General features: G+C 46.5%; 3 protein-coding genes across 11 annotated transcripts; 1 reads left to right on the top strand and 2 right to left on the bottom strand.

Annotated features, from left to right (window-relative positions):
- Positions 1–760: 760 nt before the first annotated feature.
- Positions 761–33,581, bottom strand: CFAP70 (cilia and flagella associated protein 70). Of its 8 annotated transcripts, none has more exons than XM_083414092.1 (29): positions 33,480–33,581; positions 32,231–32,361; positions 31,236–31,418; positions 29,378–29,476; positions 28,630–28,709; positions 27,480–27,656; positions 25,763–25,945; positions 25,198–25,292; positions 23,852–23,951; positions 22,780–22,926; positions 21,980–22,123; positions 21,222–21,302; positions 18,032–18,123; positions 17,427–17,487; positions 15,932–16,123; positions 15,565–15,696; positions 14,560–14,685; positions 13,068–13,201; positions 11,308–11,423; positions 10,293–10,481; positions 8,912–9,037; positions 8,630–8,737; positions 7,484–7,587; positions 6,734–6,886; positions 6,130–6,291; positions 5,505–5,594; positions 5,286–5,387; positions 4,771–4,818; positions 761–2,677 (listed from the first exon to the last, which is right to left on the bottom strand). In XM_083414092.1, exons 1-29 carry the CDS (start codon positions 33,551–33,553, stop codon positions 2,597–2,599), a joined length of 3,510 nt encoding a protein of 1,169 aa, XP_083270218.1. In that variant the 5' UTR covers positions 33,554–33,581; the 3' UTR covers positions 761–2,596. The 8 variants fall into 8 exon arrangements, with proteins under 8 accessions (XP_083270218.1, XP_083270217.1, XP_083270221.1 ...); XM_083414091.1 differs by having other exon boundaries at positions 4,771–4,888; positions 5,250–5,387; positions 32,231–32,353; positions 33,480–33,573; XM_083414095.1 differs by having other exon boundaries at positions 31,236–31,422; positions 32,231–32,353; positions 33,480–33,565.
- Positions 33,582–36,004: 2,423 nt separating this feature from the next.
- MSS51 (MSS51 mitochondrial translational activator) lies at positions 36,005–63,328 on the top strand. Of its 2 annotated transcripts, none has more exons than XM_083414232.1 (7): positions 36,005–36,270; positions 47,255–47,467; positions 48,201–48,356; positions 48,892–49,016; positions 49,438–50,001; positions 56,655–56,748; positions 58,361–63,328. In XM_083414232.1, the coding sequence occupies exons 2-7, from the start codon at positions 47,283–47,285 to the stop codon at positions 58,587–58,589; spliced, it is 1,353 nt and encodes a 450-aa protein (XP_083270358.1). In that variant the 5' UTR covers positions 36,005–36,270; positions 47,255–47,282; the 3' UTR covers positions 58,590–63,328. The 2 variants fall into 2 exon arrangements, with proteins under 2 accessions (XP_083270358.1, XP_083270357.1); XM_083414231.1 differs by having other exon boundaries at positions 36,014–36,270; positions 47,245–47,467.
- On the bottom strand, positions 60,486–108,766 carry LOC310664747 (cytoplasmic phosphatidylinositol transfer protein 1-like). The gene is made up of 10 exons (XM_083414308.1): positions 108,491–108,766; positions 99,758–99,921; positions 80,436–80,584; positions 75,433–75,521; positions 74,703–74,710; positions 72,958–73,029; positions 71,836–71,931; positions 71,209–71,364; positions 70,451–70,514; positions 60,486–64,290 (listed from the first exon to the last, which is right to left on the bottom strand). Exons 2-10 carry the CDS (start codon positions 99,803–99,805, stop codon positions 64,037–64,039), a joined length of 936 nt encoding a protein of 311 aa, XP_083270434.1. The 5' UTR covers positions 99,806–99,921; positions 108,491–108,766; the 3' UTR covers positions 60,486–64,036.
- Positions 108,767–109,727: the final 961 nt, after the last annotated feature.

The raw sequence follows: 109,727 nt of genomic DNA, 5'->3' as shown, positions 1-109,727 counted from the left end.
TTACAGATTTTATTTATAGTTTTCATTACAATTCACCTCTCACTGAATATCACCTAATATTCAATCATTGACTTCTCTTACCCTTCCTCCCATGGTTCCATTTATTTATCCATTAAAACTGCATATTCTCATTTCCCCTTTTATTCAAACTTCCCCTTCCCCCTATAGTTTTAAAAGTTTAAACTGAATTTAAACTAATCCTAACACTTTGTCCTGGTTTACATAATTCTTCAGATATTCTGCAAAGATTTTCCACTCTTCCTGTTAATTTGCCAGTTCTACATATTCCATTAATTTTTATCTGTTACTTCTCCTTTGTTGAAGTCATTCTCTCTTTCCATTTCTGAGCATATGCCATTCGGGCTACTGTAATTGCGTAAAGAAATAAATTATTTGGTCTGTGGGGACTTCTGTTCCTAATATACCCAACAGGAAGCTTTCTGGTCTTTTTGTGAAAGTCCACTTAAACATTTCCCCCCCGTTTCATTATATATCATCTCCCAGAATTCCTTCGCATTTTTACAAGTCCACCACATATGATAAAAAGTACCATCCATTTCTTGACACTTCCAGCAAGGACCTGACTGATTTATACATTTTTGCTAATTTACTTGGTGTAAGGTACTATCATTGTCATGAAGTTTTCTTTCAGGGTATAACAAGCTGTAAATTTTAAATCCCAACTCCATGTAGGTTTTTAACAGCTGTGTGTTGTTACAGACATTTCTTTTTTTAAAAAATAAGATAAATAGCTCACACATTTTGTAAATTAATAAATATAAATATATATATTTATTTTAAAAACAGAAATGAGCTAGCTTCAGTAGTTATTTTTAAACTGTATGCTCCTCTTGCCTTTCCTTGGGAAATTTCCAAAGTCAGATGAAAAAATATCCAATCCTTTTGGTTGATACATCTGCAACACAATTGCAATCCCATTCCATTTGTAAACTATTTCCTAGGATGGACAAGGACCCAGAAAGAACCCAGCTTAAACTTCAGAACTCACAAAAAAGACTTTGATAGGGCTGATAGTTATAGAGAAAATGAAAAGGGCACAATCTGTTGGGAAGGAGTCCAAAAGCCTCAGAAAAGAAATTACACAAGAGTTCAAAGAACTGATGTAAGAGAGAATTTTTCTGCCAACTGTGCCCTTCCTGAACTAACCATGTCACCTGAAGAGTCTTAATAAACAAAACATCAAAATAAATCATACAGAGAAACTCAGGATTGCTGCATATGACTTTTGGGGATCCAAACCTAACTACTTAGGTCACAAAAAAACCCAACTGCCACACAAGTGTTTTTTCTGATAAAAGCATGCCTAGAAGCAAAGCAGATGTGTGAGTATCAGTGTGACCATTGTTGAATTCTGTTTCACTTGCTTTTCCTGACACAAACATGCAGGTGTGAGAACAAGATATGCATTTTTTTAAAAAAAAAACACACAGAAAAATATTTATATCTAGATAGTGTATACCCTTCTAACTTTGCATTTAAGGCAATTTACAAAACAAAAGTGAAACAATTAGAGCATCATGGGCATTAATCATAAAATGCACGTCACATTAACAGTAGCATGAGCAAGCCAATCCTGCGTGTGCTTTCTTGGAAGTAAGTCCCCTGGGATTCAATGGGGCATACAGGAAAGCATGCAAAGGATTACAGCCTGGGAATGTAATCAAAATGACATTTTTGTTGCCTAAAGCCAAGCGGCTGCTTTTGGTGTCTCTCCCTCTGTGTGTAAAATAATTTCTCTGCAGCTTTTGACCTTCTTAATTAGCACCCAATGCAATTCACAAAACAAACACAATCCATCAACATGTCAACAAAAAGTAAAAATTAAGCATAAAATACAATGACGCTATTGTAAAAGAAAAGGAAAAAAGGGATCATTTGCACCACTTATCCCTAGACAATCTTGTGAACTGCAAGTCTCCAAGGATTTAGCCTCCACTTTAGCCACTCCAATTTGTGTGGCTGAGCCAATCCAGTCCAATCCAAACCTGTATGTGTGCTTGCACCCATGGACATTGTTTCAGAAGCCACGGGTACAAAATACTGCATCACACCCAATCTCCACTGTGTTCTTTTGCTTCAGCTGTGAGATGTAGCAGCTCCTGAACAGAAGGTGCAGTTGTAACAATGTAGGTGACAACGATGGCATGGCTTCTGCACTCTGTGCATTAAAATCCTTGTCATGCGCATGGGGTTGTCCCAAGGAAGAAGATACCTGCATTTCTTAAGACATCCCACTTTGCTCCCAGATGCTTAGAAAGCTGCCACCTGAAAATTCCAGGTTTCTTATACCAAGGGTGAACCTCTAGATTTTGCTGGACTCCAGTTCCCATCAATCCCTAACTGCTGGTTATGATAGATGGGGTTGATGGGAGTTGGAATCCTAGCAACATCAAGGGAGGGGGTCACAGGGTTCTCCGCCTTTTCTTTATACAATAAATGTCAGCAAAAAATGTCAGGGCATTGTGGCTTGGTCTGCCCAGAGGTAGAAATCTGGCATATCTTCCTACTGCATAACACACACCTCTTTGTTCACCCCCTGCTCAAAACAGTCAAAGTGTCCATAAATTGGAAGAGTTCAGAAAGACGGATCGCCAAAGCCAACGTCTAACTGCACCTGATGGATCTCCTGGAGCAGTTCCTCATTGGCCAGCCCCAGCTGCAATGGAAGAAGAAGATATGAGACAAGGCTAAATCAAGTGCCTATTTAAAGATCTGTCATGTATGCTTTGGTTCAAGGAGGAAGGCTGGGCCAGTTAATCCCTACTTCAAGGCCACACAAGACAACCAGAAATACTTTCACTGTCGGCCTGCCAAAAGCTGGCATCCGATGTGATAGATCATGTCAGGATGGTGAGATAGCAGCATGCAACAGCAGCTGATTGAGAAATGCCACATTTAATTCAATGCCATTTTCAGTGTGTGTCTCAATTTCATCATGGGAACATTCGGAACCCGCAATGATGCCTGATATACAATATAAATAGAGCATAATGTCTACACACGGACATTGAACAGCCCTTTTTGCATTGACTTTAAAATACAACCAGTGTACAGAAAAGCACTTTGGTCACAGATAGTACTATGTGAATTAGTGCTCATGCCCAAAAGGTTTTTCCACTTGATTTTACTTGATACTCATGTTTGTGTCGCCTTCATTTATTTGTACTGTAATGGTTTTGTTACTGCTTCATCAGTCTTCTTGTTCTTAGCCTCCTTGTATTTTTCCAAGAAATAGAAAGGAGGGATATGCTTTTAAATATATATATATATTTGTGTGTGTGTGTGTATATATATATATATATATATATATATATATGCAGGTTTTGGTGTCCTCGGGTGTCTTCCCGTGTAAAAGTTGGGGTGTCTAGGCGACGTTTCGACGAGGTCTCACTCGTCATCTTCAGGCTGGTGCTTTCGGCTTCTTGTTACTGGAACAGAGCAGGATCTCAGTGTTTGAGTTCCTATAAATACTGTTGAGGAGGTGTGGTGTATAGCCTCCAATGTTCTGGGCAGAGAGGAGGTTCCCAGGCTGGTGTGCCTTTTCTTCTTTTGTTCCTTAATTACTTGAGGGATATCTTGAGTGATTTCTTGAGTGATTTCCTGAATCCCACTTAGGTGGGTCATTAGGTGTAGATTAGTTGCTAAAGCCTTCGTGTCTTGAACTCTTGAACTTTGTGAAGAGTTTTTCTGAGAAGATGGCTGTACTGCACTTGGTTGTGCTCTGGCTTGGCTTCGTGTATAGGGGCGAGCTGTGGTTTTGTGGCCTGTGCCAGCCAGATCTGTGTAGGGATTGCAGGGGGGTGCAGCATCCGGAGGTGCCACCCTGGTTTGGCTACTGGATGGTGTCTGTAATTTATCTGTGGAGAGGGTCTGGGTTTGGGTCTGGTGTGGTTGATTGGTGATGGCGTTCTGTGTGCCTCTGGATCTGGTGTCAGATTTTTGAATCTGACACCAGATCCAGAGGCACACAGAACGCCATCACCAATCAACCACACCAGACCCAAACCCAGACCCTCTCCACAGATAAATTACAGACACCATCCAGTAGCCAAACCAGGGTGGCACCTCCGGATGCTGCACCCCCCTGCAATCCCTACACAGATCTGGCTGGCACAGGCCACAAAACCACAGCTCGCCCCTATACACGAAGCCAAGCCAGAGCACAACCAAGTGCAGTACAGCCATCTTCTCAGAAAAACTCTTCACAAAGTTCAAGAGTTCAAGACACGAAGGCTTTAGCAACTAATCTACACCTAATGACCCACCTAAGTGGGATTCAGGAAATCACTCAAGAAATCACTCAAGATATCCCTCAAGTAATTAAGGAACAAAAGAAGAAAAGGCACACCAGCCTGGGAACCTCCTCTCTGCCCAGAACATTGGAGGCTATACACCACACCTCCTCAACAGTATTTATAGGAACTCAAACACTGAGATCCTGCTCTGTTCCAGTAACAAGAAGCCGAAAGCACCAGCCTGAAGATGACGAGTGAGACCTCGTCGAAACGTCGCCTAGACACCCCAACTTTTACACGGGAAGACACCCGAGGACACCAAAACCTGCATTCCTGTACCCGTGAAAATCTACGAAAGCATATATATATATATATATATATATATGATGACAAAATTAATCCTGGCTTAAAGAATGTGTGACTTGCTAGTCACACCTGCTGGTTGCTTCTGAACCAAAGTGTAACACCTTTCCACAAATCTAACAATCGTGAAAGAGAGAATAGGGTGACAAACCTTAACAGCATATTTGTAGGATTGTTCTGCCTCCAGCTGCCTTCCACCCTGAAGAAGAAGAAGAAAGCAGTCCACAGTAAGCTGATCTTTTACAACACAATAATGCAGTAGCAAGAAACTGCAAAGGGTTTAATTATGGGTTAAGAAAAAGAATGGACAGCAGAGAAACACCACTCCCCAATGAAGTACGGTACTTGTTAGTTGTCAACTTGAGGATAGAGGCAAACAAAAGGGAAATGATGTTGGGGGGGGGGGGTTGACACCAAATTCCTTTCCACATTTCTGTTTTGATAAATAGCATCATTGGACTCATCGATTTACCAGTTAAATATTTGAGGATTCCACCCCCCCAAAAAAAGATACACAGATGAACCATGTTAAGCTTGGACATCAGAATGGTTGAGTACCTGTTTCCATTGAGAGTGTCCTTGAAACCCTCCACCTAACATACTCACACTGCTGTAAAGAAAAGCAGATACATCTTTTGCTGGGTTAAAAGGCCCTTGAGAGTTCACCTGCATGCAGACGAGAGCCAGATACGCCCACACTTCAGCATTGTTGTTGTTGAGGGCATTGGCCTCGGAGAGGGCATCTTCTGCCTCCACCATCTCTTTGAGCTTTAGAGAGGGAGAAGTAGACTGATTAAAAACGTAAGACCATGTGCTGTGCACTTGGCTTCAAACACCAGCAGTGCGAGCGCACTGCAGCCGGATTAAAGAGCATCAGTCTCTTACCCTATAGCAGGCAATTCCTACTCCCAGCCATGTGAGACAGGAAGGCGATTTCTTACTGGCCAGCAGGTAGATGTCCTTTGCCTTGTCATACTGTCAGAGGAACAGAGGTTGGAAAATTACTCTCCGTGCTATGACAGTTGACACGATACTCTGTTTGTTTTGTTCTTGACAGAAGCCTTCTCTAGCCACCGTTTCAAAGAGAACTACTCACAAAGGACATTGTGGTTTTTTTATTATATTTATTAACTGCTCAGTAACTGTTGGTGACATAAAAAGGAATATCAAAACAAACAAAAAAGGACTACTAAAACAAGATAAAATCAACCAATACAATCTGAAATGAGCACTTAACATAATTGTAAAAACCTTGCCCAGCAGAAAACAATAGCCTTTAAAATTCCAGAATGCAAAATAAGCACATTAAAGGGCATCAGATTCAACTAGTCCAGTGGCCCTCCTGCTTCTAACAGCCAGGTGTGTCTCCAAGAAGCCCACAAGCAGGACTTGAAGGCAACAGGCCTCCCCAGTCAGAGTAGGAGAGGTTCTCCTTAGATTTCATGTCAAGACTGCCAGCCCACCCAGCTCTTCTGTGCCCCACTGAACTCCCCATTTTGTGCCTCCTCACCTCCTTCCTCTCTAAGTAGATGGATCCTAACCGCAGGTAGACAAAATGCATATCCTTTGCATCAGTCACAAAACTGATGGTCCGCTCATAGCAGGCTTTTGCCTCGCCAAAGTCCCCAGTCAGGTAGCAGAGATGCCCTTTCTGAGCCCAAACCTCTGGATTCTGCACAAAAAAATAAAATAAAAATGGTGGCAGGAAATGGAATAAGTGGTTCCATGCATAAGTGGTTCCATGCAATAAGTGGTTGGCATGCATATTTGTGGTATGAAAAGGTTAAAGTACATAGAGCTTTCTTGAATCATGTTGTAAGAAAATCGGTTTATGAAGTATGGGGAAAATATAAAAACTTATTAGAGCACCTTGGTGGCTCTCCCCATTAGAAGCGATATCCTTAAAAAAACTGAATATGAGAAATGATTGGGCAATGTGCAAAGATACATATAAAATCTCACACATGTGCTGCCCTTTTTTTTCTGGTAAACAGTGGAATCAAATACAAAAGGTATTAAGAAATCTGGCATCACTGACGTGATGTTTGGGCACAGTGCCCGTCTTGCTGATGCTGGGTTAGTGGAACAAAAGGGTGCTAAAAAGAGATACTTGCCAGGTAATCAATCTGGACGGCCATTTCCAGGCATTCTTCTGTCTTGCTGTATTCCTTCTTGAGCATGTATGTCTGGGCCAGCACCAGGTAGTAGTCACAGCTGGGCCCTCCTTGAGGGCAGAGCAGCTCATGTGCCAATGCCCTGTGAACAAACTGAGAAGGAAAAGCCAGCCTCAGGGTTTGTTATGCAGCCACGAAGACCACCTGACCTGCTCAACCAGATGCCGCTAGCCTTCATTCACAGTTAAATTTGCTGTCTCTTGCTCTCCTACCTATCAGTTCCACACAGTCCTGCTCCATATTCTAGCTGTGGCCTCTGGCTTCCAAATTTAGCTTACCTGGAATCAAGCTCGTAACTCTGTGAGGCATAACCTATAGTGCCCAGAATTCTTTGAGGGAAAGGAAGAGCTTTAAATGTATAGTGTGTACCCAGAGAACCCACAGAGTTGGTGCCTATGGTTAGAAGGAAAAGCCACCTTGAAGGTTTCATTTTTCACTCCCTTCATGAACGCACAACCAAAATATCATCAAAAAGCGGAAAAGAAGTAAAACACGTGCTCCCTCAACTTATATTCCTGTCGATTAAAACTTGCCCTCCCTGTCTATTTTTTGATGATTAATCAGTGGAGTCTCATTTGATTAATCCACCAGATGAAACCTGAAGCACTAGTTGATTCTCCATGGAAAGGGAGCAGCTCTACTTTGCAGTTGCCTCCACCCCACCCCCTGCCCTGTTAGTTCCACATTCACCTGGAAGGCATTGACGTCCATCAAAAAGTTAATTGTCTCCATGAAGATGGTGGTGGTGGGCTGTGGGGGAGGGGGAGGCTCTGTTTCAAAGACAACCTTGGGTTCTGAAATGAAGCAGGGAATTCAAGGAATTTAACAACAAACAGACCTTAGATGCCTTTCTTTAGTACAGTATGATCACTTCTTGGGTAGGGGTTCTATTCCAGGGATGGCATGTATAGGCAAGAATGCATATATTCAAGCCATCCCCTTGGAACTGCCCCTACACAAGCATCCTTACCTTTCCAGAGTCCTGCACTGAGCTGGCCTTGACCCCCAAGCAAGGCAAAGAGCGTTGAAGTTCTCTGTCTTGTTTATCGGGCTCATGGATGCTCTCATGAAGACTCTGAGATGCTCTCATGAGATCTCATGGGACCACCCAAGTTCCCCAGAGATCTCGCAAGAGAAAACCCTGTGCAAAAAGAGCTTTTAAGCTCTCTGCTTTCCGTGCATTTAGTTTGTGCAATTTCAGCTGGCTAGCCTTCTCCTGTGTAAAGTTGAAATTGCACATGTTAAACATGCATAAGCTGTAATCATAGTGTACTCAATTTATTAAATAAATGCAGCAAATACACATCTTCATTTTTCATTTAAAGTTTTCAGCAAACTTTCACTTTGCAAAGTGTGCCTGCTCCCCACACCACCACCACTACCAGCAGCAGTGTTTATCCACAACCCAGGCGTGAAGCCTAAGCCAAGCCAAAAGCCTATGTTAAGAGAGCAAGTTGAGGAACTGCAAAATAAGCACAGCACTTAGGAGAATGCCAATGAAAAGGGAAATTGCTGCAGTTCATCTGTTTGCCTGTAGTCAGCAATGGAAATCAGTCCCTCCAGGTCTGCAGGTCTGCTTTGTTTGGCTTCACTCACCCCTGAGCAGAAACTCTGTTCAAATGCAGACTAGTAGTCCATTGGACAGGTCATCCTATGCAATCCAGACCCTGCTATGACTGCCCAAGCACATCATTTTGATTTTGGCAGCTGTGCCCCTTAGATTGCTGGTGTCGTTTTGCTCATTTGTGCAGCAAGAGTGGTTCTGCTGCAGCTCATTCTCTTGCTTCCCAGTCGTAATCATCATTTGCCTCGAATCCTAATCTTGTGGCCCCTAACCTTTCAGAGAAGGCAGCTTCATTCTACTGGGAGCCATCGACATCTTCCTGGACATCTTAGGCACTCCTTCCTCTTCTTGCAGGCGGTGAAAGGAATCATCATCCGACGCTAAAGGGAAATCATGAAAAATGAGAGAAATCAAAACGAGAACATCTTGATCTGCCTCTCAGATCCCTGACATTCAGCTTTGCCCAGTTATACAACAAGACTGGTATTGTAGCTCATTCCATTTCTTTAAGGAACAGTCACACCCTCTCCAGCCCCAAGGTTGTGGCCCCAAACCTTTCGGAGGCGCCAGCCTCAGTCTACTGGGAGCCAGGGACATCTTTCTGGCAATCTTAGGTTTCTCCTCTTCTGCCCGATGGATGGTTGTGGGCGGCTCTGGGATGTCTGAAACGTCAACAGATGCTAAGGGGAAATCCGGAAAAATGAGAAAAGTCAAAGAAGAACAAAACCATCTTTGCATATTTCTAACTGGATAGCAAGTCTCAGTACAGGAGGAATGAGCTTACACACTCACACCTACACCCCCGATCCCATGTCCTGCCTGCAGAAGCTGATTGGTTGGGAGTTCTCTATGAACTTACTGGGTTAGCTAGAGTTACTGAGGAGCTCAGCCTTGCTGTTATTTTAAATAATAATAATAATAATAATAATAATAATAATAATAATAATAATTTATTTATACCCTGCCCATCTGGCTGGGTTTTCCCAGCCATTCTGGGCAGTTCCCAATCAAATATCAAAAACACAATACAGCATTAAACACAAAAAACTTCCCTAAACAGGGCTGCCTTCAGATGCCTTTTAAAAGTAGGGTAGTTGCTTATTTCCTTGACATCTGATGCCCCTGCAGCTTCTTGAGACTACAAGCCCCCATGATGCCTTGGGAAGGAGTGCAAAGCAAATGCTTAAGCCAGGGAACAGGAGTCTGTGGCCTACAAGTCCCATCATGCTGGCTGCGCCGGGGATTCAAACCACTTCCTCCAAACAGAGTATTTCCCCACTGCAGATTTCTCCTTTAAACTTTTGACAGTTGTCAATCACCTGGTGTTGTCATGACATCAGGTGACTGACAGATGGATGGGACCACTCCTTGTTGAAGCCCACCCCCGGGTGCAGGTGAATTAAGGATCTGGCCTGTCAGGTTCCCCACCCCTACACTAGTAAGATCAAGAAGCAAAACCAACACTTCAGAAAGGCCGAAGGAGTCCAGGAAGGGTGAGAGAGATTATAGGCATGACCAGTATGTGCAGGAACGCACACACTCACGCAGTGCCAAACTCAGAAGTGACCTGGAAACGTCATAAAAGATGTCACTAAAAGGGCAGAAAGGGGGCAGAGTTGGAGCAGAGGCGGGATGGGGCAGAACAGGGTGTTTCAATTGCGCGTTATTTAACGGACGCACACAATGACCTCCCGGACCGCAATCCTCATGCAAACTGGGTTTGCCTGTAGTCATAAAAATATGTTTTCAGAAAGATGAAAGGAAATGTTTTGGGATAAACAGAGTTCTAATCCCAGAGACACAGATGATGTCCCTGTTGGCATAATATATTCTGTCTGTTGTGAACATGAATATTTTTGACCTGCTGTGAACATGCTGCGCCTTTTCCAAGACCCCATTGTTTACAAATTCCCTGCAGGCAGAGTCTCAGCTTACGCAGCTCCTCCTCCGCTGAAACAGAAAGAACTTCCACCGCTGAAGGAGACATGGAGACCTTTCGTACTGCTGCATCTCCAACCTCAGGTGGAGGTCGCTCCTTCTGGAGAGAAGCTTTCTGGAGTTTGAAAGCCTTCTGAAACGCCATCTCCACCCTAATGTCATTCTCCTGGATATCATAGAATAGCCCTGTGGGAAAGGCAAGCAAGAGAGTTGCATCACTGCTGGGAGGTGGGAGGGAGCCTCTCAACCTGCAGTGCCCCCAACTGGCCAGGCACCTTAATGGGTCATGGAGGAAGAAGGCGATAAAATTCACCCTCCTTTCCATCAGGGAGTAAAGGGGCGGGGAGGGTAATTGACCTGCATGAAAGACTCTACGATTTGAAAACAGAGACACTGCATGTAGTCTCGTTACTTATGGAAAATATTTTAATGAAAACATATTAAAGGAAAAAAACTGGTCCTACTTAGAGTAGATCCACTGAAGTTAATAGACATGACTAACTTAGGTTCATGAGTGTCAAAGGGTTTACTCTTGAGTAGGAATTAGTTGGCGACAGCCCACTGTGCTGGCGCTGTTATTGTTAAACCATTTATTTGGAAGAAAAGAGAAATCCATTCCAAAGAAGAGAAATAAATACTGTTCGTCTTCATAAGGGCTAGAAGCTTGTTCCCCCACTCTGGGATTCTCAAATCATTCTACACCAGGTGCGAGATTCCATGCTTGCACAGTGCATATGTAACTTGAATACAACCCATGGAAGAGATGCCCAGACTCTGCAGCCAAGGCAGTGCGGCTGAGATGTGCTGGGTTGGAAACAGGCGAGAGAGCGGATGGTGAACTAAAATGGAACAAAACCGACAGCTGCCTGTGAACAAACGTACCCGAGCCTTAAAGTTCCTGTATGTGTGCAGAGGGAATCCTACGATGTCAGAGGTGTGCCCAGTACCGATGAAGAGAATACCATGATAAAGCGCATTAACAAGACCACCCCAGCAAATCTAGCTGACCTACCTAAGATGGTCCAGGCCAAAATGCTGGAGGGTTCCAAGCAGGTGGCGTCCTCAAAGAAGACCTCAGCATCTTCGTAGTTCTCCAGCATCACAGCCATAATGCCACAGAGCAGTATGCTGGGCAGACAAAACCAAAGACTGAAGCAGCTGCCCACTTGCAAAAAGCAAGCAAGCAAGAGCCCACTGCACTGTGTAGCCTATGAGCGTTCCTACTACAGTAAGGATGGAAGGCAACTAAGTGTTACTCAGACTAGACCCGTTGAAATTATGAGCCTAACTTAGCCATGCTCATTAATTTCAATGAGTCTACTCTGAGTAAAACTTAGTTGCCTACCACCGAATGTCTCCACCCAATGTCTACCGTCATTGCACTTTAAATCATGACTAACTTACCCCACTGATTTCCATGGGACCCAAGTTCAACCCAATATCTGAAAGACCCCCTACTTCCCTACAAACCTCCCTGAGTGTTAATATCACCCAGGGGGCCCTTCGTGGTAATTCCACTGACTTCAGAAGGTTTTTTTGTGGGAGAGGTTCCCCTCACAGAAGACATTCTCTGTAGCAGCTACTAGGTTGCAGAATACTAGGGTGCACAGCTGCACCCGGCATCTTCATTATTTACTTTTTATGATATGCTGAAGATGCATCTCTTTCCCCTGGCCTCTGACACCCGATATGTCTATTTTAAGAACCCAAAATATGCCTGTAACTGTAATTTGTTTTAAGCTGTTTTTAATATTGAATTTCAAACAGATGGAACCTGGTCTGGGACCTTATGGCGAAGGGGTAGGGAGCTAAGAAATCAAACAACTAACAACAGTTATGCACCTTGGAGGCTGACAAAAATACTCTTGCAACAGGACATGCACATGATGATGATGATAAGATTTAATAATAATAATAATAATAATAATAATAATAATAATAATTTATTTATACCCTGCCCATCTGGCTGTGTTTCCCCAGCCACTCTGGGCAGCTTCCAACAAAGATTAAAAATACATTAAAATGTCACATTAAAAACTTCCCTGAACAGGGCTGCCTTCAGATGTCTTCTAAATGTCAGGTAGTTGTTTATCTCTTTGACATCTGGTGGGAAGGCGTTCCACAGGGCGGGTGCCCCTACCAAGAAGGCCCTCTGCCTGGTTCCCTGTAACTTGGCTTTTTGCAGCAATGGAACCGCCAGAAGGCCCTCAGAGATGGACCTCAGTGTCCGGGCAGAACAATGGGGGTGGAGACGCTCCTTCAGATATACTGGACCGAGTCCATTTAGGGCTTTAAAGGTCAGCACCAACACTTTGAATTGTGCTCGGAAATGTACTGGGAGCCAATGTAGGTCTTTCAGGACCGGTGTTATGTGGTCTTGGCAGCCGCTCCCAGTCACCAATCTAGCTGCCGCATTCTGGATTAGTTGTAGTTTCCGGGTCACCTTCAAAGGTGCTAATGCTTGCAACAGACTGTGAGCAGGGGAGCAGCGGCGTGAGCACTAGTGACATATATATGCACAGAAGCCCATGTGCCCAGCCATTCTATATTTTTTTTTATTTCCCTTTAAAAAAAGGTGGGGGATCAGGACATGTTACAGCTCAGCCTCCAAGTGTTGCACCTGTGGTATACTATAGTGTACTATTTTTAGCTGGAGGGGAGAAATGCCCTCAGTATTCCTCAGCTACACGAAGCCTTTCTTGCCCCATGAGAATTGTTTGAACAAGGCCACACATCTCCCCTCCCTGCCTGCCTCCTGATACCAAGTACTACCTGGGTAGGTGATTGGGGTCCAGGCTAACAGCCTCGCGGAAGCACTCCTGGGCTTTGAGATTGTTTTCAGTCAGCAGACAGAAAGTGCCATAATCCAACCAACTCTGGATATCCTGGCGGTCACGAGACAATCTCTGGGGATGGAAACACCATTGCGTAAGTTGACTCCCTGATGTTACAGGGTTTCGAATGGATAAAAACTGCACATTAGAAATGGTGCTGCATCCTTCTGATGAGTCACCTGATCATGCTCCAAATTCTGAAGGCTGACAGACATCCTATTAGTCTTATTTGATTTTAATTCGGCCTCAGGGTTTGTGAGCCATTATGAACCTGGGCAAAACCCCTGCAGAGGTTCTCTGGTCCATCTAACTATATGTGTACTGGAGCTGGCTTATACTGAATCAGACCAAAGATGATCCATCTAGCACAGCATAGTCACTGCCCAGCAGCCCTCTGTGCCACAATCTGAAAAGAGGCTAATGGCATATGGCTCCACGCAGCAGAACAGAGAGCCCCACTGCTGAGCTAAAGAGCCACAAATCACAAGACTGTGATATTTAGCTTGGCAGTACATGCAAAGAGGACTGAGGCAGGGGAATATTTCCCCCAGCAGAGGCCTGGGGGAAACTCTTCAGCATCATTCACCCCCCCCCCCATTTCTTAGTCACCCAACTGGTGAGGGATGAGCAGCGTTTCTTGAATGGTTTTAGATTTCTTGTAAGTTGCTTGGAGACCATTTGACTGAATAGAAATCTTTCAAAAATAAATGGTGCTAAAGAAGCAAAAAATAGTGCCAATTATACAAACAAGCCAAGTCACACATTATTAGAGAAGTAGGCACTGTCATGCACCCACTCAACAGTAAAGGTCATTACTAGTCAATCTTATCTGGGAAATATTCTTTCTGACGCTCAAGATCTCAGTCAGTGAGGCCTAGTTCAAAGAAAGAGCAGTTTAGGTGGCATGAACTGTGAGCAGGGGTGGATGCATGGTTGAATGCTTCCCATCAGAGGAGGCGGGGACCCAGAACAGAGAAATCTAGCATGTCAGGGAGAAAGCTGGCATAGAACACTTCTCCCTTATATAGTTGCCTTCCATATGTGGGCAGTTCTAAATGGAGGAGCATTTACTCATGTAATCCTTTGCCTGCAGTCCAAAGCCATACAGTCTGGGAGTTGTTTTACCACCTCAGTTTTTGGCCTTACAACCTTATTAAAAATATGCACCCCTTATGTTTCCCCAAGAAAATGGACTGTATTGGTTCAAATCCCACCTCTCTCACATCTTGCCTCTAGCTGCAAAAGACATGGATACCCTCACCCCAAAAAAATCCCAACCACCCTCCCACAGCCCCTTAGGATTTTTAACACATCCTAAAATGCAAATGATGAAAACATCCTTTCTAAATGTCTCCAATTCTGCCTTAACACCAGAGAGACTCTTTGTTCCTGCAGCTGTTCTGCTTGGAGAGGAGAAGCAGTTCTGTCACCTCCTGGTAGTAGGTCGCTGCCAAGTTATAGTCTCCGTTGTTCTGGGCTTCGCGGGCAAAAAGACGGAGCTGCTCGGAGGTAGTAAAGCTGGGAGGAGGAGGGCTGGGGGTCTGCTGGGACAGCACCTGCCCAAAGGTAAGAGAATAATGCAACTATTACAGATCAAACGGCAGAGGCTTACACTTGAATGGGATATTCAGTAATAATGGGGCGGTTGGAAGATTGTCCCTTGGTGCGTAAATAATATGTGATGGGGTTACAGAGCCACCTGGGCTAAACCTGCCTACGTCCAAGAAGATTCCTGGACAGCCACTGCCAGTCATTGTAGACAATACTGAGGTAGACAGGCCCAATGGTCTGACTCGCTGTAAAGTGAGTTACCTCCTTATGTACGCCAAACATCTGGGCAGTGATGGGTGTGGCTGGATTTGTTTGCCTTGGCCGGCAACTCCCTTATGTTTCTCCAACGACGCTTGAAAATATTGTACTCCAACCTTCAGTGCCTTCCAAACATTTTGGACTACAGCCTTACCTTGGTTCTCGAACAGAATCTGTTCTGGAAGTCTGTTCGACTACCGAAAACGATTGAAAACCAAGGCATGGCTTCCGATTGGCTGCAGGAGCTTCCTGCACTCAGTTGGAAGCTGTGGAAGCTGCGTCGGATGTTTGTGTTCCAAAGAACGTTCACAAACTGGAACACTCACTTCTGGGTTTGCGGCATTTGGGAACCAAAATGTACGAATACCAAGGCATTTGACAACCAAGGTATGACTGTACTACTGTGCTGGCTGGGGCAGAAGGAAGTGGTAGGGCAACCCCAGCATAGTATAGAAGCCATAGACTAGTAGTTGACAGTCCAAAATCCTGATTAAAACATAAACAGCTTCCAACACTGATTCTTACTCCAACCTCTGCCAAGTCCTCAAACAGTCCCAAGAATAAAACAATGGTTTGTAGATGTGACACTTTTTAAGGTGTGCCTTTCTCTTCCAAGATGGCCTTACCTGATTCAGAGCAACATGCATCTGATCCACCAGGTACACGTATAGCTCACTCAGAAAAGCTTGAAGCTGGTCCAAGTTGTCGAATGCAGTTGTTTTCAAGTACTTTTCTCGCACAATTTTCACCACGGCATGCTGCAGGGAACACAAACCCTCCAGTTGACCCCAAAGGACTCAAACACATTTTTGGGAGTGGGGAGACAGAAATCCAGAAAATACAGGTTTTAATCCCCCTACTGGGCTAAATGAGATTTAAATAAAACGTGACTTTTAAAATGCAGGGGGATTCAGTAAGGTATCATTTTATCACAGGAAACGATGAAGAAATTCACTGATGTACAAAAGAAATGAATTGAAATGGAGCTTATACCTTGATTTGCTCCTTAAATGCAAAGTATTTCCCAGAGCTGTTGAGCTCATAGTTGAGCTGGCATTTCTGGCTCTCCAGGGTGTGGCTGTCAATGGCATACCCTTCAACCAACTGCCTGCCAAACAGCTCGTGATACTCATCCAGAATGGCCTCAGCAATGCTGGTAACCTGAGTGTGGTAATCTTCTACTGCCTAAAAAGACAGAGAAATAAAGGCAGAAGCTCAGTGGGAGAACATTTGTCTTGCATGCAAAAGGTCCCAGGTTGCATCCCTGGCATCACCACATAGGGCTGGGAGAAACCCCAGTCTGAAACCCGGGAGAGACACTGCCAGTCAGTGTAGTAGATAATACGGAGCTAGAAATACCACTTGTCTGGCTCAGCATAAGGCATTTTCCTATGTTCCTAAGAAAAGACTGAGACAGCGAGTGACTCATCTGAACTCTTGCTTGGAAAGAACCGTTCTGACTGAATATACCAGTTTATCACCAGTGAAGTCTCTGAAAGACTTCCCTCCCAAAAAAGTGCAAGGTGCAGTGCAAGTCTGTGCTTAGATACCCAGATAAGGAAAACTGCTGCAATGTATGTTCTGGAGCATCAAAGCACTGAAAGAGAATTGAGACTGGAAAAACCCATCGTGGGTGTTAGAGTAGGGGCACAGCCAGCACAGATGGGTGATGGCTGAAAGCAAGAGATAGTGTTTATTGTCATCCCATGCAAGAGGTAGCACAGCATGGCAGACAGAGTCAGACTAGGAGGACCAAGGGGATCTCAGTTCAAATCCTAACTCAGCCATGAACTTCACTGAATGACCTTGGGCCTGTGTCTTAGTTTAACCTACCTCACAAGACTGCTGCAAAGATAAAACAGGAACCCTGTACATGGCTTTTATTCTTACTTTATTTGGCAAATGTGTGCAAGGTGAGTAGGATCCCTTCAGAATCACAGACCTCCAATCAGGAGACAGGTTAGCTTTCAGCCCAAAGACTCACCACATAAGGAAGTGGCATGTAGACTCTGATAGTGTACCACTTAACCAAATTCTCAGGGCTGTGTATGTGTCGTGATTCTATAGGGAAGCAAAATATCTGCTTAATGCAATAATGAGGATTTCCAGCAATTCTCTATTTCCTCCCCCTTCCCCCTTTTAAAGGCATGTTTATAGCTCTCATGGTAACACATAAATGCTTGGAAGTATGTGTAAGAAGACAATGCCTGTTAAGCTTTCAGAAGCCCTAGGGTGGCTGAACAATATTTCTAGTGGTTGGGGGGTGGTGCAGCTTTTGTGTGCTGCTTAAGTCCCCATAACAAGGCAAACCAGAATAAATTGTGTCAAGTGGGGCAAAATAAATTACACACAGTAAGAGATAATATGCACATTTGTGCAAACTATTCGGTTTGCAGCACTAAGCTTTTCCTAGCACAGAATTTTCAATTCCCCACTCCCCCAGGCAGTGTACAGAAAGCTGGGTGAGTACACTTATTCTGCTCTATACCTTCTTAGCTCCTCCAGTCCTTCGAGGGAGTTGAGGGCGTGGAGGAATCATCTCCTTTACCCTGTATGTGCAAGACAAAATTCAGTGGGTTCCAAGTCTGCCATTCTATACACAAATGTTGACCCTAGACCCAGATCCCAACACTTAAGTCTATGAGCCAGAAGTTCCGCAAGTCAGTTCCCAGACTAAAACCCAGACCGAAAACTATGCATTAGGGTCATTTTGCCTTTAAATGCAATCAGAATCTAATTTCTCCCCCAGCCCTAATGATAGTGTGAATAGGACCTTTGTAAAAGCATGCAATTTGCTGGAGCTGTCCAAGGTCCTACAACTCTAGCATGACCTTTCTTGCTACCAACCAACTGACTGTGCCACCTTCAGATGTTTTCCACTCTAGCTCATGGTCAGAACAGGACACCATGGAAGATTACAAATCTGTAGTAACTGGCCTGGCCTTGCCCATGGAGCAAATGGAAGGAATAACCCATCTCAGGAGAACCTCCTCCACTGAAGGAGAATTTACAGAGCACTTTAGGATACATGATAAATTTTATAGAAAGTGTTCCTTGAGATCCCTCCCTCCCCAGATCACTGCCCATGCGCACCGGTTGGCGAGCTCCTCTGGCAAACGCTTGGGCACCAAAGGTTTGTCCAACGCAAACTCTATCACAATATACGTCCCGCTTTCTATATATTGCTGAAAAGACAAAGCAGGTTGACACTTTCTCAGTCTTAAGATCTTAAGAGCATTTTCATAGATGAAGATTAAACAGTTTGCATCTCTCTCACACCATATACCGGCCAGTGCAAAAGAGGAAGTGGAGGGTGGGAATTCCTAATAGCAACAAGCATTCTGGCCACCATAGGCTTTACATTAACTGTTTCTCTGCCTTCACGTTGCATTCAACAAATGAATCTGTCAGTGATTCTAATTCCGATCAACACCTGCTGTGCCCTTCCTGCTAGCTTTAGGTGAGTTATCCACCTTTTAAGAATAAAGTTTCAAGCATTGCATGAAAAGTGCTGATTTGTCACAAGGAAAAATGGTAAAACAGCTCCAGGGATGGCAGGCATGAGGGAGTGGGAATGTGACACTGCAGGCACTCGCTAACCAGCACAGTGTACAGGAAGCTTCTACTGTAAAATCAGTTTTCTATGGAGTTCACCCGCTGAGAGTAAACTGTACATGATAGGGTAAATGTGCTTCTCTAGTGGTTCAATCACACCAATTAATGTCCATTTTGGAAGACATCCAAAATTTTGCCTGTGAAAATGCTTTGAACCACAAGATTCATTTGATTCATTCCTGTCTCACCCACAGAAAGTCCAAAAAAGTACAGCAGCCAGGAGCTGGTCATCAATATCCCTCCCATTAGTGTCAATGGATTATTATTATTAGTGTGCTCCCCACGTTTCACATGACTGTTTTTTGCTATTCTATTTACTCATGTTTTTAACAGTATTGTAAGACATTTGGGAGACGTAAATATAAATAAAATAATCTAAATAATGATAATAACTAAAAACCGACTGAATAGGGAAAATTAAAAAAGGAACATCTGCCTCGAAACACACCTTGAACCCTAATTGGCAAAAGTGGATGGGGCTTAGGAAGTGTTGGTCTCTGCCAGAGATTCTCCCTTTGCACCACCTCATTGATTGCTCTGAATAATTGGAATCGTCTTGGGTTCCAATTTAAAAGCAGCAATAATGTTTGCCACTAAAAGCATATATCCCTACTAACAGACACTGAAGCACAATCCTTAATATTACCAAACAGTATAATGGAATTTTAATGGAATTGCTCTCAGAATAACATATATCCCATTATATTTAATTGCATCTTTCCAATAATTCTTTTTAGGGGCAATCAAATCTGCTAAATCTGCCTTATCTATGCTGCATCTTCAACATTTTGCTCAATTTATATGCCCCCATATAAATGGTTTTATTTAATATTCACACACAGGGAAGCAATTAGGACTAGAAGTCAAGATAGATGTTCCTCTTTTCATCTGATAACTTTCATCTATATATCATTTCATTATTTTATATATAAGAAAGGAAATTACTATTTTATAATAAAGAAAGCTATGACAGACTGGCACCATTTCAGACTGTTGGATCCTCATTCTTTCACCTGTTTCAAATGAGGAAGAAATGAGAAAACTGATTGGTTGACAGATTGGTAGGCTGATAAATAAAACTAAAGAATAATGTTTAAACAAGCAGGGGAGAGACTTTAAGAAACAAGGGAGGCAGAAAGAAATATGGGAGGGCAGCCCATATTTTCAGAAAATCCTTTCTGGTAGATGAAGGAACACATATTTCCATATCAGGATCTTGCTTGTTCCTTTTATTAAGAAATATTAGCTCCCTTGTTGTCTACACTATTGTATAAACTCCACCGACAAAGGCTTTTGAGTGACACATCATTAGCTTTCTGACTAACAATCAAGTTCTGCAAATTCAGGACTTGTATGATGAGAAGCGAGCACGATACAACCAGCCAGTGTTCGAAATTCCCATTGTTCTAGGCGCATTTTGTGACAGGGAATTTCATTAGCACAAGCAGTTTCTGAGCTCTGGGCGCGGTACTGTGCCTAAGATTTCAAACTAAAACTGCAGAGTGGAAACAAAGGAGGACCTTTTTCTGCCTTCCCACTTCCAGCTACTCTCTGCAGACTGGAGCAGAGACCCTCTTAAGAATATTAGGGGTGTGGGCAGGGGAAGGACTAGGCCATGTGAAAAATGAACATAATATTTTAGCTGCAGTTCATTCATTTTCAGTTTTGTATTCTTGTTATAAAAAATGTGCACCTAGACATTCTTTTGTTGTGCCCATAACCTAGGTTTAAGGTGCCTTTTAGCTCCTGGCTTTCTTATCTCAGTTTCTAACACTGCAACCAGCATACAGCCCAAGATGGCATTAAAAGAAAACTACAGTGGTACCTCGGGTTACAAACACCTCGGGTTACAAACACCTCAGGTTACAATCTTCAGGTTACAGACTCTGCTAACCCGGAAGTAGTACCTTGGGTTAAGAACTTTACCTCAGGTTGAGAACAGAAATCGTGCGGTGGCGGCGTGGCGGCAGCAGCGGGAGGCCCCATTAGCTAAATTGGTACCTCAGGTTAAGAACGGTTTCAGGTTAAGAATGGACCTCCAGAACAAATTAAGTACGTAACCAGAGGTACCACTGTAATATACTATCTTACTAACCAAATATACAGAAATATACTCCACTCCTAAGTCTTCAATCCCACTTCATGTGGTTTGGTTAACATGTTAACACCAAACCATGGTGATAGTGTTGCATGAATGAGGCCTGTACTTGTGCATTCCCCTGCCTCACTCCCCTCACATGCTTCACTTTAATGAGCTACTTCATAGAGATCATGATTTCCAAGTTACATCTCAACCAGCAAACCATGATTTGCCCAAACCTAGTACAAAGATCAATTTGTGGTTTATAATCTTCATTTGAATGGCCTGCCCAAACCATTGTTCAGGTGTCATGGCAAGTTACGGCTTCTATGAAAAACAAAGTAACTAATTAAAACAGAGCACACAGGAAAAAAGGGGAAGAAGTATGAGCACAGGGTTTGTTCATGCAATGCCAAACTACAGCATGATATCACATGTCAGCAAACCCACTACATGTCACAGACACACTTGTAGTAAAGAGGCACTCCCTTAATAATCCACAGGTTTCACATGACACAGACCTGAGTCCCAGCTTTTAAAACACAGAGTCCACAATTTCCCGGTCATCCACTTAAGGAATATATTTACCTGTCCTTCAATGTTCTGGCATATAGATATTGCCGCTTCAATTGTGGTATCAGATGTGTCCCTTCTCACAATATTAGATGCCTTGTAAAAAACAACAATGATCAGATTTAGCACAGCTGCTACGTGGGAAGCTTCCGTCCAATCAGCTTCTGCCTTTCTGTTCCCCAAGGCCAGAACTATGGTAGCCATGTGACCTAGAGCCTATCTGCAGTCCCACTTTCCATACTAAGGACCTCAAAGCATTTCCTTGAGGCATTGTAAGAAAACTAAATAGTGGATAGAGCCAGCCAGCTGTCTCAACTTCAGCGTTGCAGCTGCTGCCCACTGCCACTGGCTGAGCAGCCCACCACAAGGCACTCTGCTATGGGCCACCACAGCCCAAAGTAAACACTGCAGCTGTTACAGGCCTGGTGCTGCTTTGACTTGACCCTCAGGAACAGACATGGGGTGTTCTCCCCATTCATTATCCATGATTCCACTGTCATTTTGGGATGTGGCATTTACAGGCTTATATAGGAGGCTTCCAGGTGGGAACTTTGGTTCTTCAGATGTTGCTGAACAACAGCTGCCATCATACCTAGCCACTGAACACCCTTGCTGAAGCGGATGCAAAGTTCCGCTTCATCTGGAGGGCCAAAGATTCCCAGCTCTTGTTATGCAAAGCACAATCCCCTCATTGCTGTTTGCCCTCCTTGCCAAGTAATTCTTTGTTTTCAAACGCATCAGGAATTTCACCAGGACTTTCTCTCCACATTCACCTTTCTCATTACGACCTCTTTAGCGGGCCTGTCTTCCTTTGTGGTCTTCCCAAGGATACCTTTGGTATGTGGGGTGAGCAGCCCTAATTTATTCAGGGCTGTCTGGTGGCCAATGTCACGGAAAAGACTGAAGAGACACTTCGTCTGAAACAAGAGAGAAGGAAAGGGGTCTACTGTCTGCATTTTGTTCAAGATCCACCCCCCCATCCTACCTGATCAGCTAATGCACACAACACTGGCAAGATAACTCTCCTGTCCACGGCAGTCCCTGAGAGAGTTTGGCTACTGTCTGAAAATGTTCCCTTTTAAAAATAATGGGAAGGCTTAACATGTGGACATAGACAAGGAGCTTTCAAAAAACGGAAGGAAGACTGACAGGACTGAAGACTGACTTAGTGTCTTGGCAGAAGCTGGTCTCACACCATGGGTGAAGAACTCACTGCAATTCCTCTTTCAATATGACAGGCTTATAAACAGCCACTTCACCTGTTTGCCTATGGCATGTAGTAACTGCTCCCAGGCAACCAGTTGGCTCTTGTCTTCCCCTTTTAGACCAGATATTCTAACATAGGTTGGGAGGGGGGGGCTATGTTTGCAACTCTGTAATCTTAGTGCCTTAAATATTTGAAATATTACATCTGTCTTCAGTGTGGTATTCCTAGCTCCATCAAGATATATCCTGGGATACGCTCAAGCCTTTCCTCTTTTCTCCTGTCAAGGCATGGGAGACTCACCTCACTTGCTGAGACCCATGGCAAGAGCATGAAGTGAAAGGCAGGCCACTTAGTGCAGGTTCTTACCTTTTCAAACACCTCATTGTCAAGGTAAGGGTAGACCCGGAATGCACCCCGGATCCGCTTCACCCCAGGATAGAGCAAAGGCACTGCGTTGATGTAAGCCACACCATGAAAGGAAATCTGCTCTTCTTCTCCACCACCTCCTCCTCCCTGGAAATTGAAAAACAGAGATTTATAGATCCCCTCAATCTATAGTCCTGAAAGCTCACAGCAAGCAGGCAAAGCAAAGAGGGAACAGAATCACAGCAACAAAACAGAAGAACATTTCAGCAAATTCCCAGAACTTTTCCCATCATTTGCTGACTCAGCTCCGAGCACTGAAAGTCATCCTGAAATATGCAAGCTTCACAGGGCTTGTGAAAGGTGCTCAGGTTTGGACTTTGGAGAGTCTGCAAGGAAGGGAGTTCATAACAGGAGGCAAGTGATCAAAACGATCTTGGAGATAATCATGGGGCAGATGGGTATAAGTGCTCTCGAATGTGTGCTGGGTGAAAGCCCACACAAGTGGGACAAGGCCTTGCTTTCAAGAAAAGGTTTTAGGCAGCACTATGGCATGAGGTCCTGGCAAAGAAAGGAACTTCCAGCTGAGCCTCCCTGAGACAATGAACAAAAAGGCAATCGGCCTCTTGCATGTAATAAAGAAAAACCAACTGATCAATAAGCAGAGCTCATTTTTGTCTCAAGAACACATCCAGGCAAGTAACAACAAAAGATATAGGGCAATGACTCGTAGCATCCATGAGGGCTCTACCAGTATGATTAAACACTTTTAATTATACAAATGCTCTTCTTTTGCTTTGAAACCTTTTTCTGTTTCTCTGGGTAATGCAAAATATAAAATAATAATAATGTGTATACATGATTCAGGTCTCTAATACACACGCACATTCTGCCTCCATTAATGCCAACTAAAGTCCACACTTGGTTCATGACTGACTCTCCCCTGGAAGGCTGAACCTTCTTCATTAAGCTGCAGATTTTCCCTAGGCATAATACCTCTAACAAATGAATCAAGGCAACATTTAAGCATCCACTTGTTCTCACCTTTCATGCTTAAGTATAACAGATGCTTTACCTTGTCTCCTTTTCCACCTTTTGTTTTGGTGGAAGTGACCACAGGCACTCTGGTCATCTCCACAGGCCAGTACCGACAATCTGCAATCCGCTTTCGAAAACTGTGGCATAGAGAAAGACAGGCAGAAAACAATATTTATTCTAGACCAGTGTGATGTAATGGTTAGAGTGCTGGACCAGGATTTGGGAGACTGGGGTTCAAATTCCCACTTGCCCCTGAAGTCACCATCTGTCAGCCTAATCTACCTCACAAGGCTGTTGGGAGGAAAATATGGAATATAACAAAGATGAAACACCAATTAGTCTTTTGTATCAATGAACAAAATGGCCACCAATGGTATGAATACACCTGAAAATGTGGATATACCATACATCTTTGCTCAGAAAACATGTGTGTCAGCCAGCAGTCACAGCCAAGTAATGGAGTCCTGACTGACACTTCTGGTTTGGCTCTAAATTTTGTTGCCACTCTCACTGCTAATGCCAGGTGTAGAGGGTTTGCACCACAGAGAAGCAGACACAGAGCAATAGCCGCTTTCTGTCCAGTACCAGAAATTCAAGCAACATGTCACTTGCTCACCGTTATGGTTATTCTTATTTGCTTTGCAGAATGCATGGGTTGTTCGCACCCCTGCAGTCACTGGCAGTCAGTATGGTTGCCTATTTAGGACTAGGAATGGGGAAAACCCAGGTTTATATTCCCACAGCCCTCCCCAGAAGTTCAGTGGGTGACCTTAGGCTGGTCACTTTCTCTCTCTGCCTAACCTACCCCACAAGGTTGTTATGAAGATAAAATGGGGTGAGGGGGCCATGCTTAATACCTTGAATTCCTTGAAGCAAAGGCAAGATATAAATGTTACAATACTATTACTAATAATCTGATGTGCCACAGACACCACTGCAAACCAAGCCATAGATGCACACAGGTATGTAGGAAGCTGCCTTTTACTGAGTAAAACCATTGGTCCTTCCAGTTCTGTTTTGTCAATGCTGACTGGCAGCAGGTTTCAGGCAGGAAGTCTCTCCCAGCCCTACTTGGAGATGCTTGGGTATAGAACCAGGGACCTTCTGCATGCAAAGAAGATGCTCTGCCACTGAGCTCTGGCCCTTCCCTTAACACTTACTTAGCACTGATATAGAGCTTTATCTCAGTAACTGTCATAATAACTTTTGTACAGCAGGTCAAGGCCAGCCAAATCTCGGCCACCCAATAGTGTCTGAAATTCTCTCCCACAAGATTGCCAGTTCTTTGCTATTAGCCACTGTATTGCAGTAGGCCTCATCTAGTTCCTTTGGGCCATTCTATGTAGGTTATGAGCCCATGGAGAAAGGCCTATGTTTTCTCACCAGATCACAGCAAGAGGATCTAAGTAGCAGCGCCTTTCCAAGTCCCACATGATCCGTTTTTTAACAGTTTCTGCCTGGATCCTGAGATCTCTATCCTAAAAAGAAAGGAAGAAAAGAACGACTTAGAAGCCCTAGAAATCAGGACGTAAAGAAAACAATAAATTCTGCAGCAGGAAACCCTCATTTCAGTCACTATATAAATTAGTGCTTATTTTCAATGGGGGCACTAGAAAGAAATTTGGGGGGATGGGACACAATGGGCAAAGTACATTCTAGTGTGGAGAATAGTTGATGAGTGGAAGCAAACATATCTCCAAAGATGCTTCCCTCCAGACACCATCCTTCTGATGCTTCCTATGCTTTTTTTTGCACATTAGACTTAGAAGTGTAAGTCATCGCATTCATTTCTGGCTATTATACTCTCTGTTGGCTCTCCAGTACCAAAAGACAAGGTTTCAGGAAAAACTAGGCACTGGCCTGACTTATCTCAGCAATTATCACATTTTTATGATTCTAAATAGCTACTCTGGTTATATTCTGTCCCAGCTCTTTCTTTCAAAGTCACCTCCAGTGTGTTCATCTCTCCATCTTCCTCCTCGTAAGCACCACCAACGATAAAGGAGTCTGGGATATTCTGCCCCCCTGGTGCTAAGATGTTGGTGACCGGCCACTTTTTGGGCCGGGGTAGTGGTTCTTTCTCGCCACCAAACTTCAGTACTCCATTCTTGAACAGGAAGGGGCATTCTTTCTGGAATGATCATAAGGGATAAAGGATTCACGTAATCAGAAAAGTAACACACACACATATGCAGTATAGTATAGAGTGGCGTGGATACAAATGGGGTACAGACACACCCTAATAAACACCCCAGTATAGTTACAAAAGAGAGGACTAAGAATGATTTATATAGATCTTTTAATTTGCAAAGTGCCTTTTAAGTTTCCACTGTGGCATCCCCCAAATGGCTTGTATGAGACAGGCCACTATTTTCCAAATTTTACAAGGGAGGTGGAAAAACAGTGGCTCAGCGTGTTTCTAACACAAAACGCCAATTTGGCATCACAATAGCAAACCTCAGGCTCACATTCTTCCTCCTCCCTGACCCTTCATCCCTCACAGGCTCTAATTTCCCCTCTGAGTTCCTGCTTCACAGTATACCACAGCCTACCATCACATCCATACTGACAAACTATGATTTGCACTTGCCCTCCAAATCCAGACAGGGGACCACCATTAAACCTGAGGCTTGTTCAGGGAATGAGCCAGTGACTTGCTGAAGGACACACAACAATTCCAGGGGCAGAGGCAGGGGATGGTTAGCCACCTCCACATCTATCATGTGGTGTATGGATCTGAATTCACAGGGCTGGCCCTAACATTAGGCAGGGTGAGGCAGCCATCTTAGGGAACAAACGCTGAGGGGTAGGGAGTGTACAGTACTATGTGTTAAGTGTACTGCACTCTGCATTAAGTGTACCATGCATATGGATGTAAGGAGACAGTGATTTCCATCCTATTCTCTGCTCCTGTCCTGTTCTGCTACAGTTCAGCTTCCACCCAAATCGACATTGTTCATCTTGCCATCCACTATGCCCAAAACTATCATAATTAATTATAGAATCAAATATGTAACTAATTAGAAATCTAGTATCTTACAACTGGAGCGAGAAGCCTCTGGTTTTTACCTCAGTTAATTGATTTACTTCATTTATATGCCACCTTTTCACAGTAAGCTGTGCCCAAAGCAGTTTACAATGGACATCCATTTATTATCAAATACACAACATTGCAGGATGGAGATTGCAGAAAGAAAGGTTTATAAAACATATAAATACAAAGGAAGCAAAAATAAATAAATGATTTAGTAGACAGAGAATAAATTCAATTATTACAAAATAATTAATATAGACTCATGTGTAAAGCAAAAAAAGGAAGTTAGCAGGCAATAAAATTCTAATGATTGTGCGGGTCTTATTCTAAGAAGCCTCAGAAGCCAGGCTTAAATACAGTTCAGAGGGGATTGGTCTTCTCACCAGACTAGAAGACTGACAGCTGGCTCTCCCATTGCTCCTGAGAGGAGCCTAACAGCAGCAAAAGGGAACTGGGGGGTGGGGGAGTGATGCTGAATTCTCTTCTCCAGCCTCCTGGAAGATCCAGCTGCTGCCGGAGGTCTTATTGGCTATTACTAACTAGTCACCCCAATCACAGCACCCTGTGACTACAGAGAAGCATGAGCAAGAGCACAGTAAAGACAAGAGTTCAGGATCCCAGCAGGACTCACCTCGCCAACAGCAGGCACTTGCAAGCCGATCATATAGTTCTGTGGGGGCCCAGTGGGCAGGAATGTTTCAGGGACTGAATAAACACCTTCCACGGTCACTCTAAGGAGATTGCCCTCGGACAGCTGCCATGGGGACAGCAGACTCTCCTGCACAGATACTGTTACGTTGATGACGCACTACAAAAACAAGATCAGGTTTGGGGTATGCCAGCACTATAAACTTGTATATTGCTTTTATGCAAGTTCAACTTGCCATGGTGTTCCTCAAGGGATCCCAGGGATTTTCAGAGTTCATCAGGAAAAAGGAATGATGGTTGTATCAATTTTAAGTCAGTGGTGTCAATAAACTAAGAACTTGGGGGCAGGGACTATCTTATCAAGTCTTAAGTTCAGTTCTCCACATCTGCTTGGAATTTAAAACAAACACAGGTCCTCATCAGCATTTTAGTGGAAAATATTTGTAATACATTTTTCTATGCAGTTTCCCCAAATATACACATTTTTGCAAAACTGTTTCCCATAATATAATGCATTCTTGTGTATTATTTTTAACAATATATGCATTTGTATGAACACTTTACTGTAGTATATCATTATTGTACACATTACTTAGTTGGGCAATGCACTGCAGAATTCAGAAAAGTGTGAATCTGAAGGATGGCTGTGTTTCACTTTGCATATTGTTTCAGCAAGTGCAAATTAGGTAGATCCTCCTTTAAGTGTGAACTGAACCAAATTTCTCCCCATCCTTACTTGTCACTGACACTTTTGTAAGACAACCTGGGAGTAATTTTAAAAATATTTTTGCTTTGAAGCTGGATAAAAATGCTTTGAATGATGAGCACTGCACACACACTAATAAGCAAATAAACCATGAGGAGGTGTTTATTTCAGGCACAAAAATGAAATAGGGGGTTGGGGGTGGGTGGATTTCCACGTCTCACTAAACAACCCTTGGAGAGCAGCAGTTGGAACAGAGTATATTTTTCAGTCAACTGTCTTACGTTTAAAAAGAAAACCTTATGTTTATTATATATTAAGTTTAAGCTGGAAACATATAGCCAGGCAAAAAGGCAGGATAGATATTGAAGTTATGTTGCTGCATACAGTTTCTTTGAAGAAATGCCTCTATTATTATTTTTTTAAATACCTTGGCATCTGGCCGGAGGGTCTCCAGGGGAGAGCCTAGCACAGGGTATAGTGGAAGTGTTGCACTAAATTCACAGAGTCCTGCAGAGAAATAATTTTTGGAGGGGAATCACAAAAGATGGTGTGGCCAAGCAGTGTTAAAAGGAAGTTTTTTGGGAAAGCACCAGGAAACGCAGCTGCTCTTGCCACGCTGCTCTGTAGGCTGGCAAGAATCTGGGATGGAGCAGGCAAATGAGCCATAGTTAACAAACCAAGATGGGTTCATAGGTAATAACAAGCCAGCGCTAGAACAAGCCATGGTTTGTAAGCTGCCAATAAACCATGGCTTGTGATCATGAGTTGTTGGGAACAAACCAAGCATAGTTAAGCTCTGGAGCAGTCAGTGTGGAGATGTGGAGCTGCCCTCCTGCCAACAGCTGCTTACCTGTATGGGGTATGCCAGTGTGGGGGCAAGGGGAGGGTTGTGCATGTGCACCAGTAACAGCACCAGATTGGCTCCACCAGCCTGCCCACACAGCCGGACATCAACCACCACCCCACCCCACACTGTCCAGACACACCAACCCACCTACCACATCAGCTGCTCTTGGTCAAGCTACAGAACTGAGTTTACACAATCAAACAAGCCAAGTTTAAACTAAGTAAGCCATGGCTTAGTGTTAAGTGCGAACTAGACCACTGTATAACTTCCATAGTGTGCATTCCAAGGAAAGGGATAAAGCAAACCAAGGATGAATTCTATCACCAACCTTCCAGTAAAGGTAGAAGGTCCATCACAGCTTGACCAAGAGTCATGGTCTTCTCTTCCTTCTGCTTCTTCTCCTTTGGTAAGACTTCTGTTACAGTGACTGGGAATACCAAACATAACATTCCTTAAACATCTGTGATGCAGAAGCACCCAGCAGTATGGAAGTGGGATGCTTTCTCTTTTAAAAATGGCTGCTACCCCTACCATCATCTCACTGAAGAACTTCTCAAGAATCATTAGGCTTCTCAGAAATCCTAGGGACACTCAGAAAACTACTGCCCCGACCGTTTGAATAACCCTAGTTTAACTCTCTCTGGCATGCCTTTCCAGGGTCCAGGGGTTCCCTAAGCCAGGCACAAAAGTAAAAACCCATTCTGTAATTTGGCCAATGAAAAATCACATATCTAAGTAGCTCAGCCCTGCATCTCCCACTTAGCTGTCCAAACAGGGATCCTGTCCATAATTTCAATAGCATCACATTTTGGAGAAATCATTCAGACCAATATCAAGAAAATGAGCAGGCATGTGTTACATTACGATACCCTGATCATGTTGAAGGGATAGATCACTGAGGGAGGTGCTGTCTGTTTTTACAATATGTGTTTAATCTCAACTATAGTTAACTGAAACAAGCCAGCTTCGTAATTTGTGGCCCATGTTTTCAAGAATTGCTAAGCCAGGCCATGACTTGGTGCAAACATGTGGGATCCTGGAGAGAAGATCCCAGCCACTCTGCTCTTCCCTAAATGTATTGGTGCTTCACTGCAGTAAGTCACAGTTTGACTGTCAGGGAACTGCCATCAGTGCCGGAGGGAGAGAGCAAAATCCAGAGGGATTCCAGAGAGTGTCCCGGGATTGGGAGAGGCAGCCCATCTTCTGGGGAAGAGAATCAGCGTAGCACCAGTGGAGAAGGGGGGCAGATGGGGGAAGCGGCGAGGCGGTCCCATGACTCCTTGCCAGGGACCAGCGGGGAGAGTAGGGGTCCTCCGCTGCCTACGCCCTCCTTGCGGAGAAGGCTTTTGCGCAGAGAGAGTAGGAGAAGACTAGGCGTCAAAGAGCTTCTTTGCTGGAAGAAGTTTAAGAAATGCCCACTGACGGATTCTGACAGCGATTGAGACAGCCACAGGTGAGTGGCTGTCCGGACAGAAAAGGTTCACTCAGGCAATCCAGCCAGGTGTTTGCACCGGCTTATGCACGAGAAACCCATAGAACCATTACATTGACTTACTAAATTGTCTGTACCTGGGCTCACAGTTTAGCTCTCTCTATATAAATCATGAGCTATAGCCAAGGTTGGTTTAATAAAACTTAAAAAATACAGAAATGTGACATGGGAGCTACAAAACAAAGTTCAAAATTCATCTCACTCACAAACTCATTAGATAGTATTTTGCAAGTCCTACTTTTCTCATTGCTATCAGTGCTATTTTTCTAGAAAAAGAGGTATCAGAACTCACCGTGAGTGCTTCCTTCGTACTCTTATAATGGCAATGGCACCCACCTGAGAGGTGGCAGAACTGAGTTCCTGCAAGTTCTGGCTGCAAAAGAGCTCTGGTTGCTATAAAAATTCTAAAAACATAGAAAGAGCTTGCTGATCAGGCCCGTGGCCCATCTAGTTCAGCACTCTGTTCTTAAAGTGGCAAACCAGATTATTAAGATTAAGGAACAAAAGTGCTTTGAGGGTAGTTATTGCAGGCCTGCTCCAGGGGATGAAATATGCACAGGATACACTGTTTCCCTTGAAATCATCAAAGAACAAAACCAATCTCTTCTTTCCCAATTTCTAAATGACTAAGTGACTGTCAATTCAGAAGCATCTGTTTAAAATGGGGAAACAAGGGAGGAAGACTCTTACTCACATAGCAAAGGTTTGTGTGCAATGTCATCCAGGCTGTGTGGCCCTTCAGGCTGGCAGTCAAAGGTGGTAGTGAAATTATATTTCGCACTTCCTTCTGCTGAACTTTCCACTTTTGCAGAGTCACCAAGGACGATGCCATTGTATTCAGTACGCACAAAGGTAACTGGCCCATCTCCTTTGACACCTTTCTATCATACAGGGAGATGGTGTCACTCAGTCTTTTTTGTATGGGACAGATTCAAGTATCACACCACCTGAACAAGATCACACACTCCTTCTTCTCCACATGCCTGTATGCCTCTCTCCATCCATTTAAGCAAGCAAGAGGAATTATCTCACTTTAAGGACACATTCCAGCCAGGCAAAAACACTCAAGGAGGGTTGGAGAAGTCCAGGAAAGGAGGCTAGGGACTCCCCCTAAAGGGTCTGGGGGACCACCACCCCTGTTCTAGATCAAACCTAACTTGAAAGGTGGACCAAATTTGAGATTCAAAAACATTAGAGAGAAATATAAGCATGTGTCTTTCTTTGCCACCCTAATCTGAGGGGTCTTGTTTTTAGCTTTAAACTTTTGAGCATGACTTGTTTTATTTTTCATTTATGTGCAGCACTTAATAATACTGACAGAGTGTGGAAGAGAGCACCTACACTTCAGAACTCCCTGCCAATTGACATCTTCACTCTTTTTGGCACTTGCTAAAAGCATGTTTGTTTAGGCAAGCCAATCTAGACATATAGGATGCTGATATGTGCTTTAATCTGATTTGGACCTTATCAGTGATTTTTTTTTGAAAAAAATGTTTTAAATTGTTGTTTTTAACTGTTATTTTTTACAGATAATTTTATTATTTAATTCTTTATTTAAACTGTCTTGAGGTTTTCTTTTGTTTTACAATCAAATGGTATATAAATATTGTGAAATAAATGTGGTGGTACTATACAAAATAAAATACCGAACTCAAGTTAAATAAAAATTGTCTCAAAAGGAAAATTTACCAAGTCGTGTCCATCCAGCACTGTGATGTTCACTAGTTTGGCAAATCTTTCCGGCACCTCGGGATGCAAAAAGGAAGGTGAGACAGCCATTAGGAGGAAGAATCTGCTGGTGAATAGAGGTGACTATACAGCTAAATAAAAGAAGAAAAGAAAGAGGAACATGAACTATCATTTATATATATCTTGCCTTTCCTCCAAGGGGATCAAACTGATATACTTAGGTTTCTACCCAATTTTACCATTCCAACAACAACCTTGCAGGGTAGGCTAGAATATGCAGAGTAGTATAGAACAAAGTGTTATGAGATGGCTAGAGTGTCAGAATAGGACCAGGAAGATCCCAGTTCAAATCCCCACTCAGCCTTGAAACTCACAGAGTGACCTTGGGCCACCCAACTTTTTTTGAATGTCACCTACCTTGCAGTGTTGTTCTGAAGCTAAAGAGGAGGGATGTACCATTGGAGAAAAGGCAGGGATAGAAAACTAATAAAATAAAATATACAGCACAAAAATGCGGTAATATAGCACAATATAACCCTGCAGCTGATTGCTGCAATAAATCTCCAACATTCTCAGATCACTTCCTTTTTGAAAGTCAACAATGCGATCCAACAGCCATCTCAGTAAGTTACTTCCAAGTAACAGTATTGCAGCCCTAATTTGTACTTATTATAGTGTTGTATCCCCGCCCCCTGCACTTATGAGATTTTCTGTCTTAGGTGCCAAAATAACTTGGCTGGCCTTGAGTACTAAGCACTTGGACTTGAGTGATAAATACATCATTTGCTGCTCTGCCTCAGGCAGCAATATGTCAATTACTGCTGCAGGGCTTGTGTGTGCAAAAAGGGATGTTAAATAACATAAATAAACATTAAACCGATTTCTTTTTTAAAAAAAAAACATACAAACACCCCCTTTTAAGAGAAGGTGGTCGAGGGGTTTGTGATGCAAACCACTGCAAGTATTTTTGGATGAAACAGCTTATCTTGACCCTGTATCCAACTAACGTCTACTCAGAGCAGACCCTCTGAAATCTATGGGCCTGAGCCAGCCATTAAGTAGATTAAGGTCTACTCTAAGCAGGACTCAGGCTGGATGGATACAACCCTGGGAAGCTGAAGTTCACTTTTCACTGGAAAAATTTCGACTCTTGGGAATCAAAGCAAAGGAACACACCTTCACGCCCTGCACTGGATGGAAATGGGTGCGAGCGCTGAACCGGGGGCAGCGGGGAATGAGAGGCGCTCACCTGTCCTCCCGCCCGCAGGTAACAGAAGAGCGCAGAGACCCAGCGACGGTTGCAGGAGCATCTTCCGTTGCCATAGCGACGCGGGGGCGCCTCTAGCGCTTCTCCGTTCCTTCGCCCGGGGAAGCCTCGCGAGACCTTCCGGCTGCCATGTTTGTTGTGGGCAAGCGAAGGTTCTCACAGGGTTTCGCAGTTTCGCAGCCGCCTCCTGCCTAGCAATAAGCCTGCCCGGGCACGCGTTTGTTGTACCAGCGGTGTCTTCACCACAAGAGTTGCATTTACTGGGCGCAGCAGAAGCCCACAGACCCCTAGATTTGAAGGGAGTTAGCAAGTGGTTTTTTTGCAAGCTGTAATGGTTGCTAAGAGACTTATACTTGGAGCCTGGAAAAAGAAATACGCACAATGGTCTGAAGACCTTAATGCCCTTGCTACATTGGAACATCCTTTTTCAGCCCCCCCCCCCCAAAGGGCCAACGCAGTTTGGATACCTATTTGGAGGGCATCGGTGGTTATTGTATTGTCAATGTGAGCTGACAGTTTTTCTGGGTTTTTACACCCCCAGAAGCGTTCCTTCGCTTTTTTCTTTTCTCAACACCTGCTTTCTTTAATAAATTTGCGAATAATAATAAGTGGAGGGAATTATAACCATCAGATGAGGTGCAAGAAAACAAAGTGCATGTTCCACTATGCAGAACTGGCTAAACTGACATACAAACTGCGAGATAAGGACAACTGTGACTTCAAAGAAGAATGGGAACTCTTTACAAATTACCTAAAAAGACAACAAAATGAACTGGACTTCTTGGCAGGACATATACAAATCTATTGATGGTTAATATAGTAGATAGATAATATAAGGATTTATTCAATTTTACAGTATGCAGAGAACAATATGTGTTGAGAAATCAGAGAGATGAGACAAGGGAAGTCTTGGGGTGGAGTGGCGAGGGTTTATTGGGGAGGTGGGGGAAATAATGAAGATGATATTTTGTAATGTTGAAATTGTTAATAAAAAATTTATTAAGAAAAGGAGGGAAAAACCATGTTCCTTATCATTTCATATGTTCTGAGGGCATATAACTTTCTGTTATCGGAAAGTCTCTGAGGCCCAAATGAGTACTTTCTTGCAACCAATAATGTTGGACACACTTGTGTTCCCCCACCTACCCCAGCTAAATCGCTGGGTGATCTACCCCCCAACCGCCCCCCCCCATACCAAACCTCTTGTTGACAGCTGTTTTAAAATAACCCTTCTATATTAATATTTGGTGGGTGAAAGTCAGAAGTTCACATTGGCCATTTGCCGCTGTTTTACTACAAGGTGCCACTGATGGCACTACCAGTGTTAAATTTTCAACCCAGCCAAGAGACAGCAGTGGAAGAAACAGCAGAAGCATGTCCCTCACATGGTGGTGCAAATTGCTTAGAAAGAAAGAAGCTATGGCTTCTCAGAGGGATCCAGATGGCCACTGTGAGAACAGGGTGCTGGTCTATATGGGCCTTTGGCCTGATCCAGCAAAATTATTATTGTGTTCTTAAATGCTATCTGAAGTTGTTGTTGTTGTTTAGTCGTTTAGTCGTGTCCGACTCTTCGTGACCCCATGGACCAGAGCACGCCAGGCACTCCTGTCTTCCACTGCCTCCCGCAGTTTGGTCAAACTCATGCTGGTAGCTTCGAGAACACTATCCAGCCATCTCGTCCTCTGTCATCCCCTTCTCCATCTTTCTCAACATCAGGGTATTTTCCAGGGAGTCTTCTCTTCTCATGAGGTGGCCAAAGTATTGGAGCCTCAGCTTCACGATCTGTCCTTCCAGTGAGCACTCAGGGCTGATTTCCTTCAGAATGGATACTTTGGATCTTCTTGCAGTCCATGGGACTCTCAAGAGTCTCCTCCAGCACCATATGGATGCTTTCGAAAAGACAGGACCAGACACACTCTTTAGGTTAAAATGTTGTTGTTACCTCCCCTGCTCTTAACTTTATCTGGGTGTGTACAGAGCATATCTTTAAAGTGCCACCACCTCAAGAATCCTGGGAACTACAGTTTACCCTCACAGAGCTGCAATCCCCAGTAACAAACTACAGTCCCTGGGATTCTTTGGGGGAAGCTGGGTGCTTTAAATATTTGGTATGGATTTGACATATGGTGTGGAAAGGACCAAGTCTGACTGAGAAGGCATGCTGCTGCTGAACAAGGCTGTTTGTAGAGAGAAAGAGCAATAGAGGGCTCTTGCATCAGTTCCTACCATTGATCTTCATTGACCATCTTTCAGGGATTTATTCAGCTGTGATTCCTTCATTGCAGGGGGTTGGACTAGATGACCCTTGGGATCCCTTTCAACTCTTCAGTTCTATGATTCTGGGTCCATAGAGCGTTACAGCCTTCATCTTTCTCACAATAACCCCAACAAGGCGAGTGTATATGATTTCTCCCTTTTTACACATGGGAGAAGCCACAACTGTGAAAAGTAGCTTGGTGGTGGTAGTTGGAGTGTGGGCCTCTTGTAGTGTCCTCTATTTTCCTGTTGGGGGCAGCTGGCTCATTACGATCCTGATACTGTACAAACTTTTGAGCAATTGAGAAAGCTCAGTTCAACACCCCCCCCTCCCCATCCCTCCTGTCCGTTTGGAAGGAGTCCTCCTTCCTAGTCAAGATCTGGAACTGCTGGCAGGATATTCTTAGACTGAGATTTTCTTCCTGGCATTTCTGCAGTTGGAGGCTGAGAGCAATACTGGAGAATTCAAGGGATATTTGCAGCAGAGGAAGAATCCAGCTGCAGAGACGTCTAGCAGGTAAATTTCCCATACTGTGCATTGATCTTTAAATTTAGCCTGTTGACTTTCTCTGATTTTCTCAGAACTTCCTCTCACAATCTTTTTACCTCCTTGCACATTGTTGCTGCCCTGAGTCCTTCTGCCTTCAACCCAATGGCAGACCCCAATCAACTTTTCACAATCTCTATGCCCTGTGCTCCTCCAACAATTTTAGTTTAACAGGAATAATCCCTGTTACCTCTCTCCCTGGGGTGGGGGTTAATTGCTACTCCTATTTTGCCTTTGGAATATCTTTCATAAGTGCCCTTTAAGGTTTTTATTTGTATACACACACACACATGTCCCTACAAGTGGGTTCAGCCTAGGAATGGTGTCGCTCTCGCTCTCTCTCTTTAAAAAAATTATTTTTTAAATTGCGAACACGTAAATACATCAAATATACATAAATAAAACTAAAAAGAAAAATAGAGCCTATAAAAAGAAAAAAGAAACAGAACAAAGAATAAAAAATAGAAAGATAGATAACAAATTTCAGAAAATAAAAAATAAAAATAAATATTTTCATATCAACTTCTACATAGGGAGTTCAAGCTTTTTTTAAACAGCTTCGGCTTGTCTCCTTATTTCATATCTCTTGACTTCTTGCTATCGATGAACGTACTTGTAAATCATTTTTTTCCAGATAACTGTATTCAAATGGTAAATCTTAGAGAGACAGTCTGACTGTCACTGACACTCACGGAGGGATGGTGTGTCTCTTAACTGTAGCAGTGGCGGACTGTGGGGTCTCAATTTTCAGCAGCGCCCTGTGCGACGCCAACATTCAGTGCCCACATTGCCTCTCGCCTTCTACTCTATGGCGCCCCCTGTTGCACCCCCAAGGCTCCATGCTCAGTGCAACTGAACCAGTTGCGCCCCCCTAAATCCGCCTCTGACTGTAATGCAGATGGATCTAAATGCACATACAAAAAACCACAATTGTTCGAGTAATTGTTCTTCTAGTACTGCAATTAACCTTCATTAAAGATATTTTTGCAGCCCCAGTAACTATAAGTAATTTTTGTTAGCTACCTTTATTTCTGTTTTGTCCAACAGAACTTTACTCCTGCTTCTCTATCCAAGGGCATATAAATGTAACATCCAGAAAAGGAGTTGCAGCAAGTTTTTCTATTGCGTACGGAGCCAAGCTTCCTCTTGCTAGTGCAAAATAAATGGCAGGCATGCCTGCCAGCTAACTAGATACTTGTGCAGTTGTCAGTCTTACCCCTTTTCTCCACCTGCCCTTTTAAATTCATTATGTTCATTCACAGAAATATTCATTTGACGGATCACATATCACAGTGTGCTGGATGTATGGGTATTTTTTCTCAGCATAAGGCTGCGTGTCCAATCTTATTGTATAGAAAGGCCCATACAGTGGTACCTCACAAGACGAATGCCTCACAAGACGAAAAACTCGCAAGACGAAAGAGTTTTTTGGTTTTTGAGTTGCTTCGCAAGACGAATTTCCCTATGGGCTTGCTTTGCAAGACGAAAACGTCTTGCGCCTTTTTTAAAAAAACTGTCAATGCATTCCTATGGGAAACCGTCAATGCATTTCCTATGGGAAACCGTGCTTCGCAAGACAAAAAATTCACAAGACGAAAAAACTCGCAGAACGAATTAATTTCGTCTTGCGAGGCACCACTGTATATTAATTATTCCTGTCTCCATCGTTCTGTATTTGGGCACCTCCAGACTGTCTGCGTTTTGTGGGAGGGACTCAAGGGCACACTGGGGAATCTAGCTTTGTGCAAATAGAGTGAAGTAAAGGACTCTGTCACCCGAGCACAACAAATCCGCTTTAAAAAAAGAAATGGACTTCTTCCCATTTGAAAAGTGATGGGGAAATGCATTGAAATGTGCGGGAAGAGTAAACGACTAGCAGGAAGACGTAAAAAAACCCCAGCAGACAGGTGCTCTGTTGCAACAGATCTACTTCTTGTTTAAAAAGGAGAAAGAGGACATTTTGCAGTTAGAAAAGGAATGGGGAAATGCACCAAAAAGGGTGAGACGAACGTGTGATTACTGGGAAGACTCGTAAACTACCCCACAAGAAAATCAGGATGAATGCAGGAACAGGATGAATGCTCACTGTCGCATGACCACTACACAATCAAAACAAATGTTCATTAAAGACTAGATGCAATCCAACCTTTTGTTTGCATAAACTTTATGCAAACAAATCAGGATGAATGCTTAATAAATAGGTCATCCGGAGGAGCCCTTCTCTGCTCATAGCTTTGAGCTGTATATCTTAATTTGACATCAGTAGCCATGTGTCTAAATTTGAAAAGGACAGCCTTTCTCTTTGAAGGGTCATTAGAAGAGAGTCTGGGGCTGTCCAGTTTAAAGAGGCTGATCCACACCATGCAGCATATTCAACGCATATCTGAAGCGCATGACATTCCCCCAAAGAATCCTGGGAACTGTGATTCCTTTCCACACGGAACTACAATTTCCAGCACCCATAGCATACTAAAGTTCCCAGAATTTGGGGGTGGCGGGGGTCAAGTGCTTTAAATGTGTGTTGAATATGCTTTAAATGTATAGTGTGACTCTTCTCATAAGAGGAGGGCGGGCTTAAAGTTGCCCATCAACAGATCTCACCTGGACAGCAGGCAAACAACTCACCTGGCCACAGTTTCTTCCACTAGGCTGAGATGAATTGCATTTCTGTTTCAATTATAAAAATTCTTTCTAAATTTGCATCTATACCTCTCAATCAGAGTATGGTATTTTTCGCTCTATAAGACGCACCAGACCACAAGACGCACCTAGTTTTTGGAGGAGGAAAACAAGAAAAAAAATATTCTGAATCTCAGAAGCCAGAACAGCAAGAGGGATCACTGCACAGTGAAAGCAGCAATCCCTCTTGCTGTTCTGGCTTCTGGGATAGCTGTGCAGCCTGCATTCGCTCCATAAGACGCACACACATTTCCACTTACTTTTTAGAAGGGAAAAAGTGAGTCTTATAGAGCAAAAAATACGGTATACAACTATTCTGCAGATCCATGGCTACTTTTATCCTCCTCTCCCTTTTTGCATGATGCCTAAATGTTTGACAAATGACTGCTGGATTCCCCCTTCTGCAAAACACTGGGCTTATTGTGTAAGGTGAGCTGGGGAGACCTCCTAGCTCCCTGTGCAGCTCTCAATTAATGGGGTCCCTTTTGCATCTGTTCATCCCCTGCCCTGCCCCTCCCAGCTCTGTTCGCCAGCCAGTTGGCCAGCTCCACTGAAGGCACAGGACTGGAATAGCATTGCTATCTCATCCTTGTTGGCAGAGCCTGCTTTTTTGTCATCTTGGTCTCTGACATTTGAGTGTGTCTTCTCCTATCCCCTGTCTCTGACTCCAGCTACCCTTATCTCTTTCATTCCCCTGCCAAAATAAAGTATTCCGCAACGGCATCTCTTGGTATGTGCAAATTTAGAGCGGGGTTTCCTCAAACTTGGTTCCCCAGCTGTTGTTGGACTACAACTCCCATCATCCATGACCGCTGGTCCTGCTAGCTAGGCATGATGGGAGCTGTAGTCCAAAAAGCAACCCAAGTTTGGGAAATCCTGGTTTAGAAGAAAAGGCAAGCAGGAGGGGACGTGATCCAATTTTATAAAGCTATGCATGGTTTGGATGAAGTGGACAGAGAAAGGTCTTTCCTCCCTCTCTCATAACACTAGAACTCGTGGACATCCAATGAAGTTGAATGTTGGAAGATTCAGGAGAGAAAAAATAAAGTACCGGTACTCCTTCAGGCAGTGCATAGTTAAACTGTGGAACTCCCTGCCACAGGAGGCAGTGTTGGCCACCAACCTGGTTGGCTTTAGAAAAGGATTGGGCATACCCATGGAGGATAAGGCTATCAGTGGCTACTAGTCATGATAACAGTGCTCTGCCTCCATGTTTGGAGGCTGTAATGCTTCTGAATACCAGTTGCTGGAAACCCCAGAAGGGGAGAGGGCTCTTGTGCTTGGGTCCTGCTTGCCAGTTTACCAGAGGCATCTTGATGGCCAGTATTAGAAGAAGAAGAAGAAGAAGAAGAAGAAGAAGAAGAAGAAGAAGAAGAAGAAAAAGAAGAGTTTGGATTTGATATCCCGCTTTATCATTACCCTAAGGAGTCTCAAAGCGGCTGCCATTCTCCTTCCCTTCCTCCCCCACAACAAACACTCTGTGAGGTGAGTGAGGCTGAGAGACTTCAGAGAAGTGTGACTGGTCCAAGGTCACCCAGCAGCTGCATGTGGAGGAGCGGAGACGCGAACCCAGTTCCCCAGATTACGAGTCCATCGCTCTTAATCACTACACCACACTGGCTCGATGAGTACGATGCTGGGCTAGATGGGCCACTGGCCTGATCCAGCAGGCTCTTCTTATGTTCTTAAAGAACCCTGAGGATTGTAACTCTGTGAGGGGTAAGCTGAAGGTTTCTCTGAGCGAAGCCATGTGCTTTAAACATGCTCTGAATGTATGGGGTGTGTGCAGCCTTAAGCTATTCAGCTGAAACAGAATGTAGAGCCGGGAAAGGAAATCGTCTTCCTTCCTTTGTAAAGCCAAAACACGGCAGTGTAGAAGATAATAAACGGACGGCGATGACAGGAGCTCCATTCAAGGGTATCAGAGAAAATCCCTTGCTCAATTAAAGAGCCAGAGGAATTTCAAGAGGTGTGTTATGAGCTGAAACCTGGCCTGTAGCATTGGCTCCAAGTTGTGCCTCTATGTGTGTGCAGCTTTGAGAGACTGTTGTTTTCTATCAACAGAGAGAGATGATGGCTGTCTAACGAGAATGCAGGGGACTGTCAGGGTAGCAACGCCAAACCAGCTGCCTGGAATTAAATGATCCCGTTTATCATGAGCGAGAGTGAAGTTCCCCCAATTAAAAACCACTTAGACCTGGCAGAGAGACAGGCAGTCAAACTCAATCCAGGGGCTCAGCTACGCAGAGCATTTTTATAAGCCCACATTTCAGGCCGTAGCTGCCTGCAAGAGAGATCGTGGGAATGTCCACATCACACATTTAAAGCATGTTCCGCACACATTTAAAGCATGCAGCTTTCTCACAAGGAATCCCGGGAACTAGTTTCACACGCACAGAGCTACAATTCCCAGCGCCCTTTGCAAACTACAGTACCCAGGATTCCTGAAGGGGTGGAATAAAGTGCTTTAAATGTATGGTGTGAATCTGTCCAATATCTATCTATTTTATTAAAGTTTATATGCCGCATGATTGTTAAAATAAAAAATCAACTGCAGCTAGAATTTTGTTAGCCAAAAATTGGAAATTACAAGAAGTACCAACGGTGGAGGAATGGCAGATGAAGATGCTGGACTTTTGGGAGCTAGCTGATCTGACCGAAAGAGTCCGCGACCAGAAGGAGGAGGAATACCAGGAGGAATGGAAGAAATTTAAAGACTATTTAGCTAAATATGTTAAGATAACTTAAATAGAATTACTTGCAAGTATCAAATTGGCCTAGGATTTAAATATGTGATGTTATTGAATAATATGTTTAAAGTTAAAATGAAAAGAAAGAAAGAGGTTAATTGACTAAGTAAATTTTAGGTGAAATTAGTTTTGGAAAACTGCTACAATGATATATGTGGAAACTCAGCCAGGGGGATTCGAGGAAATCACCCAACAATGTTTAAAAAAGTGGAACTACTACAGTTAGGATCTATGTTTGGGTTTTGTGGTTTTTTTATGTTTTCTTTTTGTATTTGTCGATATGTTTGTTACAAATTTGGAAAATTAATAAAAAAAATGGGGGGGGGTCAAAATGGATAAGAAAGAGAATAAAACAATGAAATTATCAGTAAAAGCAGTTCCAAACAACTATTTGCAACATTCAAAGAATAACTAAAATAAGTGATAAGCTAAAAACAAGTTTAAAGCACCTGTCAACATTCTACCTGCTTGGGTAGGCTTGCCCAAACAAAAATGTTTTTAGCATGTGCTGAAAAGAGTACAGTGAAGGTGCCTGCCTGATGTCAATAGACGGGGAGTTCCAAAGTGTGGGAGCTGCCCCAGTAAAAGATAAATTTATTATAAATGCAGAACAAGTATTATGTTGCACCTGTAACAGGGCCAGTTTTGTCAATTGAAGTGGTCAACTGGGCACATAGGTAAAAGGTAAAGGACCCCTGGACAGTTAAGTCCAGTCAAAGGCGACTATGGGGTGTGGTGCTCATTTCCTTCAGAAAGCTTTCTGGTTCACATGGCCAGCATGACTAAACCACTTCTGGCACAATGGAACACCATGATGGAAATTAGAGCACAAGGAAATGCTGTTTACATTCCCGCAGCAGCAATACCTATTTATCTACTTGCACTGGCATGCTTTCGAACTGCAAGGTTGGCAAAATGTATAAAATTAGTAATAAATGTTGAAAATGTAAAGAAAAAGAGGGAACATTTTACCACCTGGTGGGAATGTAAAAAGGTGGAATGCTTCTGGGAGATGATATATAATGAGTTGAAAAAAATGTTGAAATATACATTTATAAAGAAACCAGAAGCATTTCTGTCAGAGCTGGCTCCTGGTCCCAGCTCACAGAGGACCAACGCTAGCCGGTAGTAATGTACAAAAGTCTTTATTGAAGTACAGTTTCCATTTTCAAGCCGCAGCGCCCCAGCTCTACGTCTAGGGTTTAGACCGGCGAAGCTCCATCTGAATCTCCGCCCCCTGTACACCAGTTTAAGACTCTAGCCTTACTCCACCTCTTCCGTCTCTCCTTTCTCCTCTGGGTCCTGCTACCCCCCGGGGTTCCTTCCTTCCTGGACTCTTCCGACGCAGACGTTGACCCCCCTGACTCCTCCCTCTCTCTTCGGCGGGCTTTAGGACCTGGCTCCCTATCCGGGCTGCCAACAGTGCCACCCTCCTGTACATTAGAACTTGGCGCGCGCGCGCAGCCTTCAACCTTCCTCTTGACCGTTTCCTCGCTCCCCGACGGAGGCGTGGTCAATCCTCCCTCATGTTCTCCCGCTGGCAGCGCGCCGCCTGATCCCGATGCCTGGGACTCCTCCCCCCTACTGCACTCTGGTGTGGACGCTGGTCCGGATTTCCAACTGCTGCTCTCTGAGTCCCCTCTGGCCCCTTCTTCCTGGGGTGTCCCCCTAGGCACCCCCCTTGCCCTTACCATGGGAGCCCCTTTCTGTGAATCATCCGATTCACTGGAAAGACTCAGAGACCTCGGACCGCTGTCATCGCTGACATTTCCTTCGGACTCCTCCCCCTCGCTCTCCATTTCCTCCCTTCCCTGTGCCTCTGCTCCTGAACCCCTGACAATTTCTATTGGGCATTGTGGGGAGTGATATAAACAGAAAAGAATTTAAGCTCTTTTTATATGCAATAACAGCAGCAAGAAGAGTTACCGTCGATTGAAGAATGGAGGATGAAGTTAATGGACTATGCAGAATTAGATAAACTAACAGGAAGGATTCGAAACCGGCGAGACCAGGAATTCACGAAGACTGGAGTAAATTTACAGACTATTTGAAAAGTAATTGTGAAGAACAGACAACGTTTGTAGGGTTGCAAAAAGTTTTGTGAGGAGTATTATTAGAAGTATTGTAAAAATGGATAAGGGGAAGGATGATTTGTTAAGAGATGTAAAGGCAATATAAAGTTAAGGAAAGCATAAGAAGTGGTGAAAACGGTGGATCATCAGAGGTGCTGATGGAAGTCCAAAAAGATTGTATAAGTGATAAGCTTTGTGGTACATTTTATAATTTATATGTTAAAATTAAAAAAATAAAAATAAAAAAATTGCAAGGTTGGCAGGAGCTGGGGCAGAGCAACGGGAGCTCACCCCGTCACTGGGATTTGAACCACCGACCTTCTAATCGGCAAGCCCAAGAGGCTCAGTGATTTAGACCACAGTGCCACCCGTATATATGGGGTAGCCAAGTTGTTTAGGGCTTTATATGCTAATAGTAACACCTTGGACAATAACGGACTCAGAATATCTGACTGCACACATTATTACTGCCAGCGTGGTATAGTGGTTAAGAGTGGTAGACTCGTAATCTGGTGAACCGGGTTCGCGTCTCTGCTCCTCCACATGCAGCTGCTGGATGACCTTGGGCTAGTCACACTTCTTTGAAGTCTCTCAGCCCCACGCACCTCACAGATGTTTGTTGTGGGGGAGGAAGGGAAAGGAGAATGTTAGCCGCTTTGAGACTCCTTCGGGTAGTGATAAAGCGGGATATCAAATCCAAACTCTTCTTCTTCTACTACTATTTTTATAAAAATAAAAATGAGATAAATAGAATTTCTGAGCCAAAATGAACGGGGTGGGGGTTGTTCTCCCTGAAATTTCAGCATTGCAGCTTCTCCAAAATTTCAGCTTTGCAGCTCCTCTGATTTTTGCATATTCTTTGCTGTCTCCCTTGGGGGTTACCCACACCCCGCCTGAACTCTGGCAACAACAATCACACAAAAAAACATGTTACAGGGCTCAACCTCAACTCCGCCAGCCACCGCTGCCTCTGAGCTCCTTGTAAGCAGGCTGACAAACCATCGGATGAAAGGCGCCGTATCAAGTGACTATCAGTTGTGGTGTCACTGGATGCTGGTTTTTCTGGATGGGGGCCAAGCGAATGCCTTGCTCTCAATCTGATCCTGCCCACCCTCCAGTGGGTATCATATAATGATGGGATGATTTACTGGAGCAGGTGTGAGGCTGAAGAGAAGAGGCAGGCCTGTTAGCCGGCGGAGAATGTATTCGCAGCTAACCTCAGGGAGACTCATCTGCTTGCTTCGTGAACATACCATGCCAGATCAGAGGAAGAAAAAAAGAAAGGGGAATCATAGAACTGCAGAGTTGGAAGGGAACCCTAAAGGGCATCTAGTACAACCCTCTGCAATGCTGGAAAAAATGATAGCCGCATCAAAATCGCAGGTCCCTGGCCCCACCAGATATCTACTCATATAGAACATTTGTAGCCCATTCTTCAGTCAGAAGGTCTGGCTTACATGCACTCACTGAAAACATGTCACTGAAAGCATGACACACAAGGAGAAAGGGAAGAGGAGAAAAAGCAAACTCAGGTGCCAATTCTTACAATGGTCTCCTGGCATTGAAACAGCTCAGGAGGCGCCTGGTGGAGCTGGTCTTTTGGCAAAGCCACTCATCTCTCCCACTGAGGCAGCCTGAATGGAATCGGCAGGCTATGTATTAAGGCCAAGGGACTACAAGGGGAGGAGGAACAGATTATATGTTTCCTCTGAGGCCTTTCAGTCACTTAATGAAGAGGCATGCACAGCTAACACAAGCAGGATTTAACCCCAGCTCGGCTGCTGACCAGTACAGGTTTAATCCTCCTGGGAAAAGAGGTGCCTCTTGGGGGGGGGGAAAGCAGGTCCCCCAACCTCAAAGAAACTCCTGCTTTTTGCAGACATTGGCTGTGTTACAGGGAACCAGGCAGAGAGGGCTTTCTCAGTAGTGGCACCTGCCCTGTGGAATGCCCTCCCATCAGATGTCAATGAAAAAACCAACTATCTGACTTTTAGAAGACATCTGAAGGCAGCCCTGTTTAGGGAAGTGTTTAATGTTTTATTGTATTTTTAATATTCTTTTGGGAGCCGCCCAGAGTGGGTATAAATAAATTATTATTATTATTATTATTACTACTACTACTACTACTACTACTCCTCTTGCACATGTAGTGATGCCTATAAAATGCAGGCTTCTTTTTTGGGAGGGGAGTGCTTTCCCAGTCCTATGATCAGTGTTTCTTTCATGTGATGTCATAATGATGTCATCTGATTGACAGAGTGGGCGACCCCGGCCACCTGTCACGTTTGGGCCATGTGGCTCGTCCTGATAAGGATGGTCTGGCCCATGGAGCCAAAACCCTTTCCACACCCCTGACCTGATCTGAGTTGCAGAGCTACACGCCTTTCCCAGGAGGCGAAGGAGCTAGAGGGTCCCAAATGAGCCAATGGACAGAAATAGCTTTGCTATCTCATTTTGCTATGTGGGGTTTCTCTTGCGCTTGATCCGGAAGCTGTAGTTAGTGCAGAATGCTGCAGTCAGATTGCTGACAGGAGTAAGACTCTGTCAGCATATAACACCTGTACTGGTTGCCAATTTCCTACTGGGCTAGGTACAAGGTTTTACTATTAGTATATAAAGCCCTTAACTTGGGACCAACTTACCTGCGAGATTGCCCTACCCCATGTATGCCCAGTTTGCTTCAGTCTGTAGATCTGGTGCTATTACAGGTGCCACATAATACTCAGCCCACATTTGTAAGAAACTGATCTTTCAGTGCAGCTGTACACAAACATTGGAACTCCCTGCCTATTGATATCAGGCAGGCACCTTCACTTCAGTCTTTTCAGCACCTGCTGAAAATATTTTTGTTTAGGTAGGGCTATTCAAACATGCAGAATGTTGACATATGTTTTAATCTTGGTTGTTTTTATTTCAGTTTATTGTTGATTTCAGTTTTTGAATGTTTTACATAGTCATATTAAACTGTTTCTTAACTGATAATTTTATTGTTTCATTCTTTTCTTAAAGCGCTTTCTAGGTATCATTGCAATCAAGCATTATATAAATTTTGTGAAATAAATAAAAATAAAATAAATTCCGTCCCACACCCTATAACAGACAGGTGGCATATAAAAGAAGGATAGGGTAATAGGAAAGGGAGATCAAACAGCTGAGACACAGAGCCTGTTGACCCATTTTGATGAAACATGTGGTACAGTCCTCCGGTTTTCCTGTGTCTCTCACCACCATAGCACACTTTGCCCCTTGACTGAAGCATCTCAACCTTTTGCATTTGTTGGACCTGGCTGCTTGTTGGCTCTGGCGCCACCTACTGTTGGGCTCCCTGCTTTGCATCCTACCGTTCTTAACGGGCTCCAGGCACCACTACCCTGCTGTAGCTTCTTCCTGGAAGATGACCCATAAATACAGAAATAGGCATAAATAAAAATCTTTCTTTACAGATTGATTCAGATTCTGGATCCTCCAACAACCCCCAAAGATGGCTCACAGGAACAAAGCTGGGGCTTGCAAATCCAGTCGCGCCAAAAAAACTCCCAAGGAGACGCCAGTTGTTACAGGACCCAATATGGACTCTCTGGGTTTCCTGGCTATGGACAGCAACGTCCCAGGTTTGTCGCAGGTCATCCTTCAAAAACTCAACATGAAGAGCTACGATGACTACAGGTGAGGTTTGTTGGTAAATGTAGGTGGGGGTGACATTTCAGAGGATGCTGAAAATCCTGGTTTTGGTGTGTGTGTGTGTGTGTGTGTGTGTGTTAATAGCTTCACAGAAGTTGTTAGGAACCAGGCCGGCAAGTGAGAATCTCCACTCAGGGAGTCAGGAGATGTTCATTCCAAGACTGGGAGCTGAAATATGAGCCTTAGTAAGATAGGAGGGATATCTCTTTAACCTCATACACGCCAACTGATCCTGCTCATCATGGGCCGTGCTGATTTCCTGATCCCTAATAAATCACTATCCACATTTATTTGGCCTTTTGAGAATGCCTTGTTAAACATTTTGGTTTTGTTAAGAGTGAGATACACGCTTTCTTGTTCTTCCTCTGCAGAGTCTCTAGCCCAGTCTTTCCCAGCCAGATGTTTTGGGCCACTACTCCTTCAGTCACAGGCAGCATGTTCCATAATGCACAAACTAACCCCTAATCCTAAAAAAAGAAAGAATAAAAAAATACAGTACATCCCCATTTACCTAACATTCTGGCAGCTGAATGAACAGTTTTGGTATGGTGTTGCTACAAGTTTTGTTTCTGAGAACAAACTTAATTAAAGAAAGAAAGAAGCCTTGCTGATATTTATTTGTATATTTAGAGCATTTGTTCACTGCTAGGTGCCCAGAATAAGCTCACCTACAACTGAGTAAAACAAGAGGGTCCCTGTTTGTGCTGTTTCTTCACAGGTCTGCAGTGGAAGGCAGAAAACTGTGCACGGATTTTGGCATCCGGTCCTATTTTGAGATGTTCCAGAAAATGGAGGACACTTTCAAGTTTTGTGTTGAGTGCAAGAAGCTTCCGGAATCAATGCCTGATCCTAAAAGCCTGCGGCGCTGCAAAAGGTTAAGAAATAATAATAGAACTGTTAATCAATGAAAGAAATCCTAGATCAGGAGAGCCTTTGGCCCTCTGGATATTTCTGAACTGCAACTCCCACCATCCCTTGCTGTTGACCATTTTTTCTGGGGCTGGTGGGAGTTGTAGCTCAACAACATATGGAGGGCCAGATGACATTTTTAAGCATAATACATCAAGCAAATAAATGTGCATGTGACCAAACCAGGAAACTATGGCTGCCTGCTTTGGAACAAACCAGTATATCAAGCTACAAATTGTTTTAGGATCCAAAGCAGGCAACCATTGTTTCCCAGCCAGATGAATCAGGAAACTATGGCTAAGGAGATGCTTCCTGGCTTCTCTGTGGTTCCCGCAAAGGGGAAGAGCAAAGCGGCTCTGAGCAAAGGCTCGTTCATATCCCAAGTTGAGATATGATCGTCCATATATAGGCAGTGAATAAAGATCACTTCTTGCTATGGATATTGAAGCCAGTGGGGTCTGGTAGGCTGAACCTTTTGGCAACCTTCCATCCACTCCCAGGTGCCAGAATGTCTATTACTGCGGCTCAGAATGCCAGCGAGCCAACTGGCCCACACACAAAAAGGTCTGCAAGAAGCTGAAACTGGTGGCTCTCGACCGACTAGTGGAATGGCTTGTTTTCACAGGTAAGCCTGCCATGGGCATGAGATTCAGTGCTGGTGTGTTTTTTCCCCCTCTGCCCTCTCTCAGTTGCTCTGTTAGTGTATCTTCACTGGCAGAATGGCTCTATGGGGTGTTCAGTCATGGCCGCGGCCATTCTGATGTGCCACCTGCGTTGCAGTGCTTCCACCGAATCCTCTGCTGGCCAATCTTCAGAATCAGGTTATGCCCTTTATTTATTCATTCGTTAATCACAGTTTCCAATTAAAGAAAAACAACTCTACCTGACAATAAACTATTAAAAATATGTGTATTACAGCAGGCAGACTTAAAGGTTGGGCAAGGGCACCTTAAAAAACAACAACCAATGAATCCCAAGGCCCACTAGGAACCCAAAGGTCTGCCAGTCAATCTGAAGCTTTTGTTCCACTGCGATTCTTCCGACAGGCGACATCCCTTTCCCTACAAGCCCCTGGACGAAGAGAATCCTGGAGGTGAGAGGCTGGGAGGACTACTTCTCGATGCAGGACGGTCTAGAGGAGAAGCTCAGCAATATCATGACGGGGCGTTACATGAACATCCTCTGGGCCAATGCTGGGAAGCCAAAGCCAGAGGAGGCGGAGCTCCTGGAGTCTGTCAAGCGGGTGATGTCGGACTTTGTGTCCAGGCCAGCCACCATTGGCTTGGGGCTGTGCCTGTTCCACCTCGACCCCTACGCCAAGCCTATCACGGTGCACGTGGTTGGAGCTTCCCACGTAGAGACTCTGAATGCCCGGGTGACAGACTACGATGAGCTCTCCCGCATCTTTCCAAAGCACCAGGGCATCGAGGTGGTGATGGTGGGTGTTGACGTGGTCGATGGGCCCATCATGAGGCCGCCGTTGGTGGCTTTCGGGCCCCGGGAACGAGTCTACCTCAGCAGCTACAAGGGCCTTTATCACGACTTCTGGGAATCGCAGGTGGAGACCCAGCAGGCTGCTCGGCCTGACATCGTGGTTGGCTTCCACCCAGGTATGTCATTCCATTGTCCCTTCCCTGTAGCTCAGTGGTGGAGCTTCTGTTTGCGTGCAGAAGGTCCCAGGTTCAATCCCCGTCATCTCTGGATAGGAATCCTGGGAACAGTAACTTGCTAAGGATGCTGGGAATTTCACTTTGCCAGGGGTAAACTCCAGATCCCAGAATTCTTTGCAGTGGGAGGGAGCCTGCTTTAAATGTATGGTGTGTTGGAGCCCTTCCCATGACAAATGGTGCTTGAAGCCTTTAGCTACCCTCTTTAGCTGGTCTTTTGCGTTTGCAGGATATTTGTGGACCCAGCAGAGAGAAAGGGAGAGAGGAGTTTCAAAAATCCTTTGTTTATGCTAATGCACTCTTAGGATCATCCCTAAATCTGTCTGTGAGCTACTGGAAATGGAATGCAGTAAATGGCAACAGAGAGATCCAAGTATTTTATCTGTAGGGGAACAATGCCAGCAAACCGACAGCCTTAAGAGCAGTTGTCCATCTCCACCCCAATGCGAATAAGAACCTACTCCGACTTGCATTTTTTGATCTGTTTGCTAGCTTGGTTTGGAACGCAGGAAACTTTACATTAAGATCAGCTAATTGCCTATGTAGCCCAGTGCTGTCAGCAGCAAAGCTAGGGAACTTCTGGCCAGCAGGGCAAATTAAGCCCAACACAGATCCCAGTTTGGCCCATGGGCTGTTTCCGCCAAACTGTTTCCACCAGCCCTATACCTGGTGTCACATTTTGCTGCTTTCATAAAATTGCTCTAATTTTATTGATGTTATGCTTAGGGATGGAAGGATCTGCCCCTTTTGGTTCTCTGGGTTTCTCATTTTTCGAATCTCAAATTCAGCCTCTACAGCTCTTTAACACAGCTCTCCATCTGGGAGTTCTCACCGTCAGTGACTCTCTGAGATCTCCAGCAGAGAAGAGTCCCCCCCCCCCCCCACCAACTGCCATCTGATCTTTTTAACTGTCTGTACTAGTGATTAAACCTGAGACCATCTGCTTGCAAAGCAGGTGCTCTGTCACCAAGCTACTCTCCCTTCCCAATTTGGAAAGGGGTGTTCCCAAGGGTGAAGACATGTGTAATCTTTTTCGATTGGTAAAATGTCCTGGAAAATCCAGATGCATAGCAGCCCATGTCGGCAGTGCCGTTTTTGCCTATTTCCCATAAAAAAATGCTCAAAAACAGCAATTCTTTTGCCCCAAAAAGCTCAACAACTTTCCTGTCTGGAATTCACATCATCATAGAATTGGAAGGGACTCGAGGATCATCTAGCCCAGGCATAGGCAAACTCGGCCCTCCAGATGTTTTCGGACTACAACTCCCATGATCCCTAGCTAACAGGATCGGTGGTCAGGGATCATGGGAGCTGTAGTCCCAAAACATCTGGAGGGCCGAGTTTGCCTATGCCTGATCTAGTCCAACTCCCTACAATGCAGGAATCTCAGCAAAGGCATCTATGACCGATGGCCATCTGACCTCTGCTTAAAAACCTCCAAGGTCCACCACCTCCCAATGGAGACCATCCCACTATCAAACAGCTCTTACTTTCAGAAAGGTTTTTCCTGATGTCTAATTTGAATCTCCTTTCTTGTACCTTGAAGCCATTGGTTTGAGTCCTACCCTCCAGAGCAAGAGAAAACAAGCTTGTTCTGTCTTCCATATGACAGCCCTTGAGATATCTGAAGATGGCTATCGTCAAATATTCCTAAGGCTGTACTTTGCTTTAAACTGTTTTCATGCTGTATAAATTGTTGTGTGACCTGCCCTGGGACCTGTGGGCGAAAGGCAAGTAATAAATCAAATCATTACAATGGTACCTCAGGTTACAGCCACTTCAGGTTACAGACTCCGCTAACCCAGAAATAGTACCTTGGGTTAAGAACTTTGCTTCAGGATGAGAACAGAAATTGTGCAGCGGTGGCGCAGCGGCAGCGTGAGGCCCCATTAGCTAAAGTGGTGCTTCAGGTTAAGAACAGTTTCAGGTTAAGAACGGACCTCCGGAACGAATTAAGTTCTTAACCCGAGGTACCATTGTATTATGAATATTCATAATAAAAGTAGCTGAGCATCGTGTTCTCACTGTAGCCAACCAAATGCTGCCATGCAAGCAGGGCCCCTCCGCACTTGCCATTCCCAGAAACTGGTGTTCATTGGCACACTGCCTCTGACAGCCTCCGACTTGCTGACGAAGCGTCAGGATCCTCCACATTTTCATTTGTCTGTTTGTGATTTCTTCTGTTTGTCCGGGGTTCTCTACCCACAGGTCCAAGAGATTGTTTTTTTGTACCGCCACTTTGCTGGGGGAACCCACTGCTCACTATGGGATTTCTGCGGATTGGTGTTTGTTCCGATTCAGCAATAAGCACTGGGTTTTCCCAGGGAAAGCTGAATAAAATCTGCAGAGAATGTCCTCTAAGCAATCTTTTCCCACCAGGCCATCATGCTAAGGGCCTCTTGTGCCGGCACACAGGCCACGAATCTCCCTGCCTCTCACCCTAACCTACCTCACAGGGTTGTTGTGCGGATGACATGAGGAAGGGGAAATCCAGGTATGCCACCTTGAGCTCCTTCGAAAAAAAAGGTGGGATATAAATCCAATAAATAATAACAATACTACCATTAAATAATTGCACAAACCTAGATTATACACTTGAATCCCTCCAGCAGGTGATCCCACTCACCCGAGGGATCCTCTGGATGCCAGATGTCTCAGAAGCACACCTTGCGGATCACAACTTGCCTAGCAAGCACCAGATTCTGCCCAGCTGTCTCGTAAGCTATTCCACTTCCAGTCAGCTGCTTGCTGCTGACAGTGTGTTTCACTGCTGGGATTAGACTGAGCACTAAAGAGCCGAGCTGAGGGACCCTGACAGGGGCTGATCAGCTTGTTAGCATACCTATCACTATCGAGCTGGTTAAGTGCGGAGCAGCTGTGGTGGGGGGCATTAAGTGCTCAGCCTCACACACAGCTTGGGCGTTCCTTGCACACATTACAAAACGTACCGAAAGCCGTCATGGTGCATTGTAATGTGGGGGCAATCGGTACATGACAAAATGGCCACAAGGGTTTCCCAAACTGCATCCTGCTCAGTTTCTCCAGGGAAGGAGAAACTAGGTTCTATGAGCATGCCTCAGCCCATAATAATAATAATAATAATAATAATAATTCATTATTTGTACCCCGCCCATCTGGCTGGGTTTCCCCAGCCACTCTGGGCAGCTTCCAACAAAGATTAAAAATACATTAAAATGTCACAGATTAAAAACTTCCCTGAACAGGGCTGCCTTCAGATGTCTTCTAAATGTCAGGTAGTTGTTTATCTCTTTGACATCTTGATGGGAGCGCATTCCACAGGGCAGGCGCCACTGCTGAGAAGGCCCTCTGCCTGGTTCCCTATAGCTTTGCTTCTCGCAATGAGGGAACCGCCAGAAGGCCCTCGGCGCTGGACTTGAGTGTCCAGGCAGAACGATGGGGGTGGAGACGCTCCTTCAGGTATACTGGGCCGAGGCCATTTAGGGCTTTAAAGGTCAACACCAACACTTTGAATTGTGCTCCGAAACATACTGGCAGCCAACGTAGGTCTTTCAAGACCGGTGTTATGTGGTCTAGGTGGCCGCCCCCAGTCACCAGTCTAGCTGCCGCATTCTGGATTAGTTGTAGTTTCCTCTGCGAGGGCAGATCTGAGATGGAGGAGGAGGAGGAAGTAGGCAGGCATTGCCTCTCCCTGGACTGGTGGTAAGCAAGAAGGCAGGCTGGCTGATGGCAGACTGAGGTTGGTGGGGCAGTGCCCCATTCACCTAATGGACCCACCTTCACTGGTGGCCCTCCATGTACAACAGCTGACCAGACTAGCTGTTGAATCTTACATCAACATCCTCCACTGAACCCAGGAGCAGAAGACAAGCTCTGTCCACTCACCACCCCCCCTCAGTATCTGTTGCCTAAGGCAGCTGCTTCATCTTGCCTCATGGCTGGGCTGGCCTGGATTGATAGATGACACATCACAGAATAGTAGAGGGTATCTGGGGACAATGCTGCAAAGTAGGCTTCTTTTTCTACCAGGATGGGATAAAAGAGAAAGAGACATTTTATGAAATTTTATCGGGGAGCGGGGAATGACTTCTGAGAAATTTGGGGTCAGTTCTGTACTTAATCTTTTTTATATATAGAAAGATGATGATGATGATATTTAGCCCCAAACAAAAAGGCCTCCCAGAGTGGCTTAAAAATGTGACATAGGGGGTCCCCACCCTCAGGCTTGCTAGCTAAAAGATACAGTGGTACCTCGGGTTAAGTACTTACGTAATTCATTCCGGAGGTCCATTCTTAACCTGAAACTGTTCTTAACCTGAAGCACCACTTTAGCTGATGGGGCCTCCTGCTGCTGCCATGCCGCCAGAGCACGATTTCTGTTCTCATCCTGAAGCAAAGTTCTTAACCTGAAGCACTATTTCTGGGTTAATGGAGTCTGTAATCTGAAGTGTATGTAACCTGAAGCGTATGTAACCTGAGGTACCACTGTATAGCACAAAAGGAAAAAGACTGGAAGTAAGGCAGGAAACTCTCCTTTGGGATTTCAAACCACATATACCATATCCATCACAATGGTGGGCATTTCCATAACATTACCCGTCCAGTCCTGGAAGGCAATCTGAAACTTTTCGCAAAGGATGTTGCAGTGTGTCGTGTCTCAGCGATGGCACTGCAAGGGTGCTCCTTACTCAGGAGCAAGGCCATGTTCCACTGGCGCGCTCCACCACATTCCGTAGGTATTAAGTTATTAGTACCAGGATAGTCAGATGCCCTTGTGAATACGCAAGGCTCCCTAGGCACATCATTCCAAGCTTGCAGAAATGTCAGAGGGCTTTGCAAACTGGGAATTAATCTTCCCTCCGTCCCCCACTCTGCCACCCCCAATCTGATCTGATCTTGGCAGTGTCACCCCCCCCCATGGTTCCCAGCTATGACGTGCGAGAGTGTTTGGCATCCTTGTTCTGACAGCTGCACAAACAGCCAGACCCTCACTATTCCCTCTCTCGACCTGCTGGGGATGTTTCCAGCCTCCATCCTCTTTCTGCCAAAGGTGTGATGTACAAGTGGAATCAGCACTTGCTTCACATATCGGCCTTGCAAGGTATAAGCACGCTAAGTTGGCACTCTTCGCCAGCAAAAGGTGCAGAGAATGTCCTCTGAGCAATCTTTTGCCGTCATGACATCATGCAAAGGGCATCTGTACGGCATCCAGGGAAAGTCAGCCTCAGTTCTTGCCCTGCAGCTTTGTCTGGCGTCCAGTCTCTGCAAATAGCACATGAGGTTATTAAAGCCATCCCTGCACTGAATTGCTTCAGGCTGCAAGCAGTCGCGTGGGGATGTGTGTGTGTGTTGTATCTTGCAGGGGAGTGTTCGGACGTGCAACCAAAATGATCAAGGGGATGGAGGGATGCTCCTATGAGGAAAGGTGGTAGCACTTTGGACTTCTAGGTTTGGAGATAAAGCAAGAAAGAGGGGACTTGATAGAAGTGTATTAAAATTATGCATGTCATGGAGAAAGTGAAACACTAGAACTCACGGACAGCCAATGAAGCTGAATGTTGGAAGTTTCAGGACAGACAATAGAAAGCCCTTCTTCAGGCAGTGCATAGTTAACTTGTTCCCATAAGGGGTAGTGATGGTCACCAACCTGGATGGCTTTAAGAGAGGATTGGACAGTGGCTATCAATGGCTACTAGACATAATAGCTATGCAGTCGGTGTTAGGATATTCCGGTGTCCTACATGCCAGGACACGAAATTCCTGCAGATCTGTTGTGTATGGTTGTTAACAGAGAACAACTTAAGGTTTATGTACAGCGGTTGCAGTTGGGTTAAAACACAGGTGATACAGGTTACACGGAAAGGGGGAGGATGTTAGGATATTCCGTTCCACCTTAAGTACAGGCATGATTGTTGTGTGTCACATGCCTGTTTACACTCCAGCACAGCTTGCTGGGAACTTCCATTTGTGTATAGCTTTTGCTTATGCTTCTTGCTTTGGACACAAAGGGGGTCGGACATGTTTTCCTTTTGTCCTGCTGTACGCTGAATAAACTGCTTGTAAATATGCTCACACAGCCGTCCCCCTGCCACTTCTGTTGCGCAGCATTATTTACTCTGCTGAGTGTGCGTGCCCAGCTTCTGAAGGCTTCTGAAGCTAGGGTTGCAGTTTCATGCTGATCCAAGGACTGGAGATCGCCCGACACACCGGCCAGTGGGCTGGGGCCTGCCTATTGCCCCCGATTCCTTGGCTGCATCCCAACAGTCGGAGGCAATGATGCTTCTGAACACCCGTTGCTGGAAGCCACAGGAGGGGAGAGTGTGCTTGTGCTCAGGCCCTGCTTTTGGACTTCCCACCGGTTGGCCACTGTGGGAACAGGATACTGGAGTAGATAGGCCACTGGCCTGATCCAGCAGGCTCTTATTATGTTCTTATGCATGATGGCACATAGAAATGGCACCAGGGTCAGGGAGACAGCTAGGCTGAAATCCGTCTGACATGTTCTCTGGTGTGTGTCACCACATTGCAAAGGGCAATACCACGAGATAAAACCTTTCAAATAATGCAACCTGGGCACTGCATGCAAATGAGCCATTTCTGGTCTTCCCCATTCCTAGGTTTCCATGCCTGCCATGACCTAATGGAGAGTTGGCTTCCCACCTTGCTGCTCCTTCGAGACTACGAGATCCCCTCGCTCTTCACAGTGTACAGGTAAACAGGCAGGTTCTCCTCTACTTCCTCTCCCACACCCGTTCTCCATTGCTGGTGCCAAGGGCCAAACGAGATGGATGGCCATCTGTCATGGATGCTTTAGCTGAGATTCCTGCATTGCAGGGGTTGGACTAGATGACCCTTGGGGTCCCTTCCAACTCTTAAGATTCTATGATTCTATCTGGTGCTGGGGGCAAAAGTGGGCAGACGTAACTGTTGCCTTCACAAAGCAGGCTGCATTCACAGGGACATAGGAAGCTCCCTCATGTTGGCTCAGACTATTGGCCTCTCTAGCTCCATATTGCTTACACTGACTGGCAGTGGCTCTTCAGGGGTTCAGGCAGGAATCATTCCCAGCCCTACCTGGAGATGCCTGGGATTGAACCTGGGCAAGGCTGATGTGCTAACCACAATATCACAGGCATTCCACTCTTCTATTCTCCTTCCAGGACATTTTGACATTTGCTGTACATTTGGATGTCCAGCCTGCATTAGTAATGTGCAGGTGAGGCTGCAAAGCGTTCAAACAGACTAGGAAGAGGGAGGCATGGCTGGGGGCTGTTGCAGCTGCCTCCCAACATCTACCGCCTGAGGCATTTGCCCCATTTTGTCCAATAGTGGGGATGGCCCTGAACTCATTGAGTTATAAGAAGCTACACAGAAACTGGGAACAGTTTCCTAGTACTGTCACCAAACCCAGTGTGGTCCCATTAGGGCAGAATGCCCAGGAAGCCAAATCAATGTTGGCATTCTGTCGACTTTTGAATATCTGTTTGCACACATATTCCTTTGATCTCTTCCCAAGCCTCCTGTTTCAATTGCTGTGTTGTTTTATTGCCTGTTTTAATTATGTAAGTGTGTATGCATAATTTATCTTTATTCAATTTTCAATATAATGAGATACATACTTACATTAAAACAAGGTGGGGGGGGGGGGAAGAAGATTCATAAATGCATACCTAAAAGGAAGGAATGATAAAAATTCACGAACGTGGAAAATCCATTGTTTTGATGGAATTGGGTATTTTAATCATGGATGTTTATATATTAATATTTCTGTAAATTGGATTTTATGTATTAGAAGCCTAAAATTATCTTCATTCATTTTATTATGACATTTATACTGCTTCTTTCCTCCAAGGAACTCAAGGTTGCATACATAATTCTCCTATTTCTACCCTCAAAACCACCTTGTTGAGGTAGGCTAGGTTGAAAAGCAGTGACCAACCAAGTAGGAATTTGAACCCTGAACCCCAGGTCCTAGTCTAACACTCTAATCACTACTCTATGCCAGCTCTATTCAGTGGATGCTAATGAAGTCCAGGCAAGTTTGTGTTAAAGCATGTGTTATTTCACACTTTCCAGTGCATTTTTCTGTTGCTTTCATTGCAAAAAGTCTGATCTTTTGAGGAAATGGGTTTGCTGTGCAAAACCTCCCCATCCATTATAACAGCACAACTATCATGGGCCGATACGTGATTGAGTTCCACCCCAAAATAGTGACTATCTAGATGCACTTGAAAAACCATTCAGGGTCTAAAATGACCTAGGCAGTGTGAACTGAAAATGAGCTAGCAGCACTAACCAAAACCCCTTCCTTCTTCCCCCCCAGTGAACAGGAAATGAAGAATTCGCTCAAGATATTGATGGAGCTAGAGACCCAGATCACAGGCTGTGGGGCCAACCCCTTCGCCTCCCTCAAACCAGAACAGGCCTACTCAAACCCCAATAAGCCTCCTGTCTACTGCAACTCCCACTACATGATGTTCCGGGGGCTGTCTGCTCCCCCAGATGAGCTGGACATAGGAGAGCTGGATGGGGGTGAAGAGGAGCGAGATTAGATGGGGAAGCTTAGAGCAAGTGACCTCCTAACTGAAGGCAGCAGAGGCTTATTCGTTTCCCCACATCTGTTCAACTACTTGCTTGGAGCGGACTGAGATGTCAGGAACGCAAGTGGCTGTTTTGTGTGCGTGCTCATTCTCAGAGCTGGCCCCGTCCTTGCAGCTGAAGGGCAGATTCCAAGGGTAGCAAATAGAGAAGGGCTGTAGCTCAGTGGGGAAGCACCTGCTTTGCATGCAGGAGGTTGTGGATTCAGTTGACAGTGTAGGATTGGGGGATATCCCTGCCTGAAACCCCAGAGAGCTGCTCTGAGGCCGTGGATGTTGGCTTTCCTGAACTGAAACTCCCATCAACTCCAGAAACCATGAAGCTACCAGCCATGATGTCTGTGCTCTGCCTCAGAGGTTGGACGCAGTACCAGTTGCTGGAAACCACAGGAGAGAGTGCTCTTGTGCTTGGGTCTCACTTGTGGGTTTCCCTCTAGGTATCTGGCTACCCTCTACAAGACCAGGATGCTGGACCAGATGAGCCTTTGGCCTGATCCAGCAGGCTCTACTCATGGGTTCCATGGTTGGAGGCTGAAGAGCTTTGGGATGCCAGTTGCTGGAAATTGCAGGAAGAAAGTGTGCTGTTGCACTCAGATCCTGCCTCCTAGCTTCCGTCCCACAGGCATCTGGGGGTGGGGCACTGTGAGACCAGGATGCTGGACTAGATGGGACATTGGTCTGATCCAGCAGGCTCTTCTTAAGTTCTTAAGCATGGCCAATGTCCTGTGGACCTGCTGTTCTTCAAAAGCCAAGCCACGGACTCCCTACTTTTGAAAATGTTGGTATCTCAAAGCTGGCACCCTCCAACACATCCCAGTGCAAAACCAGACCGTGCTCCCACGCAAGTCACATGACCTGTGCAAGGATACAGCATACATTTTTGGGTGCCACAATCTCAAGCATTTTGGGGCACTGCGCTTGTTCACGAGAGCACAACCCTCCCAAAGCAAGATGTCCTGAAAAACTGACAGGTATGTGCTACGGACCCCCTGGGTAGGTTATGCAAACCAACAATTGGAAGCCACTGGTTTGGACCATACTGAGCAAGATGAACCAATGGCCAGCCATGTATCAATTGAACTGACAGCTAGTTCCATCCCATAAGAAGTTGACACAGACATGGGATCATGTCACTGGTATCTCCAGCTCAGCAGCTCTCCAGGATTTCAGGTAGGAGTTTTTACCAACCATTTTCTGGAAGTGCCCAACTTCTGCATGCCAAGCAGATGCACCACCTGAGCCATGGCATATCTAGCCACCTTTTAGTCAAGCAGAAATAAATAAGAAGGGAGAGGACTGTTTGTGAACATGGAGGGTGGGGAGAGGACCCCAGGATGCACTCCCCCCCCAAAAAAACCCCTGATCTCGTGCTGCCTTTTACTAAAAATAAACCTGCACACTATTCAAATTTCCCATCAAGTATTCCTGCCTTCTTACTTACAGCCAGCCCAGGTGGTGGAAGCCCTGGCCGTCACCTTCTTCATCCTCTTTAGGCTCAGTGTTAACCCTGGTAGAACTCGGCAGAGAGGAGGCGGAATGGAGATGAAACTAGAATTAGTTGGCTCTGCCTGTCAATGGCTCTGGTGCCACCTACTGTTGGCCTCCTGCCACCACTGATTTTATACGACACCCCTTTGGTGTAAGTCCAGAGGTTTTACAAATGATGCCTGGAAATGTTTCCCAAACAGTGTGGGCAGACACCCAAAGCTGTATGAAATGTCGCTCAAGAGAGCCAGAGCAAGAGCAGTAAGGACCCAGGGGATGGAAGTGTAATAAATAAAATACAAATCAGGTACGATTGCCAACATCATGTTGACCCCTGCTGAGCCAGTTGCACAAGCACAAGGATGGTTTTCCCATGAGAAACTGTTTTATCACTCAATTGTTTTTTAAAAAATAAAGCATAACAGAATGGCTCCTACACAGATCACAAATTATCTACATAGGATTTTCCCATACACACCAATTTCCCCCCCATTTCCAGGGCCCATGGAATGCAGGGAGCCTCTCCGCTTATACACTGGATGAGAACAGGCCCCAATCCATGTTTGCCACCCGGGTTCTCAAAAGGCCCAGAAACACAAGGGTGTTCCATACATTCTCAGACACTTCCCCCCCAAAATCTGGGTGAGAGATGGCTGATGGGGCTGCAGTCCTAGTTCCCCATATTTCAGCACACATAAAAAGTGTAAGCATAGTTCATAGATGGCTAACTAAAATACATATTGCTGGATCATCTTTCTGTGCCATCTATTCTTCCTGGGAGCTTGGATAGATCTTAGGGGTCAGAATCCCACCCAAGCAACACTTCAAAACTTGTTTGACCTCGATAGATAATGTGCATCAAACACCAGTCCATGTTCCTCAACTGGCAACCCTGAACCACACGGCAGGCTTTCTGAGGATGTTTTTCTCGAGGTCTCAGTTTGGTCCCTCCAAAAAGGGTGAGGATCCAGCAATTTCTGTGCATTCAGAGGCAAAATGTAGCAGCTGGGATGGCAGTCTGGGAATCAAAGGGACCAACCACGAAAGAAGCTAGGAGCCGATGCCTACACTCAGAAAAGGCAGCAGTTCCGTTCTGCGACAGAAAGCAGTGCAAATTCCAATAAGGATGCTTGTACATTGAGGTTCGGAGAGCACATTAAGACTTGAGAGGCTGACATCTGAGGAATCTGTGGCACCGCCTTGAAGCCCCCTTCCAGACGGTGGCTGCACTTCTGGTTTTCTGCAAGGCAAAAAAGCTGGACGCTGGTGATGGCAGGAGAGTTGGCAGGCGATGGCCTCCGAGTGTCAGTTGCTGGGGAGTCGAAAAGAGGGGAGATGGCTGTTGTGCTTGGGTCCTGTTTGCAGGCTTCCCAAATGCATTTGGTTGGCCTCTGTGAGAACCAGAGGCAGGAATAGATGGGCCAAGGGCCGGATCCAGCAAGGCGCTTCCTACACTCACATTAAATTTATGGGCAGGACCTGAGGCAAAAGAAAGCAGGGCTCATTCCTTTTTGGGGAGCCTTCCAAGAGCCACATGGGCAACCTTTCCTGGAGGATAAGGCTATTCATGGAGAATAGGACCATCAATAGGACTAGCCAATATGGACATGTCCTACCTGTGCTGTCAGAGGCTTCTCACAGCCACAACAAAGACAGGATGCTGGACCAGATGGGCCTTTGGCCTGATCCTGCAGGGCTCCATTTATGTGCATGCCCTGGCTGCAGCTGACGGATGCTTAGGGCACTGATGTTTCCCACCTCCCATGAGGAGGTGATTCTGCAGACATTTGCTGCGGTAGTGGGAATGGTCCCTGTTCCAAAGGCACAGAGGAAGAGGTCTGGGGGCCACTGTGTGAGGGAGGCAGAAGGGCTGGAAAGGACTAGGACGCTGGCTCAGCATCACAAAGACCCAGAAGAATCTTACTAATTTAAGACACGTAGGGAAACTGGAAACTGCCTTAGGGAAAGTCAGACCATTGGTTCATCTCGCCCAGTATTGCCCACACTAAGTGGGTTTCCAGGGTTTCAGGAAGACTGTGCTCTCCCTCTGAGCATTTGTTTCCCATTGATCCGTGCAGCTCAGTATTGTCTATGCTAATCTTTGACGACCTGGTACCCTCCAGATATTTTGGACTGCAACTTTCATCAGCCAGCATTGCCGTACCAGTTGCTGGAAACCCAGCTGCTTGATTCTGCTTGCAGATTTCTCATAGGTATCTTTCTGGCCGCTGCGAGAATAGGATGCTGGACTAGATGGGCCACTCGCCTGGTCCAGCAGGCTCTCCTTATGTTCTTATGGGAACTGTAGTCCAAAACAACTGGAGGACCTTAGGATAGGGAAAGCAGGTCTACACTGACCGGCAGCAGTTCTCTTGGGTCTTAAGATGGGGGTCTTTCCTAGCCCTACCTGGAGATGCTGGTGATTGAGCATGTGCCCTTCTGCTCTTACCCCTTTATGCCAGTGTAAACAGATTTGATTAATTTGTTCTCCTTTTGCTAGCCTCAAGGCACTGGGTGAGAGCTCCAAAAGCAGCAATCCTGACTACCTAGCAGTCCTGCTCAGTCCCTGCTTCAAAAAACATTACCAGGTATTGCCTATACAGTAATTTCAAGTTGCTCTCTGTAGCCACAGGGACTAGAAGCTTGTTTTATAGCAGCCCCCAGAATGGAGATCCTTAGCATGCACAATGCTGAGCCTTGCTATCAAATTCTGCATGAGGGTGGTGCGGAAAGTATTGGCAGGTTTGCTCTCCAGCTTAGCTGGATATTGGCACATTCTGAATAAAAGAGGGGACAAATAACAGGAAATCCTATTCAGAAAAGGCCTGTCTGTGTTACAAAGAACACTGTTAATCAGTGTTAAGGCCCCTCCAGACATCCTTTATATTGTGCATTTACCAATATTTGTGCTCACAATGGTATTAGGGCAGTTATGTGCAATCCTAAAGATTCAGGGCAGAAATCCTGCAACTTTTTATACACCACTAATGTTCCAGTATTTTTCAGGGGTGGTTGTGGTGGTTCTTGCTTTGTTGCACTAGAGAACAAGAGCTGCCCTTCCAGGTGTCATAAAAGTGATAACCTTTGGGAAGCATCACAGAACAGCTTAAAAAGTGGAATGAAGTGTGGACACCCCAGGATAAAGCCACCATGAACACACTATGATTGTGTCAATGACACACTGCAGAAAACTTCTGCATAAAACAACCCTCAGCCTGGAGAGGTCCTTATTCCACTGGTGATTCTTAATACTCTAGTTGTTCCAGCACACAGACCTCATTGGCAGGGATTGAACCTGGGACCTTCTGCTTGCAAAGCAGATGCTCTGCCCCTGAGCTATGACCCCTGCTACCATAGAAGTCCCCTTGCATGACTGCTGAGCTGGTGGGAGACAAGCAATCCAGGCCTGCCCACTCCGCTGAGTCCCAAAGGAACTTAAGATGGCGCAGTAAATTTCACTCAACATTTCTGCAAGCGAGGAGAAGCTCAGGATGTGTGTGTCTGGACTGGGGTGTGTGAGTTATCCTGCAATACAGGAATATCACAAGTGCCCTAGGTCAAACAAGGGAAAAGTCAGAGAATCCCTGCCACGTTTGGATGGACGCCAGCCAGAACAAGTCAGAAAGGTTTACTTTTCAGGAGAGCTGCCGAAATCCGGGGAAGGGAGTGGCGGGCCACAAGTCGTAGGCCTTTCCTCAGTCCAGCAGGTGGGTGTTGCCCAATTCAGGACAAGGAGAAACTCAGAAAGGTCATTAAAAAAACCAAAAAAACCCACACATAAATAATTTCTTTTAAAAAACCAGACGAAAGCAAGGTACACGCCTTCCTGTGGAAATGAAGTGTGTGGGGGGCAAGTCTCTTTGACGAAGGAAGGCGTGGGGAATCAGGAGCTGGGGTGAGCCTCGTGGGGCCAGGCGTCACTCTGCGTTGGCACGCTCCCTCAGGACCGGCAGAGAGAGCATCTCTGGGGCAGATTTCTTCCGCGGTCTGTCCTTGGGCACACTGAGGAAGTCTGGCGCGTCGCCGCTGAGGGGAGTGGAAGGGGCGCTCTGGGTGTTGGGGGGCAGGCGCATTCCGCTGAGGGTGAAGGTGGGCTCCGCCATGCCGACAATCTCGTTGGTCGCCTCCTGGGTTTCCTTCTCGTACAGGCGCACCTCGTCCATCGTCATCCCTGTGGGAAGAAAAGGTGGAGGGAGGCTTTGTGAGAAGAGGTTGAGGTTGGTGGGGAAGGGGGGGGGCGCTTGCTGCCTCTCTTTGGGTTAGGCCCGAGCGGCTGCCTCTCCTCCCCCAGGGCACCACTCGCCTCTCTCTGGAGCCTTAACGGGGAGGAGAGCGAGGCAAGGGTCGATTTTAGCTTCCCCTCCATCCCCAGGTGCGAAAGCGTGGTATAGTGGATAGAGTGTCAGACAAGAACTTGGGAGAGCAAGGTTCCAATGAAGATCACTGGGGGACCTAGAGTAGGTCACCTGTCTCTCAGCCTACCACACAGGGTTGTTGTGAGGGGGAGAACGGAGAGCGGGAGAACAATAAAAGACCACCTTAAGTTCTTTGGAATACTAGATAGAAATCGTAATACTAATCTGCCCTTCACCCTGAGGAGGACTTATAACAATTATTATTATTCATTCATTCAGCCTTTATTGGCATAGCATTATTCCTATTTGTAATAATGTACTATTACTGTATCACCACTGAGTACAGCTCACAACTGTTCACAGGCAGTTCACAGACCAATCCATCAATTCATCCCTTCTGGAAGTAGAGGATTCAGATTCAAATCCAGGCCAGCGGGCTATACCCTTTCCTTCTCTTTTTGAGAGCAATGGGAAACCTCAGGTCAGATACTCCATTCCACTCGCCATCCCACCCAACACATGTGCTCCAGCTTTCCTGGGCTAGTATTGTTGATGCTCCTTATATGTTTTCTCATCTCTTTCATTCCTCCATTTGTGTGTATACTTCTGAAAACTCTGCCATTCCCCAAGTACAAGGTTCCCTGTTGCTATTGCACTGCACGCTGCTGTGTTTGCTAGGTAAGGATTTGCACTCTGAATGGAATTCCCCCTTCCATTCAGGTTGGCTGGTGACCCAGCATTCCTGCACATCTATCGGGGAAAGCCATGAAGTCAGTTTAATAGTCATCACAGGAACAATTGGTAGTTGCCTTGGACAGAATCATACCATTGGTCCATCTGGCTTAATATGGCCTACACTGAGTGGCAATGGCTCTCCAGGATTTCAGACGGAGGTGTCTCCCAGCCCTACCTGGAGACGCCGAGGATTGAACCTGAGAGTTCTGCATGTAAAGCAGATGCTCTGCCGCTGAGCTACAGCCCTTTCCCAACATGCTCCAGACACCCTTTGCACTGCTGCTGCTGCTGCTCTCATGCATCTTGGGCACAGAAAAGGCATAGCTGGGTCTCCAAAGGACAGGGGAGCCTTAGCAGGAATAGGGCTGGGACCTGCTATGCCGAGATCCAGGAGAAGAAAGGAAAGACCAAAAGGCAAAAACAAAACATATACATACAAAACGGGAGTCCTGGGCAGGGCTGGCCAGGTGGGGCGTTAAGGGTCCTGGGTGCTGAAGTTTTTATTTGTGGCCACGTGCATCTGAGTCTCGAAGGCACGAACCTCTTCCAGGGACATGTCTGTAACACGCAGAGATGCTCTCAAAGCTCAGAAAAGCAAGCCAGGCTTGGCACAAGGAGGCGCAGGAAACCCGGAGGCGTCGAGGCCCCACAAAGAGCCAACGAGGGGCCGTCACAAGACGCTGGTGCTGTGAGGGCCGCATCTCCGCCCTTTCAGAGAGACAAGGGGCCGGTCCCAAATGCACCACCAACTGCGATGGTGTCTGTGGACAGGCTTTCTCCTTCTTGCTGTGGGGAGCACATTTGGCCCCTTGGCCCTAACCCCACCCAACGGAAAATGGGCTGTGCAGGATGAGATCAAATCCTGCCTTCTAAACAGAGCCTGGCCATCTGCTCAGGGTAAGAGAGGTGCAAAATGTGGCGACTCAGTTCAGGGGACCTTTCCCAGATGTCTGCCAAGCGATGATCTGTACGCTGAGACGACGTGGGTTAAGGAACCCTTCTCTCTCAGGAGCAGAACTATCACAGCACAGATCGTCAGAAAAGGGGGAGGTTGAAGGCGAAAAGGGATGAGAAAGCCCTGAGCAGCAGTGGAGGGCAGAGTTGTTAGTACCATTATTCAGGAGACAGAGAAGGGGAGGAAAAAGCTACCAGGATCCCTAACAGGAAGGGCACAGGGAGTTGTTTTACGCAGAGGCCAATGACCCATTTAGTCCAGTCCTGTCAAGCTGCAGCTTGATCAGCACTCGTCTCTCCATCTTGTCGGCAGCCTCCTTCGCTGGCCACAGCTAATTTGGGTCACACTACACAGAGCTTAGGAGGCAGCTCATGGAACACAACTGCCTTCCTCTTGAAAAGCAGCTACAATCTTAAATTGTTCAGAATTATCGATGGGGAGCACAATCCAAAGCCCTGACAAAAATCTCATCTTGCATTAAATGACTACAGAAATGCACCAAGTTTCTAACCCTCCTGCAAAGTGAGGCCCCAAAATGTGCCCCGTTTGGTGGAATCTCAGAAAATAATGAGAGCAAAACAAACGTTTCCTTGGCCAGGGAGGTTTTTCTGCGGTAGTTCGTTGCTCCAATCCCTATGTAATTTAACTAAACTTTGTGAATTATGCCCTATGTGCTTAAATCCAAATAAATTAAGCAACCACGAATGTTAAAATGTATTTTAAACAATGAAAACAACACCGAGTGTATTTGGCGCTTTGGCTTTGTTATCTATCCTCTGCATAAGTTTCCAAGTTCTAGTGCCGCATTCTGCCAGCAGGTGGTGCTACAAGCGAACAGGCACTCTTCCTGAAACCTTCTGCACAGACACTGGTGGTTTCTTCCCAGCTATTCTGTTTGGTGCACTGCTCTCTCACCTCAGGTGCTTATAAGAACATAAGAAGAAACCTGATCAATCAGGCCGAAGGCCCATTTGGTCCTGTCCTTTGCCTCTGCCTCAGTATGCCAGAGCACTGTTCCAGCTCTCCAGGGTTTCAGGCAGGGGCCTCTCCCAGACCTGCCTGGAGAAGCCAGGGACCGAAACTGGTACCTTTTGCACAGCACGAAGCCACAGCCCTCCACGCCCCAAAGTCTCCTCCTGTTTGCCTTTAGCTGTTGCATTTGTTTCTGCAAACTGCTAGTTGCTTTGTGCTTCCTTTCAGAAGGACCAGTGGAGTGCAAATAAAATGAGGATGGCAGATGATGAAATAAAGGAGAATATAAGAACGCAAGAGCAGCCTGATGGACCATTGGTCCAGCATCCTGTTCTCACAGGGGCCACCCAGATGCCTGTGGAAAACCTGCAAGCAGGACCTGAGCTCAAGAACACTTTCCCCTCCTGCAGTTTCCAGCAAATGGCATTCAGGAGCATTACTGCCTCCAACCATAGAGGCAGAACGCAGCCATTTTGGCTAGCATCTGTGGATATCCTCCATGCACTTGTCTGATCCTCTTTTAAAGTCATCCCATCTCACTACAAAAGTGGCCAGCATTAATAGGCAAAGTAACCTAGCAAAGAGCCAACAACTCACAGCAAAAGGGGCAAGCCATGGGCTTCTCCAGACACCTCACACCCTCCCTGCTCCTTTTGCAGCGACCCTCATTTTCCCTTCTTCACTTTGATACTCTGCTGCCACCAGGGGGCGGCACAGGCAAGCACACAGCTGGACCGATGGAGTGGCCCCAGTGTGTGTGGGGAGGTGTGGGGAGGGACTGCATGGCCCATAGGTCCTCAGTTGTGGATCTAAAATGGGGAGTCAGGTTCTGTGTGCCCTCTCCTAGCAGGGAACCCAGCCACGCAAACAAGCCCACCCTTTCCAGGCTGCAATGCGTCCCAAGATGTTGCCTGACCCTTATAAAAAATACACTCCTTGGTTGGAGTTGTAAGAGGCCTTTGCATCACTGCCCTCCCAGAGTCCCAGATGCCAGCCTGACATGAACTGCACTTAATTCGTTTTCTGAGGACCTTATTCTCAGTTACTCCAGAAGGCAGGATGATGTAGGAACATAGGGTCAGACCATCGCTCCATCTAGCCCAATATCCCCTACACTGACTGGCAGAGGCTCAGACAGGTGTTTCTCCCAGCTCTGCCTGGAGATGCCAGGGGTCTTTTCTGCATGAAAAGCAGATGCTCCACTGCCAAGCTACAGCCCCTTTCTCTAACCTAGAATTAGAACCAATGGGTGGAAACGAGCAGGGGATCATGGCACATTCTGGCTGCAAAGTAGAATAAGCTTCCACCTGGTCAGATATGTTCGATAGTGGAATGCCACCTTGCCTCGGGAGCTGGCAGGATGCATTTAAAGAGAGGCGAGGTAGCAAGCAATGTCACAGATCCTGCAGTGAGCAAGGGTGGGCTGGATGGCTTCTCGAGGTTCCTTGTGTTGACTGTGATATTATAATTAGGCAGGAAAGGCCTAGGAGATCAGCCTTATTCTCTGGAAGTGAAATATTCCTGTGTTCCCTTGTGGTGTGGGGTTGCAGTAGAGAAGTGGTTCTGAATCCACTGGCTTGTTCTGTGTGTGTTTTCAGGGTTGGCGTCAGCTCCCAGTAACACCAGGCAGGTGAGAGCCCCCTTGGCACTGCTGCATGCTTAAGACCTCCTCCCGGGGGGGGGGGGTCCATAAGAATCAACAAGCTGACATTTTAAATTTCCCACAATGCCCCAGAGCAACACTAAATCAGGCTCCTCTGGGCATTATGGGAAATCTGAAGTGGCTGCCAGCACTGGTCTGAGAGCTGCTGCTGCTATGTAAGCCCACTGTAGGGGACAAGGAGGAGAGCCCCTCACCCCCCACCAGGCTGGAGTTGATCCTGTGCATGCACACTCAAGAGACCTTAGACCCAGGCAGCATTGGTACAAGAAAGCACAACCTCGGTCAACACTGGAGCAAAACTCAAAGGAAGAGGAGGCTCAGGAAAACGTTGGAGAGGGGAAATGAAGAGGACAGGGGTTGAGGGGAAAAGTTAGCTGGGTTAGAAAAGGAAGGTAAGAAAAAAGTGGGTTCAGGTAGTAATGTTCTGCCTTCCACTTACCTGCGGGAGTCTAAACACCTTTTTCGCTTACAGTTCCTCAGAAGGGGATTTGTGAGGTAAGAAGGACGCTGTGTCTCAGATAGTTTAGAGGGTTGAGAAATTTTGTGGCAGCTCCTAGCCAGAGGTGGCTTAGCAGCGGTTCTCAACCTGTGTGTTCCCAGATGTTGTTGGACTACAACTCCCATCATCCCTGACCACTGGTCATGCTGGCTAGGAATGATGGGAGTTGTAGTCCAACAACATCTGGGGACCCACAGGTTGAGAAACACTGGCTTAGAGGCACTACGGGGCTCTTTAATACAAGGGGTTTTTGTATGAGTTCTACAAGGGTGACACAGAGACTAAGGAGGAGCAAGATGACAGCCAGAGCCACACCTTCGATGGGCTATAAGGAGGAAGGCAGGCAGGTGGGGGCTGGCTGAGGGCAGAGTGAGATGGGTGGAGCAGTGGTCACTCTGATGGACCAGCCTCCACAGCTTTGGGTGATCACAACCCCACTCCTTTGCCAAGAAACCTAGAACTGCACACAACTGGACACGTTCGGTCAGAATTGATTTGCTACGTAACATTCCCCAAAGTGGATCCCAAAAGTTTGTGAACACTGATCACTGCTGTCCTTCCTCTCAGCTGTAGACCTCTTTGTTTCAGTATGAATTTAATTAACGGTGTATTGCTCTTTTGTGCACTTTGTGGAGATCTTCAAAACCAAGAAGAGGGCTAGAAACAGGTTTAGTAAATACAGATAAATAAAATAAGCGGGGCTTGAGATTTATGGGAGACACCAGTGACAGCTTTTAGCTCCAGGGGGAACAAAGCAAACGTTTTCCAAAAACAACATTTCCATTTGTGTGCAGTTGTAGGATCGCATCGGAGGGGCCCACACTCAAGAATGCAGGTCACAGATTAGTTACCGTTTAACCATCTTGTTGTACTTCCAATCAGGGGATTTAAAAGCACAGTGAAGGGCAGGAGGCTCTCCCCATTAATTCAGTGCATGCTTAAAGTTTAAAAAATGAGGGCCCTGCTCTGTGTTGCTGATTAGGAGGAAACAGGAGGTCTATACTGATGAATGCAAAATGCAATGATGTAAAGAGCAGGGCAGCCTAGGGGAAGGGGACCCTGAAGCTTGATTCTCCCACGGCCCAAAGAGTTTTCACACACTCTCTTCCCACCCACTCTGCAACCAGCAACACAGCAAAAAGGCTCACTTACCACACCACTCGTCCACCCAGGCAAAAGCTTGCCTGTGGCCGATCAGCAAGATGTCCCGGATGGCCTGCAACCCAAAACTAGGTTAACAACTCCTCAGGTATCTTCTATCTTTTGGGGGGCAATGATCACAGCAAGCCCCATGGGGAGGGTCACCCCCCTCCCACTTTAACCACCAAAGGCTGTTATGCTAGCAGAGCAGTTGAGAGCCCTGCCAGCAGGAGGCAGCAACGCACAGACTGATCTCCTATGCTCCAGAGAAGCCTTCCCTGTTTTGGATTGCACCTCCCATCAGCCCCAGCAAGCACAGTCCAGTCAGTGACTGCCTAACTCTGCTATAAAGCCAGTTGCTCCACGACCTTGCTGAGACAACATGGATGGTTGGCTCAGCTGCAGCAGCACTCTCTGCAGTCCTGAACACACCCTGATCTTCCTCCAAGGTGCTGACTTTTGCCTTCCCCAGGAAGCCAGGAACTTTTGAACTCCCCTGAGCCACCAGCCCTCCTTGGAGGCGGACATTCCTGAGGATCACAATGGCAATCAATTTTGTTTCAGGGATGATGGGCTTTGTAGTCTAGCAGCATCTAGGCAGGCAAAGGTTCCCCACCCCTGGCACAGAATATTGCTCTGAGGCAGGGGGATAATCTGATGAGAATCAAGGACTTCTCAAAACTCAGGAAGGGTACCTCCCACACTCCCTGCAAAAGCAGGGCCCATTCCATCCCTCCAGGTCCCCAAATGTCTCCAGGCTGAGCTCTCACCTTGTGAGCAAACTGCTCCACCCGTGTCTGCAGCCCCCACACCTCAAACTTGACCGTCACCAGCTTGTAGGAGCACATGATGGGTTTGGTATGCTCTCGCCAGCCCTCCCGCAGCGGGCCACGGCCAGTCTTGGTCGAGCTGAAGTACCGGAGATCCTACCAACATGGAGAAGACAAGTATAAGGAGCCGGTGGACCTCCATTTGAATAGTTTTAGAGGAAGACTGGACAAATTCCTGGAGGAGAAGGCTACCAATGGCTAGTAGCCATGATGGTTGCAATTTGCCTCCATGGTTGATGGTTCATTTTGATGGGTCCATCAGACCAACACTGGGTACAGCCCAGGATTCCTGGACTACACAGGCCTTTGGTCTGATTCAGCAGGGCTCTTGTTAAATGGAGCCTCCACACTCAGAGGCAGTGTACCTTGGAATGCCAGTAGGTGAGGGACAAACGCAGGCAGAAGGCTTCCTGCCCTGCCTGTGGGCTTCCCAGGGACATCTGATAGGCCACAGAGGACGATGGACAAGATGGGCCTTTGGTCTGATGCAGGGCTTCGCTTAACAGTCACAGCAGGACTCTGGCAAGGGAAAGGCCACACACAAACCTGGGTAGACAGGTGCCTTACCTCTAGGCTCCGGTAGTAGCGCTCTGGGATTTCATCAAAGGCGATATCCAGGAATGTCACATCGTGGTCTCCCAATATGTTTTCCTTGTGGAAGATCTGAGAGGGCAAGAGGTAGAGAAAGAGATGGGGCTGTCAGGCCAGCAGCTTGGATGTAGGGCAGGGCATGATGCACAACAACTGGGGAAGGCCGTAGCTCAGTGGTAGAACATCTGCTTTGCATGCTGAAGGCAGTGGCGTAGCGTGGGTTGTCAGCACCCGGGGCAAGGCAAGTAATTTGCGCCCCCTAACCCGTGGATTTGCGCCCCCTAACCCCCAGATGTTGCGCCCGGTGCGGCCGGCCCCCCCCTGCACCCCCACGCTACGCCACTGGCTGAAGGTCCTGGGTTCAATCCCCAGCATCTCTAGGGCATGCTTCGCATCTGAAATCCTGGAGAGCCTCTGCCAGCCAGTGTAGACAATACTGAGCTAGGTGGACCAAGGGTCTGACCTGCCTTCTTAATTTGTGTCCCTCCAGATAATATTGGACTGAAGCTCTCATCATTCCTGGCTCCTAAAGAACTGGGAGCTGTAGTTTGTTTAGGGTGCAGAGAGCTGTTGGGAAACCCCTATTCCCTCCAAACTACAATTCTCAGAGTTCCCTGGGAAGAAGGACTGATTGTTAAACCCCTCTGTTAATTGTGGCTCTGAACGTGGGTCTCCTCCCAGCACTCTTAACAAACTACTGTGTCAACAATTTTTTTTTGGGGGGGGAAGGCTAGAATGTAGATTGTAAGCTCCTCAGGGCAGGGACCTGTCCTCTGCAAAATGTCATGCAGCAGAAAGCCCCTTGCCAACCTGTCTCCAACTGGAGGACATCAGCCTTAAGTTTCAAAGAGCAGCAGCCAATCAGAGTAGGACCTGCTGGCTAGATGGGGGAACGGACCACAGATTCCATACAAAGGAGAGGCATGTTTCCCCCTTAACTGAAGCTCCTGATTGGCCACACTGCAAAACAAGGAACCCAAGGCACGGAAGGACACCCTCCCCACCTCCCATTGCATCCTGTTGCCTCTTGGAGGTTGTCAGTTAGGGGTGGCAGACAGTTCTGTGCCAGGTTGAGAACTCTTCCCAATAAGCACTTACATTTGTGCTGTCTCCGCAGTTGTCCTCGTACTTGGTCTCTATGTAGATAGAGAACTTTGGCAGGAAAGAGCACTGTAAAAGAAGCGAGGAGGAGAATCTGAGAACGTAAACCAGGGATGGGGAACCTGTGGTCCTCCAGATGTTAGCCATGCTGGCTGGGGATGGGGAGGGGTGATGGGAGCTGCAGTCCAACAACCACCCGCTCCCCATCGCTAATACAAGTGGACAGATGCAGCTGGCAAAGACGAAGGCAGGCAACTACCCACTGCTAGTTGCTGCTCCCTCTCGCCTGCCTGGTCATGGATAACTCAACACCCAAAGGCATACTATGGACTCAGCTGCACAGCTGCAATTATAACGTTATAAGTGCATGATAAAAATGTGACACCAATGGCACTGGAGAGCTCAATGGCAGATTGCACATATATTTTATAGTGTGTTCCCCACCCCACCCCATAGCATATTCATGGTGTTTTCTATATCTGTGTAGATCCAGCCTGTGTGCCAGGGATGAAGGAGAGAGAAGTGAAGACTGCAGCACTTGCTGAAAGACACCAGCTTGTAAAATCAGGCATGTGTGTCTAACAGTGCGATCCTATACACAGTCACCTGGGAGCTAGTCCTACTGGACTCAACGGGGCTTACCACTGAGCAGAAAGGATTGAATGGGTGCAATGCTGCAAAAATGGCCAATAATTTAAAGGGCCAGGGTGGGAAGAATAAAGGAAGTGTGTTGGAAAATGGAGGAATGGGAGGGTTCTGCCCAGATTGATCAGGTTATGCTTCTTTATAATGTACAGGTCTGGTAGCAAAGCCTAGATCATCTCTTTGTTTTATCTATTATCACATTTATACCCCACCTTTCTTCCAAGGAGCTCAAGGCGGCATGTACGCCTCTCCCACTCTCCATTACATCCTCACAACAACTTTGCAATGTAAGCCAGGTCATAAGAGATAGTGACTGGCCCAAGGGCACCCAGTGGGCCTCATGGCTGAGTGAGAATTTGGCCCTAGTCCAACACTCCAGCCACTACACCTCAGTGGTGCTATCATGCATTATAATTTTGGGGGGAGGGAAATCCAGCTGCCATCAACCTCTGCTAGCACGGCCAACGGCTGAGGAATAATAATAAGAATTTATTTATACCCTGCCCATCTGGCTGGGTTTCCCCAGCCACTCTGTGCAGCTTCCAACAAAAAATGACTCCCAGGCTGCACACCTGGTCCTTCAGGGGCACAGTTACCCCATTCAGGACCCCAAGAACAGTACTTCTGTCTTGTCAGGATTCAACCTCAATCCGCTACCTGCCATCCATCCTCCAACCAGCTCCAGACACTCATAGAGGACCTTCACTGCCTTCACTCATTCTGATTTAAAAGAGAGGTAGAGCTGAATGGAGCTGCAGACCAGCAACATCAGGAAGGCCCAAGGTTGGAGCAGGCTAGCCTAACCTACCTCGCAGGGTTCTTGTGAGGAAACAGTGGTGTTGGAGAGGCCATGTCAGCCACTATCAGCTTCTTGAAAGAAAGGGGAGGATAAACCTGGGGTAATTCACAGGCTGACCGTGACATCCCCAAACAGGTCCTTCCCTTCCTCCCTGTCGCACATTCACATGCTCCCATGCACAGCCTCCTGCCTGGAGGAGTTGGTGCTGCCTCAGGACCACTCTGGAAGCCCAGGCTACAAGCCGTTCCTTTGGAGAAGCAGCAAAGTGCCTAACACGCAAGCACATCTTGGCACTTACCGTGTACTCTGAGCCGATGGCGAGGCGATTCCAGGAATCCGCAGGACAGCAGATGAAAGAGACAGAGAAAACCAGCGATGAGATGGGGAGGGACAGTTGCCGCGGGGGTCATAACTGAATTTCCCTTGACAACTTAAGCCACCCAGCTCCAGCGCAACAGCCCAGGCAGAAAGGAGAAGCATTGGCTAAGGTTCCCTGCACTCAGCCATGTTCCTATCAGGAAAGCTGCAAATGGAAATTCAGGGAAGCCTTTTGCCCAACCTGATGGGTGGCTCAGGAGTTGTATCTAATTAAAGTTCAAAAGATTCATATACCGCTTGACTGTAGGAAACCTCAAAGCAGTTTACAAAGAGAATAAAACACTGAGATCATTCTTAAGAACAAAACATAGAAAAAAACCAACAAACCATAAACACATCAGCATTCTAAATATCTGGGTAAGCTTGTCTAAACATTTTCAGCAGGTGCCAAAGGCAGTATGGTGAAGACGTCTGCCTGACATCAATCTTTTAGTGTGGCAGCTCCTACACTTTCGAATTCCCTATTTTTATATATATCTGTGTAGATCCATTCTATGTGCCAGGGACGGAGGAGAGAAAAGTGAAGATTGCAGCTACCTCACCCGACACTATTCCATTCTGGGGTTCTCAAGAGGTCTCTAGTTGGGCCCTGAAGAAAGAGGTTGTTGGGTGAGACGGAGACTTGTCAGATTCAGAAGAGCTCTCCTTACCTGTGATTGTGTACGGGTAATAGTTCCAGGCCTTCTCTGTGATGTAGAATATTCGTGGCGTCACAGCGCGAGCCCAGCTAGGCAGCTTGCTAATGGTGGGACAGCACAGCATAAAGGGGGAAGCAGAGAAAATCTTAAAATGGGCATGTCTAAGCCCAAGTAGGCAAATCTTTAAAACCCAAAAGGGATGTGTAAGTGCTGTGGCTCAGGGGGCAGAGGATCTGCCTTGCATTCATGAAGTCCCAGGTTCAATCCCCAGCGTCTCCAGTTAGGGCTGGGGAAAGACCTCTGTTCAAAACCCCAGAAAGCACAGAAGATAAACTGAGGCAGAAAAACTGTAAGGCACCAGGGACTTTGCATTGCAGACTCTGACAGTTAAGGCCCAGGCCACGTATTCTAAACAGTGTTTTTGCCTGGCTGGAATGAGTCCTTGAACTCTGATTCTGCCTCTTGCTTAGCTGGAAAGGGGCAGAGAGAGGTGTGTGCATGTGTGTAGAAACTACTGTACAAAGGTAACGTTTACATCCATTGCTCTGCACATTTTTGCCTCAGGCCCCACACACCACTGGCATGTGGCTCTTGGAAGGTTCCCGAGAAGGAAATACGGCCCTTGGGCTGAAAAATGCCCCGCCCAACAGCCAAATGCTTCCATGTGGCTGGAAGGAATGGCTGAGCACAGACACAAGTTTGTAGCACCTGGGGCAGGGAAGGGAGAGCGAAGACAGGAGTGTTTCTTTGTCACTGTGTCGCGACGGGCTCAGCGAGGAAGACGCTGGCTCTCGCATCGCTTTAGACCAGCAGCTGAAATCTCACCGGCTTTCCTGCAGATGGATCAAGCGATGCGGCACCCAAACTGAGGGGTGGGAAAAGGCAAGGGCCCCTCCGTCCCAACCACTTTGATTAGATTCTGCACTCTATAAATAGCATCCCCCGAGAGGAGAATCGTGAGAATGCAGTCTAAAAATACCACCCCCTCTTGCACGGATGGCTCCCGCAGCAGCTAGCGGTGCAGTGAGACAAGTCCACGCAGCCAAAGCTGTCTCCGAAAGACACGTTCTGAGCCAATGGACAGTTGGGCAAAAGAGGACAGGTCTCGGCAGCCTAGGAGGGAAGCTTGCAGCGAGGGAGGTGCATGTGAGCGTGTGGAAGCAAGGGGAAGAAAAGAAAGGGTGGAGCCGGGAAGCAGAGAGGGGCTGCCTGCCTGATCCATTATGCCGGGAGCATTTGGAAGCAAGGGGATTTAGCCTTGATGAAGCTTATAAGCATTGCCTATTTTCAGCTGGGTGGGTGGAATGACAAGTGAAACTACCTGTAAGGCCAAGTACATGGGCAAGCCAAGATGTTTTGCCATCCTGAGCATGTCAGAGAGCCAGAACAGAGCCTCTGCTTGGAAAGATGCCTGTAGCAGCTGTTGGTTTTGACGAATGGTAAGGGTTAGGCAGAGGGACACGGGTGGCGCTGTGGGTTAAACCACAGAGCCTAGGACTTGCTGATCAGAAGGTTGGCGGTTCAAATCCCCGCGACGGGGTGAGCTCCTGTTGCTCAGTCCCTGCTTCTGCCAACCTAGCAGTTCGAAAGCACGTCAAAGTGCAAGTAGATAAATAGGTACCGCTCCGGTGGGGAGGTAAACGGCGTTTCTGTGCGCTGCTCTGGTTCTCCAGAAGCGGCTTAGTCATGCGGCCACATGACCCGGAAGCTGTACGCCAGCTCATTTGGCCAATAAAGCGAGATGAGCGCCGCAACCCCAGAGTCGGTCACAACTGGACCTAATGGTCAGGGGTCCCTTTACCTTTATGGGTTGGGCAACATGGCGCTGGACTACAACTCCCACCAGCCCCAGTGTTTGGGGTGATGGCTATTGTAGTCTAGCAACATCAGCGGCAGAGTATATGTGTTGTATGCAAGGTTCAATCCCTGGCATCTCCAAGCAGAGCTAGGAAAGACTCCTGCCTAGAAACCCTGCAGAGCTGCTGCCAGTCAGTGTAGGCAATGCTGAGCTAGATGGACCAATGGCTTGGCTTGGTATAAGGCAGCTTCTTGTGTTCTTACCCCATGCTAACACCATCTGTGCAAACTGCACACACGTAGATGCACAGACACACACACACTCCCAGTCACGTTCAGCATAACCACCAGCTCTACAAGGCCTAGATTTGTTTAGCAGCAGTAGCAGAAAGGAACAAGGAAATTATAGCAAAGCACAGTAACTTCCTCATTCCACTCTGCTCTGGTGCTTCTAAGCCAGACATCACTGGAAGTCAGCCAAAGGAGCCAGCACTCCACTAACTGGCTCATCAATGGGCTGAGACATAGGGCTGGAAGGCAGCTCTCTGCAGGTGGCTACAGCAGCTGCCACAACTGATGGCTGCTACTGTCACAGAGAGGCTTCTCTCCATGTGCAAGCATTACGTAGAGCTCACATATGAACCAGGGTCACAGCGACAGGAAGCAACTACCACCACCAAGTCAGCTGGACTCTCCCACCAAGATTTACAGAGAAAGAGGATTATTTCAAGGAAAGGCTGTAGCTTAGTGACAGGGCATGTTTTGCATACAGAAGGTTCCAGCAACTGGCATTCAGAGGCATACTGCCTCTGTCAGTGGAGGCAGAACACAGATGTTGTGGAATACTAGAGATGTGCATGTTGGGGCTGATGGGAGTTGGAGTTGAAAAATTCTGGAGGACACTAGATTGGCAAAGTGTGAGCTTGGGTCTTCAACCATAGGTTCCCAGATGTTGGTGGACTACAACTCGCATGGTCCCTATTAGCTAAGTTGGCTGGGAAGGATAGTTGTAATCAAGAACATCTGGGGATATTTCAAAAACCTCATATGGAGGAGCAGTTTGAGAACAAAACGTGGGAGCATGGCCTTGTGGTTAAAGTTTACAAGGATTTTTTTATTTCTTAGTGGCAGGAGTTCATCAGATTTCCTGCTCAACTGGTTCTCTGTGTTCTAATGGCTTTTCTTTGTCTCACCAAATGCCAAGATTTAACTGTTATTGTCTCTTGGTGAAACTTTCCTCTGCATTGTCCAGTTCTCTGGCATTAATGTCTACAAAATAAAGAGGCAGAGCAGCCTTTTCCCAACATGGTGCAAATAATGCATAGATGTAGGATCACACACACACACACACACACACACACACACCTCTTCTGCCTTGTGTATGCATTGCAGGAAACCCTGACCAGCACCCAGTTTTTCCAAAGTGCAAATGTTTCAGGACAGTGTTGACCTTTTAAATAGAAGGATACGCTTCTCACCCTTCCAGTGTGCAAAACAGAGATGGGGAAGCTTTCTCGGCCCGAGGGCCACACCCCCAAACGGGAATCTTCTGGGGGGCATGTGCCAGTGGTGAGTGGGGCCAGAGGCAAAAGTAGGTGGAGCAATTTATGTGATTCTTTGTACAGCTGGCTACATTCTAGCTGCACAAAGCCGAAGTTTTCTATACCTCCAGGAAGCAAGAGGTGTTATCACAGTTTAAGGACACATTTCAGGTAGAAAAAAAAACACTCAGGAAGGGCAGCCAATGAAGGATGTGGCTTGGGGAGTGTCCCAAGGGCCAGACAGGAGGTCTGAAGGGCCACATTCAACCCCCAGAGCCAAGATTCCATCTAGGTACACATAAATTTTTGCCATCTAACAAAGCCTAGGAAGAGAGAAGGTCAACTAAGGCAAAGAATCACAACATTTGGGGGCGGTCACTGAGAAGGCCCTTCCTCTTGTCCCTATCAGCCGAGCCACCTCGATACGATACAGTATCTTGATTGTCATTGTCCCATCCAGAACAATGAAATTGAAAAATCTACATAATACATTCAAAAACCCCTAAAAGCTCTGAAACCCCATTTTAAAATACAATATGCTCCTACAGAGACTCCTTATACTGCGTTTAAAGCCAGAATTGCATTTGGGTAGAAACTGTTTCTCAGGTGGCTAGTCCTAGTCTTTATAACCCTGTACCTTCTTCCAGAAGGCATGACACAGAGAAGGGCCTCTCTGCCAGATCTTAGGGTCTAGGAAGTCCTTCACACTCATCTGTGCGCATACACTAACATGCCCCACTCCACTGACAGGTATGCCTGCTTTGCAGAGAGCACCTTCGTGAGGAACGGGGTCAAGTCAAGCAGAGACAGCTCCGTAGGTGGCAGATGTGAGCAAGGGGAGAGGGAGGGCTATGCCTTTTGTCTCCAGCGGTTTTCAAACAAAAGCCAGTCTTGAGTAATTGTCAGAATCCATGACAAGTTAATTGGAAAGCAAAGAACAAATGGGGAGAACAGCAAAACACTGAATCAGCAAGGTACAGCTGGTGGGTGGAGGGGGGGGGGACGATGATAAAGCTCAGTGGCAGCGCACGTGTTTTGCATGTACAAACTCATACCCCACTGGCTAAAAGCACACTGACCTGTAATCTGAGCATGGGCATCCACACGGGATGGGAGAGCCCCCCCCCTCTTCCAGAAGAGCCATGACCCCCAGATCTTCAGCCTTCATTGTGCAAAACGAAAAGGCTTGGCCACATCCGTACCATGCACAATACTACATGGCCCCAACTGCACGATATGTGTAAAGAAGTATTGCACTACTTTTAAACAATCGTGGCTTTCCCCCAAAGAATCCAGAAGCTTTAGAGTTGTTGTGAGACCCCTATTCCCTGCCTAGAGTGGTTTAGCAGGCAATTCCTCTTCCTAGAGAAGTCTTGAGAATTCTAGCTGTCTGAGGCATCTCCTGACAACTCTCAGCAACTCTTAACAAACACTACTTCCCACGGTGCTTTGAGGGAAGCCATGACAGTACAAAGTGGCATCAGAGTGGTTTAAATGTATAGTGCTTTTTAGAACGCTTAAAAAAATATTGTTTGGTACTGGTTGTGTTTCTTGCCTTGAAGCTCCTCGGGAGGAATGATGGGAGATAATAATCTCAGATCATGATCTCTTTAAAAAAAAAGAACAACCCAAAACCACACACACAAAGATAACAAAAGCCACTGGCTGGCTTCTCACCTGGAGAGGTGCACACGTTTTTCGGTGAACTGGCCACAGCCGTGGACAGGGTCTTCGTGGGGCTCATTCTTCACCACTTCAACACCTTCCCCTTTGTCGCTCTCTTGGTGGCTGTGCTTGCTGATGGTGTACAGCTGCCCAACACGGTACTGTTAAGGAAATACAAAAGACTGTCATCTTGCACAGCTCAAGAAGCCGAGTTGAGGGGGCCCTGAGTGGGGAGGACTGAGAGCCCCTCTGCCTGCCATTCTCTCAGCCAAACAAACTCTGCCTGCCTGAAGCTGGACTGGGCTGTTGAGATCTGAGACTCAACACAGCGGCATTCCCGTTATTTCCATTGTGTGGGTGTAAGTGCTGTTCCTTAAATGGCCAAAACAGCCCCCTCTGCCCACAAAAGGGAAGGGGACGCCAAACTTGGGGGAACCCCTAAGGTCAATATACAGTCTGTCCTTCTCTAAGCTTCCAAACCTCCCCTTCTGTCCAAAATCTGTAATATGTGGATAATGGCCTACACTAGAGAGTTGTCCTAAGAGTTACTGGGACAATATACCAAGAGTGTTTGACCACTCCAAGGCTGAAATCCTTTACACACACCTGGGAGTAAATCAATGACTTACTACTTCTTTAAATATATATGACTTCTTATCATACAAAAACACGTGTTGTCTCTTTTTTTCAAGTTGTGTTTTCTACAATTCAGTTTCATTTGTTGTGAGACATTAGTGTTACATACAATGTTAAGTTATGAGGAAAAGAGGGAGAGAGAGGGGGAAAGGTGAGTGGGGTGGTTATATTAATAAGACTTACTTCTAAGTAAATATGTATAGGATTATGCTATAAAATACCACACTATTTTTTTAAGCTTTCCTTTTTTTGGAACCTTTTTTTTTAATAGCTCTAAACGGTTTTTATGGGGTTTGGGTTTTTTTGCAAGATGCTCCCTTGTTAATTTGTCTTTTAAAACTGCTTTCATCTGGGTATGATCCCAAACCTAGCAAATGTTCTATTTTTACAAATTCCGCCTCTGTGTCCCCACAAGCCTCTTCAACTGAACCAAGAAATCTTATCTGGAGCTTTACCACAAGAACGAAACATGTAGGAAATGAGATGCTAAGTACCTAACACCCACCCACTCGATAATCTGGCAAAATCCTTGCAAGCTCACATCCCCAACTTTATCTAAAAGCATGCAGTAAATGTAGATGGACACATCTATTATTTTCCTGCTCCTTGCAGTAAGAAGAATAGCTCATCAGGGTCAAGGGTAGATGAAACCTTTTCTTCCAAACATTGAGCTTTCAATTCATGCATAGATACACAAACACACACTCACATATATTTAAAGTTAATCAGGATCATTCAATTGTGGCAACTTGAAACTGTTCAGCTCAGGCTAAGCTTTCCCACTGAATTTACCTGCATTTATTTCATTTTTAAAGCACTTCCCCACACAAGGCACACAAAATGGTGCACTAAAAAAAGGAAGGCTATGTCCACACCATAGACTGCAAGCGTGTGGTTCCTCCATCTCCCATCATCCCTGACCACTGGCTATTTTGGCTGAGAACATAGTCCTGGACTAGGTGGGCCTTGGCCTTGATCCAGCAGGTAGGCTCTTCTGACAATCTTACGGTGGACGAAACTCCTCCTGGTCTGGCCTTTCCTCTGCATTGTGAACTGTAAGCTCTTGGGAGGCAGAGACCCTGCCCTCTTGTATTCTGGAAAGTGCCATGCGCACTGAGAGCACTACATCACTAAATCAAACAAAACAAACAAGCTACAATGGAGGAAACTTCTCTTGGCTTCCCTGCACCCGGTCACCATTTCATGGACCACTTTCTGGAAAACAGGAGGTGTGATGTGTAGCGCACAGCACCGAAGACAGATCACCCGAGTGCCGGCAGCAGAGCCAGGGCAGATAAGGAGGGAGCTCCCCACCCCTGCGCCTGCTGCACACCAGACTCCCAAAGTGCCTAAGCAGAGCCTGGGAATGTCCTGGTCTCAGTAAGGGCTGTTTTGCACGCATGGGAGAATCCATCCTGGCTCGAGAAGGTCACGGCTGGGGCACTTTGGGGAAGCCCAGTTAGGCTGTGTTTACGGCGAAGAATGACCTTGGCCTGTCCTGAACGGGGAGGCCGCAATTCCCAAGGTTGGAATGAATCCAGGCACGTGACAACAACGAGAAAGCTGTGTGTGTGTGTGTGTGTGTGTGTGTGTGTGTGTGTGAGAGAGAGAGAGAGAGAGAGAGAGAGAGAGCTACAAGCTGTGTACACGGCATACATTTAAAGCACATTTCCCCCCGACCCAGAGGAAACCTGTAGGGAAATGCAGTTGGTAAAGGATGCTGGGAACTGTAGTTCTGTGAGTGGTGAACTATATAGCTCCCAGGACTCTTTTGGGGGGGGGGATAATGTGCTTTAAATGCAATGCATGTACACAGTCAGAAAGATGCAGAATCAGAGTGGGAGATTTTGAGGCAGGGGTGGTGCTGCTTTTTTCAGCCTGAGGGCCGCATTCAGCTCTGGGGAACCTTTCAAGGGCCACATAGCAATTCTGGACAGGGCCAAAGGGGGGGGGGGGGACTGGCAGAAGCTGGCTGGGTTCTGAACACACAATCCTCTCTACCCTCCATTCAGGGAAGCAAGGGGCATGACTGGGGCTCAAGGACACATTTCAGCCAATTTCAGGGTGCAAAGAAGGGCCTATGAGAGGTGTGTGGCTCGGGAGACATCTGGGAGCCAGAGTGAAAGGCCCAGGGGGTAGTATTTGGCCCCTCACTCTTGCTTTATGAGAATATTTTCTCAAATGACAAGCCCGTGTATTCACCAGACACTGTAGTCAAGAGGTAAGGAGGCAACATAATGCATGAAATGTTGCTGCCATCCTTATGAGCACCGGATGAGAATGTGGTTGGGATGCTGGAAGGAACATGGGAAGCGAGGAACTGAGTCAGACGCTTGGTCAAGCTAGTCCAGTACTATCCACACTGACTGGCAGCAGCTCTCCAGGATTTCAGACAGCGTTCTCTCCTGGCCTTGCCTGGAGATGTCAGGGATGGAACCAGGGATCTTCTGCATGCAAAGCAGATGTCCTATAACTGAGCTGCAGCTTTTCCCTGCAATGTCTCCACCAGCTTGGGCTGCTTAATGGCTCTCTCCAAGCTATTTAGACTGGGGCTGCATCTCTCCACTGGTCCTATGCAAATGGAACAGCAGCACCTGGAGCCACGGATTCCTGGTTTTGACCTGACTCAGCCTTCTGGGCTCTGGGCTTCCGTTTGCCGGCTGCTTACGGCTCGGCTCCAACAATTGCACAAACCACAGCTATTCCTTTGGGGGGTGCAGCACATTCAGTTCCTGTGCCGTCCTGGAAAACGGAAAAGTCATCCAACCACAGCGGCTTGATATTTGCATGTGTGGGCCTGGGTAACTATGGAAAAAAACTCACCCGTCAAATTCAGCTCTCCAAGGGATCGGCTCAGCCTGAAGCTCCCCAGGCTAATATTCTCTCGTCTCGTTCCTCTCCGAGAGCGACTCCCCTCCTATGCAGCCTCCCGTTAAAAAGATAAGCTTTTAAAGTAGCCGATGTGTTGTTTCCTTATGGCTTTCCATGGTGTGGTTGACTTATTTAAAAGAGATGGTTTCAAAAGCAAGGCTGGGGAGGGTGTCTGGCCTGGAGAGAGTCCTGAGGGCCAAGCAGAGAGGAATGGAGGGCTGGATTTATTTCCCCCTCTGTAGCCTGCAAGGGATTTTCACTCAGTTGTACAGCATGTCCTTTGCATGCAGGATCAATCTGTCGCATCTCCAGGTAGGGCTGCAAGAGAGCCTCTTGTCCTGAGACCCTGGAGAGCTGCTGCCAGTCAGTGTAGACAATACTAAGCTAGACAGATCCGTATAAGGCAGCTTCTTGTGATTCCTAGGTTCCCCATCCCTACCATACAGAGGTGTTTGCGGTCCACTAACTAAATACAAGAATTTTTTTGCAGACATGGAAAAAGCAAAGTAGAGGCTGGTTTATTGACTGCCAGAAAACACTTACAGGAGGGGGATTGTTTCTGCAAGGTAAACACTGATGCCAGGGAAGCGATCAGGTTCCAGCAAATTCTGAATATGCTAGCTGGGGCTGTTTGCTCAGCCCCGACAAAAAAAGAGAGTGGCAGCTGTGTTGAAATGAGCTACTTTTAGCCTGCCATACGGATGAGAAAGGGGGAGCTGAATCACAAAACATGCTGTGCGGATTTCAAAGCCCATGTGAGGCCTCAGCCGTCAGGGGGAGCCTTGTCCAAGCTGGCTCAGCCCTCAAAAGATGTAAATGGAAAGGCCTCTCCAAGTATGAACAGAGTGCCGTCCTCTCCCAAAACTTCCAAAATAAGAAGGATTTTCAGAGCAGAAGGAGGTGCAATATCCCGGCAGCTTCCAGGTCCAGCTCTGCACATTTAAGAAACCAACTTTGCTGGTGAAGGTCCTAGGGCTGCAACCAGGAGCCACAGGAAAGATAACAGGGACTAGCACCATACGAAGTACTGCAAATTATTAGGGCAAGTATTATGTATCTGCTCAGACATAACACCAATGTTCCCCAACAGTCTTCCCCCTGCTCCCAGTTCTGTCCAAACTCAATTACTGATTTGCATAAAGTATGCCTGTGGAGGAAATGTATGCAAAAATACAGTATATTTTATTACATTTATACCCTTTGCAGCAGCCCCAACACCCTTTCAAGGAGCTAAAGGCAGCAAATTGGAGTCTTTCCCTGCATTTTATCTCCACAACAACCCAGTGAGGTAGGGTTCAGCTGATTATTGGGTCACATACACCCCATATGATTAACATTTAGGATTCATATAGTGCTTTCAAAGGTCAAAAATACTTCACGTTGCGTGCATTATTAGTGTAATCTTTACAATGGCCCTTTAAGATAGACCATTATCATTACCCCCCCATACCGGAGGCTGACATGGAGAGAGTAGACCACCTACAACCACCTAGTGAATTAATGGCAGCCCATCTTCTCTCTCTGGTTAGGTAAATGTCTGTGGAGGCAATTCACCCAGGGAAGCTCTTTCACACAAACACTTCCCCCCATGTGAAATGGTCCCATTCAAGGACTGTGGAGCCTCCATGAGGCACAGGACTCCCAAAAGTGAATTAAAGTGAGATAGCTATGGAAATATTGACTCTTCTTCCACCTTAAACACAACCAGAATTCTCTCGTTTCTGAGAGTCAACTTGCACGTTGCCTTTGCCTTGGTTTTGTAGATATGTAAGTACAGCTAGAGGAAAACAAACAGAGCATATAGTAGCAACACAGAGATCTTACCCCGAGGCTGTATAAACACGGAAGTTTATTCCATTTCATGACATTTCCCTTACTATTAATTTCCACATTATATCTGAGCTTTCACACAATGTAAAAGCCACTTCTAGAACTAAAGTGGAATACACTTCAAGTTCAGCACTCTTTTCCACATTGTTTGCAAATGTTTTTTCCCCCCTTCTTTCTTCTGTAAGCAATTAACATGGAAATGAGCTCTAAGCTTGCATGATATTCCACTATAGTTCCAGAAGTGGCTTTTACATTGTGTGAAAGCTCAGCTATAATGCTGAACTTAACAGAAATGGGCAAGTTGGGAAAATGGAAAAAACTACTATGTGAATGCAGCCTGGAACAAGCCAATGTGCTAAAATGAATCCTGCATACGGCTGATGTACAACTACTCCATTTTTCACACTGCCAAACAACACCATTCACTCAAAAATAATCTGTGGGCTCTTCTTGAGTAGATACGCACCTACTCATCCATACCACCCATCTACTCCCTCTCCATTGACACCAATTGTCCTCCATGGCATCCATTACATAGCCAAATCTGATCAACTTTGAAGTGTGCTGATTGGCTAGGAAGCATTCTGCTCACATGATCCCTGACTGGCTAGGACAGCCCTGCAGCTGACTTGGACTGAAGCTGCCATTATCCCTGACCATTGGGGCTGGTGACAGCCGTACCCTAAAACATTTGGAGGGCACCAGGCTGCAAAACTTTGAGTTTAGGATCATACATCTGACAAATCTTTAATTTAGCACCCAGGAAAAACAATGGCACTCAAGAGGATAGGGTTGCGGGTTGTGTGTGTGACGAATATTCAAAAAAGTAAGTATTTGGGAGAGAAAATCTTTATATGCCCACTACCATGGCTAAAACTGGAGCATATTCATCACAAGTCTGAATTTTGTGTTAGCTGGAACATATCCAGGGCATGTACACCACCACCTTGCACACTGCAGGACAAGGATCTGGGAGACCTGGGTTCAAACCCGTCCTCTGCCATGAAGCTGACCTTGGGTCAGTCACTGCCTCTCAGCCTAACCTACCTCACAGGGTTGTTGAGGGGGTTCAGTGAGGAGGTGTGAAAACCATGTACTCCACCTTGAGCTCCTTGGAGAAAAAGGTGGGATGTAAATGTCAATCAACCAATCAATAACAGAGGCTGGATATAGAAGTTATGACCTGTGGAAGAGCTGGGACATACATCAGTCCCAAGTACTCCATAGTAAAATAGGAATTCTCCTGTTGCGCCCCTCCCTCGCTTGCTGAAAACTTAAACATGACTACTACTTTTCTTGCTCGACAAATAATGTGGGAGGGGGGAGAGGTTCACTTGACAATGTCTTTGCATACTCATTATTTTATTGTTCTGCTGAAGCTTCTTGTCATCACTCTAACTGCTGGAGAGCTATTATCTGTACTCCATCAAATTGTCAGTGTTATCCGCATGTTAACCTGAAATCACCACTCACACAGCGCATTACTAATCACCACTTTCCCAGAGCAGGGCAGAGCTGCAGGGAACCCTTGGATCAATGCAGTGCCTGTTGTCAACATTTATTTTATTTTACATTTATGAGATTTATATACTACCCTTCAACACAAGTTCTCAGGGCACTTCATAATATAAACCTTGCTGTGTCCACAGCAGCGGATGCTTCCAAGACCTCCACTCCCCATAGGTCACTGAAACATGGAAAAAGTGGGGTTGCGGCTCAGTGGTAGAGTATCTGCTTTGCATACAGAAGGCCCCAGCTTCAGTCCCTGGCATCTCCAGGCCAACATGAGAGGGAACTGCTGTGGACACTGAACACGGACCAAGCAAGCCACTGGTGCAATAGAAATAGCCTATCACGTAATGGTCCAATGATGTTTGTGTCCATCCTTTGGAAGGAACCAGGCTTAGGAAAAGCCAGTCAGCTATGGCGGGTCAAGATTGTCTACAGTAGACCATGGGGAGAAGCTATAAGAAAGCTAGGGATGAAGCAACGTTCTAGTTCTAGTTCATGCATTCAGCTGGACTAGTAAAATCCTTTTGTGCATTAGTAACTTTGGTCAGTGACCACATTTCATCCAATCTGCAGCATTGGAAACTGCCTTATACCCAAGTCAGAATATTTGTCCACAGCACAGAATTTTCTAATTTCCAGCTGCAGATCAGGGTCTTAGGCAGGGAGAGAGCTTCCCCACAGATGGCTGCCTGGCCCAGTTTATTTGGAGATGCTGGGGACTTTCTGGGTGCGAAGCATGTGCTCTGGTGCTGAGTCACAATTTCTGCTTGGGGGGTGCGTTGCAATGTTTTCCCTTCCCCAGTATCCCTGATACTGGTCATGCTGCCCTAAGCAAGCAGGCTGGCCACGTGAGCAACGAGGTCTGCCACATCCATGCAAATGGTATGAAAACAGTGTTAATTATATAAATGCAAAATGTGCAAATGAACTCTTTCCAAAGAAACAATCAGCCCAGAACAAACTGTCCGCCTCTTCTGCAGGGGATTCATCCTTCTTGGATGGCATCGCTACAGCAGCAGCAGGACCCTTTTCCTAATGGGCCAATTTGGCCACTTGCCATTTGCATCTGCCTTGGCGCCAAGGCCATCTTCCTTCTCCTCTGGAATAACACTGAACATGCTTTTGTTGTTCGAAACGATCAAGTCGATCTGAGCCATTTATCAAACAGCTTCTCCTGAGCAGAGGCTCCAACCAGCGTAAGCTGGTCCATTTGGGCAAATAGGGCACTGCCCCACCAACCTCAGTCTGCCCTCAGCCAACCCATACCTGCTCTGCCTTCGTAACTTACAACAGGGCCAGCGGGTGGCGCTGGGTGTCAGCTTTCCCCTCCGTCCTTATCCTCCATGCTGCCCCTTGTAGGGGCAGGGAGTAGGAGAATGGGGACAAACCCAGAATGGTTGGCTCTCTCTGTCGTTGCCTCTGGCGCCACCTACTGGTAGTCTTCCTGCCTTCTGCCCTACCAGTCCCAACATGTACCAGCCACCACTAACTCCAAACTTTCAGCAGCTTGGGGAACATCAGGTTGAAGCAATGCAGAAGAGAGAGAAATAAGGGGAGGTGGATGCTTGTAACTGCAGCCACTGCTGACCAAGAGGGAAGTCTTAGATCTAACACCAACTAAACTTGCTAAAATGTCTAGGACAAGAAATAAGGAGTGCTGGAAATGTAAAGAAAAGGAAGGGAACTTATATCATATGTGGTGGACTTGTAACAAGGTAAAAGTATATTGGGAAACGATATATAATGAGTTAAAGAAAATGTATAAGTCAGGCTTCCTCAGCCTCGGCCCTCCAGATGTTTTGAGACTACAATTCCCATCACCCCTGACCACTGGTCCTGCTAGCTAGTGATCATGCGAGTTGTAGGCCAAAAACATCTGGAGGGCCGAGGTTGAGGAAGCCTTGTATAAGTACTTTGTTAAAAAGCCAGAAGCATTTTTATTGGTTATAGTTGGTGAAGAGATACCAAAGGCCGATCAAAAACTGTTTATGTATGCAACAACTGCAGCAAGAATCCTTTTAGTCCCAAAATGGAAACAACAAGAAATACCAACGAAAGAAGAGTGGCAGATGAAGATGATGGACTTTGCGGAATTGGCGAAGCTGACTGGAAAAATCTGAAACCAACGTGATCAAGCTTTCCAAAAAGACTGGAGTAAATTTATACAATTCTTGAAGGACCATTGTAAGCAACTAACACTAGCAGGGTTATAAGAAGACTTGTAATGATAATTGTTACTACCTTTTTATATTTATTTAAAAATTGTGATATTCTGAATGAGTGAAACGTAAAATAGAAAATGTATAAATGCTATGATATACAAATGAATTTTGAAAACCATGAGGTGGGAAGGAGGGAAGTTGACAAGCTCATATGAGCAAAAAAAGTAAAGTGGATAACAAAGATGTGTTTAAATATTATAAAATAGAAAATTAATAAAAATATTATAAAAAAGGAAAGTCTTAGACACTTCTCTGGTGATCTTCAGTACCAGGCACAGAATTCTTCCACCCATCACAGAATCATAGTAAGCTGCATTACACTAAGCCAGACCACTGGTTCATTTAACCTAGTATTATCTACACTGACTCGCAGCAGCTCTCCAGGATTTCAGACTGGAGAATGTTCCAGTCCTTCATGGAGGTGCTGAGGACTGAACCTGGGACCTTCTGCATGAAAAGCAGATGCTCTACCACTGAGCCACTGTCCTTTCCCAAGTACCATAGGAAGCTGCTCTATACCAAGTCAGACCACTGGGTCTGAGCAGCTTTCCAAGGATCCAGACCTAAGTATTTTCCAACCCTTCCTGAACAGATCTAGGATTTTGTATGCAAAACTTCTGCTTTACTACTGAGCTGTGGCCTTTCCCATAACTACTTCTGCCATGTACTCTGGAATGGCACACATTGGGTAAAATCCTTGGAAGTAAACTACATTCCTTGTCTGGAGTATAATGAGTTTCTAATCCTTATGAGTGAGTCAAACAAATCCACAACTTGTGAATATATAGATATTAAGATGAAATTTTCAGAAGGCAGAGATGCTTTGCTTTAAGCCTGCCTTCCCAATGGCTAACAAGAGCTGAATAAAGGAAGTTCTATGAAAACATAAAAACATAAGAGCAGCCCTGTCGGATCAGGCCAATGGCCCATCTAGTCCAGCATCCTGCTCTCACGGTGGCCAAGAAGAAGTCTATAGGAGGACCTGAGAGGAACCATATCGTCTCCACTTGCAATTCATAGCAACTGGAAGTCAAGAGGCATAATGGCTCTGAAGGTGGAGCTAGATAGTCTTATCCATCCTGAATGTGCCTGAACCCTTTTTAAATACATCCAAGTTGATGGCCATCACCGCTTCTTGTGGGAGCAAACTCCATAGATTAACTATGCACTACTATGTGAATAAGTTATTTTCTCTGCCTTGCAAATCTTCCAACAATCAGCTTCACTGGTTGGTTCCAAGTTCCAGCATTGTGAGAGTATGCCTGATTTGCAAAATTTATTCCTGCTGCAAAGCTCTTTTATTTTTTGCAAGGATGTTAGGGTTTGTTAAGCACTAAACTTGCACGGCTCTGCCTTCTTGAGTCCTTTGCATTTTGCAGCTGCTAGGAAAGGCACTGGCGTCTGTGTAATGATCTACATACGCAGTTACCAAGGCCTCGTCCCTCCAGGGCAGCCGGGATACATGCATACTAGACTTCTTTAATATGCCTAGCCAGGATGAAAATTGACTGGGGTGAAGAAGATGTCTGCTGTGCTTTCTCCTTTTTTGGATAAAGACAGACCACAGATCTTTCAGTTGTATCTAAATAAATCCTATTCAAAGTAAACCTGTTGCAATTAATAGTCCTAAATTAGCAGTAGCATATTAGTATCATGGTTTCCTTCAAAGAATCCTGGGAGATGTTGTTTGTTAAAGGTATTGAGAGCTGTTAGGAGACTCCTGCTCCCCTCATAGAGCTACAACTTCCCAAACAGTTTAAAAGTCAATCTGTCTTCAACGGGAACTCTGATTTTTGTAGCTCTGTATTTTTGGTTGAAGCATAATAGAGGGGGGGGAGGGGTGAAAGCAGGTTTGCAGAGTTACCGGCTATTTTTACTTGACCTGTTGGTGAGCTTTATGCTCTCTCAAATTTTGGTGTGTGTTAAATAGTTGACTTTTTCTTTTTTTTAGTGCTCTGTCGTAGAGATATTCTACTGTTTATTATGCACTGCTGTTTTATGGCTGCACTTAAGCTGTTTTTATTTGAACAGCACAGATCATCGAACAATAGAACTGGAGAGTTGGAAGAGATCCCTCTTTACCAAGCTAAACATACCCAACTCCCTTCTCTGCACACGTTGCAGCTTGCCAATATCCTTCTTAAACTGTGGTGCCCAGAACTGGACACAGGACTGCAGGTGGCATCTGACAAAGGCAGAATAGAGCGGTACTATTACTTTCCTTGATCTGGACACTGTTGATGCAGCCTAGAATTGCATTAGCATTTTTGGCTGCTGCATCACGCAGCTGACTCATGTTAAGTTTGTGGTCTACTGGGACTCCTAGATCCTTTGCACATGTACTGCTGTCAAGCCAGATGTTCCTCATCCTACATTTGTGCTCCAGGAAAGACTAGAACCATACATTTGTCCCTACTGATATTCATTTTGTTAGCTGTCCAATCTATTAAGGTCACTTTGAACCCATAAACCCTGATACCTCTCCCAGTTTGGTGTCATCTTGATTTTGATGCACATCCCTTCTATTCCTTCACCCAAGTCATTTCTAAAGACAACCCCGGACCCAGGACAGAATCCTGCAGCACGGCATTTGCCACTTTTTCCTGGGATAACAAGGAACCATTGATGTATCTGAGCACAGATGTAAAATGTGGTATATAAACAAAGCAACTGGGACTACACGATTCCCATCTGAATAAATGGGTCTTTACCACAAGTGCCCACTTGTTAGGGTTTGCTTTTAATTTGTTTTTTGTATTTGTGTTTTTAATGGTTTTTAATTTATACTGTTGTTGTTTTGTCATTGTTTTATTAACTGTAACAATAATAATAATGTGGATTATGTTTGTTATGTGTTTGTGCAAGTGTATACACATGCATACACACAAAATCTTTTATAAATACACAAAATCTTTTATAAACACATAAAATCTTTTATAAACACACAAAATCTTTTATAAATACACACACTATGCACAAATGCACACACAAACTGTGTGTGTGTGTTCTACATACACACCCATACAGAGAAATTGCAAATGTTAATTATCCAGCCAGAGCAAAGGTGGGTGGCGGACCCCCAAACCCACCATGTGGGGCAGGGGAGGAAAGCCTTCTGTCTCTCCACAATATCTGCAGCATACCTTTAGTTTCCGCTCCTCCACAGACCTGTGCATGAGGAAGTTTCCATGACGCACGCTACCACGGCAACTAAGGCCTTTCACGTGAGGAGGCAGGAAGCCGCATGATTGACACTCCTCGTGCTGAGCAGGGGAGGCCTCTGTGAAGCGGGCAGCCTGCGCTGCACACACTGGGCCTGTGGCCTCCTCAAAGGCCCATCTATTCAAACTCCGGGCCACAAAATACACAGCCTGGTGTTTCCCAAAAGATTTCCCCTCCTTAAAACTGCATGGGCTTTGGCATTTCCCTTCCCCCAGAAGTTTCACTCTTCCCACAACAAACTGGTTAGGGCTGGCAAGAGGAAAGGCTGCCCAGAAAGTCAGTGGCCCTCTCGGACTCCAGCTCCCATCAGCCCCAGGCAGCAAGGCCAACTGTCAGGGATAATGGGAGTTGTGGTCCAACCATGTCCACAGAGTCACCCTGCAGTAAGCTTTGTGACCAAGTGAGGATCTAAACACAGGACTCTTTGGTTTAAAGCCAAAACATTGGCTTCTAGCTTTCATTAGGCATCTAACAGGCCAGCTTGGGCTGTTATTGCAGGTGTTGGGAACCTTTGGCCCTACAGTTGCTGCTGAGGTAAAACTCCTACCACATTGGCCATGCTTGCTAAGCCTGATGGGAGTTGTAGTTCAGCTACATCTGGAGGACCAAAGGTTTCCTGGCCATGACAATTAGATCATTTACTAGTGAACTGCCCATCACCAAGGGCCATTACCCAAGCCTCTGCTATTACCTCAGTGAAGAGTCACATGCGAGAAAGAACGTGCTTTGCCTGCAAAAGAACTCCAACTCCCATGAGCCTCAGATACATATGAGGTGTACCATGTTGCCTACTTTGATGTAGACAATATTGTGCTAGAAGGATTCTTTGATCTGCCTTGGTTTGAGGCAGCTGCCTTTGTTTTCCCCTGGGACCAGGCTGTGATCATGCATTCATTATCTTCCCTTGTCCCTTGGTAGCACTTGAGCATGACAAAGAGACAAATCTGAAACTGCCTTTTATTATATTATACCTCTTCTAAGTTTCACGAGCCTTATTGCCTTTGGCCTCACTTCAACCCGGTGAGGTAGGCTGCTTGTTGTTTTTTACAGACAGCAATTTGACATTTTAAGAGTTTTGCCCAAGGTGGAACAAGGAGTCCAGGGTAAATATGGGGCTTAAACCAGATTCCCTAAAATCTTGTACAAGCCAGTGTGGTGTTGTAGTTAGAATATTTCAGAATACAGCAGGAGAAGCAGGTTCAAATCCCCACCAGAGCCACTTGCCAAATCTCAGCCTAAGTCTACCTCACACAGGGATGTTAGGAGGATAAAATGGGGAAGTATGAGAAAATCATGCAAACTGTCCCAAGGTCTTTAAAGGAAAGGTGGGGTGATAAGTAAAGAAATATATTGCTATTCACTGGATCCACACTACAGTCTCCTGAGATCAGGCACTGCTGGGATGTCCCCAAACAGCTCCCTCTTTCCATCACCACAACATTCAGTTCTGTTTTGGAGACATCATAGCAGTTCCAGTTGCTAAGCTCACAGGAGCTGCTTTATATCAAGTTATTTATTCCTAGGAATTAATAGACCACCATTTGTCATGTAGTCCCAGGGCAGATTACACACAGTACAACACAATTAAACCATCTTAATGTCTTCCATCCACAAAGCCGTGTGCGAAAAGTTGTGCCCTAACCCGACGTCAAAATGTTGACTACAGCAGCAGGGCACCTGTGGTCCTCCAGATGTTGTTAAACTCTAGCTCCCGTCAACTCCAGACAGCATAGTCAATGGCAAAGATGCTGGGAGTTGTAGTCCAATGACATCAAGAAGGCCAAATATTCCCCACCCTTCATTTACAGTGACAGGGCCAGAAGCACCTCAGGAGAGCATTCCACAATTTGGAGGCCACCACAGAAAAGGCCCTGTCATGCACTGCTACCCCACAAACTTCACAGGGCCTCCCCTGCAGATCTCAAGTCATGGGCTGGTCCATATGGGAGGTGGCACTCTTTCAGATATCTGGGGTCTAAGCCATAGGGCTTTGTCTGTCAAGGGAAGCACCTTGAATGGGGCTTGGAGGCACACTGAGAGTAGTCTATCCAAGTCAGGGTCAAGGAACCTGTGGTCCTCCCGATTAACTCCCTTCAGCCCCAGCCAGCACAGTAAACAAATAATGAAGGTTGAGGGGTTCAGAAGCATTTGAATTTACCCATCCCTATCTAAGCCTGGTTTATCAGTACTAAGAACTTAGGATTTTCACAGGTGAAGATCCAAGGAATTGCATGCCTAGTTCTGTATGCCAGAAGAGGGTTCTGATTTGTGATTCTCAAAAACCAGTTGCAGAGACCAAACCTGCCCTCTCTCTTGGAAAGTAGCTGGTTTATAACCAAAGCTGTGTACATTTATGTGGTGATGTCAAAGGTGCTAGTGGGCACTGAGTTCAGTTTCATGAATTTTCTTGTTTTTTGAAAAAAGAAAAGAAAGAAAAGAAAAAGAAAGGCTGTGAAAGACCCCTGCCTGAAGCCCCTGAGAGTGGCTGCCAGTCAGTGCTGGTAATACTATGCTAGATGGTCTGACTCAGAACAAGGCAGTTTCTTTGTTCCTCGGAGCTGCTTGGAAGTTGTGACAGAAGTGCCCACGGAGTGACTGAAGAAAATTGCTTATTTAAGCTGCATCTGTCAAAGGGAGCGAATGTGTCACTCCGCATTGACCAAATCGGCTTCTCCAAGAAGCTCATCCAGATTGAGATCCGACCCCTCCACCTCCTCAGAGCAGCAACTTAAATCTAGTTAGCCCAAAAAGATTGTCAGCGTAACCATGGCGCTGGGGCCTTTACCACCACACAGCCCCTGGCCATCTTGAGAAGGAGCGAGTTCTCCTCCTGACTCATCCTGAATGGAAGGCCCATTTTTAGAGAGTTAAAACATTGTAGAAATAGCACCTGTCACATGAAACTGTGCTCTGAAATTAAATGATCCAGTATACTGTGCTGGGTGTTTGTGTGTTATAACAGTCTTCCCCAACATGGCGCTCTCCAGATGTTTTGGACTACAACTCCCATCAGACCCAGCCAGCAGGAGATGATGGGATTTGTAATCCAAAAACATCTGGAGATGTTTACCAATCTGGGAAAAGCAGAGTCAAGAGTGCCAGGCTGGCGTGCTAAACTAGAACTGGGGAGACGCTGGTTCAAATTAATATTGGTAGTGGTGGTAGCAGCAGCAACACATCATTAAGTTATAGAATTTGCTCTAAAAAGAGGCAGCGATGGCCACCAGCTTGGATGGCTCTAAAAGAGGATTAGACAAATTCATGGAGGAGGGTGAGGCTAAACTCCTACTAACCACAATGGCTATGTTCTACCTCCACTGCGAAAAGCAGTAACGCTTCAGACTACCAATTGCTGGAAATGGAAGGAGGGGAGAGCAGATGTTGTGCTCAGGTCCTGCTTGTGGGTTCCCCATTGGGGCATCAGGCTGGTCACTGTAAGACTAGGATGCTGAACTAGATGGGCCACTGGCTTGGTCCAGTTCTTACGTTCGCATAGTAGTATTTGTAAGACATAAAATTAATTCTCTGAACGTCTTGCAAAAATAAAACATAACAACGACACAGTATAAAATTCCCACTCGGCCATGAAGCTCAGGGGGCCAGCCATTTCCAGTTTCGCCTACCTCTGAGGGTTGTTGTGAGGAAGAAAAGGTGGGGAGGACTTTGTGCATTGCCCTGAGCTTACTGAAGGAAGGGTGCACTATATAAATGTAATGAATAAATGAACTTGGCATGCGCAAGCCATCCTTTGCTCTTGCAGCCCTCGAGCAGTGAATCTGCATGCCTGTGCTAGTTCACCTCAGGAGGAAAGCCTGAGGTTATAAGGAGCTGCTGGGAATTGTAGTCCAAAACAGCTGGAGGGCCCCAGTTTGGGCGAAGGCTGTTACCCCTTCAAGCCTGCAGGCTGTGCGATTCTGGGCATGCCAGCTCTGCTTGAGGGGAGAGCAGCCAGTGAACAGTGGGAGTTCTCAGCAGCAGGAAAACCTCTGAAGGTAGCAGGTCCAGCATCCCCAGAACAGGACAATTAACACCACCCCAGGGAATTTCTCACACCTTCCCCAGAGTGTCAGCATCACACCCATACGACTTCTTCCTCTGTTTACACAGAAAGCCGAGAACTGGTAGTACAAAGAGCTTGTATTGTCCAGGAAAGGTGGTGGAGACTGAGATGCTCCTTCCAAGTCTAGCTGGATCCAAGAGCCAATTACAAAAACTCAAGGAGCTGTTTCCCTCCTCTCCAATAAAAAGGGTGCTGCGTGCAGAAAGTACGAGCTAGGCTGGGATGGGGTGTGTGTGTGTGGAAACACTCTCACACAACCACTTTGCTTTTTGCAAGCAAGGGGACACTGGTGTGGGGATGCTTTGGAACCAACAGCCGCCTACATGGGGCAAGTGCAAAAGGTGCCTGCTAGATCGGTAAGCAGGGCAACCCAATGGGATTGCAGGCCACCGGTCCTGAAATTGCTGCACTGGCTGCCAAGCTAAATTCAAGGCGTTAGTAGCAGTGTGGGAAGTCCTAAATCGCTTGGGACCCATGTCCCAAAAAGTATGCCTTCTTTGATACCAACCATCTCAGACTCTACGATTCACAGGTGAGGCCTTGGTGGTGGTGCGGTCACTGGGGGTGGTGGTGGCTGCCCACTTGGTGCTGACCCATGACAGGGCCTTTTCAGTGGTGGTTCCCCACATGCCAAATGCCCTCCCTGGTGCAGTGCACCTGTCTCCATCACCATCGGCTTCCAGGAGGAAGTTAAAAGCACTCCTGTTTCTGCAAGCATTTGACAGCTGAAGGATGGTGTTTTCATTATGTTTAGAATGTTTTAAACTGCTTTTCGAATGCTCTTTAAAAACAACCACATTATTATTGATATGTTTGCTGCTCTGGCTCCTTAGGGAGGAAAGGTAGGATATAAACAGGAAAAGGATTAAACAATGCGGTACAGTGGTACCTCAGGTTACATACGCTTCAGGTTACAGACCCTTCAGGTTACAGATTCCGCTAACCCAGAAAGTGTTTCAGGTTAAGAACTTTGCTTCAGGATGAGAACAGAAATAGGGCTCCAGCGGCGCGGCAGCAGCAGGAGGCCCCATTAGCTAAAGTGGTGTTTCAGGTTAAGAACAGTTTCAGGTTAAGTACGGACCTCCGGAACGAATTAAGTACTTAACCTGAGGTACCACTGTACATCTGGAGGACCACAGGTTCCCCCACCCTGTAAGGCGCAGCAGTTAGAGCATTGGGCTTGAAACTGGGAAACCAGGCCTCAAGTCCCCACTCTGCCATGAAGCTCACTGGGCTAGTCACTACCTCCCAGCCTAACCTACCTCACAGGGTCATTGTGAGGGTAGGGTTGGGGAGTGTGTGCCGCCTCGAGTTTTTTAGAGGAAAGACGGAATCTAAACGTAAATGCATGGCGATTTGCTATGGCTCAGTTGGTTAGATCGTAGCGCTGATAATGCCGAGGTTGCAGGTTTGGTCCCCGTATGGGACAGCTGCATATCCCTGCATTGCAGGGGGCTGTATAGATGGTCCTCAGAGTCCCTTCCAAATTTACAATTCTATGATTCTATGTACTTCCAGGATGTCCAGCTCCTCACCCAGAGAGTGTATTGACCAGAGATAGGGCACCTGTGGCCCTCCAGATGTTGTTCAACTCCAGTCCTCCCTGACTACTGGCTGGCGTTTAAGGGAGCTGAAGTCCGAGAACATATTGTCCATAGGGACTTAGCTCAGTTGGTTAGAGCATGGTGCTGGTAATGCCAAGGTTGCAGGTTTGATCCCCGTCTGGGACAGCTGCATATTCCTGCATTGCAGGGGGTTGGACTAGATGATCTTCAGGGTCCCTTCCAACTCTACCGTTCTATGATTCTATGGAAGGCCACAGAATCATGCCTGGTTCTCCACTTTTAAATGCTCTGAGGCACCCCTCACTGCAAGGAGATCTCGCCCCTCATGCATGGATGCAGCTCCTAAGCAGGGAAACTTCCTGTGCTCTCCAGCTTGCCCTGCTCCCTGGTGTTCATGCAGACACTAGGGTGGGCCACCCAGGAGCGTGCTGTGTCAGGAGCAGGGTGGCAGGCGCAGCTTCACGCACATGCATTAACACACGCGCAAATGAATCTGAACTGGCCTCATGGGAAACAACAAAGAGCACTGAACTCCAGTCATTGCAAAGCAAGTGGATATTCAGCAGGCTGGTCCCAGGGCTTAGATTCAAACCACCTGAGGATATGTATAGGATATGCATAGAAGCCCCACAGCTGTCAACACAGGGCCAGTGGGTGCACGTGTGCCCACAGAGGCCTTTCTGTTGCCCATAGGGTACATCTCATTCTACAAGCCTAAGTGTGTGTGTGTGTGTGTGAGAGAGAGAGAGAGAGAGAGAGAGAGAACGGAATATTAACTCTTGCCTCTTCAGCTACGCTCTTCAGAAAGACCACCCCCCTCCTCCAATGATGCTTAGGGGGAGGAGAAGTTGAAGAAATTGTTAAAAAGTTAACTGTTGAGGGGAGAGAGCGAGTATATGCAATTCTGGCGAGAGTGTGTGGTTGTGGTGTGGTTGTGTGTGTTGCCCACAACCAATTTGTCTGTTTCTGCAAATGTGCCCCGGGGTCCCGATCCCCCTCCCCAAAGTCAAACCTCTGCTCCAGCCCCCGCCTTGTTCTCTGCTATAATATATTTCTCTCAGGGAATCTGGTAGGAAGAGATCTCTCCAGCCTTTTTCTTCTCCAATTATATTGTTGCCTGTCCACACACACACACACTGCTCATCTCTGATCTTTCCTCAGTCAAACGGATCCTCTCCCCACCACTCTATCAGGAGCTCTCTGGAAGTAAAAGGGAAATGGGCTGCATCTGAGCCTGCTCTACACAGCAGGGGGTGAGTATCCCATTTTCTCCCCTCCTCCCCCAAAAAGAGGGGTCCCTGGCTCCGGACAAGGCTCAGAGGCCACTTTGCTAAACGGCAGCAAACACCCAACTGCAACCAGCCTGTCCTTCCCTGTGCTATTGCAGGCTGATCACTGCACCTGCCTGACGCTTACCTCTTCGGTGGTGAGGGGCATGCAGATCCGATACTCTTTCACCAGCATGCTGCCTGCCGTCTCTCTGGGCTGGGTGGACCCTCGTGGCACAGCACACTCCAGTGGAAACGGGGGCTCTTCACCAGCCAAGTGGCCCCTGAGGATCCCTTGGGGAAGGATTCATCCTGCAGCCGAGAAGAGACGTGTTAGAGTGGAGTAAAGCACCGACTCTGGGAATTTGCTTGGCTGGGCAGTCTTGAGAAGCAATCGGCTCCCTCCTTCACTCAGATCCAAAGCTCTACTTCTTTATATCTCCCCCCCCCCCCTTTGCTACAGGCACAGCTCCGCCTGTGACTTCATAATCGGTTGTCATGGTAGCTGTTGTGAGGTCACCAGTCTCCTCAGCCAAAAGAGCTGTAGAAGCCAGACCATGGGAGGTAAGGGGGAGGCAGGAGGTGGAGGGGTTAGGTCACATCAGGGCTGGAACCATCCCACTACCCAACCACCCCAAATCTTCTCACGTTATTTTAGGATATGTAGTGTTTAAAAAACCTCACCCAGTCAGCAAGCTTACTCAAAAGGTCAGGCGTAACGGGTATGTAGGGGGGGAAAACAGCATGACTCCAATGTATACTGGTACTAGCCGTAACCGCGGCCCACTCTGCCATGCCCAGGGTTTTAATTCGTGCCCCACATTCTCTTTTTAATGCCAGGGTTCAGGCTCCTCCTGTGAGGTGGGAAGTAAGAAGGATAGCCCTCTGATCATGTGCAGAGTGCCTTTATCCCCTCAAAAAATGATCTTGCAGCTTCCAAGCAGCACACAAGTCTTGGCCACCTGTTTAGAAAACAAATTAGCCACCTCTTTGGGGAAGAAGTCTCCTCATGGGGGGCAAAGCTGGCTGCCATCTGGCACCATAGCCCCAGCCACTTTTCACTGTGTGCTCTGCCCCAATGCAATGTGCTAGAGTCCCTGACTGGTATTATTCCAAAGATGCTCAGTGGGGCACCTGGCTGGCCACTGTGATAAGAGGATGCTGGACTTAGGAAAGCCTCCACCCCCACATAAGTACCACAATATATGTGACACAGGTGGTCTACCATAGGATTTCCAAGGATTTTAATTTTCCCTTTAGAAATCCAAGCATGATGCAGGTGCCTACATTCTCCCCTCTGCAAGCCAGTGAGGCTATCTCCCATGTCCCCTGCCTTGGGGTCCCAATGAGGCCCTGAGGAGCTCTGATTCAGATGATACACTCAAGGAGGAGTCCTCGTAGCCTCTATGCTGCCACGGCCTGAGGAGCTGGCTCTTCCATCACCCTCTGAAAGCGATTCCTCTGCAGGCCCATGTGCCCCACAACCACACAGAAGCCACGTGACGACAGAAAAGGCTACTGGCCCCTTTACATACTGGAGAGCAGCCCTTGCAGAGGAAGGAGCTGCATGGAGACCAAGTCCTGTCAGCCTTTCCAAGGCTTCAAGTGACTCTCAAGTCACTGCTAAGACAACATCTTCTCAAGCTCAGCTAGCAGGGCCCACTGAGAACTATCCAGGGTCCTGATATCTCCTTGCCACACCACCGAAAGAAGTTCTAGCGCTCAATGTTTTTCCCCAAACAGGGCACTAACAGCACCTGGGGCAGCCAGAAGAGGCATGGAAAGAGATGATGATGATTAGGCAAAAATTGCTGCTCTGATCAAGTTTAAAGCATATAGTGTTTGGATTTGATATCCCGCTTTATCACTACTCTAGGGAGTCTCAAAGTGGCTAACATTCTCCTTTCCCTTCCTCCCCCACAACAAACACTGTGTGAGGTGAGTGGGGCTGAGAGACTTCAAAGAAGCATGACTGGCCCAAGGTCACCCAGCAGCTGTATGTGGAGGAGAGGGGAAGCGAACCCGTTTCCCCAGATTACGAAACTATCGCTCTTAACCACTACACCACACTGGCTCTCATAGAGTTGGGAGATTCCCTGAGGATCATCTAGTCCAACCCCCTGCAATTCAGAAATATGCAGTTCTTCCATATGGGGATCGAACCTGCAACCTTGGCATTATCAGCACCATGCTCTGACCAACTGAACTACCTTGACTGATTATGAACACAAGTTGCTTAAGAGCAGAGGGTTGGGGCCATCCCTTGGATCTCCAGATGTTGCTGGACTACAGCTCCCATCCTCGCTGACTGTTGGTCATGATGCCTGATGGGAGATGGAGGCATCTCCACAGGCTTTCCATCCCTGATTCAAAATAAAACTACATGGGGATCTGATTCTGGGTCTGAAGAAGTCGTCGGCACCACCTACTCCCTGAGCCACCTCCAGGCTGGGAAAATTTGAACCATGGTCCTGCCAGGTCTCATCCGGCACACTCTCCCAGCCTTCAGGAACCTGGTGCTCTTCAGATGTTTTGGACAATTCTCACAGTGGCAATGGTGAGGTGGTCCCAGGATTTTGGCCACTCAATAACCATGGCCCAATGGGAAAATTTATGGAAGATCAATTGGAAATTTACAAATTGTTACACGATTAGAGAGAACTTTCAAAAAATGCAACATCGATGGTATCTAACACCATGGAAGCTTTCAAAAATGTATAAAAATGTATCAAGTAATTGTTGGAGATGTGGAGACTCAGGAACATTCTTCCATATGTGGTGGATATGTAGGAAAATACAGGCATTCTGGGAGAGTATACATGCAGAGCTGCAAAAAATGCTAAAGATCTCTTTCAATAAAAAACCAGAGGCCTACCTCCTAGGAATAACAGATTTGGATATTCCACAAAAGAGGAAGGGTATCTTTTTATATGCCACGGCGGCAGCAAGAGTTTTGATCGCAGCAAAATGGAAGAGTAACGAAATCCCCTCTACTCAAGATTGGATACAAAAGCTGACAGAATATGCTGAATTAGATGGTTTATCAGAAAAAATAAAGAATAAATCAAAACAGGAATTTGTTTCTAAATGGGAGGTTTTCAAAGAATATCTGAAAAATAAATATAGTAGTTTAAATTCTGTTGCGGCATTCGAGGAACTTCAGTAATAGTTGTAAGGTAGATATAAGAAATTAGATTTAATGAGAATAAGTTTAATTATAAGAAAAAATGTGTATGGGCAATAAGTAATTTGAATTTGAAGTATGGAATGGACGGGAGGTCGGGTCTTTAGTGTTAAGACCAATAGATGTTTTATTGTCTGCTAGGAGTATTGTGTGTCTATGGTTGTTTTTGTGATTAGTGTATGGTTTGGTATTTGTGTTCGGTGTTTGTTTGTTTGTCTTTCTTGTTGTATAAATAAAAAACTTTATTAAAAAAAAAAGATGTTTTGGACAATTCTCATCAGCTGCTGCTGAGCTGGGGATAACAGGAGCTCTAGTTCGAAACAGCTGGAAGGCCCCCGATTGACAAGGCCTGTGCTAACCTATACTGTCCTTCAGCCACATGGACAACTACAAATACAATACTCTCATCCTATCACATTTCAGGTGCCAGCCATCAAGCAATCTACTACAGAAAAAGCTTTCTGACAGAGTTGTTCAACAGTGGAAAGGTCTCCCTTGGGAGGTTTGTGGACTCTCCTTCCTTGGAGGTTTTTAGGCAGAGGTTGGATGGCCATCTGTCAGAGGTGTTTTAGCTGAGATTCCTGCATTGCAGGGGGTTGAACTAGATGACCTCCCTTCCGACTCTACAATTCTATGATTCTAGGTGCCAGCATGTCAAACCAAGCCCTGTTAGGTAGGGTTCCTTCAGGAAGTCAACACAGGAGATGCATAAAATTTGCAAGCAAATCACAAGGGTGGGGAAAAGGAAGGGCTTCTTCAGACAGCAGAGCTAAGCTGTCAAATTCACTCCCACATGAGGCAGTGATGGTCACCAACTTGGAAGACTTTAAAAGAGACCTAGACCAATTGTGGAGGAAGCTATCAATGGCTAGTAACCCTGATGGCTGAATGTTGTCCTTCCACTGTAGCATGCCTCTGAATATCACTTGCTGGAAATCCTGGGTGTGCACTGTTGCCTTTCGGTCCTGTTTGCAGACTTCACCATTGGGGCATCTGGTTGGTGCTTGTGAGAACTGGACTAGATGGGCCTTTGGCTTGACCCAGCAGGTCTTTCCTTGTGCTAGGCTTACATTTGGCACTGATCCTGGCTGCGAGCCTTCCAAGCACAGCACGGCGCTTCGCGTTAAGGGCGTGCAAAGTCCTTGGCTTTATTTCAGAAACCAGCTTCTCCAGCTGTCCTCTCAAATCCCTCTCACAACAGCCCCGAAAGGTAGGACCAGTTGTGGAAGCAAGGACTTGCCCAAGGCTATGTGTCACAGCTCAATCCTGAATGCTTCTGAAATGCTAATGCTCTGCTGGGTGCATTGCACTTCTCCCGAAGAACAACGCATGCCCTGAATAGAAAGGCTCCCTTGAGCAAGCCTACTTACAATGGAAGTCTATTTCCCAGTGGGAAGATGTGGCTGTTTTGAGATCCTTGCACCCTTCTGTTATTCAGCAGCATCCCTTGCAGATGGGATCTGCTGCGAGCTTGTTGCATTGCTGGCTATGGGGCCTCATTTGAGAGCCACTGTGTGTATTTGCCTTGTATGCAAATAATAAAAAGCTCGCAGAGATGTCTCTCTCTCTCCCGCCTCTTCAGAGAATCCAAGCGCTAATGAACAGACACCACACTTGGTCTTCGCCCAAAGGGCAACTTATTTATAACGTGGCTGCTAATCCGCTGTCAATATGCTTCTGATGATAATACATCTATTCTTAATGGTTAACAACCAGCTGCCCAAGTTAAGACGAAGACAAACAGGAATTTTGCTTAGTGGCGGAGGCAAAGAGGAGCTCACCCAGTCCTGGAATACATCACCTAATTTTTATGGCGAGGGGAGGTTTGAAAATATGGAGCATGGATATGCAATTCTTCTTCTTCTTCTTCTTCTTCTTCATCATCATCATCATCATCATCAATATCACCATTGTATCCCACCCATCTGATGGGGTTGCCCCAGCCACTAGCTATAGATAGTCTAGAAAGGATTTTAAAAGTTCTCAGAGGATGGATCTATTAACCCAGAGGTGGGAAAACTCAGGGCTGGGGGGGGGGGATGTGGCCCTTTGGGCCTCTGTACTCGTCCCCCAGAACAATCCCCAAGCCACACCCCTCATTGGCTCTGCATTGCACCCATCTTGAGTGTTTGTGTCTGGCTAGAATTTGTCCTCACACAGATTATGCTTCTTCCCAGCCTGGATGGATAGAGTGTCCATGTTCAAGAGCTGTGAATGCTGATGATGGATGTGGGGCAGACAGCAAGAGAGGGCTGTTGGTCTGCTTCTCGGTTTCCTCCGTGTTATCTGGAGGATCGTTGCAGGGAATATGATGCTGGATTAGAAGGCTAGGCATAGGATACCAAGCACTGCTTTTGTGCAACATATTTTGCACTTGAGAAAATCAGTCCCCAGGTATAAAATGCATTCAAATAATGGGCCAGTTCTAAAATGTGATGGTGTGTATAAATCAGAGCTCTTGTTCATTGGCTGAGAGACTGCCCAATGAAAACCCTCCAGTCTGAATCTCACCTTGAGGCAACCCTGACTTTCTCAGCCTCAGCTTTTCCATCTGCAGTGTGGACATAACAAAACCGACCTACTCTACGGTGCTGTTGTAGGAGGTTACACAGCAAGTAAGCATGGAAGCACTCTGAAAGCAACATGTTGTGAGCATGTGTGGGTGGGGGCCCCAATCCTTTTTCTCGGCCCTTTGTAGAGTATCTTGTGGTTGGCAGGGGAAGGGGGAGCGGAAGCTGCAGCCAAGAGGGAAAAAATGCACCATGGCCCAGCAGATGTCAGCCTGGGACAGATTCACTCATGCTAGGAGTTGCTCTCTAGCCCAGCATCCTGCCTCGTAGTCATAGACCTGGAGCCTCCTCCTCCTCCATTAATAATGCCTAACTTTGAAAGCCATCTCAGCTGCCAGCCATCACTGCATCTTGTGGCAGTGAGTTCCATGTCTGAACATACAAATAGCAGAGAGCCCCGGTTCAGGGTTGGGCTCAATGCCAGCCTGAAGGTCTGTCTAAACTAGCATCCTGCTTCCCACAGGCAGAGGGTCTTCTCGGGGGTGGCGCCTGCCCTGTGGAACACCCTCCCACCAGATGTCAAGGAAATAAACAACTATCTGACTTCTAGAAGACATCTGAAGGCAGCCCTGTCTAGGGAAGTTTTTAATGTTTGATCTTTTGTTGTGTTTTTAATATCCTGTTAGAAGCCGCCCAGAGTGGCTGGGGAGGCCCGACCAGATGGGCAGGGTATAAGTAATAAATTATTATTATTATTACTACTACTTTTTGATTTTTATTATTATAATATGTCCCCAGGGAGCCTCCAAAGAGATTCTGATAGCTAAGCCTAAGGGCACAGGAGCCAACTTCTATTTGAGGGAGCTGCCCCCAACTTGATGGGCATTGCTATTCAAATGGTGTGCATGCACTGCCTCATGTGACAGATTACCTGCTTAACTCCTCTCCACAATATTTTATTCAAATTGGCACACCTGCCTAAGAGCCTTGGGGGTCAAACTATGTATTACATGAATTGTGTGGCTAGCAGCAACATCAGCATTTTAAAAAAAATTAAAAGAATCCTAGGCAGGGCAGTGGTGGTTTTCCAGGATCACAGCAAAAATCATCCCACTGCAGTGAACCTTTGAATGAAACCTCCCAGAAGTCCCAAATTCAAACACAGAGTGGAGGAATCTGCAAATTCTGAGCCATTCCCTTAAGTAGCCAGATGGCTCTCTTTATGCTGCTCTTGTTTTTAATAAAAGAACGGTCCCTTACAACACACACACACACACACACACACACACACAGAGGATAATCTCATTTCTAGTTCTTGAATTTCTAAAACAGGAGTTGCCAAGCTACAAATCTGTGACCTCAAAAATCCTCGTCCCCGAATTCCAGATCTGATTGGACTGTTTATGTTTACTGTGGGGCTGTAGCTACAAGTTGCAGGCAAATATAGCAGGAGCAGAGAGAGAAAGATCGTGTGGTGGTTTTTTGTTTTTTAAACAAGAAAAGCTCTTCAAGAGGGAGGAGAGAAGAGGGGCAGTTAACCCTTTCCCTGCTGCCCATTTTTGCAATCCAAATGCACAGCGACTTCCCCTCTGCTGAGGCTCAAAATTAAGCACTTGATTTGGAAAGGGATGCTAGAGGAGATGGAGAGAGGGATATAGGATGGAGAGATCACAAAGGGAGAGACAGTGAAGCCTCCTATCACCACCAGGAACAACTTTTCTTAACCACACACACACACACACACACATCCCACTGCAGAAATGGTCTGGCTAGGGCCTTAGTTGGAATGCTGTACATGCTCAAAGGCACTGGGGCTTCATATGCCCCACAGCAAAATCTGACCATGCAACAGGTTGTCAAGTGAAGCCGGATGGCAAATGAACCCTTTTCAAACCTTAAAACTCTCCCAATTCCACACACAAGAGTCTCATTCTGTAGGGAAAGGGCGTCAACAACTGAGAAGCGGGGCGAGTCACCCAGGTAAAACGTGCTCAGTTGCAGGCTCAGCCCTTAACATGTTAGCAGCAACAGATCCTATGCATCTTCACTCGACATTTGGGGCCCGTGGAGTTCAAAGTAGGGTTGTCACGATGCTGCCGCAACCTTAAAGCAAATACAAGTTGTGGGGCGGAGGTGCCTTGGTGCATGCGCAAAGAGCGTTTCGTACCCCGAGCCCAGCAGCCGGCCCCTTCAAATAGAGGGAGATTGGGGGTGGTCGTGGGAACCTTCCAGATTGCAGCCCATCTCCTTTCGCGCAGGAAGGACTCAGCCTCGCTGCTGCTGCTTCTCCCCGCCTTCCCTCCCTCCCTCCCTGCTCCGGACCAGTTCTCACCTGCCCGACGGCTGCCAGCAAACAATGGCTAACCGGGGCGTGGAAGGCAGGGAAGAGAGAGGGAGAGGGAGCCGGAGGTGGCGCCGCCGCCACGCCCGGCTCGCCTCGGTGTTTCCACGGGCCCCGCAGGCAGGCAGCCTGGGCGCGCCTCGCCTCTCGCAGGGGGTCGGTTGGCCACGCGGGGAGCACCCGGAGCATGCAAAGACTCTCCCCGAAAGGCGGCGGAGGGGCGCCCGGCAAAGACCCCGCGCGGCCACGTGCTTCGCCACCTACCCCGGGGTTGCCCAGACGGGGAGGAGTTTGATGGGGAAGGGCCGGGCAGCCCTCCTCGTTTCTCCTCCGCGGGCGATTTTCCTCCTCGGCCCGGATCCTGGCCGATCTCCCCCCGCCGCAGCCCCTCCTCGCTTTCCTCCCGCGCTCGCCTCGCCGGTGCGCGCCCTCTAGGCTTCGTCCCAAGAGCGCTTCTGGGAAGGCAGCCTTTCTAAGAATCGCTCTTCCTCGCCTCGCCCTCCCTCCTCCCGTCCCCTCGGCAGTCCCGGCTCTTTTTCTTCGTTGCTCATCGCGCTTTTTCACCAGCCCGGGATTCCCCAGCCCCACATCCAGCCAACCTTTCCCCACCTTCATCCAGGTCCACCCCCCACCCCGTGCGCATCCGTGCCCTCTCCAAATTCTCGCCCCTTCCCTTGCGCAATCCGTCCCCGCTCCGTCTAGGGGACCCGCTTTGCGTTGCCTCCCTGGAACGCAGCCCCGCCACCCCCAATGAAAAGCAACCATGTCCCGGGAGCAAATCCCTTCCCGGGGTTTCCTGAATCGTCCCAGTGCCCAATCTTCCACACCCACCCTTTCCCCGCTCACCCGGACGCGGGTCGCCCAGCTGAGCCGGCTTCTTCACCACCAACCAGTTTCCCTTCCTCCCCGGCGATCCTCCCTCGCAGCCGCCGCACGTGCCTGTGGTTGCGGGCCCAGAGAGCTGCCCGCTGCCGTAGGAGGAGAGGGGAAAAGCGATGTGCTCCCGCACCTTCGAGAGCGCCGCTTTTGCACAGCCCTTTTCCGAAGCCGGCCGCCGTCCAGCCTCCTGGGTAGCCGCCGCCACCGCCTCCGACGACGACCCCTAGGGGAGAGAATCCGGCGTCGCACCTCGCTCTCCTGAGCCGCCCCCTTCCTGGAGCGGGGGGCGGCTGGGAAGAGCCTGGAGCGTCGAAGGAGGAGGAGGAGGAAATACTTCGGCTTTGTGGCCGAGGGTGAGAAAAAAAGTAAAGCGGGGGGGGGGGGTCTCTTGGCAGGCAGGAGGGACTCACTGACTTTCCACTTCCTCCTGGGATGGGGTTTGCAGCCTCGCGGTCACGATAGTTGCATCGCAGGAAGAAATCCAACCGGTGGCGTTTTGGTGCTCCGTCGGTGCAGCTTTGCGCAATACCACCTTGGAGGGGGAAGCTGCGTTATAAGAGCCTAAGAAAAGCCCCGCAGGATCAGGGCCAACCCGATGCCCGTGGGAAGCCCACAAAGAGGAACTGAGTCCAGTCAGCAGCTGGTATCCAGGACATTTAGCCTCCATGGCTAGTAGCCACTGGTTTTCTATGAATCTGTCAACAAGGCATCCAAGTTGGTGGCCTCACTTCCTCTGATGGGAAGGTAGTGAAATCCACAGTAGACCTAGGCTCTTTGGCTGAGGTTAGCAAAAGAACAGTGTAAGAGCCCAGTTGCTGAATCAGGCCAGTGGTGGCCCACTTCGTCCAGCATCCTGTTGCCACAGTGACCAACCAGATGCTGCAATGGGGAGCCCCTAAGCAGGACCTGAGGGCAACAGCCCTCTCCCCATTTCTGAGTACAAGCAACTGTCATTCAGAAGCAGCCAGCCTCTGTCAGTAAAGGTGGAACTCCATCAAAATTTGGGGCTAGACATCTTGGAGTGCATCCCTTATACGTACACCCAATATATATTTAATAGGTATAGTTGTTTAAAATTGCAAGTATTCAAACTTTTTCTTTTAAGAAGTAGAAGCAAAGCCCTCAATTTAAGAGCAACGGAAATACTCAGCGTTTTAGACTTGTGGGCTGCCAGTTTTTGTTTTTTGCAAGAACCGTGCTTCTT

Source organism: Podarcis tiliguerta, assembly GCF_965153285.1.
Source record: "Podarcis tiliguerta genome assembly, chromosome: 14".
Classification (NCBI taxonomy): Eukaryota; Metazoa; Chordata; class Lepidosauria; order Squamata; family Lacertidae; genus Podarcis; species Podarcis tiliguerta.
Note: the sequence above shows the minus strand (reverse complement) of the source record. Positions and strands in the feature narration are given on the sequence as shown.

What these genes read in the sequence shown, in the direction of transcription:
- CFAP70 (XM_083414091.1), bottom strand. Translation starts at nt 33,540, where the DNA reads ATGCTCCTGCAACCGTCGCTGGGTCTCTGCGCTCTTCTGTTACCTGCG. An exon ending in ACCTGCGGGCGGGAGGACAG is followed by an intron (nt 32,354 to 33,479) that starts GTGAGCGCCTCT and finishes TTAGCTGTATAG; the next exon opens with TCACCTCTATTCACCAGCAG. An exon ending in CAGCGACCTACTACCAGGAG is followed by an intron (nt 13,202 to 14,559) that starts GTGACAGAACTG and finishes TTCCATCCCCAG; the next exon opens with AGATTGTCTCGTGACCGCCA.
- MSS51 (XM_083414232.1), top strand. Translation starts at nt 47,283, where the DNA reads ATGGCTCACAGGAACAAAGCTGGGGCTTGCAAATCCAGTCGCGCCAAA. An exon ending in AAGAGCTACGATGACTACAG is followed by an intron (nt 47,468 to 48,200) that starts GTGAGGTTTGTT and finishes GTTTCTTCACAG; the next exon opens with GTCTGCAGTGGAAGGCAGAA. An exon ending in CGTGGTTGGCTTCCACCCAG is followed by an intron (nt 50,002 to 56,654) that starts GTATGTCATTCC and finishes CCCCATTCCTAG; the next exon opens with GTTTCCATGCCTGCCATGAC.
- LOC310664747 (XM_083414308.1), bottom strand. Translation starts at nt 99,805, where the DNA reads ATGCTGGTGAAAGAGTATCGGATCTGCATGCCCCTCACCACCGAAGAG. An exon ending in AAACGTGTGCACCTCTCCAG is followed by an intron (nt 75,522 to 80,435) that starts GTGAGAAGCCAG and finishes TCCCACCATTAG; the next exon opens with CAAGCTGCCTAGCTGGGCTC. An exon ending in CTGGGTGGACGAGTGGTGTG is followed by an intron (nt 64,291 to 70,450) that starts GTAAGTGAGCCT and finishes TTCTTCCCACAG; the next exon opens with GGATGACGATGGACGAGGTG.